Source organism: Amblyomma maculatum, chromosome 8 (assembly GCF_055883805.1).
Source record: "Amblyomma maculatum isolate TAMU_Amacu chromosome 8, ASM5588380v1, whole genome shotgun sequence".
NCBI lineage: Eukaryota > Metazoa > Arthropoda > Arachnida > Ixodida > Ixodidae > Amblyomma > Amblyomma maculatum.
The window spans coordinates 73,269,487-73,413,665 of NC_139351.1; the positions used below are offsets into that span (position 1 = coordinate 73,269,487).

The following is a 144,179-nucleotide window of genomic DNA, read 5'->3' on the forward strand; positions in this document are numbered from 1 at the left end:
CGCACGTCCAAGGGGCACACAAATGCAGACACCAGGAACACGGCAGCAACACGAACTGGAAAATCACAGAAGAGCGTCAGGCGAGGTGCGTCACGCGAGCTGCCGCTGCTGCCAAATTTAACTTAACTTAGCACCTATTTAGTTTGGAATACTCATGGCCTGGATTTTGATTCTTGATGAGCACTCTTCGTATATGTCCGATGAATATTGAACGATCACAAGTAAATGTTGGAGTTCTTTGGCTAGTTTAAAGCTCTTTGTTAATTTTTTTCTTTAACTGCCGAAATAAAAGACGCTATGTACAGAGAGCAAAAATATATGTCCGAATTTTAAAATTGATTGCATTGATATTAACACCCCATTGGGTCTGAAAAATGCCAGACGACACTGCACATGTAATGTCATACTAAAATATGTATGTTCAAAATATGTACTTCTATACTCGGATTTGTAGGTCATGAATATTGCGACCTAATATTAAGTTCACGCCAATTTGGGGTAATCTGCTCTTCCATGAGCATAAATTAAAACTCAAGCAGCCGACATTCACAACCGGTAACACAAGTTTTCTGCAAATGCTTACTGCAATACTGTGAAGAAAGAAATATGAGACACAGATGCTGGCTTTTGCATGTTATTCTCTGTTCAAGAAGAAACAAAACAAAAGATGCCGTGTTCCACCTGGCATGTTGAGAGGAAACAATGCCCACCACTGTGATTAGAAATATCAATGCAACACCGTGCATTGGGGTGCACAGTGTTGTATATGAAACTGCATATGACTCAATACCCCAAGTCTATACTTTTTAAATGGCAATTCCACGCCACTTGCTAGCTACTATTGATAAGGGCAATAAAGAATAGTTATTCATATAGTTTAAAGCAAAGCTTTTTTCTGTTCACGCACTCTTACAGCATCTCATTTACTTTTGCCATGCACTGCTTTTCACAAACTGAAAGGCAACATAAAAGGAAACGTACCTCTCTTTGTAGTTATAGCAGTCTGCTGCATCTTTCTTCGGAGAGGATATCGCAAAATAACAGCCGTCCAGTGCGCCGATCGTCTGCGGGAAACTAGTGACGGCGTACCACTCCCACATGTGCTCGGTCATCTCCTCTTCTTGCGGCATGTGCAGCCAGGCGGCTTCAAAACTTCCACAACTGCTTAGAAAAACTATGTGCACAATGTTGAATGTACAACGGCCGATACCGAGCAGGTGGGCTATCGTTCCGTCCTCGGCGCTCGAACAGAAGCGGTACAAACCAAAGACCAGGCGCTTCTCCGCAGAAATTAGCTTGCGCATTTTGGTGACTCGCCGCTCCAAGACACACTGAAGAGATTCCACCAAGTACCTAATGTGGCAGGACAAACACAGAACGCCTGCTTGAAATGGCATTCACCTAGGTTAGGTAAAGTGTCATCGAACCAATTTTGGTTATTTGGGAAGACCCATCGCTCACGGATTATCCGCGGCGTAGTGGAAGCCCAAACAGCGGCCGACGTGAAAGCGTTGGCGAAGAGACGCAGCTCCGAATCTCTAGTCCATGCTTCACATTCTTCAAAGGCAATTTTCAATCGCCTCAGCCGGTGTTGGCGCTTTGTTTTCAACATTTGTAAAACAAGCAATGTCCTTTTAAACTGTTCCTCACTAGCGATTTAAAAACCTTCAATACTGCCGACAATGGCAGGCATGCACGGCAAGTAATGTAGGAATCGTGAACTGCTTTGAACCTGCCTTATTTTGGATATGTGAATGGATCTGCTGTCCTCAGTATCGAACGGCAAGAATGTTTTTCGGTGGCTTACTAAAGTTTAATGTTGTATTACTAACAAAGAAAACAAAATGTGTATGTGAAAACATGAATCGCTGTGTTTTTTTAATATAGCATTTCGCCAATGGACATCGCCATCAGTTGGGAATGTCATTTTGCGTTCCCGCCTAGACTGGGAACGCCAGATAGCAATGACATCCACTGTAAATGTAATTTCCTTCGAATAACATTAAACGCGCCATGTGACAGCGGTATAATATTAGAATTGTAAGAAAGCAAATTTGAGAATTTGTATTTAAACACCTCTCTATTAAGCCAGATGTCTCTGGAAGAATCTTGTGACATCGAGAAATGTTGATTACCAGGGCGCAAAACTAAATGTTCTAGAATGGCTGAACCGTAACCAGCGCGTTTTTTGCCTGCGAATGTGCAAAAGCTGCAGCTGGCTTCAATATGTGCTTCTTAGCGGCACTTTTCTCTTTAGGGCATTCAAAACCGAGTCTGGAAACAACTGTCTGTAGAGTATTTTCAACAGCCTGATGGTATAAGCATCAATGATTTTTTGGGGCTTATACATGCCTGTCTTTTTACGTCATAAAATCAATAAAGTTCTTTACGTTTTTGTTAAAGCTCTCACGTGCTAGACAGATAGGACAAAACAACATATTTTTCAAGCCTCGTGCCCGCATGAGACTGAAAAAAAAAATGACAGGTTCGAAAAGCTGCATTTCACTGGCTTGTGTGCGTGAATATATATTATAGCAATGTGTTTAGAGTGCCTTTGTAAAACACACCATTCGTTTTTCACTTGACACCTTTCCCGTGATAGATTATGGACAAGCATGATATTCATTTATTGACGCTTGCTTTTGAGCTTAATTTCATTTCTTATTTAAAGTACAGACCGTTTCAGGTGCTGCTGAGCTTTTTTTCCTCCATCCTGTAAACACGCCAGCATCATCTAGCAAATAGGAAGCATCACGTAAATGTATTTCACTATTTAGGAATAGTGAAACCTAAAATGACAGCGCAGTACCTGAACCTAAACTATGCTTAATGAAGTGGTGAAATATTTTTTTTTTTGCTTTAGGATGCTTTTTCCTTCGCACACCCGAATGCAATGTCATAACATGCCAATTTCAGTCCCGAATCGGCAGTTGTTTTTCTAGAGGTGGCAGAGCTAAGAATACATATTTGGGAACACAGCGCGGAACAGGACGCAACACAAGAGAACGAAGGTAGACAGGACGGAGCGCTGAACTGACAACTTTTATTTCAAAAGAAAGAAGGTGACCCGTATTTAAGCGGTGCCTATCGGAACACGTTTTTGAAATAAAAGTTGTCAGTTCAGCGCTCCGTCCTGTCTGCCTTCGTTCTCTTGTGTTGCGTCCTGTTCCGCGCTGTGTTTCCAAATATGGATTTGAACCAACTAGCCCAACATCAAGTAGAGCTAAGAATATTATATTCATGTTCATAGCCAGCGAACTGGTCGTTTTGAATTATATATTGACGACCAGGATTTCAGCTAGGAGTTCTGTCAGCAAGTACAGGTGAATGGTAGAAGACTGCCAACTCATTGTGTTAAATTTGCATGTCATTTTATTATAGAAGAATAGTTGAACTTGATCAAAAATGTTCGGTACGCTTCATAGCTTGCAGGGCTCATGTACAGCATTTATCAAAAGTTTACAGCCCAGAGGGTTTGTTTTTAAGCCGCATAATTTCACTTTTCTAATAATTGTGGAAGTCGAAACAATCGCAGAGGGTAGGACAAAAAATATTCTTCCCTTCATCAAGTATGGGAACCTGGGAATGCATTACGAGCCACATAGTATCGCTCAGAAGTAGACACCCTGGGCTGTAAACTTTTGATAAAGGTTGTACATGTACATGAAGCATCTTTTATTATCGCGAAAGCCTTTCTTGGCTCATGGGCTGAGCAAGTGCTCGCAGAAAGTGGTCGCAAGAAATTTTCGCATAAACTGACAATCTCCCCCAGGAATCGAACCAATGTCCTTCATATCGCCAGCCCAGCATGCAAACTATTTCACGACGGGGTTGCGAGAAACCGGTCGTAGTTCTTTTGTCTAGCGTGTGAATGATAGTGATCACCTTTACGACGCAGTTATCGGTAATGATAATAGCAGACATGTAATTATGATAGAGTTATTCATCATAGAGAAGCAGTGATTGCGCCTTTCTGTTCATTGTTGCTGCTCACATGCGGTGACGTCGCAAGCAATCCAGGCCCAGAAGATCTTGCACAGATACTGCAAACCATGAAAGATATGAACGAACGTTCCAAAAGAATGGAATTAGCGCAAAACACTATGCTGGAAAGCATGTCAGAACTGAAACAACAGCAACAGTCGGTATCACAGGCAATGATAGAAATAAATAAGAGATTGCAAAAAGTAGAAAACCAAACTTCAGTATTCGAGCACTGGCAGCAGGACATGAAAGAGCTGCATGCTACAGTAGAGCGCCTCGAAAAAGACAATGTTGAGCTTCGATCCCGTCTTGACGCGGAGGATCGGTCTTCCCCTCTGTAACGTACAACTGTACCCTGAGGGTATTATAAATAAATAAATAAATAAATAAATAAATGATTGTGATGGTTAGCCTGAAAATGACGATGCATTTAGTTGATAATGATGCAAGTAACGATAGTGATCCCAGTGTCATCAGGAAAGACAATGACGAATCAGCTTGTGAAAACAGTAATCTCAATCGGCTTTTGTCATTTAGGCTCTTGCCAAACCTAAATGCCGTCCTTATATAATAAGCTAGAATTAGTGAATGTGCCTAAAACCCACGTTTTATTTACGCTGCTTTAAACGTTTACTGCTTAAAGCCTTGTTGAAGATCACAATTGAAATTGACTCAGTAAATAAAGACAGCGGCGTTCTTCTTGGTGCCTACTCCAAGTTAATACTCGTTTCTGAGGCAATCATGCCTCCTCTATTTCCCATCCCCCTGGAGAAGGCTTGGAGGCGTTCTTGCTCTCCAGTTTCGGACCAGAGGAACAATGGGCTATGGTGCAACGGCCTCCGAATAACAACCGCCTCGATTAAGGACGACAGATAATCTAATGGTGTCCACTGCCGGTGCCCTTTCGCGTTTCTGGAGAAATGTTTTACCATCACCACTACCTTCTGGACTGTGCGATGAAGCTATAGCACACGTAGCAGCACATAAACCAGGAATAAATATATAAAGCCGGCATGACTTGCTCCTTTCGAAGTTTCAACATTTTTGCGATTTGCAATGTAGTCACCTCTTTTAGAGCGCAGCTCTTTGAAGCCCGTTCCTGAGTTTCGCGTCGTCGTCGCCGTCAGCGTTGTCCCTCGTAATCAACTGCGCAGCTGGGGCAGTGCGCGCTCCTTCCCCCTCCTCCCTCCCCGTCCCTCTTCCTCCGTGGCGGCGACCGCGCGTGTTCTCCGATTGCTGCGCGCGATCGTGCCACCACCGTTACCTGTGCGTGTACATTCCCCCCCTCCCTCTTCCTACGTGGTGGCAGCGCTGTTCGGCGTCCGTGTGCTGTGCGATGTCAGCGCACGTTAAAGATCCCCAGGTGGTCGAAATTACTCCGTAGCCCTCCACTACGGCTCCTCTTTCTCTGTGTCCACTTTCACTCCCACCTTCCTTCCTTCCCTTACGGCGCGGTTGAAGTGTCCACAGAAAACAAGTGAGACAGATACCGTGCCTTTCCCTTCCTATATATCAATCAATCTCCGGTTGCCCAAGCGCCGCTTCGCTATTAACGAATCACGTTGCATGCATCCCAACCCGAAACGTAGATGGACGTTGTCTAGACTCGCTAGCGGCGTCAGCGGCATCAGTCAGTAGCTGATATCTCTTCGCCGAACAGCGTTCCTATGGGCCCACGCGCTGCCTAACGCAACCTCCCGATAGCATTGCTCCCTTCATTTCACCGGCCACAAAGCTTCCTTCATGGCAGTCAAGAACTGTTGGTGGAGGGTTTCTTGAAAACATTAGTTGAAAAATAAAAAAAAAGTTGTCTGCAAGTGTATATACCCATCTTGCCCGAAATCTTTATCTCAATTTATTGAAAAAAGTGAAACAGCTAATTTGCTGCCCTCAATTTTCGCATTAGGAAGTAACGTAATCATCGGCAAATTTCTTCTATGACAATTATTCTGCCCACAACCGGAGTCCAGCTAAACTTGACCGGAATCTTTTCAAGGTGATCAGAGAAAAGACTGAATATTTGACTTGAAGGTAAGTGTTTTCCATAAGATATAAAATAACCAAAATTTACATTCTCATTGGCTTTTGTGTCACTAATTGGACATACAGAACCGCGGTTATTTCCAGTGCTTGCTAAAACGCTCCCAATGAAATCACCCTGAGGCATGTAGAACCCTTGCCCTTGTGATAGAAAAAGGGCCAGTAGGACTCAAAAATAGATATAGTCGCACCGGGAGTATAATGGAATCACGGCTGGAATTATTTGATAGTTAAAACGCTGGAATGGAACTTAAGATGCGGAATACGAGCTTCAGGTACAGAAGCTCGTGTACAAGAATATAATGTAGAAAATGTAATGTTTATTTCCGCACAGAATCCGCTTGAATTTTGTCTGAAAGGTAATGTAACAAAACATATAAGGATTTCTTGGTTTTAAAAACTAGCACACTACTTTCAGCACATCTAAAACGAACTTTGTCGAAACAAACCTGAAGTGCATTAGATGTAAGCCCCAATGAATGATTAAGGAAATGAGTATGACTTTTTGCGCAGGTCATAAAATATTTTTCTGTTCCATGCCTTTGTTTCCGTTACAATTTTCGATTATGATTGATTGCCAATTTGGATTCTCTTCTGGGATTGATACAGATGCAGTGCTTAAGGAAGTTTCCGATATATCTTCTTACCTTTCGATCAGATTCTTTTCATGCCCGCTCTTTTCTTAGATTGCCAAGAACATTGATACCCTAGAATATCAATTTTGTTAAGAAAACAGTATTTTTGGAATTCCGTTTGCTATTTTACAATATTCTTGAAAACATTTGAGCAGTAGTTTTTATGTGATAGCTATCGATAAGGACGAAAAGACATACATTTCAGAATTTACAAATGTTTCGTGTTTCAATCTGTTACTGGCAAAATATAATTCTTAAAAAAGGCCCCTGAATTAAATTGGTGTACAAAATTGTGAACCATTATTCATGAAAACTGCTGTTCTAAAGCATTTCTGGAGCTCCTCTTTCCTACTTGAGAATACCACCATAAGGGAACTTGTAAGAAATTTGCGTTATCTGTCTTCCCACTCAGCCACAAAATACGGTGCAGTCCAGACGAGATCTTTACCTCAACTTCGAAAAGTGCACTGAAAAATGAAAAAAAAAAATACTAATAGATCCCCAGGTGGTCGAAATTACTCCATAGCCCTCCACTACGGCTCCTCTTTCTCTCTTTTCACTTTCACCCCCACCTTCCTCCTTTCCCTTACGGCGCAGTTCAGGTGTCCGCAGAAATGTGTTTGACATTGTGTTGGATTGTTAAAATGTTTATTTGGGGCCTGCAGTACAACGCGCGCTCGCGCGCCCGCACTCCGGACGGGGCCTACGTCGTCCTCTGGGCACCGGCCGCGCGGCCTGGGTCCCCACTCGCCGTTGCCGGCTCACTGGTTCTCTGACGGGCCAGCGTCTTGATGACATGCTGGACGGCCCAGAGTTGTTCCTTTTGATTGTCGCTCCCTGCGGCTGCTTCCAGTCGCGGCGAGATCCTCCCAGACAGCTTCTTCCTGGTACTTGTTGAAATTCCACAGAATGTGTGCGAAGCCGACCGTCTCCGTTCGGCAGACTCTACATTTGTCTGTCGGGTGCGTCTCGGGATACATTCTGTGCATCAGCGACAGGCTGGGGAGTGAGGCCGTCTGTAGCTGTCTGAATAAAACGGCTTGCTGTCGACTGAGCCTCGAGCAAGGGGGTGGAAGAGTTCTGCGAGCTAGGTGGAACGCCTTGGTTATTTCGTTGTAGTCGGTCATTCGGTTCTTGGTGCTGAACCACAGCGGCCAGTAGACCGAGACGCGGTCCGTTAGCGCGCGCGCCTCGACGTGTGCCGTCTCGTTGTGGTTGGCGTTGAGGTCTGACGCCTCGCCCGCGTGCGCCGGGAACCACTTGATTCTCACTTGTTTGCTGCCATCGTCGTTCTTGGTTGCCTGCAGTATGCGCACCGCTTCCTTCGCTATCCTGCCTTTGGCGTAATTTCTCACCGCCTGCCTCGAGTCGCATAGCATTGTGTGGCATTCGCGGTCGGCGATAGTCAGGGTGATGGTCACCTCCTCCGCTGGCTCTGCCTTGGTGCGTCTCGTGCTGGCAGTCGTGCGAACGGTGCCAGTCGCGTCGACGACGACCGTTCGTCGTGCAGCCGTCTATCTTGGCGTACTCAGCCGCGTCAACGTAGCGTGCGCGTGTGTACTCCGCGTGCTGGTCTATCAGCGCCTTGGCTCTCGCTGCTCTCCTCCCTTTGTTATAGTCCGGGTGCATGTTCTTCGGTACCGAGTCCACTCTGATGTTGCCCCTGATCTCATCGGGGACGAGGAGCTGCGTCAGCTCCCTGCCTTGATATCCAATTCCCAGGTTGTCCAGGATTTTCCGGCCGGCCTTGGTCGTAGACAGTCTTTCGAGTTGTGCGACGCGTTGGGCCTCCGCTATCTCCTCCGGCGTGTTGTGCACCCCCAGCTGCAGGAGGCGTTTGGTGCTCGTTGTTTTGAACAGTCCCAGTGCCGTTTTGTAGGCTCTGCAGATGAGTATTTCATGGTGCTCTGGATCTGGTGATCTGGAGTATATTTCAGATCATGGTGCTCCTGCTTGATGTCTGGCTGAGATGAGTGTTTATCAGTGTTTTTAATGCTTGCTGTATATATTCCGAGGTGTCAGAACAATAAACCTTCAGTTGTTAATCAGCGCCTGTGTCTCGTCTGCCCTTTTCTGTCCGTTGTGAAGTTTGTGCTGTTTTGCTCTGAGATGAGTATATCTGTCTTGTTTCTCTCGCTCTTCTTCCACTTGTGGTAGCCCGCCACGTACGCTACGTGACATATGACGAACGAGTGGATCAGTCTGATCAGGCCCTCTTCCCTCATTCCAGTTTTTTTATGCGAAGCATATTGCTAGAGGTAAACCACAGCCCTTCGTGACGGTTGCACGCCGTGCAAAGAATGGGGAATGCTACGTCACACCACGTGATACGCTGACGTCACGACAGAGGAGAGACGGGGGGCCGGCTCGCGCCGTCGGCTGCTGTTGCACGCCGTGCGGACCACGTGGCATGGTGACGTCACACCACGTGATACGCTGACGTCACGACAGAGGAGAGACGGGAGTCCAGTAACGACCGTTTGTGCGCGTCAAGCCGGCTGGACATGGGTAGTTTACGGGGAGGCTTTCCCATACGACCGTGTTGTTGTCGAAGAAATCAAAATCGTTGATTCCTTTAGCACGTCGGTGTTCTAAGAGCTTTTGCTGTGCGTACATATTCGCCTAGTGGCAATCGAGTATCGTTGGCCTGGGCGACGACATGTTCGTTGTGCGTGTCGGTAACACAGTCAGATTAGAGATGAACGAGTCATGCTATTACCTAGTTTTATGCGATGGGAAAACATTGTGCATTCCAAGTTTAAACCGTGTAAATGCACGTGTAACCAAGGAAAGAAAAGTTTAGCCAAGTGTACCCATGGAAAGCCGAGTTTAGCAATCAATATGCTTCGCATCTGACCAGGCTTAACCAAGCTAAGCCTCAGCCATTTTTTGTTCGTGACTCGTTTGAGTAGTCTCGTGGCGTTCGCCGCTTTCTCAATGAGCCGGGTGACGGTCTCGCCGTTTCTGCCGTGCGTCTCGATCGTCATCCCCAACACTCTGATCTTGTTGACTCTTGGGATCGCGTTTCCCTCTCTGGTCTTGACTTTGATTGCCTCGTACTCTCTCGGGCTGCTCTTGGATTTGCGGTGCTTGACGGGCGGGTAGACGAGGAGCTCCGACTTGCTCGGCGAGCATCTGAGCCCCGTTCCGTCGAGTTGGTCTTCGATCGCATCAACAGCAGCCTTTAGGGTGGATTCGATGTGGGCATCGCTGCCCCCTTGCGCCCACAGCGTTATGTCGTCCGCGTATATCGTATGTCGGACTTCCTTGATGTTCCTGAGCCTTTCGGCCACTCTTATCATCACGAGATTGAAAAGCACCGGCGAGATGACTGATCCCTGATGTGTGCCTGTGCTTCCCAGCTTCTTCTCCTGTGCTTGGAGGTCACCGCTCTGAGCTCGGCCGTTCTGTCCGTGAGGAAGTCTTTGCTGTAATTGTATGATCTCTCTCCCATGTTGAGTTTTGAGACTTGGGATAGGATCGCCGAGTGCTTCACCTTGTCGAAGGCGCTCTGCAGGTCGAGTCCCAGTACTGCTTTGATGTCGTCGGTGTTGCCGTCGATGCTCTGGTGCTTGAGTTGTATCATGGCGTCTTGGGTACTAAGATGCTGCCTGAAGCCAATGATCGTTTCCGGGCAGATATCTGCTTTCTCAAGGTATTCTTGTCACCTATTGAGCAGGACGTGCTCCGACACCTTGCCCACTTCAAGATGTGAGTGGTATGGGTCGGAGGTTATCCGTGTCGGATGGCTTTGCCCGGCTTGGGGATCAGGATGATCTTGGCCTTCTTCCACTGCGTCGGCAGCGTTCCCGTTTTCCAGCATTTGTCGTAATAGCTCGTGAGGCTTTCTATGGATTTGTCGTCGAGGTTCGTAAGCGCCTTGTTGGTGATGCGGTCCAGCCCGGCCGCCGACCTGTTGTTGAGGTCCTGCAGTGCCGTGCGAACTTCTTCTACGTTCCATATCTCTGTCGAGACGGGCGCTGGGCAGCCCCCCGTACGGCCCGTGGCACTGCGTGGGAATACTGCGCCTTTCCTTTACTGTGAAGCAACTATTGTTATTATTATTATTATTATTATTATTATTATTATTATTATTATTATTATTATTATTATTATTATTATTATTATTATTATTATTATTATTATTATTATTATTATTATTATTATTATTATTATTATTATTATTGTTACAACTCAACCCTAAACATTTTGAAAACTTTATATGCAGTGCTTCGATTTATTTTGGTTTGTTTAGAATAAAATTACGTCATTGCGTTCTTCTCTATTTCCGTTAAATTTCGTTTGTTAACTTCATCGTGCCCTATGTCACCGTTTGTGTTCGTAGTTACGGTCGCAGAAACAAACTGTGGCTTAGAGTAGCCTGCTTGTGAATTGCGCCGCTTATTACAATAAAGATTTATTATAATGAAATACTTTTTGTAATATTCATAATTTATCAATAATATTCTGTTTTTACTGATTCTCACTTCAGCACTGGGTATTGGTATCTGAGCCTTTTTATGGCTTTCAAAGATTTATGTATTGTATTTGACTATTTTTTTTTCTATTTTAATTACTTTTTGAGTTCTGCTCTCCGAGGCATCTTCCTGCTTGTTTTAATTCTCTACGTGACTCATCTAAATTGCATTTATTGTGTAATTTGTTCTTTGCTTTGTATTCTATCTGTGTGTGTAAATCTTGCGTGTGCACTTTTATTTCTATTTGTGCAGCAGCACCAAGACCACATGGTTATTCTTGTGCCCATTAAAATAGATAATGATTGATTGATTGATTGCTTGTGTCACCCGGCTTACTGACCTGTGTGGTGGGTTTCTAACTGAGAGAAAACTTCTACTGAATTAACTGCAACTAATATTGCGCGCGCTTGAAAGAATTCATCTGCGTCAAAAGTGACCATGCAAAACAAGGAACAGTATGGAATCATTACACATTTACTTAAGGATACATTTTTGCAGGCAGCTCGCAGTGAGTGAACTTTATTGTCCAACAGACAAGGCTCTTTTCTACCCCAAGTCCTCCCCTCTAGAGGAAAGGCGTATTGGGGCAGGTGAGAATCCGCTTCAGATGCTGGCAAAAATCCCCTAGATTTTGGCGGCCTCTTCAGCCAGTCGAACTGCTAGTAGCTGGCGTTCCGGGGCTGGGCTTTCTAGCAAAGCCTCCCAGGCTTCTCTACTATTAATTTTGTTTGCCTTGCCTAAGAAATGCAAACACTCCCAGATTGTATGGTTGAGGATGCCCCTCTGCCCGCAAATCCTACAGCCCTCATCTTCAAAATCTGGGATTATATATTGATTTAACAGCGGATTTGGATAAACATCTACTTGCAGACGCCTCCATGCCGTCATCTGTTTCCCATATAGTGTCTTGTCTGGAGGAGGTAGTTTAAAACGGTGCCTTGTATAATACTGCGTCACATCATATTACGGCAGCAGACGCCCTTCTCTATTGTAGCCTTCCTCAGGTTGCTAATTCCGACCTGCTCGGTAGTAGAGATCTCGATCCAGGTTGTAAGCAACCTCGTTGCTACTAACAAATTCGTGCGCTGGGGTCCAAATCCGATTATTTGTCCTATCCAATTTTTTTTTGTCTTAGAATTTTTAGTGCCATAGGAGATATCCTCTCACTACCAAAATTTTGAATTGCAGTTTTACTGTCGCTTAACACATACGTGGCCTACGCAAGCAAAAGAGCAACAGATGCGCAATGAAAAGAGCCACTTCGCAGAAACACTTTTCTGAGCGGATGCTGTGGCTGAAGCGGGAAAACGGCGGGGCTCCAGCAAGTTCTAAATCTTTCTCCCCGTTCCCTTCGCTTGTGGCACGAAATTTGCTCAAGTGCATGTGAACTAGATATTACCGACTTGCTGTGCTGGAAGAGGAAGCTCTTGTGATATATTTGCGAACATATGGTAGAAGACCGCTGTGCCCTAACACAATAGGTGGGGGACGACATGACAAAGGTGATAAATGTTCGGAGGATAATTATTGCCGAGTCTGAAATATGAATTTCCTTCACTTCTATTATCGTTGCTTTGCGCACTACGTCATTGTAGACATTCCACAAAGAAAGTTCTTAGTAAGAAGTCATACCAGCCTAATGTGTCATTAACTATTCCTGCTAAACAAAAACAAACTGGCTTATTAACTACAATAATTTATCAACTTATGACAAGATAAAAGCACTAAAGGATGATGCTACTCGCAAATTAGGGATTTGCAGACCGAGTTTCAGAGCTACGATGGATCTGTCACAGCATGTCAGATGTGGCTTTTGCTTCCGCGTACTGCGAACAGCTGCACATTAGCCAGGTTGAATCGATCAATGGTGAATTGTGCTCGAAGATGCACTGACAACATGGTCCTTAATGAAAAAATGACAATGGAAACTGACTTTCAAAGTAAACATGGGGTCATAGCACACACACATTTCCTGTTGGAATGCCAGGCGTTCGAAAACTCCAAGAGCCAAGAAGGGCGTCGGTATGTCGGCGAGCACGACAATTTACCTTTCTCTTTACCCCTGCAGGCGCCGACAAACAAACACGATGTATGGTGAGCAGCAGGAGTAGATGCATGAGAACCGACACGTCGTTCAGATTCCCAGCTGCTCGTACACGGTGCACATGTGCGGAGAAAGCACTTTAATGCAAATGAGCAGAGAAAAAGGGCAAGCACGCGACGAAAAAGGAGCTCGTTGTATGAACAACCTAACCGAGAAATCAAAAAGCAGTAAAAACCATAAGAATAACAATATTAATAGTAATCTTTATTTAGTATATTGAAAACAGGGTACAGAAACGGAAGCGCCGAAGCCACAAATGGGCTTGTGCGGCGACAACCGGCAGCCGCGGCAATGCACGCGCTACATCCGTACTCCGTCAGAGGCAAAAAAAAAAAAATAAAAAAAAATAAAAGAGAAAATAAAAACAAGAAGAAAAGAAAGATACATTTGGCACAACATATTATCAAAACTGCACTGATAACATCACAACATATTAAAGGTTCTCTAACGCTTGAACAGCAACTCTCAGTGTTTTTTGTGCGGTCAAAGAAAATACATCGTCCGGTATTTCATTAAAGATAGCTGGAACATAATAGTTTCTTGTTGCTTTACCGTAGTGAGTGCGCACTCTCGGTTTAAGAAAACGAGGAACATGTCTCAACGGTACCGGTCTCGTGTTTATGTGCCTGTATGCACTGCTCCAAAAATATTTCAGTACTACAATTTGTTTAAAACGATTGTCAAAAGAAAACAAACCGGCTGTTCTAAGGACACTGCTGGGCAAATACTCCTGTGGCATGTAGAGGATGCTTGTAACGATGTTTTTCAAAATCCTTTTAACTCGACATTTCCATGTGAAAGAGCAGTAAAAAAACAAACACATACCGTATCTTAAAAACTATACCCTAGAGCCTGGGCGATTAGTTTTCTGATAGAAAAAGGCATCATGGTTTTCAAATTAAACGACAAACATGCAACTCTTCTAAGTTTCTTACAAATGTGGGTCAACTGAGTATTCCATGCCAGATCGCTGTCTATGTGCACACCAAGATACTTAACCGACGGATACTTACTTAACAGGATACTTAGCATACGAATGCACAACATAGGGTGAGATACACGGAGGCTGAGTGGGCGGCACAGCATTCCTTTCGGTGAAAGAGAAAGCCGGCTCGGGGCAGCTTACTATGTAAAATCACAAAGAAATAGCACTCTTGAGGCTACACATTGTCTGGGTAAGGTGTCTAAAGGAAAAACAAATCAGGATAGAGAGCCTGCTCCGGTTCCTCACCGAAAATAATTTACATGAGTTCTTATAATATGCCTCATGGCAAGCTTGCGTAAAAAAAAAAAGGATTGCTTAGTTAGCGTAAAATGTGCGTGGCGTGGACGTCTCCTTCATCCTAGATGCCAATGCATCTTGATGGTTACTCAGGGAAAACTTGTGCCCACCTCTGTTGAATATGAGCAATAATTGACTGTCGCGTACACGCATGACAAGCGGTACAGTGCTAAGACAACGGGGGGGGGGGGGGGGGGGTTGTGTGCATCTGTCCTGGAGCATCAAGGGACAAGAAGTGAAACCTGTGACAGATTTTCTCTTTTTGGGCTCCAAGATTACCCCGAAAGGAGACTGCAGCCATGAAATTAGGAGACTCCTGCTTCTGGGAAAGAGAGCCATGGTCAGCCTTGACCGCCTAGTAAAGAGCAGAGACAGTAGTCTGCCAGCCAAGATCCGTATAACTCGTGCTATGGTCTTTCCACTTGTTATGTATGGATGCGAGAGTAGGACTGTGAAGAAGGCTGACCGCCGAAGAATTGACGCGGTTGAATTGTGGTGCTGGTGGAGACTCTTGAGAGTTCCTTGGACTGCCAGAAGATCAAATCAGTCGATACTGTCGACCATAAACCCTGACTGCTCATTGGAGGGCCAAATTTTAAAGTTAAAGCTCAGTTACTTTGGCCATTTGATGAGAAGAGAGTAGTCGCTGGAGAAAGATTTGATGTTGGGAAAGGTTGAGGGTCACCGGAGAAGGGGTAGGCAGTGAACGCGATGGTTAGATGGCATCCTCGAGGCGCTGCAGATGAAGTTATGTGATGTTAGGAAGATAGTGAGAGACCGGAAAGCGTGGCGTGTCATGATCCGAAGAGTCGGACAAGACTTAACGACTGAACTGGACTAAAAAGTTTTATTAATTTTACCCTACCTCACACTAGAATTTCTTCCAGTCACTCCTTTCTTTTATTTCCTCTTACAGTTCACTTGCTGTCATAATCTTGCCACTGCCGTGGATACCGTGATTCACTGTCCTATATAGAGGTCCCTGCTCGCACAAATGGTTTGCTTCCTAGTTGTCTTATTTTTAACCAAATAACCCGGTGGCGCAACTACTGTTCGAAGAAAAACGCACCACTCAGGTCACTGCTTCTCCAAGTAATCGCCTAATATATCCACCGTACGCTGCGTCTGTTGTTTCATGTTGCTTCAAAATAAAATTACAGATGCTACCTTTTTTTAAAAAACGAAGATGTCACAAACTAAATATATTTTTCTTCTAGGACATCGAAGCACCCCAGACGTTTTAAGAGTGACTTGTGGTAAGTCGGCCGAATCTATGAATATGCAGGCCCTGCATAGTCAGATTCGAGCCATGCACTAAGCTTGTTCGCAGTATGACGACAGGCTGGAAAATGCGCTTATTACAAACGTGCTGCAGCTTCACTGATGAAAAAAAAAATCTACCTCGCATGCTTGTATTCAATAAACATTATTCTTATAAGTCAAAAGCATTTCATGAACACAACCCCATATACAAGTAAAAATCAAAATCTCCTCCGGAGTCCAATAATGTATGCAGAAAAGGATTACAACACCACCATCGGCAGGCAAGGAAGGAAATCCCTCACAAATAACTCAGGAGTATGCATTGTTACATCTCGCGACATACTTACACTTGCATCGAGGCAGTGCACCATTCTCTATACGTGTACACGTATTTCATGAATTGGTGCAGGGAAGAAACCTCCCCCTGCATCATGAGCAAAGTACGCAAAATTCAGTCGCTTGCAAACAACTGACTGATATGTCATGTATCGCGCGAGAAATAAGCTGTTGTAGACGTGAACTCATTTGCACAGGATGCGCAGATCAAAATATTGTTTTTCAGTTTCATTGGCCTCGAGTATACAAAACACCCAATTTAATCATGGCATACTTTAAGATTATTTTTGCACGAATCGGTATACGGATGTCCACGCTCTTTGCTCAGGAACCGCAATTTTTTTAATTAGGAAAGAATGTAAATATTGGTTGTACAGAAATGTGCGAACCGACAAGACCGCAATTCGGAGACTGCCGCGATGCTGTGAATACGTTTTGTAAATACCACCAAATTGAATTGTTATTTTGAGAAATGCCATAAAATGGCTTCTAGACGCATGCGTTAAAAATAATCTACGCAAATCGTTTTTTTTTTTTGCAAGAAATTATATCCAGGTTTTTAATGTGGAGAAGACGATTTGGGGCTTTCGAGGCCAACTTGGTGCAACATCAACAGCTTCTAAAAATGGCATGACCGCTATTAGAACAGCAGAGAAACTCTTCCATTATGGTACTGCTTATTCCTTTACAATACACATTAAGAAATTGTCATCAGAAAACTTTAAACTGCCTTTGTATGCTCTACTAAATACATATAAAAACACGATATCTTGCATACTTTACAAATTGGTCGCGTCCCGATATGTATAGCCTTTGTCAAAAGAGTAGAGCCCAAAGGGTCTGCTTCTCAGCCGTGTAGTGGCGCTAATTTAGCATTAGAGGAGGTTCTTCCCATTAGAGAGTGTAGGGCAAAACATTTTCTTGCCACCAAAAGATTTGGGAACGCCGGAAATGCATTACAAGCCGCAGGAAGTGGCTCAGAAGCAGACCCCCCGGGCTCTACACTTTTGACAAAGACTGTACATGCTGTGACTCAATGCAGGTATGTCAGCAATAGAGATCTGAAGGCTTTATTGCATAAATAGATTGGAGTTTGAGCAATACACAATGCCTTCTGTGATCGTTAGGGGAAAAAAGACATTTTTGATCTGCCTGCTTCCTGTGTAAAATGATAAAAACAGTCATTGGTTGGAGATAGGCACAAGAACACCATCACAGTTTTTGCATCGAACTCGTGATTTGGTAATGCTGTGGTAATCTTGCCTCCACGTTTTGAGGCCAGTGCGCTTTATCATCTAAATGAAGAGAGTTTGTAGGAAGGGGTTTGTTATTGGGAGGTGCTTTTGATAGCTTCTCCACACTTTCTTCACTTGGTCGCCCTCGTTTTTTCTTAAAATTGTATTGTAAACAAGCAGACTCATGGCAGTATTAGCTTGAAACTAAAGCATATCGGTCGTGTTCTTTTGGACAAGACCTTCAGCAGAGGCATCTCGTTTGCAAGCCCCAACGAGCTGATATGTGAAATTAGCCTTACAGGCCATTTCTTTGTCTGCTTTAATGTGTTACAGCGGCATAATAAATCCACACTCAGACCCACCCATGTGCTGATTGTACTCGAGTAGAGCGTGTGGGCATTCCATCTCAATGCACCCCTTTTTTTTAAGAGCTCCGTCTGCTCACAACACCCGCTGCACCACTGGAAACGTACGTTGAGGCCACCATCACAAGATTGCTGTCCTTCCATTCATGCACAAGGGCAATGTCCCCCTTTCCTCTCACCTTGATATTGGTGCTCCCATCCTCCTTTTTTCGCATTTCTTTTTCGCCCTTCAGCTTACAACCGAGCATCCTGTTGCACCATATTACACCTGTGGCAAGGATTCGAATACTTTTAGCTCCCTTAGGAGCAACACAGATGTGAAGTAAATGTCAATATTTAACTTTATTTTGCGGTGCTGCGGGAATGAATAAACAAGTCTAATTACTAAACAGCCCGCTGTCCAAAGATAGGAAAGCTCTCGGTGTATTCCCGTGCCTTTGCCTTGATACATTTCGAAATCATGTGCCAGATCATACGTGCTGAACCGCACAAAGGGTTTGACTCCGACAGGGTTTGGAGTAATATACACTACTTCTTTTGCTGGGTTCCTACCAGCGAATGCCGCCATATGCTTATCTGAGCAGTAATGTTCAAGCTCTTCAAGTTGAAGGCACCGGAACAAGATAAAGTCAAGGAGTGGCATCACCTTCCAGAACTTATCAATGCTAGATACAATATTTGGCTTTTTCTGGTCGGTTGTGTGCAACGCACTTTGCAGCTCAAAACATCTATTTAGCGGCATTGCATCTGAAATTGAGAAATTCGAGTACATTTTGCAATACATTTGTGCACATGAGGATTTGAAGACTCCCAGATATATTAAAGTTCCAAAAAACACTTTGATCTTTTCAACGGAGCATGAAATTTCAATTCCTGTGTTGTGCAAGCCATAAATATGTGTATTTGGTTAAGTGCTCGGACACTTTGTCTGCGAAATACTTCACAAATGCTATAGCGCTCCCAGCCTCAAGTTTCGACGCGCGACAACAGCGCCACAGCGGCGCTTGTTGAAATTTCTGGGAGCCGGCCGGCAGCGGAGTTAGCTGAGTGGTGCAGGCGCAGCCACATGTCGAGCAGTGCTGAAACGTGCATCGCTCGTGATATTATTCAACTCTTCGCAATAGCATACGGCCTTCGGCTTCGCAAAATGCAGTGGTGTGCATTGTCACAACAGTCTGCGCAGCATAAAAAACCGGGAGCCATCGATTATCGCTTCCCGGGCTCGTGGTATGGGTAGCACAGTGCGAAGCTTTGATAGCTGTTGGTAAACGCTTCCCCTTTGGACTGGCATTATTGACAAATAAAATGAGCTTATAACAATACATGAACTAAAAAGTCTTATATGCTGGTAAAAGCAGCACCGGGATCTTAGAGTTTAGCCTAGCAAATGCTCAGCCATATCTGGCAATCCGCCGTAGAAGCATTGCTGAATATTTAATATAACATATTGTGAAAGACAACTAGCAAGACAACACAAACTTGGAGAAAGCCATAACAGTACCCTTTTTGCAATCAGGTAAACTTCCACATGTCCTAGTAGTTACAGACGACTAGCCCTAACCAGCTGCATTGCATTATCCTTTGAAAGGATCGCAAAGATTATAACTTTTTTCTTGAATCCCGGCAGCTTCTGGATATACATGAATGCGGTTTCAAAAAGGCGTCAACATGCGATCATTTTGTCCGTCTCGAAAGCACTATCCGGAAGCACTATCCGGGAGGTGTTCAGCCACATGCAGCACTGCATATGGGTCTTTTGCGACCTGGAAAAGGCCTACAAGACCACGTGGAGGTTCGGTAACCTCCGCGACCTAGCAGATCTAGGTATCCATGGCAGGATGCTGAGCTGCCTGAACGACTTCCTGAATAAACCGCACATTCCACATCCGTTTAGGCGCAGTATTCTCCACGACATTCCTATAAGAAAACAGCATGCCGCAGGGGTGCATTCTGGCCCATCTATATAGTGAAAATGAATGCGGCAGCTACAGTAATCCCCAAGTCAATATAGTATTCCGTGTAAGTAGATGACCTGCAAATAGCATGCACGTCATCCAGCATAACGACCTGTGAGAGACAACTGCAAATGACATTAAATAATTTAACTACCTGGGCAGACAGCAATAGATTGAAGTTTTCTCCTCAAAGAAACAGTGGCGGTTGCGTTTTCATTGAGACAAGGCATGCAGGCCGATCCCACGCTACACTTCTTCCAGACCGTACTACCAGTGAAACAAGAACATAAATTGTTGGGTATCCCATCTGACAAAAAAACATACATTTCTTAACACATAAGCAACAAGGAAAAAAATGTGCCCAAGCACTTCTCGTTCTAAAGGTACTCCCACGGAAATGGCGGGGATCAGACCGAGCATGCGTTTAGCAGATCTACCGCCCGTGGAGCGCTTCAAGTTACAGTACGGATGCATAGTATATGGTTCAGCCAGGACATCGTATTTAAAGAGTCTAGACCCAATACATAATCTTGATTTGTGGTTAGTTCTGGTTCGTACAAAACATCCCCAATAGCCATGTGAATACAGTTTTAAATTCGTTCTCAGCCAAAAATGGCTATCTGGGACAGCCTTCAAGAACAAGCCCCGGTTGATTAACCCACTTTCTTGCACTTTGTGCAATGTGTCAGGTTTTAGATATTAGCGAAATGCCAAGTATTGCAGCAAAAAATAAACCACTTCCACCATGGTACACCCTCCCAGCAGATTTTGACCTGACAAAGCAATTTCAGAAAATACGCATGTCACTGAGAATATATAACAAGAATACTTGCATTAAAAGAAAAATATAAATATTGCATTGCATTTTATATAGATGTCTCGAACACTCAAGATTATGTTGGTAGTAAATAGTATAAGGTAAAACAGAAAATAATACGATTGCCTGAGTGTGCATCAATTTTTACGGCCGAATTCTACGCTGTTTTTATTGCCGTGGAGAATATACTGCATGAGAACATCAGAAACAGCATCATTTACACTGACTCATTAAACGTCATCACTGCAATAAACTCCAAAATTGCTGCTGAACAACTAAAGGAAACATTATACACAACATAGTAAAGGTCACAATGCGAACACATACTACAATATACTCGTGGGTACCCAGTGATGTTGGGATTAGGGGTAATGAACAAGCAGATATATGTGCTGCACGTGCGAAATGTAAAAATAAAACAAATCAACCTACTACGCAGAGATTGCATGAAGTTAGTGTGCAAGAAATTAATTCTGCTTGGGAAAGTGAAGGAGAAAACAAGCTTCACACCGTAAAGCGCATTTTAGAAGAATGGCAACCATGTCAACATCAGAAACGATTCATTGAGGTATTTTATGTCGTCTACGCATCTGTCACACACACACCATCCATAACTTCCTCCTAACAAAAAAGCCTGAAATGTATGTGAAATGTGCGGACACGGGCTCACTATTAATCACATTACAGTACCATGCTAACAACTCGAGGAACATAGGAAAAATATTTTACAGTATAGTTTACAATGAACACATTCCATTTCATCATTCACTGCTTTCAGGCGAACAAGAATTCGTTGATTTCTTTTCTTGTTTATACATTTCTGAAGAAAGTCAAAGTTCTAAATCAAATATGAGCAACATAGCTGTAGTCACATGACCGATCATCTACCCTTTTGTTGGGAGCATGATACCCGAAGTTGCTTATGCGCCATAAGACCTCATAGAACTAACATCTTTTAACTAACAATTTGTCATTAAGGGCAGTTGATCTATATTTCAGCGTTAAAGAAAATTCACTGAATGCACATCTGGACAAGCGCACAAGTGTACACGTCTGGACAAAAATATAGCGGACGGTGTAATGCACCTGCGCGGTGTGGTCGTGCGTAATTGTTATTAGGAATCCACTCTGGGGTACGATGTCTGTGATGTTCCAGCGCGTGTACAAGTTTACGGTCGAATTAAAATTTCGCAGCGAGCTGAAAAGCGCGCATATGCTCATGAACCAAATGTAAACGCATGTAATAAGTCCGAAACCACATGCGCGGGAAACAGGGACTAAGCCGATTAATCCTTGTGGCGAGCATGCAAAACCTGAGGAAGCATCGTGCGGTGAAACCGGAACAGTTTTCCACTAGCAGTGCGAGGCTGTTTACAACGTCAAAAATATTCAGGAATTGTGTGCTGGGTGGGGGGGACCTCGAGGTATACGCTGTAGGTAACGTTGTCGCTCACCTGTGCCACACGCTAAGCTTCCGCAGAAACATTGTTCTCTTTTATGATTTCTTCTATACTGTACATGTTAGAAAACAGTCCTAACTCTCTTCTAAGATTTGCACATCGAAAATGTCCTTGAAGTATGTGTATTTTTAAAAACCGAAGTTTAGCCGCCACATTGCTAAATGAGGCACCTGAGCAGCCCACCTTCCGCGTAATGAAATTCCCGCCAAGAAGGCGCTGATCGCTTGATCTTTGAGCGCCGCGTGGTCAAGGTTGGGAAGCCTATAGCGGTTCCTCTTTCGTTGACCCGCGAAGCGACTGGTAGCTGCAGCGCGCGTCCACTGGATGGAATTGTTTGGCGAGCCACTTGGCATGTTTTACTTTTTTCGCAGGCGGCTCGTGACTGTCACATTGATCCTTTTCGGCGTCTGCCAATTGCATTGTAGGGTCATTCTCGTGATTCGATAGAGTTTTCTATTGCGCTAAGGCAAAACGATGCAGCTGTTAAAAGAAAATTTGTCATCTTGTCACTTATCGCTAGAAATTGCTGTAAATGTGTTACTTCATCCCCAGAAAGCTTCGCGTGGGAAACATCTCCATTCATAATTGATTCAACACGCTGGTCCACGGACGAGTTCGGAGCATTATGCCTGATGCTGGAATGATTCTGGATACTATTAAAAAGGCTCAGGTAAGCAAAAATCCTTTACTCGCTACAGTTACAAAAAGATGAACGGTGCATGTGACACGTTGGGTAGAAATTGACACGCCATGGTAACCATGACAGCCGTTTCCTAATTAGTGGTACACTAAAAACTCCGTATTAATATGATCTGTAGCACCACAGATCAATAATATCTGTTAAGACCACAGGTTTAGTTTTGCATCAGGCAACGCTTTAAGTAGACAAAAAGATAAAGCCAAGAGAACTTACTTGACGCGCCGTAGAAAGTGAAGGCATCAATTGTGTTCTCTTGTTTCGTTACCGCATTTGGCGCGGAATACACGGGATGGCATCACTATCCGGTAGAGCGGGGAATTGGAATGCTGCCGGCGCGGCTCAAGCGCTGACGACGACGATCGAAACGCACAAAAAAGATCGTAAAAAACCGCGTGTACGCTGGTACTAGCCGCGTCGAAAACTGCATCGAAGCAGTGCACCATTATTCATATGTACACAAGTATCGTATGGATGGCTGCAGGAAAGAAAATTTCCTCTGAAGCTTGAGGAAAGTAGAACGCTAAATTCAGTCGCTTGCAACAACTGACTGCTCATTTCAGTAACCGCTTGGGAAGTACACTGTGGACTATAAGAAAATTTGAAACAGCGCACACCCACAACCTGAAAAGATCGACACAACGCTTGTGTCTTGTCGGTCTTCTAACTTTTGTGGTTGTGTGTGTTAGCGCTGTTTCAAATTTTCCTGTAGTTAAAAATAAACCAACTCGCCCAAAACAAAGTGGTAATGAAGTGCACTGTTGTGGACGTCCATTCATTTGTCCATGATGCGCGGTTAAGGTAATTAGACGACGAGGGGTTTCACATTGCAAACAATTACTTTTTTGTCCATAATATAGTCTTGCAGTTCTAAATATTGCAATTTCTGTTTCAGAGGCCACGAGCATGAAAAAAGCACACCTTTATTATTGCATTTTGTAGGTTATTTTCTCGCGATTCGGTATACGGACGTCTAGCGCTCTTTCCTCAGGAACCGGAGTCTTTATGTTAAAGAAGCTAAGTACTGGGTGCATAAAAATGTGAGGACGAACAAAAGCGAACTTCCGCTGCTGCAGCGAAGCTCTGAACGCGTTTAATGAAAGCCATCTGACTGAATTGTAATTTTCAGAAATGCTATGAAATGACTTCTAAACGCACGTGTTAAATATAGAAAAAAGAACCAAGTTTTCATTTGAATAATCAAGGCAACAATAACCAAGCTTTAATGTGGAAAAGATGGCATTGGAATATTGGGAGACAGCTACGCGCGTCATTAGCAACTCTTTAAAACGGCGTGGCCAATATTAGAACACCAGAAAAACTGGTTCAATACGGTAGTGTTTACAAACGGCACGGCCGATGTCGGGAGAAAAGAAGACAAACTGATCCAGTGCAGCAAGTCTGTAAAAACGAAATGTCTATTATCGGGAAAGCACAATAAAGGAGAATTCAATGTAGCTATTTTCTAAAATTGCTTTTCGAAACTAGGAGACCGCAGGGTGAATTGAACCAACGTTGGCAGCTATTTTGAACGGGCATGTCAACATTAAGGGAACATTTAAAGCTTAGTGCAGCATTGAATGTGTAAAAAGAATCGAAAACTGGGCGAGTTGGAACGAATTCATTTTGTTGTGGCACCATGAGAACGAGCACAGAGGCCATATTGGGCTGTTCTGTCTTTCGTCTCAGGTCACGTTTTTGCGGTGCCACAAAAAAATGAAATGTCTTGCAGACTGGCATAATCATCTTGTAAACACGGCAGAAGTGCTGAGCTTTGTGGGCGGAAATTTGAGGAGGTATTTCAAATATTGTAAGCTTTACTTGTACTGCGTGTGTTGTAACTTCGATCTGGAGCACTTTGCTTTTGTCCAGCAGTAGGTAGCCAGGTTCCCTTGTTTACTATATAGGAAGCAACCTGACATGTCTCTATATTTGTGCCAGGATTTGAAGAGCTCCCGCCTAAATGTACTGGCCGAGTGCTTCGGCTAACTTGTCCATCGTACCGAACCTTCTTTCTTAATGAATATGACGAGCTTCTCGTGGCACTGAATTGAGAAAATTAAGAGTTGCTCCCATACCATCTTTTCCCGGAGCGCCTATAGGTTCGTTTTGTTTTAACCAGGTCTCACCAATGATCAATGTAACCCAAAAGTCACAAACTTCCAGTTTGTGACTTTGCCTTCCTAAACTCCTTGCGAGGTATATCAGGAGCGGAAGGACATGCCTCAGGTTGGTGTAAACCATAGCATTCTCTGCTGCCAAATGGACCGTAGCAATTTTAAGGTGTGTGTGTATTCACCAACATGTTATTAACCAGTTTATTAAACTTTTATTTTTATCACTGCCCCAGTTATGTTTTGTTTAGTTAGACAGAGTACGAATCGTTAATATAAAGTACATGGAGAGTACTGAAAGTTACATCCAGCTTGTACATGTCAGTACTTCTAATTCTGCCTCAAGTGAAACAATGAGTTTCAATGGATTTCGGCGCTGTCTTGATAATAAATACCTGCCGCAACATATAAGATTGGGAAAGCGTTCAAGTCAGTTCTTCTTATATGCTGAAACTATGCAGTGGAAAGGGGACAACACGATAAAAAGTGTCTGCGGCAGCAAGTGTATCGGAAGCTGAAAGCACCGCTGATCCTACTTTAAAACATTTTATGCGGTTCGTTCATCTGAACACAAGCTGATATCCCTGCTGATAGAGTGTATAACATCAGCTTCCTGTGCCAGGTCTAACAGCAATTTTCAAATGATATTCTTCGACATTTGTTATATTCCTGTCCGCACACGCCGAATTTCCTGTGGTGAGGTTTCAAAGACTTTTATGGAGAGACGGAGTTCTACGAATATGGCAATGCAAAATTGAATTCTCTAATGGAAGCACTAAAAAATTTTTAAATGTTTAACTTAAAACGAATTGGACACACAAAGAAACCTATTTGTTATATAAACAAAGGAAACAAAAATACGCCTACATTTAGGATCAATCATCTTATACTGAACACAACTGAGATTTGGGAAGTTAAAAACTGTGAGTGGTAAGATAAAGTTTTAAGAATAGAGACAACACGACGACTTCGATGATATATCGGAGTTAGAGAAAAATATCCTGCAGCTTGTTTTAACTGCTGCCTACCCTTAGCTCCTGTCGCTATATGAAGAAAGCTCACAATGGATACTCCTGTGATGTATTATATGTATTGCAAAAGTTATATGCAAAAACAAATAATAATTTTTGTAAGGTATCACGTGGTAAAATATCAGGTATATATCTGTGTTATTCTCTCGAAGTTCGTAGCTTCCATACTGTCCAACCTAATTCCTAAGAAATGGGAACAATGATCTTCTTTACTGCGGCAATATTTCCGGTGGTATGTTCCACAGCTCTTGTGACAGAACCTCCTAGTCTGGATGACCTAAAATATGTAAGAAAATTTCTTACTTTTTTACGTCTTCTGAAGGGAGCAAAATAAATATGCGTTTAAATTGAGTCTAATTACACTAGAATACATGCTATACGTGGCCCAATTAGAGTAACCTAATCCCGAGTTGCCCAGGCAAACTTCATATCAACTGCCGCTTGGCAGCTCTAGGTAGAGAGCCGACGAAATTGGCAAAAGAAGCCTCCCACACATCCGGTCCTTATCTCACGCCAGGTTTCTTGGCTGAGCGTTGGCGGCAAAGGTCTGCCCAAGCGTCACATATCCCGTAAATTAGGCAGCTTCGAAAAAGCTTTGCAAAGGTAGGTTGCCCGATACGGAGCCTACACCCAACGCAATCCTTTATTTAAACGGCACCTAAAAATAGGTGCTTTTATTTTTGTTCTTCATATGCACGAAGCTGAATACATTTGTAATTCTTTTGGGGTGAAAAGTTTTTAGGATGTCAATTTTGAATTTATATGCCGAGATTTATTATAACTTTTTCATAGCTTTCTTAATAAATGATCACAGCCATATAACATGGACAGTTATTCCTCTCGACGCCGCGAGTACCTCAAGCTTATGTGATCTGTAAACAATGAGCAGTGACAATCGTTAAAGGTCGTGCGGTCTATGATGCAAGTTTTAAGGCATGAAGACAAACCTATGCCTGCCTCCGGATGCAGCCGTGCCGCTAAAATGCTCCTGCCAAACATTGAATACGTAGTTGCATGGTTTCACAAGTGGTCCACAGTCGTTTGAAAAGTTAACATAACCAGCCCATGGACCATGCTGCAAGTTGAGTGTATGCCGGATATTACTGCTCTTCGGTGGCAACGGGCTTGCGAAGTAGAATAAGGATGCTTATTTTGTTAGTAACGATTTTAGTTCCGCTTTTGGTTGTGACAACAATGGGCGATCGTCCGTTTGCGCCTGAGCGCCTCATGGTTTACGAATGGGCGCTTTCAGGTTTCTGTACGGGAGCTGTTCTGACAAGCTGCATGTCACTGCTTGAAGGCCGTTGAGTACTAATGTTCAGATGCCACGGCAGCATGTCAATATTACGTTAGACTGGTTTAGGCGCGTGAGCTAGCATTAAATGATGCATTGGTGCGCTTAGAACCACGGATTTCTTCACTATGTCCTGTGAAAAAATAGGGCTGCAGCGCCGTTTTGCTATCATTTCACATTTGTGCGGCTATGTAGACGTTTTCGTTTTGAGCAGAAGGTAGGGGTGCAAGCTGTGTCGTTCAGTGGCATCTCTTGGCATACGCGATTATTTCCTCTCGCCTAAATCGAAACGATAGCAAAGCTGCTAAAGCCTAATCTCCTCCTAGTGGCAAGAGCCGGTGTTGTCTTACTTTCACGGTACCAGGGTATAAAACATGACCACCACGTCATCATATTCGGTCCTTCTGATTATTAAACTAGAGCAGCGTGTTTGCGGGGCAGTCGACCAGAAATTGTTTATGCATTGAACAGCATGCTAAAGCGTAACTTAGTTCATTGTTCTAATTATGCTTACTGCTTTCACATTGTTTTTATGGACACTCGCGAAATTGGCTGTCGATATTGTGACACAATGACCAAGGAGCTCGACATGTTACAGCACTGTTCTCAACTAAGTATTGTCATTTACACGCTGCCTATCTAGGCTAATGATGGACGCCATTGTTTAGCATGCTTCTTCAATCGGGGCTCATAAACTTGCAGAACCTGGGCCGTTTCTTCATGTGCTAGATATTTCAAAGCGCATGGTGTAAATAGAATATTTGCTAATTATAAACAGCAGTAGTTGCCACATTCAACTAAAGTTGTCATTTTATAACAATGAGAGGGTACTAAATCTGGAGAAGCCGGTTTTGGAGCCCCCCTAGCACTCCTGATGGCAATTAGGCACCACCTTCTTGCGAGGTTTCTCTCATTCGCGGAGGATTAAGTTTCATAAAAGCTATGTATGTTTTGGTAATTGTTTTCAGGGATCTTAATCCACTACTACTACAACAAACAACTGTAGCCACCTTGCTTTAAGTGCATGCTTTGTTTGCTGTAATGAGGCATAAGCCTTTTTATACCTTCCATGTCATGTGATATCAATTTCTGAGTGATAAACAGTATATAATTAAAATTATTCTATCACACTCTTTCGGTTGCATCAACTGGACATCACCCGGAGTGTGAACGGTAACATTGGGTTACATGCAGCCTGGAAACAATGAATTATAATCCAACAAAAACATTGTATGTTATCATCATCGCTCTTGAAGAAGGCTGGTGTAAATAATTGTAGTGAATTGAAAGTATGCATTGGAAAATACTGCAGTTTCTTCCCTTCCCTCATGACTCAGACTCATCTTTCTCCTGAGCTTTCATTCAGCTGCCTTTTGTAGACAACAACAGAGCATCACAGAGTGAATAAAAACGAAATATTTACTAGAAGGTCATTAGTACAAGAGGGTTCCTCACGTGTGCAAATGCATAATTTACAAATTGTTTAAAGCAAATCAATAAGTAGTAGCAACCAAATGATGATGCTTATTACGCCGCGGATCTCTAAAGTATCATATTATTTTGTGTTTAAATCTCCTAAAGTCGTCTTAATTTCAAAACACATGGTACAACAAACAGTATCCATTTTCTAAAACAGTCAAGCAGTTCGATATAGTAAACTTCTGAGCTAGTTGTTTTAGAGCGCAGCTCATTGGCGCCCGTTCCTGCGTTTCGGCGTCGCTATTGCGGCTGTCTCGTAACCTGCTCCGCAGCCGGGCAGCGCGCGCTCCTTCCGCCACCGCTCGTCGCTGCGGTAACCTCCCCGCTCCCTCTTCATCTGTTTTTGCGACCCGTGTGGTCTCCGATCGCTGCTCGCGCTCCTGCCGCCACCGTTCGCTGCGGCCTGTACACATGTACCCCCCCCCCCCTCTTCATGCGTGGCGGCGACGGTGTTCTCCGGTTTCTGAAGCGCCGGCTCGTCATCAGCGGATCAAGGTGCGTCCTAAGCCGAAACGCCGAGATACGTTGACTTGACTAGATAGCGGCGTCAGCAGCGTCAGCCAGTCGCTTCTATCTCTTCGCCGCGCAACGTTCTTATGGGCCCACGCGCTGCCTCCCGCGACCTCCCGATAACTTAGTCGCTCTCTTCGCTCCTCCAATGTCACCCCGGTGCGGCGCCAGTCAGATCGCCGGATAGGTGGCGGCGGATCTCCATATATGCACCGCCCGAGCCGATACGCACAGCCGCAGCAATTCGGAGCTATGCGTAAAAGTTGTCTGTAACTGTACCTACATGTCTTGCACGAATTTGCTGCCTCAATCTATAGAATTGAAAAACCGAAACTTTTGGATTAGGAAGTAAAGTATTCGCCGGCAATTTTTCTAGTCTTTAATAATATTATTAAGCCCAAAAAGGAAACACAGGATGAAACACTACGTTGCAACTGATTTGTTCATTGGAAAGAGTCAAGATATATGTATGTTCGCCAACTTGCGCAGGCTCCACGGCACAGGAATTTACGAAATCGACATGTAGAGGTTTAACAGATGACGTGCGAAGCAAAAATCTCATTTTCATAGACGGCAAGGGAGCTGTAACTTCCACAATCATGTACTGCTTTCCTGTGCAAAAAAGCCTCTACAAATTTACGAGAGGTCTGTTATTTCTGCATGTGTTTATCACGCAGCCAAATCGCAGTGTAAAAATCGGTGCAAACTTTACAAAGCTGTTTAGATGCACTTGATAATTACTAGCGAGGTTTTTTGCACCAACCTTGAAGTTACTTTGCTGAAAACGTCGAGATCAAAATTGGCACCGATGAAACCAATGTAGGCGTAGGAGCTGTACTCGTTAGGAGTACCCATTAGAAGAATATCGCCTACGCTAACAGGTCTCTTTCAAAGTCCCAAGCTAATAATTCGATGACCGAGAAGTGCCTATCGATTTTCTGGGCCACTTCAAAATTCGCGCGCACCTGTATGGCAGATCATTAACAGATAAGCGATCACCACCCGCTCTACTTGATGACAAATTTGAAAGATTCTTCCGGCTGCTTTGCCCTTTGGAGCACACGTCTTCGAGAGTTTGACGCGAGATGAGTCTACGTCTGGCCTCGAGCATTTTGACTCAAACTTCTTTTCCTAGCTCACATCGGCGCTCTCCCAAACGAAGATGACGAATCCTTTCTAGGCCGATAAGCGCCAGCCGCTTCACACAACAAGACGATCAGACGCCGAGTTAAAATACCTAGCGGATTACATGGAAAGGACCATTTGCCCTCTGGCTGTACTCGGGTGTCAGGTGTCTTTCGCTTAAAGCAATCACGTACTCGTGATAAACTTCTTTCCCAACACACCCACTCAACTTCTTGCGTCTAAAAGCCTCAGACAGAAACTTTCATGGGTTGCATAACGAACCGACTGCACAGCATCTCGGGTTTGTGCGTACGTTGCCTTGTGTGTCAGCAACGCAAGACTACACTGATAAGACCAGCTGGGATACTGAACCCGACACAGTCACTGATTATGCCCTTTCAAAATATTGGCATGGATTTCTTTGGCTCGTTTCTATCTACATCTACGGGTAATACGTCGATAATTGTGGCTACCTAGTTACACACTACGCCGGAGCCAAAGCACTCTCGATTTGTAGCACGGGTGAGCAAAGTGGTTGCCGAACAAATTCGCTAGCAACAAGGCTCCACAGAAGTGCTCATCGTGGACAACGGAAGGGTATTTACGGTGGAGCTGACGCAAACCATCCTTGAAAACAGTAATACAATGCCACCGACGAACAACTAACTGCATACCACCCTTAGACAAACGGATTTATGGAGCATCTCAACGAAATTCTTTCGGACATAATTACCTCGTAGGTTGACGTGGAACACAAGACATGGGGCACTATTCTGCTCCACGCCATCTTTCCTTATAATACCTTAGTCCAGGAAAGTCCAGAGACAACCAGATCAAACGCGTTAAGCGTTGTGTATAACAGGGAGCGCAAAATGACGCTCGAAGTATTGCTGCCGCACGTAGCCCAGTAGGAGAACCTAAAATCGCCGCCTACAGCCAGCGCGCAGAGGAAGGCGACCGACTGACCCAGTGACTATTAAAGACCAGCAACGCATCGACTCGCGGCGATAAAACTTGCGCAGAATACAAGCCTGAATATAAGCACAAAAACATGCCAGGAGGCCAGTACAGCTTGGATGCCGATACATTACCGCGGAGTTTGTGAAAAGCTTTTGCGGCTTTACTTAAGCTGATATAAAGTCGTTCGAGCCATTGGAAAACTGCACTACGAAGTCATCCCCGAAGGCACGCCACATCCTAGCCTCGCCGGATGCGCCCTGAAATGGTGCTTGTTGTACACCTGAAGCTTTATCACACGTTCTAAAATCATTAATCTGTTTAAATATTATATAGTTCAGATCCATTTAGTCAATTTAGTTTTAATTTGTAATGTTTTATCAACCTGTCATTTTTTTAGTTTGTAAGAATCGTGGCAATGCCTTTTTAAATGGGGAGTAATGCTGCAAATTATTTCAAACCCGATTTGTTCTTTTTCAACACCCGTCAGCTTCCGCCTTTCTCACAGCGATTGGAGTGCACGGATCGATACCGTACTCCTTCATTTTTCATGGCAGTTGTCCCGAGAAGCGGTTTTATCACTTTCCTTATTGTGTGATATGCGCCCAGAGTTTTCCCGAGTAATCACGACGAAAGACAACATTTTCTGTATTGTTGCAGACGCTCCGGGTTCCTTTTTCCCTTTATGTAGATGGTTCCTCGCCCACTTTAAAATGCGCGCCTACGAATGCAATGACCATTCTGGCCGACGATCAGAGAGTACGTCTGCTGCTATAGCCGCGAAAGAGTTGCTTAGTGCTTTTGAGTTCGCATGTCAATCCATTAAATCGTTCATTCCATTCCTATCCCGCATGTCTTCAGTTATGTGCCTACGACCTCTTCACGCCCACTTTCAGACCTTGAAGAAGTCCCTAATTTAATTAAAAGAACTAACCCAGGAAACACCCATTTGACATCAAGCAGTGAAAGATCGTTGCACCAATAATGATCAATGCGCTGTGCTGTTTCGCCGAATATGAGGATTGATCGTGACGTAACAATGTGATTTTTTAGTTGGCTCCCTGGTATTACCGAAACAAGGAAAGGAATAGAAGGAAAATTATTCGCTTAAGGATCCTGCGCCCATTATTTTGCTACTGAAGGTTAAATGCCGAAACATTTGGAAATGTTAACCCGATGAAAACCGCCCCATGATTGTTGGCTTTCTAAATTTGAAGACAACAGAAACGGTACTTCCTCCACGGAAAGAGTGCAAGGTTAAAAAATTCCTATTAACGGAAACTACTGCTAGTACACTCCAACAGCTCACAAAAATTATTCGGCCTGTGAAAGCCAGTCGGGTTTCTCTACATGTATACTAAGTGAAAAAAAAAAAAGAATGCTAAGCAATAAATTCTACGTGTACTGCTCAATCTCGGACGACGTTCCTGAGGTTCAGTCACGAGACGCACATTGTACGTCAGGTAGATTGGCGAGATCAGCATCAATACACTGAAAGTGATTTTGCATCTATTTGTCCTAAAAAAGGAAGAGGGGTAGAGATCTCTTATCTACATTATGATCACACGCTTTAGGCATATTTGGTAACATACGAAGCTGGCTTAACACACCTTTCAGTTCTGATTGATACATGTCCCACAAATATTATCACTTGAACTCAAGCATAGCTTTCGACACACGTAATGACAACAAACGTTTTCACAGTGCAGCATTATTTTCAATTTACAGTTACGAAAATATAACGCGTAGATGTAGGGATGTCCTACTTGCTACCCCGATGACCCATCGGGGTAGCAAGTAGGACATCTTACCTACCCCGATGACCCATCGGCTATCCCCGCTCTTCACCGGGCTACCGCACGTGCGAGGTGGTATGAAAAGCATCTAGGAAGGCAACGTTGGGCTTTATGGTGTGAGCGCCTGTACTCCAAGCAGAGTAATCGACAACTTTGGCGAGTGTTTCACGCCATGCAGCGCTCTTCTCAAGTTTCTAATATTACAGAGAAAACTTTCGCTTTGCGATGAATGTAGATGAGGACACATTTGCAAAACCGGCGGCCAGACAGTTTTTTCCCCACTATGATTCCACCTCGACTTCTCCACCTTGCTTACCGGTTGCCGAACCTCTCGATGCGATTACTTTTGACCTAACCATGGCAGAGCTGCTGGCCTCCATTGAGCGCCTCAAATCTAACTCTGCTGCCGGGCACGACGGCATACCTAACTCCTTAATCCGCAACTTGGAAGGGACTGCTTTGCAGGCCCTGCTTTATGCATTCAATGACGTGTGGCATTCTGGTGTCAAGCCGGACGAGTGGAAGCATTCTATTGTTGTACCAATAACAAAATCAGGTCATCCTCCAGTATCTCTCTCGGCCCTTCGTCCAATTTCCCTGACGCCAACAATCTGCAAGCTTTACGAAAATATTCTCGCCACTTGCTTATCGTGGTGGTTGGAATCCCATGATTGTTATCCAGAATCCCAAACTGGCTTCCACCCGCAAATAGGAACGGAGGACGGTCTTGATACTTTGGCTGCTGGCGTGCTTCACCACTCTCCGCACAGTCATCTTGTTAGAACTGTGATCGCTACAGATATAACAAAGGCATAAGATAACATCCTTCACTCAGCCATTCTTGCCTCCCTACAAACTCTTGGTCTCCCTCACAGGTTTCTGCTCGCCCATTCACGCCTTTCTAACAAATAGAACGTTCAGTGTGCGTGTCCATGGAAAGCCCTTTGGTCACTTCCCCTCAAACAGAGGAGTGCCTCCGGGGCTCCGTTCTCACCCCTACATTATTTAATGTGGCCTTCATTCCACTTGTTCGAGCCCTAGAGGCCATTCCTTCTATACGCGTGCTTGCGTATGCCGATGGTATAACCTTATGGCACTGTCACCCAGATACGTCTGTCCATCAGGCGGCCCTCCAGCATGCGCTGGATGTATTGAAATTTCGCCTGCCTCCTTTGGGTCTAACTCTTTCGCGTACAAAATCCTGTTTCATTCGCATTGGAAATAAAGCTGGCTTACGGAAAGCTCCCACTATTAATTTTATGATAGATAATACCCCGATTCTTCAGGCACAAACCGTTCGCATTCTTGGTCTTCATTCCTCTGGGACTGGCACCCCGTGGCTGACAGCCATCCGTAAGACCGCTCACGCTACTCTAGGTCTGATTCGTCGCATAGCTATGCGCTCTGGCGGCGTGCGTGCTCACACGGCCCGCCAGCTTGTTCACTCTGTCCTCCAACTACGTATAGTCTACCAGGCACAGTTTCAACGTCTCACCTGCAGACAGTGGGACTCCCTTGAGGCCATCAATCGTGAGGCTATGCGTGCAATAACATATCTTCCCCGCCTAACACCTGTACTAGTAAAGAGTACGCCCAGCTAAATACGCTCACTGAACTCGTTGATCAGCGGATGGCAAACAGAGCTCGCAAACAGTCTTTACAACTACATCATTTAAAGACACTACCTCCATGGTCGTACTGCCAGCTCACGGACAATCGCCCCACTGCTTCCCCGTCGGTATAATCCGCACATCTGCCTGATGGGTGCATATTATATATCGATGCATCACATACTGCAGAGCGAGGAGTTACTTCTGTGTATAGTCCCTCTCATCCGCATCTGAACACTCACGTGACATATACCGCGGATACGTGCACCCCTCTGGCGCTGGAAAGTCAAGCCATTTACAATGCCATACATTCCCTTCCGCCAGTTTCTACATTCAATGCTGTTCATCTTTACACAGACTCTCTCACTGCCCGTAAACAGCTTAAGGCCGTTCGACGCACATTCCAAATAACACAGTCCATACATTTGCTCTTTTCAAAGTACCCATGTCGTGTGCGCATACACAGGATTCGCGGCCATGCTCGCGATCCACATAATATTCAAGCGGATGGTATGACGCACATAAACACATCAGGCGATCCACCACCTTCTTCTCCTCTTCCCCCAGATCCGTTCCTGTCCCACTTTTCCGATTCGCACGTTCTGCGCCAGCGAACACGCGCTCTGATTCTTCCGTGTTCACGCCCTCTCCCCCGTAGTCTTACTCGGCAGAAGGCGGTAATAGTGCGCCGGATCCGGGCAGGGGCGGCTCTGACCCCATCTGTTCGACATCGATGGCGGGAAAAAGATCTACCAGTGACTGACAACTGTCCTCACTGTGACACTCCACCTGACGTCTGCGATGTGCGTCACTTGTTGTGGACGTGTCCATCAACGACTCACATTAGGCAAGGGATAATCATGAAGGTGGGCCTGCGGTGGAATCGCGATTGTGATTATGAGAAATGGACAATGGACAATCGCTACACTGCCAACCTTCTCGAATACATAAGCGCAACTGGACTTCACTCCTTTTAACTTTCTATCTCCTGCATCCCATTCCCCCTTTCTCAACTTATGCCTTGTGGCAAACTTTTCGAAAAAAAAGAGCCAAAAAGATAGCTAAAAACTGTATTTAAAATTGATTTGATTTTAGAGATGCCTTCTTCACCTGGCAAGTGCCAAGAACTAAGCCTGAACATGTTATATGCAGGAAAAACTCACTAAATTAGCGTTCCTTTATGGATCACTTTTTCTGCGAGTGGCGCGTGGCAAAAGTGCTTGGGGCCATTCTAACAAAGAAACTATCTTTGCTATCTATTGACGAACCGTTCCAGGTCGGAAAATCTAACCATAAAGTTCATTTTCTTAAGTATAAACAGGGCAAGTGGCTGCGTGCTTATTCCATTGAGAAAAATATTTATATAACTCTATTCGTCATAAAAACGTATGACTTGCATTAGTGATGCGATAGATAGTCACGGAGCTGTAGCTTGCAAGAATTTGTCAGGCATCTCTGAGAATAGCTTTTTAAACTTGCTTCAAACTTGAGTCCACCTATGCAGATAGGGATGACCGTATCTTTATTGAAAAAGGAGGCATCTGCGTAACGGTTTACGCTGCGCCGTTGCTGAGTGCAGCTATAATAGCCGCACACAATGAAAAACTCATAGGCTGCCTCCAGGGTTCCAACGCCGCAAAAGGCTCTCTGTTTTGTTGCCGATTACTTGGTTTTACTTGAGTGTGACCATGCAATGTTTGACGCAGAAGTGAATTAGAGCTGTTCTGTTTTCTCTGGCGTCCATCAGCCCCTTCGGATTACTCATGAAGTACCTGTGGAAGAGTGCATTAATTTCTTTTCTTTGAGTTTTTATTTCACTGCCCAACTGGTGTGCTGCTCCTTCCCAGCCAGGGAAGGAAAGCTATTACTTCCTTACTGTTCCAGTTACTGCTATCTTATGAACGAGGCATTGTCGAGTTCTTCATTACCAATGGCCTCAAGAAATATGTTTCAACAGGTTTGGTTAGTTGTTCATTTCAGGTTGACAGGCTCTGTTGTCTTGAAACAGGAACGACACAGCAGCCCAGCAATCGCCGGGACACCGGTTCATTGCGATTTGGTCTTGCATTTCCCTGGCCAAAAAAATGCTCGCGCAACATAATTATAGGACGCTTATATCAGGATACAAAGAGAGGGCAAAGGAGCGGCGCCCCTACGTCGACACGTTTCCATGAGCTAATTCTTTGCTTATCGAACATACACTACATTCACGCCTCTGTAGACGATGCTTACATCGTACACATGCGTACATGCTTACATGCGTACACAAGGCTACAATAAAGAAACATTTTGCCTTCACACAGACATAACTGAAACGAGATAAGTTCAAAACACTGACGAAATGTTCATTGACACAGTCACGGCTATGATATATACCGATTCGGTGAACGTCATTCCTTTTTCGGGTACCGGTGTTATGTTGGGGGTCGTTGTCCCTGGCACTTGGAGGATTGCTGGTGTCGCTAATGACGTCCTCAAACATAAGGCGTTCCACATCAGTTACGGTTGCAGCTGGTTTCTGAGGTTGCATGGTATGCAGTTCAGATAGCATATAGTGATTCAGATGGTGGCCGAAGTTCCCAGGTGTCAGCATCGGCGCCGTCACCCTGGTTGGCAGGAGTCCCTGGGTCCAGCTCCCTAGATCATATATGGTCTTTGTGCCTTTTTCATTCCATTACACCACGTGGTGTCTTCACCTGTAACAAATACGACACTGGCTCCGAGCGTGATGTCACAGTTGCCTCCGACCATCTGGGATATTGTCTAATGTTTCGCACAAACACTGTTTACAAAGGGCGACAATTCTGCGGAATTCTCTTCCCTTGCGTGTCTGTTGAAACTGATTTTGCTCGACTACTGTAAGAGCACTAGGCTTTGGTAAATCGAGTCGCGTTCTAAGGAATCGCCCTATCAAAAGCTTTGCCGGCGAGTGCTTAGTAGTAGCATACGGGTTGTTCCGGTATGCTAGAAGGAAACTAGCCAGTCTCTCTTCAATGAACCGGGCTTTGATGTCATTTCAGAGAGCTTCCTTTATCGTTTGGATGAACCTTTCACCCAAGCCGTTACTTGATAGATGACATAGGGCTGGCAGCACATGTTTTATTCTTTTCATCTTGAGAAATATCTGAAATTCGCTGCAAAACTGCGGACCGTTATCAGAGGCGATAACCTCTGGTAATCCGAATCGGCCGAAGTTTACCGATTGTAGCTTCTGCCGAAGTCGAGTGCACAAAGAACACCTCTGGCCACTTTAAATAGGCGTCTATCGCCCCTAGAAAGTTGTGTCCAAGAAACGGCCCAGCGAAGTCTAGATAGAGCCGGGCCCATGGCTTTGTAGGTCAAGCCCACGGATGAAGGGGAGCTTATGTAAGCGGAGCACGTTGCTGCTAGCAACCCGCGCACGTCTATATGGCGTTCTCCATGTCGCTATCAATTCCTGGCCCCCAGACGTAGCTTCGAGCAACTTCCTTCATCCGCATCACTCCGGGATGCTTCTCTTGCAGCTCGTCCAGGATTACCTTCTGTAACGACGGCACATTTACCGGAATATACAGCCTCGGCTCACAGACAGCTCCAGTTTTTTTATAACGAACGGTTTCATCCCTTGATCCGTTACACGTTCGGGCTAATATATCGTGACCACGTGAAGAGCCTCTCGTAGGATGGGTTCTCGTGCAGTTTCTGGAGCAATGTCCGAGCTTGTTATCGAAAAGGTTTCCCAGTGAATTTCGTAGCATGCCATTACTTCGTCTTCGTCTTTTTCGCGAGTATCGGGTAGTGATAGATGCGACAGACATTCTGCTTCCAAGTTGCTTGCTCCTGAATGATATACCAGATTGTAACGTTATGTCGATAGGGTAATGGCCTACCTCTGCAACCGAGCAGTGCAAATGCTTCGTATTCCTTTCTTTGGACCAAATATTGTCTTTAAATGCTTATGGCAGGTTACCATGCTAGATTTTCGGCCCATAGATGTAATAATTAAATTTATTAATTCCGAAGACTAAGGCTAGAGCGTCTCGCTCTAGCAGGCTGTAGTTCTTTTCACTGAGTGACAATCTGTCCGGCGTAAACATGATTGGCCGTCTAGAACCATTTTGTTCCGTTTTCACTGGAACGGCGCCCAGCCCATATGATGAAGCATCGCCACTATCTTAAACGGTGCTTTCGAATGTGCCAGCCCCGGCGCTCTTACTAGTAGTCTATTTTTTGAAGGCCATATGGCATTCTTCCCTCAATACTCACGGTGCGTTTTTACAGAGCAGATGATTCAGTGGAAACTGGTAAAAATTTTCCGTAGCATGTTGCCATACCCGTACACGTACTGAGCAGCATTTTATCGTTGGGAACAGAACCTTCTATTACGGCCTTAACCTTCTCTCGCGTTGCTAAAATTCTGAGCTGAACTGCAAAAAAGAGCGAGTAAGATTCTTGTCTTGCACAAATGATAGATGACCTATATTTCCACGATCGCATAAGATGGGGGACAGCTTTGCACCTATTCCCGCTAATTAACATTTGTCAACGTCCCCTGGATACGTCTTAACAAAAAAATAATAATGCTTTTACCATTCCAGAAGTATTACTTCCTGCACTACGTATATTTTTAAATGAAAGCGGTCCTAAAAATCAGTATGCGCATCACTTTTCCTCCGGGAAAAAAAAATTGAAATGAAACACCACAACGCGCAATCAACTAACCGTCCAGAACATTTCAGTTCCAAAATTATCTGAAGGTAAACAGAGAGTGGTACTCCCAAATTGAACTTTGTTGACCGGCTTCTGGACTTCGCCGGAGCCGTCGTAAGGTGTCACAAGATGTGGCTTGCCTTTTCGCTTCCAAAGAACCACCGCGGAACGTAAGCCTCGACTCCAAACGCACACGTGCGCGCCGCCGCCAGCGCTGCCGCCATGAGGAATACGAACAGCACACCACGAGCGAGCCAACATTCTTGTCGCGCTGGTTGTCAGGCAGGCTACCAAACCAGACTCATTACCTATTCCACTCAACTGCTCGAGCGCACGCCACATGGGAAGCACGTGGGAAGAGAAGGTATGCAGCTGAAAGATCTGTAGAAGGACGTGGGGAAAGGGAATAAGCCACGTGCAGCGCATTCAGGCGAGAAGGAAAACAGGTTCGAACAGGCTAGTGAAAAAAAATCACAAAGAAAATAGCGTCTTGCGCGGGGAGAAGAGTGGACTGCTCTACTGTGAAAAAGGGCCAAGCCAGGAGAAGAGCTGTGAAGGTGAGGCTCGGGGTATGCAAACCTAGTGAAAGAGGACAAAATCAGGGAATACACCTTCTGGGTGGTTCACAGCCAGACGTCAAGTAAAGATCCTCTTGCAATTTTCGCAGCGAAAAAGGCGGCTTTGACACAGTGGTCGCTTAGGCATACCCAAATACTATCATAATGTGTGCAACCCCGTGGTGTGGTATTTGTTGGTTAAAGGTGGCATAAAAATGTTGCCATAAAGTTAGGGAAAATAAATATAAAAATATACTAATCGGAATTGCGAGAAATGCATGCTAATACACTGCTTTACTTAGAATACATGTGGCACACAAGCAAAAAAAAACGGTGGGCAATTGATTATTTTCGTAGCAGAGCAATCTACTACATTTTTTTACTGTAAAAAACTGGCTGATCGGCTAGGAACATGATTGTGTGGTCCTCACGTGCCTGCCCAAGCTTTCTTGAAGGGAAGCGAATGCTGGCGTGTTCGCATTGTTGCGGTAAAAAATGAATGCCCGAGAGCAATTATATCGAAAATGGGTAATTACTTCGGATGCATTATTTTAATAATACAACGTCTAAAGCAAAAACGTCGGAAAATAAATATAAACACATTCCCAAAGCCGCAATAGATATACTACAAGAACGCCAAAGGTTTTCTGATAATAACAATTTACTACATTCAAAATGGAAGGAAAAGAAAAACAAAACACGAAATCAAGGAGGGCAGGGACATGTGCTAATGACACGACATACGGAAGCCTGGAATCCTCTCTGCAATTTCTGATTTTAAAACACTACGTGATCGATTTCATTCTAGTATTTGCTAAAGCTGTGCTCAAAAGTCGCCCTGAGAATACACTTCTAAAAACTGTGGTGCAGCTGTTTTACTATATGGATGCAGGCTCTGGACTATGGAAGTCAATGTTTTATGTTAGACCGCATTCGGCGTGATTTCCAGATGCTTGTATCAACAAACCGCAGAAAACGCCTTAGGAATGAATGCCGTTCAATCCTTACGAAATATGCGCGCTTTAATTCATGGACATCGGGCAAGCGCCATTCCGGAAATGCTGTACCTAGCCCATCTAATACAAATAACAGGAGCTTGTCTAAGCCATACTCGCAGCAGCCGTAACAGTTTAAGTTGCTAGAGCTTTCCGAATAAGTATTGTACAGCTCAGTTTTCACTCCGGCTCGTTTCCTTCGTTCTCGTTATGCGCCATTCCCAGAATTGTGACTGCCAAAGAACTACACCTTATATATGTTTTTGCCTAAAACTGCATATGTTGAAGTGCATATGTATATTACACAATCATTGCGCATTACAGATGAGAACATCAATGAATCAGTGACAGGTCGTACACTGCTCTATTTTAAAATCGTACAGGTAATATAGGGGAAGCAGCAGACAAGAACCATTGCGATCACTTTTTTGCTATGGCACTGACAATATATATATATATATATATATATATATATATATATATATATATATATATATATATATATATATATATATATATATATATATATACATATATATATATATATATATATATTGGGCAGAGTAAGAGGGACAATCAGGGCCATCGTTGAAGGTGTGACACAGTGGCAATGATCATATGGGTAGAAGAGAAGACAACAGAGCCATAATTAGAAGTGTAACACAGTGGCAATGCCCATATGAGTGGAACAGAGGGCAAACAGAGCCATCATTGGAAGTGTAATGCAGTGGCAATGCCTATATGGGTTGAAGAGAGGACAAACAGGGCCATCATTAGAAGTGTAACACAGGGGCAATGCCCATGTGGGTAGAAAAGAGGACGAACAGGGCCATCATTGGAAGTGTAACGCAGTGGCAATGCCCATATGGGTGGAACAGGGGCAAACAGGGCCATCATTGGAAGTGCAATGCAGTGGCTATGCCCATATGGGCAGAACATAGGCCAAATAGGGTCATCATTGGAAGTGTTAAAAAGTGGCAGTGCCCATATGGGCAGAACATCGACCCAACAGGGCCATCATTGGAAGTGCTAGCGAGTGGCATTGCCTACATTGCGAAGCTAGCGGCAACACAGATTCATTGCAGGGCGTGATACGCCAATATTTTGCCATCCCTTTCCCAATATTGGGCCTTTCATTTGTGCTGCCTGGGGGCCTTTGAATTGCTTCAGTCCATAGCTCCAGATGGACGCCCATTGACTGAAATTAAGATTTTCGGTCGCTGGCCACGGCGATCGTCTGCGGCGAAGGCCTCCCAGGCACTGCTCCGCTTTATGAGAAGCACAGGCCTAATCGAAAGGCTATGAGTTTGCTATGACATGTCTGTAACGTGATGTGATATGGCGTCTGTTATGTGACTGTACCAACTTTAACTATCCCTCTCTCACAACTTTTATATCCACTCATCCCTTTCCCCCAGTGCAGGGTAGCAAACCGCTTGCTTTTACTGGTTAACCTTCCTGCCTTTCCTCCTCATCTTCCTCCTCCTCCTCCTCCTCCTCCTCCTCCTCCTCAGTCCATAGCATTTTTGAAAAATCTATGCTTTTGACGGCAGAAAATCTGGGATTATGCTATTCCTTCCTAATCGTTTGGCTTCATTGTCTCCGTAAAACGAAAGTGAAGAGGGTAAATATTGGAGAGTAGATCATATTTATATACATGAAAAAGCTGGTTTAGAGAAGTTCTTATTGCTGCTTTTTTTGTACTTGACTTAAGAATTAGGCGTAGTGCTCTTTAAGATTTGCCTTAACGTGCGCAGAGATGGTAGCCCTGCTACAACGTTCCTAATCCGGGGATGATAGATGGGCCAGACAATCATTTGTATGCAGCACAGTCTCGATTATTGATCCATGTTTTTTCTTTCCCTCAGGCGCTAAACACCCCCGAGAGATTTTGGAATGTTCTGAGAAGCTATGAGCGGAATACCAGCAATGAATTACACCGATGCATTTACAGTCAGACGATAAGTCTCCAAGATGACTATTATGAATACCACCAATGGTATAGCCACGGAAACACAGTGTGAGTGTTTTCCAGTTAGATGTTTCTTGCAGTTGCTATTAAAATGTGCAGGAACCATCGTTTACAAATTTAATTATTTCAGTTTGCGGAAAACTTGTAGCTGTCATAATCTTGAAACTGCTGATTGTTAGCTGCATTTTCAAGCAACATCTATTTAATGTGGAGGATCTCACAGCTTTACTTTTGCAGCGGTGTATATGAAGGTTGTGGTGAAAACAATTAAATGCTCAAAAGAGAGTCTCGGGTTCTGAAGAGCCCGCTACATGGTCACTATCACAAGTCTGGAACTCTGCCCGACCAGACCTCGCCCAGTGCGCGCCCGCTTTATAGAGCCGTTTGGGTCTCCAGTCTTGAGCAGTTCCGATGGGGGGAATGTGGGACTGGGGGCGCATTTCCACACCCTGGGACAGTTATCCCAGATCTCTCCACTCTGCGGGCAACGGGCATCGATTTTGGAATTTGTACTCAAGATGCACTTTGACTGCTCTCAAAGTTATGAAGTTAGATCAACTTTATTCTATTCTGGCCAAGCTTGCGTTTAAAAAATGTGATGACTCTCTTTTCGTGCTTGTAATTAAGGAACACTAAGAAATTCAAAAGCACATGAAAACGATCAGCTATGGCTTTACATACAACTCTTAATGGCGGAACCCAACGTTTGTTGTAGTAGTGTATGTGGTTCACTTTTCACATATTTCTGGCGCAAACACAGGAAACATAAGCGCCAAACCAATCTGTGAAAGAAAACAAGGTCGTCTAGCACAAAACAAATCTTTCACTATAGCAACCACAATCGCTGTAGGTGTTGCTTTGCCCGACCTGCATGGTTCTACAAATGGGATCAAGAGTATTGGCGTGAAACATTCAAAACTGTATTTCTTTTTTTCTGCAGCTACCGGCATGTGGCCTTATTACTGCGATTGCAGCGCACGAATTAGACAGTCTTTGTTCATTTCTTTTGTCGCGACATGCAGCCTTATCATTTTCGTTTGTCGTGCAAGACGCGCCGAGATACATTCTAAGATTCCAGTAATTTGCGTGTTTTTCTACAAGGCCCCAGTGTATGCTTGTCACCGGTTTGGGTTTTATCTCGATATTTCGCCGCAGCCTTTAAATCGCGCGTTGACGCTTGAAGCGGACATTCTTAGTTCGACGACCAACGAGCACGTTTGCTGCTATCGCCGCCTCCGGTTTGCTCAGTTCAGTTGTGGGCGCAAGTGAGTGGAATAAAGAGTTTCATTCAAGTGCAACACCACTCTCTTCCTTTTTGGCTACCGAGTTGTCAAAACTAGTGACAATGTTGTGAAAGAAGGCTAGGTTGAGACGGCAAGGTCGTGACGGCAAGGCCAGCGATGCCTTGCCTAGCGTTTTTAATCCAATGACAAAAACCCAGGCGCTTGCCGAAGCCGGCGCCACGGGACGATGATGATGGTATGTATAAATGAAAGAGGAAGATCATAGAATGAACAAATTAAAGAACATCCACGGAAGGCTCACACAATCTGCCCGGGGGGTCCGAAGCGGCCAGCCTGGCCGCTCCTAACTAAGCGATGCATCGCGGCGCACAAACGGTTTCAAGCGAGACACATGAACAATTTCAGTTCCACGGTGGCGTCGATCAGCTGGGGGATCAACAGGCGTCACTTTGGAGTTCACTGGGGAAGTTTGGCTTATGACCTCATAGGGACCTATGTAGCGGTGGTGGAATTTGTCACTAAGGCCAGGGGTGCGCAATGGTGTATAAAGCAGTACGTCGCCAGGACGAAAAGCGACCACTCGATGTGTAGAATCATAGCGAGTCTTGCGGTCTTCCTGGCACGCTGCCGTGTTGAGGCGGGCAAGATGACGGCATCTGGCCACACGGGATAAAAAATGGGTAGGTACTGATGTGGAGTAGTCGGGCGTAGAGAAGAAGGAAGCGTCGAGAATTGTATGGGAGGACGGCCATAAACGAAGAAAAATGAAGAATAACCGGTAGTCCGTTGTACTGCTGTGTTATAGGCGAATGTGACGAATGGTAGAATAGTGTCCCAATTTGGATGACCTGGTGTGATGTACATGGATATCATGTCTGACAAGGTGCGATGAAATCGCTCAGTCAGACCATTAGTCTGGGGATGGTAGCTTGAAGTTGTCTTATGAAGGGTGGATGACGCGTGAAGAACTTCGGCAACGACTTTCGATAAGAAGGCTGTACCGCGGGCTTTTAAGAGCACCCGAGGAGCGCCATGACGCAATACAATTGATCGCAAAAAGAAATTTGCTACTTCTTCAGCGGAACCAGTCGGTACAGGTGCTCTCTCAGCGTAGCGTGTGAGGTGGTCGACAGCTGTTATAATCCAATGGTTACCCCCATCGGAGAGAGGTAGGGAACCGTATAAGTCGATGCCGACTACGTCGAATGGCGTGGCGGGACAAGGAAGAGGTTTTAGAAGGCCAGCGGGCGAAGAAGTCAGCCGTTTGCGACGTTGGCACAGAGGGCAGGATGCGACGTATTTGGCAACGGTGGAAGATAAGCAAGGCCAAAAGAATCGTTTTCTCACGCGGTCGTAGGTTTTGTCAAAACCAAGGTGACCTGCAGTAGCGTCATTGTGGAGAGCCGCCAATATACGTGGGCGAAGCACACGTGACACGACTGGGATCGAGCGAGTTCCATCAGGGCAATACACGTAACGGAGTAGGATGCCATCTTCGAGCTTAAAATTGCGAAATTGTCGGCGAAGCCTAGCATTGGGCGGGTCCGAAGCACCGATAAGGCGATCGATGATAGGACGGCAGTAGGCATCGGCTAATTGCGGTGAGCGGAGAGCGTGCTGGTTCTCAGAGTCGTCAAAACAAACGGTTGTGATATACGTCGGGCAAAGAGATGGTCGGCTCTTGTCAGAGGTGGAAATGCATTGGGAAGAAAAACAGCAAGTTGATTCCGAAAGGGAACAGCGAGAGAGAGCGTCGGCGTCTTAGTGTTGGCGACCAGATTTATAAGTGACGTCGAAATGGATTCTTGCAGGCGTAGAATCCAGCGGCCAAGTCGGCCTGACCAATTTTTGAGTGAAGACAACCAGCAAAGAGCATGGTGGTCGGTCACAACTGTGAAGTGCCGACCGTATAGGTAAGGGCGAAATTTTTGGACAGCCCAGACGACGGCAAGACACTCCTGCTCGGTAATGGTGTAGTTTTTCTCAGCTGGAGTCAGAGTACGACTGGCCAAGGCAATCACTTTCTCACGCGATGTTGCATCACGCTGGAGAAGTACAGCGCCAAGACCGTGACCACTGGCATCGGTGTGCAGGATAGTTGGAGCGCTGTCACTGAAGTGGCCAAGAACAGGATCTGATGTGAGGGCGTGCTTTAGGTCATTAAAAGCAGTTTCGCACTGTTTCTTCCACACGAAAGGGCTCCGTGCTTTAAGTAGCTCATGAAGTGGTGCAGCAATAGTTGCAAAATGCCTTATAAAACGCCGGAAATAAGAGGAGAGGCCGAGGAAACTGCGCAAATCTGTAGTCCGCTGTGGACGAGCAAAGTTCAAGACCGCGATGATTTTTTTCAGGATTGGGCGAATGCCGTCATGGCTGACCAGATGTCCCAATATTCTAATTTCCTTCTGTGCAAAGTGGCACTTTTTGGTGTTGAGCTGAAGGCCTGCCGAAGCGAGACAGGTGAGGACTTCACTCAGGCGCGTGAGATGGTCATTAAAGGTTTTCGAAAAGATAACATTATCGTCCAAGTAACAAAAACAGGTTCTCCATTTTAGGCCACGAAGCTCAGTATCGATCATTCTTTCAAATGTCGCTGGTGCGTTACAAAGTCCGAAAGGCATAACATTAAATTCGTAAAGGCCATCGGGTGTTGCGAAAGCGATTTTTTCTTTGTCGTCCTCGTGCATAGGTGTTTGCCAATAACCTGAGCGGAGGTCCAAGGTCGAGAAATATTCGGAGCCTTGGAGAGAGTCAATGGCGTCATCAATTCGTGGCATCGGATAGACATCTTTGCGGGCAATTTTAGTTGAGTGCACGGTAATCAACACAAAAGCGTACCGAGCCGTCCTTTTTTTAACTAGCACTACTGGGGAGGACCATGGGCTTGTTGAGGGACGAATTATATTGCGATGGAGCATGTCATTTACATTTTCTTCAATTACTTTTCGTTCAGAGAGGGAAACCCGATAAGGCCGTCGGCGAACGATGGTAACCTTCAGTAATAATGCGATGGTGCGCAACACTAGTCCGTCCCAGTGGTGTAGAAGTGGCATAAAAAATGGCTTGGTGGTGTCGAAGCAATGTCAGCAGTTCTTGGCGTTGGTTCGGCGTGAGTTTAGGATTAATAGTCTTTGCGAGAACAGAAAGAGAGACGTCTGACGAAACACTTTGCTGAGGTGGAGGGGCGGTGAGCACCATCGGGGAAAAAGGTTGAATATCCACCATGCAATGCAGAGAAGTTCCTTTTGGGAGCACGAGGGATTCACGTGAAGTGTTAGTGGCCAGTACTGTCGCTGAGCTGTTGTGGAACCGGACAAGACTTGACGGGAAAGCGATGCCGAGTGCAAGATGACTATACGATGGTGCTATGAGTACGTCCCCGTCAGTGATGGGGTATGAAACAACAGTAAGCAGTTTTTCGCACTGAGGAGGCAAAACAGTATCAGCGGCGGCAACGAGGGGATGATGTCGTTCAGAAAAGTCAGATGAAAAATCGCTGTCTGTCATACGGATAACACGGTCACCACAAGAAATTAACGCTGAAGCGGTTGGCAAAAAATCCCATCCAAAAATTATCAGGTGCGCACAAGGTGAGAGCACAGCAAACTGCACATGATGGCGGATGCCGTCGATAACACCTCGTACGGTGCACTTCGCTGAAGGGCGCAAAGGGACGGTATTGGTTCCACGGAGTTCAGGCCCATCATATGGTGTAGTCACTTTTCGCAAACGGTAGCACAAATCAGCGTGAATGACAGAAATTGCAGCCCCTGTATCAATAAAAGCTTCGACCGGTAAACCTTCAGCGATAACAGCAAATGACATTATACGGGCGATCAGGGGGACTTTTAGTAAGTTCGCAGAGTGCAGTTTGACCTCCGGAAACTGCAACACTTAGTTTTCCGGATGGCGGACAGGGAGAATGGTTGCGGGGCGGAGAGGGGAAACTGAGCGGCGGTATGGGGATGTGGACCGGCGTCGGGATACATGGTTCCTACGAGGCTCAGAGGAAGATACTGGAGGTGGGGAGGATCGTCGAGGTGAGCTTGGAATAGACCGGCGTTGATAATATGAGGTTGAAGGCACGTCAGTTTCGAAGGTGTCGTAACCACGGCGCTCGTTCTGAAGGCAGCGACCACAGAAGCGGGATATATGTCCTCTAATACCACAGTAATAGCAGACTGGTCGGGAGGGACGCCAAGGTGCGTAATAGGGTGGTGTAGGTTGAGCCATCGCCATTGCATTGACGTGATTGTACGTTGGTGCCGGTCGGGGCGGGGGAACCAAAGAAGGGGGGGGATGCAGCGACGTGCGCGTAGGTCGGCGCTGGACGGTTTTCAGAAGGTTCGGATGTCATGGAGTGGCTGATAGTTGATAACTCTTCTTTAATCATGTTGCGGAGAACGGCGTCATTAGAAGGTGCGGAAGAATGATCGCACCCATGTCGACAAAAAGGATTGAGGGCTTGGAGCTCCTCGCGGATGATTGCTCGAATCATTGCCCGCAGATCAAGGTCAGCAGAGGTTGGACCAGTTGCGAAGCTGGGCTGTAATCGAGAGGACTGCAGCTCGTCGAGGCGTTGACAGGTCGTTATAACTGAATCAACACTTGAAGGATTCTGGGCAAGTAAGGTATGGTAAGCCATAGAATTGATCCCTTTTAAGACGTGGTGCACACGTTCAGGTTCTGTCATGGTGGGACTAATGCGCCGACAAAGTGCAAGAACAGCCTCTATGTAAGACGCATATGATTCATCAGGACCTTGAAGGCGGGAAGCGAGCTTGTTTCTCGCGATCTCAGTCCGAACTGCCGGGTCGGCGAAGTATTGACGGAACTGCTGTTTGAAAGTGGTCCAGTTAGTAGTGTGGGGTTCGCGATTAATGAACCAGTTTCTGGCGACCTCAATTTTAAAGCATCGTCCCACCGGTTATAGGCACTGCAGCGTTCATATGTGTCAAGCCAGTCATCGAAGTCTTCGTCGCGACGACCAGCGAACAGCGGCGGGTCACGTTGACGTGGGGGCAGAGTCGGAGGCGTCGGTGCAGCCGAGGTAGGGGGTCCGGCCTGGTCGGGATTGCTCTCGGTGGACATGATTATGGTGGAAGTTGCCAAAGGGCGACCGGAACGTAGCTCCAGCGAGAGGCAGGGCCCAAGGCAGCAAGGAGATCGAATTTGACCTCCACCACTTGTGAAAGAAGGCTAGGTTCAGACGGCAAGGTCGTGACGGCAAGGCCAGCGATGCCTTATCTAGCGTTTTTAATCCGATGACAAAAACCCAGGCGCGTGCCGGAGCCGGCGCCACGGGACGATGATGATGGTATGTACAAATGAAAGAGGAAGGTCATGGAATGAACAAATTAAAGAACATCCACGGAAGGCTCACAATATTCATGTTCGTTGTTTGTGGTTAGGGTAACGACACCTGAATCCAACTTTTTGATGTTGTAATCTATAGTTAATACTTAGCTTTGCTGCAATAGGCTCGTAATGTTTTTCAAGCTCAGACCTTTCTTCAATGCATCGTTAGCATATTACGACATGCTATTATCCTCTCAGTCCCAAAATATTTCTGGTGAGCTGCACGATTCAGCTTACTGGGATTTGACAATAGACAAAATTATTCCATCAGATATATGTTCGCTATGTAGAGCGCAATAAACAACATCTTTGGAGTATGAGAAGACATGAAAAAATAATCCAGAGAACAAAAGAGCTAAAGGAGCACACCTGCTTCACAAAAAAAAACAACATTTCAGCGGCTAATAGCTCGCCCTCTGTCGCTTGTACTTGATGTCCCCTTGTGGAAGCTAAGAGAACAATTCATAAGAGAGCATTTTGATTCGCTAACCTGTATGTGAATCAGTTGCTCACCAAAGCAAATTGCGAAGCAGGGCAAGGATACTTTTTCTCGAGGCAGAGAACTGTACGAGTTTCGTAATTCACTATGATCGAAAGTCGAATTTATATAATTAGGCAAACATTCTGCATACACGAGACAGTGTTCTCACTAAGCGAGGCATAATATCTAACAATCCTGTCAACACCTGTTCTACTACCCTAGAATAAGCACAAAGAGTGACCGGTATATGTAAACTATAGCGTACACCTTAAAAAAAAAAGAACGAGGAAAACACCTCTTCTTCTCAGGCGACCCTCGGATTATCCCACCCAAATTTTAATCTTCTCAATTGTATTTCGACTGCCTAAATGCTCTGGAATTTAGGTTTTGATTGAGGCCTACGGCTGCCTAATAGAACAGCCTGGTAACAATTGCGTTTATGTATTGAAGTTGACGGATTCAGCCATGAAACGGTAATACAATACCTGCCTTATCATTTTTTAAAGTAAAATTACCAGGAATGTAGGCTCATAATTATTGTGTGATCGTGTGCGTGTGTACCTCAAGTAGCATTAATGCTAAGGGCGTTTAAGTAGCCTTCTAGCATTATTATTGCTATGACGTCAGAGTCCAGTAAGATATGAGACTCTTGAGTATAGAAAGACTAAGCAACCGACCAGTAATCCCGACCGGTAATTATGCCTGCTGCTGATCGTTTCAACCAGCTCTTGGTAGCCACTAACCTCGAATTTAGAAGCAGGTTTACCTTAGTCTCTTGCAAAGCTCCCGGACAGTATACGAAAGGCTCTAGGATGATGATGGGAAAAGAATCCCGAAGATGTCGCCGATGTATTCATATCGCTGTAAAGCTAATTGAAATCGGTATAAAAGAAAGATATAACAAGGCGTAAAAGGCACAGTGCCCCTGAGCTTGTTGCTTCTTTATGTTGTCGTCGGACAACCAATGCGCATTCACTAATAGCGAGAGGCATTGATTTTGCAACACTGTGAAAGATAAAAGGTCGAGGCAACGAGAATAATCGCTCCCTATACAACCCTGCAAGTTAACAGTGAACTGTCAGTACAAGAGAGGACTACGATATGTGCTTACCATTTTTGTACCGCAAAGTAATTCTTTTACACTGAGAGTTTTAGGTGTATCGAACAGTTTGGCTCTATCACCATGTTTCAGAGCATACGAAACCGTTTAAAACTATGGTGAAAAACAAAAAATTCTAGGTGCATTTCTTAAAAAAACAGAGCAAATTAGAAACAGAGCAATATTAGAAATAAATCAGAGAGTTGTTTGAAAATTAGCCCTAAGTGCGCAAAATAAATGCCACAGCACAAACTATACGTTGCATGGAGATATTGTTGGGTATTTTCGTAACACGGTAAGCTCAGAGTAAAATATTTAATGTCGAACGCATGATGAATTATGACAGTAACAGGTGGCCTGTCAAAGCATATATATATACACACCTTCAAAAGCTCCGCTGAAAATGAAGGAAAAAGGACTAGGAAACTGACCAGTTAGCATGTCAGGCACAAGGACGGGTAAATAAAGATCGGTAAAATGAAAATAAAACACAAACATTCTAATTGCATACCTTATATATAAAAATTTTTCGTGATTGGAAAAGGCAGTTCGGGAAAGAAATTTTCTTTGTTAAGTCAAGAGGCTGTGGCCTATACTTGATCCTAGATTAGGATTCCTTAACACACATAGGTACAAAAAGAAATTTATGTATCAACATCACACATGTTGAGTCTGTGAAGTCAATAAAAGATTGAGCGTCTTCTAATTGAATGCGATGACATCTATTCGGCTTTCCATGAAGGCACACTCACTTTCTGTGAACCCCTAGAATATAGTGAAACCAGTGATCGGGTGAATGAATCCCGGTGGCAACAAGCAAGGAATTTTTTGGAAGGTTGATGGCTGAAAGAAAAACAACCTTATAGGACTAGTAGTGTGGAACTAAAGCTATAGCAACTAAAACTGCGAAAAGCTGACCAATGAGAACTAGTAACAATATTCATGACATGTATGAAACAAAACAAATAATGGGGCACCTGCAAACACTCGGGTTCGAACAGAACGCTCTGTTATTTCATCTATCCATCCATTCATGCCTATATAAGTTAGAAACGTCTTACGAAATTCAGACGTGAAAGTTCTTGTGAAAGTTCAGACTCTCACAAGAACTGCGGGACCAGTAAAACAGAGCATCCCCTATTAGCCTGTTTTGTTCAGTATAGCGATGTGCGATGTAGACTGTCTTCAATCAAAATTGAACACTAAGTATTTTCTTCGTTTGGAGCTTTTGCTCTAATTCTGAATTCACAAATTTTACGAGCTTTCTTTGTCATTCACACTTTATATCTGTGTGTCCGTCAATCTACCCGCCCCTTCGTTGTCATGCTATTCATTCTTTCTTTGCTCTGTCCATCCGTCTGCCAGAAGTCGGTAGGAGCTGCGAACTTGGTCAGCACATTTGAGATGACACTAGCCCACTGAGAACAACTGACGTCGAGTGCGACAGGCTATTTCTATGCTATTAATTCACATTTGTACAATTGCCTGACCGCAAACTTAAATTAATGCCGCATGATCGTTTATATGATATAATAGATTTTATCCATATGATGATTAAATTATGTCACCTGAGAACATAATGAAATCTAAAAGTATGGAGCTTTTACTTCGTATTTGAGCTCAAAACACAATGGGCCCTTGACTGTCTGTCATATTAATTACATCAAAGCTCTAATTTGAGCAGGTAAACGTCTAGTATATCCGCTGATAATGCACATCAGTCGGCTAGGTTTGAAAAGTAACACTGTGTGGTCTGTTTAGCTGCACGTATATTCTCTTTAAGACTTACAGGAGCATGCTCATCAGGTTGATATTTTAACGTTGCTCTGAATATGCATTACACAATCATATGTATTTGGTAAAGCTCCTACGATGCTAAAGGCTCAAATTACCAAAACGTTTCGGGTCATCAACCATCTTCGTTCTGCATTCTCTTTCTTTGCTTTTTTTCTACTAACATGACTCGTGTTCTTATCAGAAGCAAGTAACGTCGGTGCAGCCCTACTGCTGATTCATAAAGGCTGATTGGTCATTCCGCATTATACATCGAACCAACCATGCGGCAGATCTAGTGGAAGCATTTCTGTTGTAAATATAGCCTAATCATGGAGCTCACTGTTCAGAGACTTTTAGGGCAGGCCTGCGAGAGCAAGACTTTAGAACGTTGAAACAGTTCCATTCTCCGTACGTACCCTCAATGGCCAACGTTTCGAATTTGGAATAATAATGAGCAAGCAAGGTGAGTAAATGAAACTATATCTACAAATACAACTAAATTTGTTTTTCTCTTTGCTATACCCCAGACATGATTCGGTGTGGTAATAAACACATTGATCTCTCTACAGTGTCAAAGTTCTGCTATACGGGAAATTGTACTTCAAGGAGGGTTATCCTGTGTTAGCTGTCATTAAAGAACGTGGTAAGAAAACCGCTACAACATTTCATTCTGGCTTATTTAGAGCTGAAGTGTTGCAAATTTGTCAATTGGAAACTTCTTTATTTCCAACTCGAGAGCAATGTGCTGAAAATATGTCAGTTTGGAAACTAAAGAGGTATGCCTGTTAGTGAAGCTATTTTGTTTTTAGACCTTTACTAGATGTGCGCAGAAAATTGTGACATACATCGTTGTTTTTTGTCTTCGCTAATGAACTCAGATATATTTTGTTTATACTGTAGTAGAAGGCCATTCTTGAAGGCAGTAATTCGAATCGAAAACTGCATTAGCTATACTTTAGCACGTCTTGCAAATAGGCTTGATTTAAGACAGTCCTTTTGAAATCTTCATATAACAATGTCGTAAGAAATGGAAATTGCGGTTATTGATTATGCTGTTTGTAACACCATCCATGTTCAGGAAATGCTTCTCGAGCTATTGTTTTCCCTTATGGACATACCTACTCGATTGAACTGAGGCTGGAACTGTAGATGGAGCTATGGAATTATGTGTCATATTGAAAGCTTGGATGAGGACATTAGCTTGGAGGGAACAGGACCAAGCAGAAGGGGGTGTGAACACTGAAATGAAAAATTACATATGTATGATCATCATGGAAATGATTATATATATTTGTAGCGATGATTGGAGAAACGACGGCTAATAAGAGAGTTGGATGCCGAAAAATGAAAAAACAGTGAATAGCGCTATGCATAGTTGAAAGCTAATATCTCGGTGGCCTGCGCTCGAAAAGAGGGACATAACCACTGATAATGAAGCATAGAATTTTTTTAATTATAGCTTAGTGACCGGGTTGTTTAGTTTCTTAATTCGAGATAGCTGGCGTTGCTGAAGGAACCGTTGTAACCTGGACGTTGTGGTCACATCAATCAAAATGAAATCGAAAACAGAATTTTGTAATACCCATTGCAGTGAATTTAGTTACATCACCTATGACTTTCTCTCTTATAGAGCCAGCTGCATCTCTTCGCAAGTGGAGTACCACGCCCAATATGTATAGAACATACTGGGAGGCCAAATAGATATGAGGTCGCGTAATAAGCAGTTGACTGACCGCTACACTTAGCGGCCTGTGTTGAGTATTCGATATGTTTGACCGGTACAATTTGCTGTCATCTTGGTTTTATTTATTTATTTATTCACACTGTGAGCGGATCCAAATAAACAAGGGCGATTTTACATTCCAATTGAGCAGTGAATCTGCGAAGTGTGTCTCGAACTTGCACAAACATTAAAGCAGATCATATTCAGAAGAGAAAACAAAATGCAGGGTCTCTTAAGATATCTCTAAAGAAGTAAATGACGAAAGCTTACTCTTGCTGCTCCTATCATTACTTATTTGTCCTTGCTGCTTTTCTAACTGTAATTTTAGTAAATACTAGTCATTACTTAGTATTCTTATTCATTCATAATCAATTGCAGTCGTTACAAGTCATCGTCAGAATTATGGTCATTTATAGTCATTATTATGTATTACACTTGATTTGTAGTCATTTAGTTATTAGTACTTATTACTAAGCATTTAGGCCAGTGTAATCACTTGCAGTTGCTACACGTCGTTAGACATATTGACCATTACAATGCATTAGTAGCCATTCATTAGTACCCTAATCAGTTGCATTCGCTACAATCCGGCGTTACAATAAATGTAATTAGTAATCATTATTATACGTTATAACATCTACTAATGTCTATTATAGGAGAAGGAGGAGGAAACAACTTTATTCAGCTCATAATTAAGCGTGAAGATTGTCCTGGGCCAGGGTCAACAAGGGCAACTAATCCTGAGCTGGTCATATGCTAACCAAGCCCGCCACGTTGGGGGAGGAGGGTGTGCAAAGTGGGGTGAATGAATTAAGAATGGGCATGAAAACAAGCAATGTTCTAAATTTGCATACTGTGCGGAATAATTTGGGCATGCGGGGAATGTCTGATTTGGTATAGAAACGATCTGGCAGGAGTAACCAGTGTATTTATTTGTATGCGTCTAAGAAAGCATAGTTGCGTGGTAGTGAGAGATTTATCCGGAAAAAGAAGTGTACGAAGGCTTTCTCTGATGATGTCATAGTAAAATGTTCAATTCTTTTTTGTAGTGAAGAGTAGTGTCCAACGTGGGCAGATAACGCCAGCGAATTCCAGGCGCCGGGTGCTGAAGCTCGCGGGCGAGGCGATGCACTACCTCATTGGCTGTGATTCCAGGGTGACCAGCAATTCACCTCAGTGTGACAGTGTTAGGACGTAGTTTGGTGAGAGCTCCGTGCAGATCACCCTGCAGTTCTTCAGGAATGCGACCCATATGAATGGCGCGTATAGCCTGTATTGAATCACTGTATATGGTATATCCGATGTCTTGAATACTGGCGGCTATTGACAGGGTCTCGAAAGTCGCTGTAGGAGAAGGAGCTATATAAGGATTGAGGGTATGTTCCTGATGTTCCCTCGGTCTCAGGTGTATTTTGCACAAAAATTTCTTGAATTTGGCATCTTGAGTCACTCTTCTTTCTTCTTGGCTCCTGGCTGCTTCACTGTTGGCATGTAGCAGGACTTCAAAAAAAATCAGCGGGAATGAGCCGCTCCAGATGCAGCTGGGCGCAATAAATGTCGTTTTATAGTCGCCTGATAGTGGATTTTGTTTCGAGGATCCTTGCCTGCAACAGCGGCTTTTCTGCTTGGGCGATAGTCTCTCTTCCAGCTGGCGTCTGGACTAGCATTGGCAGGCGTAAGGAATTGGGGACCAGCACACACGTGAATGACTCGGCACAGTTTGTAGAAAAACTAAAGACAATAACGTTTGACGACGACCACGTCATGGTATCTTTCGACGTGAGATCCATGTTTACGTGTGTGCCGGTAGACTTCGCAGTCGAATGTTGCAAAACAGCTACGAACAACGACTTGTCTCTGCTAGAACGTACACCTATTAAAACGGACGATCTATGCCAGTTCCTCAAATTCTGCCTGTCCAACACATACTTTACGTTCAACAAGACGTTCTTCAGGCAGGTCTTCGGGACAGCAATGGGCGCTTCCATTTCAGTGGTTTGTGCCAACCTGGCCCTAGAAACGATTGAAAACCGCGCACTGACGTCATTCGACCCTCTACCAAGACTGTTCCTTCGTTACGTTGACGATTGTTTCTGCCTCATCCGTTGAGAGGACGCCGAAAGATTCCTGCGGCACCGTAACTCGTTTCAAGAAAGCGTCCAGTTCACTATGGAAGAAGAAGTCAACGGGCGATTCCCCTTCCTTGACGTCCTTGTTGAAAGAACAAGAAACGGTTTAGCGACGAGTGTATACAGAAAGCCTACCCACATGGGTAAATATCTGAATTTTCATTCAGCACATCCATTAGGGCATAAGCGATCGGTTGCCTCTTCTCTTGTTAATCGGGCCTTCAGGATTTGCTCAAGCCCAAGAAAAACACGTCGTGAGCTGAGTCACATACGGAAGGACCTTAAAGAAAACGGATACTCATCCCAAGTCCTCCGTTCGCAAGAACTACGTGCTGCAGCCCCTCCAACCGGAGAAAGAAGAGAAAAGAAAAAGCGTGCTGCCATTCCTTATGCCCAGGGCGTCAGCGAAACCTTATGCAGGATATTCGCTGCCTACGACGTCCAAGTATCCCATGTACCATCCAGCAAGCTTCGAAATCATCTGGTACGGGTCAATGACCCTTTGGAGAAGACAAGCTACCCTGGCGTCGTCTACAAGATTCCTTGCAAAGATTGCAGCGCTTCCTACATAGGCGAAACTGGTGACTTCACAAGACGATTGAAGGAACACCAACGTGACGTAAAGAACAAAAAAGTGACTTCTAACGCTCTAGCAGAGTACAATCAAGACACGGGCCACCTGATTGACTGGGATTCCGCGCACATACTTGAAAAGGAAAAACTGTCATCTAGCCGCCCACTCAAGGAATCATTACACATCCAAATGACAAGCGAAGCGATAAGCAGGACGCGGGGAAATCTACCAGAGATGTACATGCACTTTGTACGCAACACTTTAACTTCATAAGCAACGGCCCATCTCGTTTCATTTCCATTGTGAACAAGGCACCCGTAGCGGTGCCGAAATGTCAATGTGTTTATCTTTTGTTTTTTCTTTTTCTTTATCGTCTGTGACTTCGGCGAGTGCTGGTTTCGTCAATATGCTGAATTTCCCTTGCCTAACGGGTTTCCGTCGAATCCTCAACTATAAATGAATGCTATGTATAAGGGCTGGTTATATTCCTATTGATGGTATGGTATCACCTGATTGATGGTATGGTAATGATCGATTGTAGAGTACCGTTTCCGAAAACCTGCTTGATCCTTTGCTTGGTGGCAGCCTAAGGTTGTCCTGATTCTATTAGCAATTACCTTAGTAAATACCTTATATGTAACAGACAGTAAGCTGATTGGTCAGTAATTTTTAAGGTCCTTAGAGTCCCCTTTCTTATGAATGAGGATATTGTTTGCATTCTTCCATGATTCCGGTACCGTCGATGACACCAGGCACTGCGTATACAGGGTGGCCAGTTTTTCTAGCACGATATCCCCCCCCCCCCCCCGTCCTTTAGCAAATCTGTAGTTATCTGATCCTCTCCAGCTGACTTCCCCCTTTTCATAGATTCTAATGCTTTCTTGACCTCGTCCTTCGTCACTGGTGGAACGTTTGACTGTTTTTCCTTGCCGCCAATCTCGTTACGGTCCTGACTACTTTGGCTTCTTAGAGATCAGTATAGAACTCCTCGGCTACTTTGACTATCTTGTCCATATAGGTGATGACGTTGCCCGCCTTGTCCCTGATCGCATATATCTGGTTTTTGCCTATGCCCAATTTCTTCTTTACCGCTTTAAGGCTTCCAACGTTCTTTATAGCATGCTCAATTTTCTTCGTGTTATACTTCCTTATATCAGTCACCTTGCGCTTATTGATTAGCTTTGATATCTCGGCCAATTCGATCTGGTCTGTTTGATTGGAAGCTTTTATATTCTGGCGTTTCTTAATCAAATGTTTCGTCACCTTAGACAGCTTACCGGTATCCTCTCCAACTATCCTACCGCCTACTTCTACCGCACACTCCGTAATGATATCTCTTTAAATTATTGTTCATTGCTTCTAGGGTAATGCCGCCATCCTCGGTTAGAGCCGAATATCTATTCTGTAGCGAGATCCTGAATTATTCTGCCCTCCCCCTCACCAATAATTCGTTTAAGGGTTTCTTTCTTACTAATCTGCTGCGTTCCTTCTTCAGGTCTAGGCTAATTCGGGACCTCACCATCCTGTGGTCACTGCATCGCACTTTCCCAATTACCTCTACATCTTGCACAATGGCGGGGGTTGAACACATTATGAAGTCAATTTCATTTTTAGTCTCCCCGTTAGGACTTTTCAATGTCCATTTCCGGTTCTTCCGTTTGCTGAAGAAGGTATTCATCATTCTTAAGCTATTGCGCTTTGCAAACTCAACAACTCCCACCTGCTATTCCTAGAACCAATGCCATAGTCACCTACTGCGTGGTCTCCTGCCTGCTTTTTCCCTACCTTGGCATTGAAGTCGCCCATTAGTACAGTATACTGCGTCTTTACTTTTCGCATTACCGATTCTACATCTTCGTAGAAGCTTTCAACTGCCTGGTCATCATAACTACATGTAGGTGCATAGGCCTGTACAACCTTCAGTTTATACCGCTTATTAAGCCTAATTACGAGGACTGCCACCCTCTCATTAATACTTTAGAATTCATCTATATTACCCGCTATATACTTACTGACAAGGAAACCTACTGCTAGTTGTCGCCTTTCTGATAAGCCTCGATAACACTGTACATGCCCATCCTTCAGTACAGTATACGCGTCGTTCGGCCTCCTAACCTCACTAAGCCCTACGAAATCCCATTTCATGCCCTCTAGTTCCTCTAACACACTGCTAAGCTAGCTTCACTAGCTATGGTTCTAACGTTAAACGTTGCCAGGGTCAGATTCGAATGGCGGCCTGTCCAGCGGAGTCAGGCTTTCTTAGCAACCCCTGCTGCGTCACAGGTCTGACCGCCGCCGTGGTCAGTTGTTCCGCAGCCGCTGGTGACTGAGGGCCGGGGTTTTACGGAGCTGATCATGAGAGGTCATGGCCAATTAGTGCAACAGGGTGGCCAACTCCTGTTCTGGTGAGGGAGGGCGTTGCCGGGGGTGTTCACCGGCATCAGCTCGCACCCCAAACCTGTTTATGCAATTCCATTGACAGGCAGATTTTTTTTAATCCGGTGGAGAATTGCGCGGCACCGAGATTTGAACCCCAGTCCTCTTGCATGCGAGGCGGATGTTCTACCGCTACGCCACCGCTGCCACCAACAAAATCAAGGTCCGTCGAAAGGCTTAGCGAGCCTCGGGCATCATCAGAACCTACAAATGGTCGGTTCTTAGCAAAAAAGCGATCACATTCGGCACATGAGGAGTCAAAATTATCCAGCTTACTTGCAGAATAACGCAAGCTGGGCGATTGAGGTTCCAGGGTTGATTATCTGGCACAGAGACGATAGATTCAGGAGCTCGGTGTTCTTCCGTCTTTACTAGGCGACGCCACCTGTTGGATCATCTGTCTATTATAACATCTATTATTCACCGTCACTCATTCTTCCTTTTCTGTTTTCCTATGGCCGACACGTCCTGATGATGCGTCCGGCGTTCACATCCAGCACACGCGCCACGAATCTAGAAAGGTTTTCGCCTTAAAAACGCGTAAAAAAGAAAAAGAAACACTAGTTTGACACAAAAAATTTGAAGCGAAACTAAATTATGCATTATTTCATAGAAACCTACAAAAGCGTACATTGAAAATTGAAATTAATATGATATGGAATGGAGAAAGGCTCTGAACTAACGAGAGACAGAAATTGTAACTCGGAAACACATATAAAAATGGCAATTTTGACCATGTATATACATTTGCTAAGTGTATTTTCAAAGCACGCACACCACAAAACTCAACCGAATGTTTTGGCAACTTGTTCAAAGCAACAGAGGTTCGGTCAAAGAACAATGTTTGAGAAATTAATTTTTAAACTGTAGGATTGTAATATATTTCTAGTGATTTGTCTAAATAGAGCTGAAACTATATAAAGATTGTTTATCAGATCAGCGTTGTATATGGCACCTAAGTTGTGAAAACAATATAAGGCTATTAAGGTCATTGTACCGTACACTCTTGAGGCCAGATCAAAATTTGTGTTCGGTTACGGATGAGGTTCTAGCATACGAGCTAGAAATAAACCTCAGTGATTGTATTTGTAGTCATTCACACTAGACAACATATTATTGGTGGTAGGTCTCCCAGATAGGACTAGCATAGCTCAAAAGAGGACATTCAGTCATAGTCTAACCATAATTGGTATTCTTCGTGTGGTGCCTTGAACTCGTCGCTGTAATGAACAAAGTTTACAAAAAGCTTTATTAAATGTGTCGCAGATGCACTCAGTAGTAGAGATATTTTTAAAATGTATTGCAGGATATTTAAGTTCGGAAACTTGTGACAAATATGTATTTGTTCTGCTACAGAAAAAAATTAACGGATGTTTCTTAGATGCCATAGTTATTTAATAGATTAAGAAGAACTGGGTTACATGTGCCAATAATTGCAGCAATTGGCAATTTCTTTCAAACAATAACATAGTTCTATAGTGGTCGGCTACAAAATGTATTCTTATATTAGAGCTGCGTCACTGCGTGATTTTTTTATTTAATAAGAGCGAAAACGTGAACTCGTGTCAAGTAATAAAATGTTCAACACTAAATGACCTATTACTGAATCCTGAGACATACCGGTTCGAGAAGGTTTGTTCTTACTAGAAGTCCAGTTCAATCGCAGCCATGGTATCCTGTGTGAAATATATGCTGCATCTATTTTATTAACGAAGAATGACCGGCAATACAAGACAATGTTTTAAAACCGTTCTGTAGGAAATGATATCAAAGGTTCTAGTGAAGTATGCGATGATATCTAGTTGACTATTCATGTCAATGGTCTCGATATATTAATGAGTAACCTTATGCGAATAGTGGTTGTTGAGCACTCAAATCGAAAGCAATGCTGTGTTTTGGATTCGTTGCTGATTTCTTCAAAAAATTTCTTTAGGTATTATGCTAACACATCATCCAGCGTATCTAGCGTTTTGCAAAATATACCTCGTCAAAGAGATTAGTCGGGTATTTGTAACATATGTCTTGAACCTTGATTGTAAGCAGTTATCACCTTTGTTGTTTTTCAATCAGTAGGAACATTCCCGCGTTCATGCGGCTTATTAAAGTTATCCACTAAATAAAATTAATACCAGTCGTATACCTTTTCAAAAATAGCGTTTGGAATTTGGTGAGCACCTATACACATTTCGCAAGGGGAAAAGAAAATTAAGAATTCCTTCTTGTCCTAAATAAAGCTCCGATAAAGAATGTTTATTGGAAATCGGTGTGGAAAAACGTCACAAACAAAAACTGTTTAAAAACAATTCCTTGTAGAGGAAGAATAGGTCGGAGTGACTAACAATAGTTTTCGTAGAGGTCGCTAAAGGCCCTCCCACGTTGGGCCTCGGCGACAGCGCTCTCTATGTGTATAATAGACCTGCCAGGCTTGACGAATGAATAAAGGTTACTTGTCCGTCACTCATGCGAGTGAGTTGACTCTCTCTGTCGCTACTCACCGACACCCACCGGGCCTTATAGCCACTCCACACTTTTGTTTTCATTCTTCAAAAACTGAATGCCAGAATTGAGGTCAGACATAAATCTCCGACTTTTACCAGAGACACAATAATGCTTAATAGGCAATTAACAGAAATTTTTCTTTTATGAATGGGCTCCATTTTAGGTGCAGTAAATTCGGTTTACCAAAATGGTGAGCTCCTTCAGGGGTTGACGTTTTCCCTCTCATTCATTCGAAGAACAGTTTTTGTGATTGGTTTCCGGTTATCCGTGGACTTTGTGTCATGCTTATTCGCGTGATTCTGAACAAACATTTCTCTTTAATCCAATACCTCTATCTTGACCTTATCCCAGGCATTGTTTACAGGTAGACAATTCAGGAAGATGAACTTGGTGTTGCTCTAAAGCAATCAAATGATGCCACACCGTTTGCTTTTAAACGTTGGGATAAGCAATATTTTATTGTTATGGGTTTTTTAACACTTGACGGATACATCAGCTCCGTTTAGTCGTTCCGTCGTGTCCGACCCTTCGTGATCTTCTGGACCATATCACGCCACGTTTTCCGGTCTCTCACTATCTTCCTAACATCACATAACTTCATCTGCAGCGCCTCGAGGATGCCATCTAACCATCGCGTTCGCTGCCTACCCCTTCTCCGGCGACCCTCAACCTTTCCCAACATCAAATCTTTCTCCAGCGACTTCTCTCTTCTCATCAAATGACCAAAGTAGCTGAGCTTTAACTTTAGAATTTGACCATCCAATGAGCAATCAGGGTTTATGGTCGACAATATCGACTGATTTGATCTTCTGGCAGTCCAAGGAACTCTCAAGAGTCTCCGCCAGCACCACAATTCAAACGCGTCAATTCTTCGGCGGTCAGCCTTCTTCACAGTCCAACTCTCGCATCCATACATCACAATGACGGATACATACGTGACGGCTATTTTGTGGTCAGGAGCTCGCTATTAGACCTCACGGAGGTGGCCTAATTGTGCACTAAATCAGCTCAGAAACCCCAAAACGAGAACCTATTTTCCTGATTGAAGCCTTCATGTAAGTGCACCTGCAATTTGGAATAGATGCAGCTTGCTCACAATAATTTTGGGGATTATTGATACAGTCAGTTTTTGGTAGATTACGGTCGCCGGCCATTATTATCTTACATGTGCTGCGACCAAAATTCTCGATACACAACCGTAAAATACATGCAAGTTTTTCTGAGAAGATTCAGGAGGGTGACGTTGTCACGTAGTGGTGACAATGTCGTAGACGATCAATGAGCAGACAGATGTAGCACTTGAGTCTACACTTTATTGGGCTCACTTGCGCCCGTAAACCAAATTAGTAACTAGGCCGCGTTGAAAGAAGCAAACTTGCTCGCTGGTGGGCGAACAGAAAACTCCAGTTGCATTCGCAGTGCTCAATTTGAAATAGGCATAGACACATCTTGATAAGCCAGCCAAGCTATACATGAAACGTCCATAATGATAAAATTTACTTGTGCTCACCTGCAAGCTCGTTAGACTAAACTCGTCGCATCCCGTGCTACAAATAATGTGACCAAGGCGCGTTTTCAAACGCCGAGCATGAAGACAGAACGCAAGAACAAGCCGTCCCATTCATGGATGGATGGATGGATGGATGGAATATAGGAGCGTCCCCTTTGAAACGGGGTGGTAGCAGTAGCTATCATGCTCATTTTTCTCCATATATCTTAATTATTGATTTAGAATGGTTAACTAAACCATCATTCTATTTATTAAATTTTGGTCCTACATTACTAACATTATGTCACTTCTCTGCTTTTAAGCCACCAATTTTCCAGCCGTTTTTTGCTAGTTTCCACAGCCGGTTTATTCACTCGGCCACTGTTATCTCTAAACCCCAGAGCTTCAGGAACAGTGATTGCGCCTGCATCACCTTCCGGATGGATACCATTGCATTCGAGTATAATATGGTCAATTGTTTCACTGGAGTTTCCACATACAGCACATGCGTCATCTCCATTGTTACTTCTTTTTGTAGCTGCGTGTTCTAAGGCACCCTGATCTAGCTTCAAAAAGTAGGGCACTGCCTCTTGAGTTATCAAAGAAATCTTCCTTCCTGATCTGCATTTTCCACTTTCGGTATAATTCCACACTGCTTTTTTTTCATCGAATTTATCCAATTTTTACCTTCTGTGTTTTTCACCTGTTGCTTAATGTTCTTTATTTCTCCGTCCTTGGGACTAGCATACTTACTAGTTAGCTTCCTAGTTCTTTTCCTCCATTGTGAGTCAACGCTTTTTAGGTACAGGTATTTAAATACCTTAGCTGCCCATCTGTTACTGTCCAATTTCCTCAGGCGTTCCTCATATAATATTTTACTCTGAGCTTCCCGTACTTCGAACGATGCCCAGCCCATATCTCCCTGTACCGCCTCGTTTGTAGTTTTGCCGTGGGCACCTAGTGCTAATCGTCCAACGGATCTCTGATTTGTTTCTAATGTCGACTCTATCTCTGATTTTAGGCACAAAACCGCATTTCCGAAAGTAAGTCCGGGCACCATAATTCCTTTCCAAATACCCGTCAATACCTCCTACCTATTGTATCCCCACAATGCCTTATGCTTCATTATCCCGGCATTCCTTCGCCCTTTGGCCTTAAGTGATTGCTCATGCTTTCCAATGTATGCCAATCCTTCGTTTACCCATACCCCCAAATATTTATATTCTGCTACTCTAGGTATTTCAAGGCCTTGAATTTTAAGACCCTGATCAGTTGAGCCATTGAAAATCATCAGACCCGGCTTAACTGCGCTGAAACTGAAGCCTAGAGCGTCCCCTTCGTCTCCGCAATATTTAACTAGAGTTTGCAATTCTTCCAGACTCTCAGCTAGCAGCACAATATCATCTGCATACATCAAACCGGGGATGCGCTGCTCTACCGCCTTTCCACCTAATCTGTATGACAGGTTAAAACCTAGGTTACTGTCTTGTATCCTCCGTTCCAGGTTTATCATATAAAGCATTAACAGCACCGGTGATAGAGGACAGCCTTGTCTTAATCCTTTGCATACTTTGACATCCTCCGTACTTCTTATCCATTCCCACGTAATTTCTACTTTGTTATCCCGGTATATTTCCTGTAGGAACTCTATTATCTCATAACCGATACCTTCTTTTAATATGGTCCACAGCAGTTCCCTGCTTACGTTGTCGTACGCCCCGTTTATGTCCAGGAAGGCCAAATACAAAGGTCCATTTTCCACTCTAGATATTTCGATGCATTGGGTAAGCATTCAATCTCAGTGATAAGGCGGCATCTGGCGGCTGTTGAAAGCAGCAACCAACAAAGCTTCTAATGGATTGCGGCATTACTTTCCCCTTAAAAAACATCGCCTCAATGTTGCGAAAGATACAAAGAAAATAAAATTTAAAAATCAGAAACTTTAATCATTGCTGGTTCTTTAACGCACCTGATATGGATTAAGACGTATAACAGGACAATGTGTGGGTGCGCACGCCGCTTTGGTACGCTGGTGACGGAGTTTGTGCAGACTAGAGGATAGAGGTAGCAAATTCTCGCTTCTGCGGAGGCGAATTGGCGCCAAAACCCAGACTTTGTATTTTGGCTTGTAATCTGTGTCGCGTCATCGTAGGTTGTAGTCTAGGGTGTCGGTGTATTGCTGGTCTTTAACATGCAGCCGGGGGAAACATCCAGTCTTTCTCTGTGCGCTGAAGGTATGTGGCGATGTTGAGGTTGTCCTAATTTGCGATCTACGGAAGCGTTGTGTAGTGTGGTCGCATGCAGTCTGCCATATACGAGGCGGAACGAGGTCAATGTCATACTCTCCTGGACAGCATGGTTGTGAAAAATATCCCGATGGTGTCCAAGACTTGTTTGCGGCATCGATATACTTGTCTGCGATATGGTCTTGTTACGACGTTCTGTGTCTTCCGTGTACGAAAAGTACGCTTATGTATGACGGCGAGTTCTATGCCTGTCGATTAAAATTACTTGCAAAATTTTCGTCATGAATGATCTTCCCTTCCCGTGATAAGCACTTCGGTTGCCCACTCATGGCGTCATAGTGCACCATTTCAAGAACTGTGATGCGTAGGCTTTCTGGAACAACAAGAAGCATGCATGCTTCCCGGAAGCGCAATTCTTCTAAAGCAACCCTTCGCGAACGCAAAAAATGTTCTTCACACGACCTTTGGCGGAATCAAACAAAGAGGTTAATGTTTTGCTTTTGCGTTGCTCAGTTCGAAAAACTCGAAGATCGGGGAAGGCTGCGAGAGTGAAGCCAAGTAGAAGCCAAATTTTGTGCGTCGTCGTAGTCGTTTGAATAGGCAAACGCGAAAGACAGCTAGCATCTAAGTGTTTATGGCCGCTTTTAAGCACCATAGTAAACTTAAACTGTTGTAGGCGAAATGTCTATTGGGCGAGCCGTTCACAGGGGTCACGGAGACTCACGAGCCAGCAAAGCGAATGGGAGTCGGTCACGACGGTGAAAGGATTCTCATACAAATAGGAGCGGAAGCGCTGTACAGTGAAAACAACGGCGAGACATTCGTGCTCGGTAACCATGTGTTTTATTCGCCCTTACTCAACGAGCTGCTGGCGTATGCTATCACGTGCTGATCGCAGCCATGGCGTTGTATAAAGACAGCGCCAGTACCGATACCCCCTGCGTCAGTGCATACTTCAATTTGAGCGGCTGGGCACAAGTGGCGTAGGATGGCGTCCGAGGTCAAAACTAACATGAGATGATGGAAAGCTGCATCCTCTTCGCTGGTCCAACTAAATGGTGCGTTTTTATGCAGCAGACACGTGAGTGGGACAAGCTCGATGAGATAAATGTATGAAGCTGAGGGCAGAAAGTCAACTGCGTCATCAATACGTGGAAGGGGGTAGACATCTTTCTTCGTTACTGTATTTAAGCGATGGTAGCCAACATGAAACCCGGTTTTCCAAACATTTTATGCAGTAATACGTTCTATTACGTTCTTCTGAAGATGCCTGTTGTCGAAATTAATGTCGAATAAAGTCTCAGTTTTCCTATAATGTTTAGTCTCTTTACGTTTTTTCCCCTTTTAAGTTCGCGTCCTAAATAAAATTACAATTAAAAATACAGAAAAGCATTGTAAAGTAGGATGCAACGTGACAACACGCTATGCCGTGTCATTGCTCCTAAAGGACGATGAATTGTTTCTCGGCTACGGAAATGCGAAAACGGACCCGTTGGTCAGAATGCTAGCTTTTGTGCTATGCACTCCGCAACGGCGTCCGTGTGCGCCGGTGATAATTTACACAAAGGTCGGGCATGCTTAACCTAGACGCTGACTGGTGGAGGCTTCCGATGATTGCATCGAAAACGAAGCTTATGGCGGCTTCTTCCACAAGAACGTAGTTGCAAACGAGGATGCCCGCCCAGGCTTGCAGAAGCTGGTTGTCGCAATCGACGCTTTGAACAGCATGCTTACATATGTGTCGGGCTACCGGCAACAGCCTTTGGGATACTGTGGCTTAAGTAGAGGTGGCCAGTAGCGATAACCTGACATGCTTGATCTCGAAGAGGGCTTAAGACGCATCATGATATTTCAATTCATTCGAAACTTCTAGCAGCAAGGTGACTAGCAGTGTTCAAAGGTAAACAGCTAACATGCGCCGGCTGCCAAGAGGCCAAAAACAAATCTAGCAGGCAGCAACAAAAATAACTCATGACCAACCGTTTAGAAATTTCGCGAGAAAAACAAAATCAATAATCTCAAAAATTCATTGTGGCTCTATTTAGGCATTTGTTTTTCTCTGTAGTGGTCTCTCATTGCTCAAAAACATGTCACCCACACCGATAAACGCACGAGAAAAAGCCATGCGGATGTGTTCGTGTGGTCACTTTGATGTCGATGTTTAGGGTTGATTGCTTTGTTTCGCTCTGATGTGTTAAGAAGACAATAAGGAACTAAATTGATTTGGGTACCATTTGATCATCTAGTTATGTATTTATAGGTATAAAGGCTTCGTTAGATATAATTTTTATATCCACTTTTTTGTTCTTGTAGAGGCAACCAAAGAATATCCATACACTCTGATATACTGGAATCCCGAACAGCATTGCGGTATATTTACGTTTAACGACTCTGAAACTGGTAAGTGTAAATAAGGAATGAAATAAGGTAATTCACTATAACCTGTGCTCTGAAACCATATCGTGTTTTGATGCTTGCGGAGTTTTGTTTTAAAAGCTCAGAGAACTGTAGGCGTAGCCCGCGGCGATGGGCTTGAGAAAAAGACGAACAGCAACCCCAATAAAATATATGTAAAAAATTAAAAGAAACGGTGCAATTGCAATTTTGGGTATTATATTTTCAGTACTTTGAAACTGTCGACAACAAAGTCTAGTAGCTTTTGAATTTTTCTGTAAAATGTATGGTTCGAAATTGCTAATGCCAAAAAAGGGACTTCATGGACATAGAATCAGGTTTCCTTGTTGCGTTTCCATAATTTGACGCCGCAGTGCCAGGTATAGTCGCAAAATATGTCCACTTCTACATCACCCAATGCAATTACGGTTTCCGTATGCGATGCAAAATGCAGTGATGGCATTTTGGGCAATGCGGTGGAGCCAAGTCATTGAAATTAAAGGCGCATAATTTTGATAATTGATATTTCGAAATTCGCCCCTGGCTGTCAACAAATGAAAAACTTTAATCCCCATTTCTGTTCACAGCACGCAGTGTTGCAATGCAATATTAACGATATGGTGCCAATGACACGTTCCTGAGAAACTTGGGCATCGGTGTTGTCTGCATTACGAGTGACAAGTAACGGACAGGATACTGACAGGCAGTAGCGCTGAATCGTCAATGGGGTTTCTGACGGAACAGGACAACACTTTATAATAAATTTGGTAGGAGGTGCCAATTTGGTCTGATATACATTCAACGGGCGTTGTCTTTGATGCCATAACAACTGCAACCAGAATATTCCTCATTTAGTTTTATCAAGCAAATCAAATCTTATTACATGATAGGTATTATCAATTTCCAGCCCCTGCAAATCAATTACAGAAGCAAACTAATGCATTCTGCTCCAGTTATTTTGAAATACAATGCTCTGCATGGAACTACAAACATTTCAATCTCGCGTTTTCGCGGAAGTCCCAATTATGCAGATGGGGCATGGCAGCTACCACATGGTATGGATGTGGCAGAGCAACAGTTCTCTCTCAACCTCCCTAAAGTCATCAGAAAATAATTGACGGCGGCCATTCGACTTTACTTGGCCCGTTATATCCAAATAGCTTTAGTCTAGAAGGTTAATCTGGTGGCTTCATCAGTATTATCCTGGAAAACGGATTCACTATCTGTAGACGCTTTATATAGGCTTTACAATTATTCTACTCAATATATACGCCTAAATACCAACACCCCCTGGGTGACTGTCATAAGAACTGAGCAGGAAGGAATGAATAATCTCTGTTTAGGTAATGACTAGTGGAGTTGTCCAGTCCTGCACACATTCTTAGGCGATGCCGGCACCTTCTGGCGCGGCCAATGTGGCATGCTAGCATGGACAAGGAGGCAACTTAGAACTTGTAATGTGCGAGATCATTGACACACGTGTTAAGAAATTGATCATAAAGTGAGTAGAATATCGGTGGAGATAACCAGGATCCTGAAAGAAAGTGCAAAACGGGATCACTAGCATTGTCGCGTCATTCTATTTAAATCAGACGTAAAGACTCCATCAAATAATGTATCTTACAATAAACAAAATTTTGATTATTTCAAAATCCTAATTATTTTATGCCATAAACCTTTCTTACGTGACGCCACATTGTAATATAACCGATCTTCTTAGGACACAAGAACGTGTCGTATGTTTTCCAAATTGACACCTGTGCACTGTAATATAGAAAGCGCCGCATTTTCCACAGACTGATTCTCTGGAAAAAGTTTTCTATATCTTCGTTGCTTTTGCATATGTAAGAGTCAATATCCCAGTAACGGAAACCTTAGCGGACTGGTATTTGGCATCACAATCTAAGAGGATCTTATGGTTGTCAGACTGCAAGCTCACCTTCCTATTCACAAGGTAGCATCCAATAATGCCGAAATCTGTCATACGAGTGCATTCTATTCTAAACAAATTAGAAGAACTTATGGTAATAGAATCTGGATTCATAGATGTTTTGTTTAAAATGCTTGACGTACGCTGCTTCGCGGTATCGGTCAGTTTGGCCTTGAAGGCAAACTATATCGTGAAGAGATGTTTCTTCCGCAGAGTGGGATATCCATGCTCGCCGTGTTGGGGAGAAAGCGGTTGTTGGCGGGACTGGGATGGCAAGAATCCACGTAGGCCGAAAGGAGAGCAACAGTTTACACACCACGTTTGTCTATAGGACGGGTGCCTGACATGTTTCTGCTGCCGCTAGTTCAGAGTAGTATAAAAACAGAGAATTTGTGGACATTTCTTCAGGCGCATGTACAATGCTTTTGTAACTCGCTTTGAAAAAATATCGTGGTCATAGGTGAGAAGAATGCTGTAAATGGGCGCTCTTTAAAACCCAATGATGATATTGAAGCAACGTGTACATTCCAATGCGTCAGCTGCAGACTAGCAATGTGGCAGCACATACATCGTCTGACCGGCTCGCATACCGAAAAATATCCGATCTCAGTGGATGCCGCGTGACATTCTCAGCAAAAAGTCTGGCAGGTCCTGCATCCCTCCTGCAAACTCCACTCTCACCAATACTCCGGTTGCCAAGATGCATATTCCTCCCCCTTTTCAGAATAACAAAGCACCTCCAGTACCGCATGCGTGTTGCTGGCTGCGCAGGTGTTCAAACTCTACCCAGGGATATTACCGGCAGAGAGGAGATCGCGCTTTGGACAAACAGGTCCGTCCATGCCCTCACTACTGCCGCTAATCGGATGTGGCATAATTTCAACGCCTATATCTGCGCCGAGATCGCCCTCTCTGTACCTAAAATAGTGATACAGATATATGGGGGGATTTGCCCGGCGTTGAAATTAACGAAAATTTGCAACTGGACACTATGGGGCAAAAAGCAAACAAACGCTGGAGATATATTTCTTGGAGGCACGACCCTGATTATTCTTAGCAACTCGATATAAACAAATCGGCCAGCATTTTCTTATCCACTACTTACTCCCCTTTTATATTCTATGTAGCAGTGAACAATATTATGAAAAGTTATATCCTCACATTGTCGCATCCATTCATAGCGAGCCTTAAAAAGCTAGTGCCTATTCACACACTGCGTAACTGTACATTTGACGAGCGGGACAATGTGTCCTGCCATGGTTGGGCAGTGTTAAAGCGGACGATAACCATATGAGTCTAAAATGAGAATCGATGTGTCAGGTTGCCTTTGAATTCTCGAATATAGTAGAAGACGCAGATGTAGACGAAACGGTTAAAATGAGTTCGTGCTCCCAAAGCTAAACTTTTTCTCAATGTTTAGAGGTTTAATTTCCCAAAGCGGCAAAAACTAACAAGAACATCATACCTGTAGGCTTCCTAAAATGAGACTACCTGAGCTTTATTCATGTGCGCCCATATTGCAAAACACATGGCCTCTTGAATTTTCTTTTCGATGCAAATGAAGCCACACTGGTCGAAAACGGAGGGCAAACGCGTAGCCAATGTGGGCCCTGTTGTGCAGTTACATGCAACTTTCGTCAATTAGTGGCGACGGTGATTCACTGATCCAATTGTTTTCATAAACTAATTTCGCATGACATCTGTGCTCTGCCTTGAAAAGTGACGGTGTAGCCTTTAAAACTATTGTTCGCCTAGTCTCACTGATGATGTTCGTACGTGTTCGTTATTAATAACTAATATTTATTTCCGATGTACTTATACACATTACACTGCGCCACTAAGCACAACTGCGGCACTGGAAGCCAATAACTAATGCTATGAACAACACACATTATTTGTGGTGCATAAAAAAAGTATGCATACGTGATGCGAACATATTCCCGTTTGAATAGCACCTTACATTACAGACTGAACTTGAGCGAAATATATAAATGTTGAAAAGCAAATCAACAAACCCGCAACTGAATTACATTGATCACAACAAAGTGCAGACAATAAAAAGTTCCCTAACAGATATCCTGTTGCGTTCATATTTACCCCAGTTTATTTTATGTTACAGAAAGTTTAGCTAAAGCGCGTCTTCAGTTAGATGAATAAAGAAGAAAGGGAGATAATGCGCCGTGGCAATTCGTTTTATAGCTTGTATAAAATTAGCCATAAAGTAGTTTTCTAAATCAAATTTCATTTGCCTTCTAATTTTTGTAATCTAGTTTCATAACAATGTTTACCTTATATTACATAGTATTGTATATGTTCGGCACTCATATTATTGTTTGCGCAGTAGTAACGGGAGTGTTTATTTTAGCCTAGGACTGCTAGTTCCTAACGCGCGCCAGACTCTGCTTCTTTTACACTTTTACATGACACTGCAAAGCACGTCACACTGGATTCGTAGATGCTGGAATAATCCACGCTTCCAAAGCGGCGTCCACAGCAACAATACGTCACTCGGGACATATAAAACATGCGGGCGTCGATTGTCGTAACGCTCCGCAAATGCTCCTGTGAGTATAGTATGCGTAGGCGGACAATGCGGCGAGCTTCAGCTCGACATGGCTGCGATGGACGACTCTTTGTGAAGGGAGAAACAAACGATGGTATCGAGACAGCTGCGCAGAACTCGAGCGTAAAGGAGGTAAAACGGACTGTAGCCGGTCTATTCTGTTATGCAATGAAAGAAAGGATGTCATCCAGTCATTATACGAAACCACGTACATCCTCAGCATGGCTGTCAGAGTGCAGTTGGTGAGTTCAAAAAGCCCATTTGTTCGGAAGTGATACGGCGACGCATGACGGTAATCGCAGGCATAGAAACGAAGTGATCTTCAATACCATCAGTTGTAAATTGGCGCTCAGGGTCACTGACAAACCTCGAAGAGGGTAATGTCGCGATATAAGAAATTTCAGAAGAATATGGATACTTCGCAGGCAGTGCCTGAGGGTATGGCTTCTGTCTCTGAATATCGATTAAGGTGGTCAACACATCCCTATATTCATCGGTTAGCGCTCGAAGACTGCCGAAAAGGTTAGAAGGGTCGATGCCCACCTACTAAACGGGCATGGTCGGAGTTGCAATAGGGTACAGCGCTCCTGGTCGACGGGCAGTAGGCAGCTTGTACCGCTGGCACTTGGCATAACTGGCTACATAGCACTAAAGGGTCTGACGCATTTTTGGCCTAAAAATGCGTTCCTGACTGAGGTGAAGGATCCAGACGACACCCAAGTGGCTGGAAGCAGCATTGTCCTGCATCATTTCAAGTACACGAATGCGAAGATTTTCCGGCGCGGCGAGAGGGAAGCGTCCACCCTTGGGTTGAAATTCGTGTAAAGTAGGCCGGCACGCACGCAGCAAAGCGCACCTCTTGAAGTCTGAGCGGCCGCAAAGTGCGCGGCAGTCCGATCGTTGCATCGGTTGGTCTGGAACGAATGAAGATCAGGGAACATTGCTGATATGTATGCCAGGTAGTACTCAAAGCTATCTGCATCATTATAAATAGACGAAAGCAGTCAAGAACGAGAAAAAGCGCCAGCAAGTTGACGGCCACTTTTTTATGTCACAGTATCTTGCAACCGCAAATCCTATCGCACCAGCGGGCCGCAAGGGTCACAGAGATTTACAAACAAACAAAGCAAATGTTGGTCGGTTACGACGGTTAAACATTCCAGTATAGGTAGGAAGGAATTCGTTCTCAACGAAAGCGACTGCGAGGCACTGCTGTCCACTAACTGCGCAATTATTTTCTCATAGTAATCGAGAGCAAAATGACAACCACTGACGAGAAGAAAACGTGACACAAGCGCTACATTCGGACTTCCTCATCGCGCGACTAGCATAACCTATAACAATTTGACGGCGACCATGGCACTGGATGAGCGCAACTCCAATACCCATGCCGCTAGCGTCAGCGTTAACTTTGATGGGAGCAGAAGGGAAGTAGTGCTGTAGAATATACCGATGTCAGAAGAAAGTTTGGATGGAGAACGGCAGAATCGCAGTCAGTAGTCCTATTTAATAGGGCACCTTTATGCAGAAACCATTTCTTTTATTTGAGGACGATGCCAGCTTTTCAGTGAAGCCAAGAAAAATCGAGAGGCGGCTATTATATTCCTGAAAGGTGTTATCAAACATTAGAACGTCGTGCAAATAGGACAAAGTTTCAAATTTATTACGCGCAGAATGGTGTCCTGAATAGTTCAAGTGTGGTAGGCGCACTGTCAGTCCAAAAAGTATTAGGTTAAATTCACAAAAACCGTCACGTGTCACAAATGCAGTCTTTTCTTTGTATTCGAAGCGCATCGGTATCTGCCGGTACACTGATCTGGAGTCCACTTAGGAGAACCATGACGCTGAGTGAAGACAGTCAATCACATCAAAAATATGTGCAAGCTAATACACATCATTTCGTTTACCACATTTGGCCAATGATAATTTTCACAGAATGGTTATGCATTGTCTTCCTTTTTATCGAGGATAAATGCAGCCACCCAATGACTGGGGTAATCCTGGAAGACGCCACGTTTAACATGTCTTGAACTTCCTCATTAGCGAGCTGACCTGTTTTTGGCGACACAAGGTAGAACTTCTGTCTGATAGGGCGAGAGGTTACAATAATAATTGAATGATAACAGCTAGAAGTTCGAATCGGTTGTGGATAATACATACAGAAGTCGGAGACGGAAACAATTTTGGCAAGCAGGTCACTCAAACTTCGATGCTCCTTTGTAGGCAAAGGTGTATTATCATTGCCTGGATTCGAAACTCTGCAAAAAGGGTTCGATTTCTCTTCAAAAGTACCATCACTTAGTGCCGCCATTGAAATCGACAACCTTCCTGGAAAGGAGCGATTTTCATGACACAAGGTAACACCGCTGGCTCGCCTGAATAGTTCACAGCATACAGGAAGGTGTTCAGTCTAGTTATTGAAACTATGCAATGGGGCACCAAGACACCCTTCTTTGTACAGGTAAGTTGTTTAGTTTCCACTGCGTCATCAAAATCATCGCTGAACTTGGATGAATTCTGCAGACACTACTGGGATGATTGTATCTTCAGACACAGACATCGCGCCAAAATCGAGCGACGAGGATTCTACAAGAGCTTTCATCGATGTAGTAGTCAGTGAAATATTTTCACTCCGGCAGTCTAATAGTGCACCACTTTGTTGCAAAATGTATACTCCTAGGTTATTTCATGTCAAGGAGACAACCACGTGAATTCTGTCCGAAACGTTTGGCCACCAGTAGAAACTTTCGAGCCGCAATTCTCTGAAAGCTAAATACATAAGAAATTACCGCCATAGTGCTGATGCCCGCACTGAGTACCTCAAGTCGTCCTTAACATAAATGCAGGCAGAGGTATACCGAACGTTGATTCTCCAGTGACCTCACCTACATTAGCCGTGCCTTCTAGTTTCCTGCGGGAAGCACGGTGGCGAAGAAAGGGTGATCGTCGCTCTCTTTGGATTGCCGGTGTCAGGCGTCGGTCAGAGCAAGCGAGCCATTTCCCATCTGTGGCTGGCGATAGGTATCTGGGCGTGCACGTAAAAAATTCAGCGTTGAGACGATCAGAAGCATCTGGAAGCGGGTGACAGTGTTGTGGCAGCAGGCCGTTTCGACGGCAGTAACGGGAGATGTGTCTGGTCATGCCACAGCTATAACATACGGGTTGCGGCCGCGTAGGCGATAGTAAAAGTTGGTGTAACTTTCTGGATGGCAATTGAAGCCCGCCTTTCGTTGCGACGAGCCGCCTTTCCGCGACCTTTCCTTAGCGCGTCCTCGATTTGCTTCAATTTATACTTCCTGAAGTCGGAACGTTTGCACATATTGATTACCTATGATAACTTTGATGTCGCGCATTATGCAAAAATTTATAGAATATAGTCTTGACCACCTTGTTTACGTGAAAGATAGTTCAACATAGACAAATATAGGCCCTTGAGATACCTTTAAGCGTTGTCTATCTAACTCTGTTTCCAAGGGCACCAGGCTCGGTTACCTTGCCGCCTTCCCATGTGAAAGCTTGCCAGGTGGTACATAAACACTCTGCTAGCACTTTGTACCGTCTCAGTACATGTCAGTAATGTGGCCTGAGAAATCTCATATCGAGAAGCATATTCCTAAGTTTTCGATCCTAACGCCTATTACCACCGCATACCATCCTCCTCTGCTTTCAACGCACAATTGCGCAGCTAACCATCCCACTCATCAGGTGCCGCTGCTGTACAGCTCAAAACTCCTGCGAAAGCTTGGAATTGTTTTAATACGGCGCTCATCCGTGGCACCTATTTATTGGTATATTTAATATTCGCATTTATTTCTAAGAGGCGATAGCATTAAAAATCTATCAAGGTCTCAGCCCTGCAATTTACGATATTGGCCTATATGTCTGTCTTCGGAATGACCCTGGCGGGTACCGCGGAGCAGAGTAGGATCTTGAGTGCCGTGTTGGTCAGTTCTGGCTTTGACAGCATGGAGCCCTGAGCTTTTATATGAGCAGTTGCCCAGAATTGCGAACGACAAGGAGAATGGTGGTACTTCTTAAGCCAGAACTAGACGATACAGAGCCGCACCCAAATATTGCGATCTGCAATGAGTGCATTCAGCCACAAACCCAGTGTATGACCCTCGTATATTTCCCATGCCTAGTCACTCGGTCCACGTGCCATGCAAGATTAGTATAGAAAAGTCTTCGTTGCAAGCTCCGCTCCAAGAGGCGCTCTGAAAAATAGTTGTTTGCCGCGAAGATACGATTCTCCGCTCTGAGGCAGTCATGTCGCAAGACTCCACATTCAGTCACTTCGTTTTTGTATTTGTGTATAGCTGCACTTGTTATTCTTGCCTTTCGATGCGCGCCCATTACGTAGAAGTGCCTTAATTATTCGCTCAAAGCGCGAGCACATAGTTCTGTTGCTCGACGTCAGGTGGCGCTTGTAAAACTGCCACCAACGCACCCACTCGAGCTGCCTAACCGTCGGTGGAGGATGCGGGCCGAAAGCACCACGAGACGCATTATGTTAGCTTTCTACTTACGGAGTAGCCACAAGTAGCAGCACTAGCATAAGAGGTACGATTGACACAACCTTTAATTTTGGTGCCTGTATTACGTTCGAAGGCTTTGAAACTGTTTAGCCACAAGCCACTGCCGATAAAACCCTTCGACTCGATTTCAGTCTTCTGGAGCTCTAGAGCACGATATTTTTTCTTTGTAGGGCGCATAGCCACTACTATAGAAGCTTATATAAACCACTTCGTCTCTGAGCGCATTATTATACACATTTTACTTTAGCCAAGTGTGCAAAATCTTTAGGAATATGGAATAGAAGAGTTCGCAGTTGAAGGTGGGACAAGCCAGTAGCTGTTGAGAATGTGTCGAGTCTGTGCTATGTATTCCAAAACCTCTGCTACCTGAGCTGCCATGTAACCAGTTTTCTTTGATTAACGAGGCAACATACACCTGGAGTGTCCTGCAATGTCATGAGCATCCCTCCTCGACCAGACAGCGTGTTTCCTGTCTTAACGAATTAATTTGAGTACTAACAACCTGTATGAAAATTCATTCTTGCATTGAAAAAAAAATGCAGAGTAATTTGGTGGTTGCAGCGTTTTTTCTTTCCTGCCAAACGTCGCGAAATGTCTTCACTCATGCCTTTTCTCCATAAATACGCCAGCAGAATAGGCTGAAAGTACAGCTCTCTAGAGAACATGGTGCCACTAGCAGCTCACACTACTGGCAGATATCTCATCAGAGAGCGGACGCGCTGATGCAGCACTGTTCTGTCTTTCGCTGTGTCCTTTAATGCAAAAGTCGCTATTCTTTGAACTCGCCGCCTTTGATCGGGGCTTGGATATCAATGGAGGGTATGGATAGACTGACTCAAGTAATTGCCACATTTGCGCGCAGCCAAAAGCTGTTTCTCTCGAGTGTTAATCCGATAGGTTTAAGTGCTATGAGCCAAACAATGCATCTTAGTAGCTCGACATTTTCTCGAGTTGGTGTCGGCATCGATATCACATTACATAAATTGTTTACGATAATACACAAATCGCTCATGTAAGTCTTTAGCTGGGAGCGTAACGCAGCGACTGGTGGGGGACGTCGTTCAGTTTTATATTTAGACCTTATGCGAACACGTCAGTGACCATTCGAAAAATATAAAAATACACAGAAAACAAAATAAAAATTATTGTCTGTTCATGAGAAGAGGGTAGCAAAAAGAACTCCACGTAATTGTCAGGGCCGTACAATATAATCGCCTTACACCATTATGTCGGAGCCTTGGTGCTACTCAAACTGTCATATGTATTGGGCATTTCAACGCACCACGTATTCACTGGCTTTCCGTTTGATGCTTGATTATGGTCGTGGCTTTAACAAAAAACTGAAATTCCTTAGCCATATTTTCAGCCTTAAAGTATTTGCAAAACTTGCTATCGAAAAATGCTGCTTCCTCCTGAGATTATTATACGTTACGGTAATTTTATGAGAATGTCTTTCTGTCTCAGAGTTCTGCTGCTTCAGCATCAGTGATCGCATTTTTTAATCTGTACACTTAATTCTTGCCAAGCGAAATGTCCTTAACCCGTCACTGAAGCTGTTGCATGATCTACTAGATATTAAAGCGAAACCTTCACAACGCAAGGTAAAGCTACAGTGTGCTTTTCGTTTGTCAAAGCATCTAGAAGTAGCCTAACAAGGTCAGCACTATCAACACTAATTCCTTAAAAAAAATATATGTGCATCTTGCATCGTTCATAAACTTCTAAAAGACGCGTTACTTCAGCAAAAGAAAAACAAAGATGTTAGGACGCAATATATACTTTGCACGTTTGTACCAATGCCGACATTTATGAAGAATACAACAGCTCTTTACAAATTGGAATCTTCCGAAAGTTCTTCTTTGACAGCTAATTTCTTTACATATGGGACACGCGATTGAGATCAATTACCTCCCTCAGATCCTCCTGAAAGTTTTCCTATTCTACAGAAACTTAATGCAGCACGTAGTGTGCATTACGTTGGTGTTGAAATTAAACCTGTAAAATTTGTAGCTGGTATAGCAGCCTCATGCTTAGCGCACATAATAGACATTTCATTCTGTTTGTGACTTTCCCAAGTGAAATGAAGAATGGTCCAGTTCCTGTTATATTTAAAGGATGACAAAAAAGAACAACGTAACCAACAGTAGTGCAATTTACGTTCGCATGAGAAATATTTTTTGCGAAGCTTGCAAAAGGTTAGGGAAAACGCAAAGTTTATTTAATTCACTTGCTAATTTAGGATCGTCTCAATTTGAATTTTATAAAGGTAAGTCTAATGAATCGGCATTTCTTAAACAAAAAAAAATTATAACGCAAAACATTGAAAAAAAAAAGAACTAATGGGGGAAATTTTCTACTTGACTAAAACGTTCGATCGCCCCAATAACTACATATTACTACATAACAGATATATTCAGTTTGTGATTCCTGTCACAATTTATTTCGGTCATACTTAGCAGAACGTCCCTAGGCAACTCCTGTTGACCGTAACAAAGACAGCCGCAACCAACTCGTTGTGGCGTTGCCCTAGGTAGCCACCTAGAAAAGGGCCTCTTTTGTATATATGATATAAACAGTATAGCAGAAGGTATAACGTACATATATCCTCTATGCTGAAGACAGCAGTCGGTTCCTTAGTGGCCCTTCTCCGGAAGTCTTACTTCATAAAGCTAATACGGTTCTTAAACCGCTCAATGAGTTGTCCAAATCAAACCGCTTAAAAGTTAACGTGAAAAAAATCACGTGGGTTTCTTTCGGGCCGCTGAGTTTTCGGTCACTGCTAGAACCCCATTTCTGTTCACAATAGAGCAAAAATTAGATGTCTTTTTCAGAAGTTTTTGTACTAGTCGAAATAATGAGCGACTTATCAAATATAAATAATGTACTTGTTTCACTTCAGTATTGACTTAAAGACAATTTCTTCATTTTTAGGAAAAGAGCAATGCCGACTCCACATATGGGAGCGAGAATTTGTGAAGTTTCCTGAAACGTATCCTTGCGAACGTGACTATGACAGGTTGTGCGAAGGGAAAGGAAAGTATACTGTTTCCGACCGTAACTGCCTAGGCCGCCAGCAATAACCGCGGGCGGATGTGTTGTTTTCCAAGACTGATAACGCTATAAATAAACAATTTTCAGAAACTCCTCTGCTTTTGAAGTCTTCCTTCCTAAGAAATATAGTATTAATGTAATAAACAGCTGTAGTTGTTCGAGCGCTTACGTTTGTGGAACTAGCTTTGTGTTAATATTAACCTGATTTATTCAAGAATAGGGCAAGCTCAATTCCTGTAACCGCAAGATCAGAAAAGGATAGCTTGACTTTAGTGTTTACGTGAAAAGACATCGGACATTGTCGTGTGTACTATCGAGAATTAGCGTGTTGTGGGGTAAGTGATCAGTACACGACATCTCGGCTTGTTCAGATACCTTGTGTCTATTACACGGACGTTTTGGTCGTTTATTGTCCGCTCATAACCCCTCAACATCACCATCAGCGGCCTGAGTACTCCCACTGGTGACCAAACGCCTATTCCAGATTTCTCCAAATAGCGCATTTTACAAATCTCAATCTATACGGATGTTGCGTGCTGAAATTTAGGTCGTAATAATGTCCTGAAGACGAGTTTAATGAAGATGAATAGTTTGGTTTGTGGGGTTTGACGTCCTAAAGTGACTCAAGCTATTGGAGGACGCCAGAAATTTCGACCACCTGGGATTCTTTAACATGCGCTGCCATCGAACAGCACATGGGCGACTTGCTTTTCACCTCCATCGAATAGCGGAGGTCCGGGATCGGATCCCGCATTCTTGGGAACAGTAGTCGAGCGCCGTAATTGCTGCGCCACGCCGGCTGAGCGGAAGAGACATAGGTGCAAAATTACGGCAAATGCGGCAAAGATAACGCAGCATAGGGTTGGCATTATCAATATTATATATATATATATATATATATATATATATATATATATATATATATATATATATATATATATATATATATATATATATATGTATGTATATTGTAAGGAAGAAGATGATACAGCGCCGAAGCTAACGACGATGAAGACGCGGATCAGCTGGCGCGCGCACTGAGAGCTCGGACCATCTTGTTCGGGCGATATTGTGCCTCGCTCTGCGATCGCCTTGTGTCACCGGTCGCCGTCTCCAGTCCTCCAAATAAACCCCAATAAACCCCTCTTCATTTGGTGGAACGTGCCGAGGTACGACCCTTAAACGATCACCGTGGAGCTCCGCAGCCGTACGATACCTGTGGCGAGAAACGAGATAGGCCAACAGCCATTGGCAGCCCCTTCGCAGTCCATCTCATGCTCCGGTACCATTCGGCAGCGAGATTCCGCAGTTTTCAGCGAGCAGGGCGACCAGGACGTTGAAGATTGGTTGGCCTCGTACGAGCGGGTGAGTCGTCATAACAACTGGGATGACCGCATGAAGCTCAACAACGTCATCTTCTACCTGAGTGACTTTGCTTACCTCTGGTATCGAAACCATGAGGCAGACATGCCAACTTGGGCAAACTTCAAGGCAAAGTTCACGGACGTTTTCGGTCGACCTACAGTGCGGAAACTACGCGCTGAAGAAGCCTTGCGGGTACGAGTTCAGCATGAAGGGGAAACATTCACGAGCTATCTTGAAGACGTCGTGGATTTATGTAAGCGTGTCGACTAGTCTATGGATGAGGCTGCCAAGATAAAGTTCATAATGAAGGGCATTGATGTAGATGCATTTCACATGCTGTGGGCACAGAGCCCAACCACAGTGGCCTCAGTATACAACCTTTGCGAGAGTTTCGATGGAATGCTCAAGCAACGCCTCTGTACTCGTCGCTCTCGCGCGCCTGCTGTGTCTATCTCTGGCCTGGCTGTGAGCAGTGACCTTTTGGCTCACATCAAAGGTTTTGTTCGAGATGAGGTCTCCCGACAGCTTGTGCTTTTGTCTGGTCCACGCCCGTCGTCTACAGCCCAGCTACTTACCCCTGCGATCCGACACACCATCACGCAGGAGGTTGCCGATGCACTTCCCAGTTTTGGCCAGCCAGCGCCTGTCACACCACATGTAGACCCTGTTCCACTGCAGACCACACCTCTTTCTGCACCATTGAGTTACAACTCCCTTGTGCTTGTGCTGCTTCTACCTGTACCAGTACAAATGCCTCCCACATATGCAGCAATGACCGCCCGCCCTCCGCCGCCACAGTCTTTTGCATACGTGCCGACTATGGGGCCACCGACTGTCGCTCCACGGTACCTATCAACGACGCCTCCCTACAATCCTTGGAGCACGAATGACAACCGGCCTATATGCTATGCCCGCGGAATTCCAGACCACGTCGCCCGCCTGTGCCGTCGTACTCTGCGTTCTGCCCCTGCACGCACTATGGCTGACAACAATTATCAGTACGACACTTTGCGCCCACCTTCGGGGACATCAGCCGCCGCCAAAACAATCCAATGCACTCCTCGCCGTCCACTCGTCGTCGGTCCTTGTCGCCAATGCGGCGTCACAGCGTGACACAAGACTCGGAAAACTAGCAGCCGCAGTTTTTGGGGCACGACCTGCGCACAATTCGCCTACCATAAGACCTCGTGTGTCTCCGCCGAACGTTCTCAAAGTTTTTGTCGACGGTATTCGTGCCCTTGCTCTTACCAGGGCCACTCTGTCAGCTATCAGCGAACGTTTTTGCCGCTGGCTTCATAAAGTCACCAGCCCGCCTTCTGGACTTTCTCTTCGAACCGCCAGCGCCGATTCCGTTCGTCCGTCTGCTGCTTGCACAGCGCGTGTAGTTATCGCGGACGCCTTATACGGCGTCGAGTTTTTAGTGCTTGCGTCATGCTCGCATGACCTAATTCTTGGCTGGGATTTCCTTTCCCGCCACAATGGTGTTATTGACTGCGCCCGCGCCCACGTCGCCTTCTCTGCGCTCTCTGATGCGGTTCTTGACCATTCGCCGTCTTTTTTTGCGCCAAACTAGTTGTCGCCGACGACACCGACATTCCGCCCAACTGTGCTGCGATTGTTCCCGTGTGTGTACCCTTTTCTTTCGATGCGACTGTTCTTTTTGCGCCTTCTCCCATGTTCTCCTCTCGCCGTCACCTCCTTCTTCCCTTTGCTATCATTGATATTAACTGCGGTGCCGCTGACATAGTTGTTGCTAATGCCTCCACAGCTGTGGTCCCGCTACTTCGTGGAGAATGCCTTGGTCATATTGAAGTTGCTGACCTCATTTCGCCGTTTGAGGTTGATGGGTATCTACCACAGAGTGCGCACGTAGCCTCCGTAACGCCGATTACTGAGTCTTCCGATATACCAAGTTGGGACCTTCTTCAATCGTCTGTGGCCAGTGACCTCGACCCGACTCACCGTGAACAACTGTTTGCTCTCCTCAACCAGTTCCGTTTTTCGTTTGACGCTCAGACGACTTGCTTGGGCCGTGCGACCGAGGTTGTTCACCACATCGACACCGGCAGCCATGCCCCTCTTCGCCAGCGCCCTTACCGTGTTCCGCCTATGGAGCGCCGTGTTATTGCTGACCAAGTAGACGACATGCTACAACGTTGGTGCGATTCAGCCTTCATCTAGTCTATGGTCGTCTCCCGTGGTACTTGTGAAAAAGAAGGATGGCTCCATGAGATTTTGCGTTTACTACCGCCATCCTAATAAAATTACTCGTAAAGACGTATACCCACTACCGCGCATTGACGACGCCATCGATTGTTTACAAGGAGCCGAGTTCTTTTCGTTCCTGGACCTGCGTTCTGGCTATTGGCAAGTCCCTATGGCTGAGTCTGACCGACCCAAGACAGCCTTTGTTACCCCTGATGGACTATATGAGTTTACTGTGATGCCGTTTGGTCTTTGCAACGCTCCTACGCTCCTGCTACGTTTGAGCGAATGATGGGCAACATATTACGCGGCCTCAAGTGGAACATTTGTCTTTGGTATTTGGATGACATCGTTGTTTTCTCTTCCAATTTTCCGACGCACTTCGTGCGCTTGCCCCAAATCCTGAGCTGTCTCAGTGGCGCCGGTCTCCAACTTAACCTGAATAAATGTCGTTTTGGCGCCCGCAAGCTTACAATATTGGGTCGTGTCGTGTCCAACGATGGCGTCCTACCCGATCCGGACAAACTACGTGCGGTCACTGAATTCCCGAAACCAACGTCTGTTAAAGAGCTGCGCAGCTTTGTCAGCCTATACTCATATTTTCGCCGTTTTGTCTGCAGTTTCGCTACCATCATTGCACCGCTTACAAAAATGCTGAATGGTCCCGCCGACTTGTCTACATGGACCCCACTCTGTGACGATGCTTCCACTACGCTCCGACGTCTACTAACTTCACCGCCCATTCTCCGCCATTACGACCCATCCGCTCCTACAGAGGTGCACACTGATGCCAGCGGCATCGGCCTCGGTGCTGTCCTCGCTCAACGCAAGCAAAGCTTTTCCGAATATGTGGTTGCTTACGCTAGCCGAGCGCTAACGAAAGCTGATTCTAACTACACCGTCACAGAAAAGGACTGTCTTGCAATCGTGTAGGTCTTAACAAAGTTTCGCCCTTACTTATATGGCCGCCGCCTCAACGTCATCACCGACCACCATGCCTTCTGCTGGTTGGCTTCCCTGAAAGACCCTTCTGGGCGCCTCGGCCGATGGGCTCTTCGCCTTCAAGACTTTGACTTTGGCGTGATATATCGATCGGGACGCAAAAACTCCGACGCTGACGCCTTGTCGCGCTCGCCGCTGCCTTCTCCTGCACCCTCGCACTCGATATCCGAACCCTCCGTTGCAGCCCTCACTTCCGACGATCTGCCTTTGGAACAACGCCGGGATCCCTGGATATCTTCGCTCCTAGACGTCCCCACCGCGTCCTCAGCGTCTTCATTCCCGCGAGCCCTTCGTCGCCAACCTTCCCATTTTATGATCCGGGGTGGTCTGCTGTATCGCAAAAGCTATCGCCCGGATGGTCGCAAATGGCTCTTAACCATTCCCCGTCATCTTCGCACAGAAATTTGTGCCCATTCCCATGCCGACCTGCAAAGCGCACATGCTGGCTTGTTGAAGATATGCGAGCGTCTTCGCCAGCTGTACTACTGGCGGGGGGATGTACAACTTTGTCCGCCGCTATATTCGGTCCTGTACTGCTTGTCAGCAGCGGAAGTCGTCTCCACGCCCCTCCGCCGGCCCATTACAGCCATTGCCTTGTCCAGCGCGACCCTTTGATCGTGTCGGCATCGACCTCTATGGCCCCCTTCCATCTTCGACATCAGGCAACCGCTGGATAATAGTCGCCATGGATCACCTCACTCGCTACGCGGAGACTGCAGCCCTGCCTACGGCTAGTGCTCGTGACGTCGCCTCCTTCATCCTGCGTCACTTCATTCTACGTCACGGGGCTCCTCGTGAACTTGTCAGTGACCGCGGCCGCGTCTTCCTATCCCAAGTGGTCAACGAGCTGTTGCAAGCTTGCCAAACAATACATCGAACCACCACAGCTTACCATCCTCATACCAACGGCCTCACAGAAAGGTTTAACCGAACGCTTGGTGACATGCTCGCCATGTATGTTTCTTCTGACGCGTCTAATTGGGATCAGGTGCTTCCGTACATCCCCTATGCCTATAACACAGCGTCTCAGGCAACGACTGGATTTCCCCCATTCTTTCTCCTATACGGTCGTGAGCTTTCCTGTCTCCTGGACACCATACTTCCTTACCACCCCGACAGTTCAGAGTGCACTTCTCTTTCTGCTGTTGCCCGTAATGCTGAGCAGTTCCGTCAGCTGGCGCGCTCTTCACGTCGGACATTCAAGATCTTCGCCGACATGAGAGGGATCACGGAAAACCCGCTGATGACTTTCCTGTCAACACCCTCGTTTAGCTGTGTGTTCCGGCTGATTCCAAATTCTCTGCAAAGTATATTGGCCCTTATCGTGTATTAGAGCATACATTACCAGTTAACTACGTCGTGGAGCCGGCAACGCCTTCTTCAGACAACCGTCGCCGCGGGCGAGAAGATGTTTACGTCAGTCGACTTACGCCATACTACGACCCCCTTGTCATACCGTCGCCTTAAGTTGCCAGAATGGCTCCGTCTTTCCGTCGGGGCAATTGTAAGGAATAAGATGATACAGCGCCGAAGCTAACGGCGATGAAGACGCCGATCAGGTGGCGCGCGCACTGAGACCTCGGACCATCTTGTTCGGACGATATTGTGCCTCGCTCTACGATCGCCTTGTGTCACCGGTCGCCGTCTCCAGTCCTCCGAATAACCCCCAATAGACCCTCTTCAGTATATATATATATATATATATATATATATATATATATATATATATATATATATATATATATATATATATATATATATATATATAAGCTTATTATCATCACAGGAGCCGGCGCGTTCACCTTTGTAGTAGAGGGGGTGCATTCTGAGGCTGACGGTTTTGTCAGCAAATCAGATGCTAAGAAAATTAACGAGTGAAAATCAATTGTTACATGTGCCTAGCATAGAACACGAAAGCACCGGCGATGCGATAACGGTATACCATAGACAAGACAAGACGGCACAGTGGATAAGGCTGAGAGCTGAACAGTAAAATCTTTTCCTCTTCGTTTTCAGGCGCAGCGCATGTCAGTCCCACCAATCTTCTAGAAACAATTCGACCACGCTGCATGGGGTTGCAAGTCATATTGAGAAAGAGGAGAGATCGATAGCAGATAATTGTTATGGTCCTTCTCCCAAAGATAAGAAAATATTACTGAACAATACTTTTTGGGTGTGGTTTTGAAGACATGAGTTACAATTTTACCGAAAGTCGCAAGATGTGTGACAGCAACAGAGAAAATATTTGAAGTTGTACTATGAAATGTGATTAGATTCAATTCATTAAATTTTTTCTTGGATCTACATTAACAGGGAAGTCAATTGAGCCCCATCAGCTGTTTCGTATTAGAGCCACTATGTTGGGCTAAAATATAAATATTTGTTATTTTGGCGGGCTGCAAAATGTTTTTGTTCTATTTTTGGGTTAACTATACCCTTTCAAACTACACACTGAACGGTTTTATGGTATGCGAAATAATCAAGATCTGGCAGATAACAGAAATAGCAGCTGAACGCAATTGATACGATGTCGCAGAACACATATACGCTGTAATTTGCCGTACAAGCTGCAACAAGATATCCATGGCAATGTCATCACTCATACTGTTCCATATAGCAAAGGCTTAATATTTCTTGAATGTACGCACAGACGACCCAGTAGGCTGTGTCATCTATTTTTCATGTACAGTATGCATTGACCTGTCTTTCTGGGCAAAAAGCTTTTCGTTTTAGGACACCTGAATCTTAGCTACCCAATCTGGGCAACATATCAGGAGTATCGGCGCCATTTCCGTTAGTTTTCAGCTTCAGAAACTCGCTCTCATGCCTCTCCGGCTGCCAGCTAGAAGAAGACACGTCCAGGCGCTTCAGTTCTCTCTTAAGGCCCCTGAAGTTTTAACAAAGCCAAAAATATTTCGGATAAGAAAGAGTTTCTGTGCCGCTCTCAAGCGCTCTGTTGCTATGGTCAATACCGATTAGTCAACGTAAAACAATATCTTCCTGGAACTTCTGATTAACACTCTGAATGGGTCAATCTAGGTCTTTGCTTTTGTGTGTATGGAAGGATTGAGCATTGTTTTTACAATACTTGAGAGCTACCTAGGCCACAATCTCCCTATTTCGCCGTGCCTGTACGTGGCTGTAGGGTGCGTGTGCAAAGAGCTAAGAAACAAGAAGTCATGGGTGGGGGGGGGAGGGGGCAGCTGGCAGCTGACATGGCCGATCACTGACTGGATGTAGGGGTTCCTGATATTATGTCTGCCAGGAGCTGCTAACTTGGGCCTCCCCTTTCATATGGGAGGGTGATATCAGAATTAGCCTCCCAAGCCGTTTGCATTCATGTTATCTCTAGGGCACGCAGGCGCGTTTATACGGCTCGGTTAAAGCACGGAGTTATATATTGGCTGGTAGCTTACGCTACCCAAGCAGCGTTCAACAAAGCTGCAGCAGCTTCAGACGCGGTTGTGCTGGTATCACAGGAAGCATGGTGACGCTGCACGCAAATGTGTTGCCCCTTGTGACTATCAGTGAAACGTCACAGGCCAGCACTGAGGTCGACCAACGCCCCAACATTGACGGAAAGTCGCCCATCAGTATTCTTCCTGTGTCCTTCCTGTTGTGGCGTCCGTTTCCTTATCAACACAGGCGCAGAGGTTAGCGTTATACCAGCGTCTTCAACTGACCGCAAGCGTTCGCATTCATCCCCATTGCAAGCAGTCAGCAATGCAATTGCTACTTACGGACACCGCTCCCTCTCACTAGACCTAGGCCTCAAAACATCATTCCGTTGGATTTTCATTATTGGGGATGTGAAGTTTGCAATACTCGTGGCTGAATTCTTCCGCAATTTTGGCCTTTTAGCAGACGTGCGCAACCGACGACTCCAACAACCTGTGTCACAAGTAGCCGTTCAAGGCGAACCGTCAAGACACCCTCCGTTAAACCCTAGGTTAGTCGGACCTGCGTTAACAACGCGCTTTGTGGCCATACTAAACGAGTTTCCAAAACCTACGCACCAACCACAGGCAGACTGTGCGGTCAAGCATAATGTGCGCCACCACATCAATACAACCGGTCCTCTCGTTCATGCTCGACCGCTTCAGTTGTCCCCTGAAAAGCTGCGTTTGGTTCGTCAAGCATTCAATCCCATGCTTGGACTTGGCATCATTCGCCCGTCGTCAAGCCCTTCGGCACCTTCACTCCACATGACCCAAAAGGACCACCTGGAGACTGGCGACCTTGTGGAGATTACCGGGTGTTAAACAAAGCAATTGTGCCTGAACGCTACCCTGCGCCTCACATTCACGACATAACGACCAATTTGCACGGTGCTACCATATTTTCCAAAGTGGGCCTAGTAAGGGTATACCACCAGATTGATGGATGGATTGATGTAATATTGGAGCGTGCCCGTTGAAATGGGGTACTAGCGGCTGCTATCATACTCGTTTTTTTTACTTTATCTTAAATATCCTTATTGATATGTTAACTATACCATCATTCCATTTATTGAACTCTTGTTTCCACATTACTAGCAATATGTTAATTTTCTTCTTTTAGGCCACAAATCTTCCAATTGTTTTTTGCTAGCTTCCACCGCAGGTTCATTCACCCGGCTACTGGTATCTCCTAACCACAGGACATCAGGAAAGGTGACTGCACCTGCATAGACTTCCGGATGGGTGCCATTACATTCGAGTATAACATGGTGTATTGTTTCTATGGGTTTGTCACATACAGCAAATGTGTCAGCTTCAGGGTTAAATTTCTTTTTGTAGCTGCGTGTTTTACGGCACCCTGATCTAGCTTCAAGAAGTAGGGCACTAACTCTTGAGCTATAAAAGATTGCTTCATTCCTGATCTGCCTTTTCCCCTTCCGGTATAATTTATAGCTTTTCTTTTCTATAGAATTTAGAATTCACCTATTTCTTACCCTCTTTTTTTTCTCGTCCTTGTGACCAGCATACTTACTGGTTAGTTTCCTAGTTCGTTTCCTCCATTTTGAGTCAACGCTTTCCAGGTATAGGTATTTAAATACTTTAACTGCCCACCTATTACTGTCCGATTTACTCAACCGTCCCTCATATAATATTGCACTCTCAGCTTCCCGTACATCGAAAGATGCCCAGCCCATATCTCCCTGTACCGCCTTATCGGTGGTTTTGCTATGGGCACCCAGTGCCAATAGTCTGACGAATCTGATTTATTTCTCATGCCGACTGTATCTCTGCTATTAGGCACTAAACCGCATTTCCGAAAATAAGCATGGGCAAAATATTTCCTTTTTAAATACCCCTCAGAACCTTATACCTGTTATGTCCCTACAATGTCCAATGCTTTATTATCCCGCCATTTCTTCTCCCTTTTGCCCTATGTGATTGCATATGCTTTTCAATTTAAGCGAATTCTTCGCTTACTCATACCCCAAGATATTTTTAAACTGGCACTCTGGGTATTTCATGGCCCTCTATTTCAAGACCCTGATCTTATGAACCACTGAAAAGTATCAAACCCGACTTAACTGCGCTAAAACGTAAGCCTAGAGCGCCCCCTTCGTCTCCGCAGTACTAAATAGAATTTGAAAGTTTTCCTGGCTATCTGTAAACAGCACGATATCGTCGGCATACATTAAACCGAGGAGGCACTACTCTACCACCTTTCCGCCTAATCCGTATGACAGGTTAAAACTAGGTTATTTTCTTTTATCCCCCATTCCATATATATTCTATAAACCATGGACACCAGCGGTGTGAGAGGGCAACCTTGTCTTAATCCTTTCATACATTGGCATCATCCGTACTTCTTATCCTTTCCCATGTATTTCTATTTTGTTTTCTCTGGTATATGTCCTGTAGGAAATTTGTTATCTCATTACCGATACCTTCTTTTATTATGTTCACAGGAGTTCCCTGTTTACTTTGTCGTACGTCCTGTTTATGTCGAGGAAGGCCAAATACAAAGGTATATCTTCCACTCTGCATATTTCGACACATTGGGTAAACACGAACAGGCTATCATCTAAGCATCTACCAATTCAAAAGCCATCTGAATTTCTCCGAGTATCACCTTGCTTTCTATCCATGATTTCATCTTTATTTCACAGCCTGCATGGACAACTTGTATATAACAGATGTTAGGGTAATCGGCCTTGAGGATTTTATGTGCATCCTATCTCATTTCCCTTTCTAAATCAAAGTATATTACTCTGCCGCCAGCTGTCCCGAATTTGTTTATTCGTTATGATTGTTTCAAAAGCGTTTAACAATGCTTCCTTGCTTCTTGGACCAAGTTCTTTAATGAGCTTGATCGAATTGTGAATTTCATCTATTCCTCTAGATGTGCTAATAAGAATATATTTTTCACCCTTTCCCCGTTTATATTGTTAAGTTATAAGCGCTTTTGTATTCAGCTATCTTGTGTTGCTTCCTCATTCGCGACGATTACCGTATCGTCGCTCTTAAATTACTCGGCTATAACTAATGTAATGTAGTTCACAGCGTGTCTCCGTTTAAAGAATTTCCCTCATTATCTTGAATTCGGTGCCGCTTTCTTTCTTTCTTTTTAATTAGCCAGCTTATATGGTTCCAGAATTTTATTGGCCTTCCTCTAGTGGAATAGCGTATTTCATCTATCCAGCGATCGGTGGACTGCTTGAGTTTATTTTGGACGAGGGCCTGTACATCAAGTTTCTTTTGTCGATACGATTCCCCTTTTTGGTCTATTTCCTTCTGAGATACCTGTGCTTTCTTTGCCTTGAAGCTGCCCGTTATTGCTGAATGGCTTCCCCGATTTCCATATTCAACCAGCTCCGTGGTGGCTTCCGTTTTCCATTTCAGCAGTTTGTTACTTTAAACTCCGTAATTTTCCTCCTGATGAGTAGTTCTACCTGTTCATAATCCCTGTCTTCCATGGGGCTTTTCTCTATTTCTTCCTCTATGTCTGCTGCTATCTGCGCTATTGGATAGTCGTTTAGTTTTGCGTTTAATTTCTGTCTAAGTTTCATTTCTCTGTTCATCAAGGGCGCCATCTGCAGACTAATACCTTTATGATCACTTCACAGACTACACTCCTCTTGTTTGTCAATTTTAATTTTTGCGAGCTTGGTATAAATTCCCAACGACTTTAAAATGAGTCAATGGTCATTTGCCTGTTCCGGAATTTTCACGCGATTTATCCCTCACATTTTTTATCCATATCTACAACAACTTGGTTGTGCCCACAGCAATCTAGCATTAGCTTCCCGTAACAATCCGTGTATTCATCCAGATCCTCGATGTTGCCGTTCATGTCCCCCAGTAGAATAATATCGGCCACGTCTCCAACCTGGCTTATATTGTCACTGAGGTATTCAACGAGATCCTTGTTTTCCTGCCTGCATTGGTGTCTTGATCCTTTAAAAAGCTACCCCTAACCATATCCTTATGCCGGCAATTGTTCCTGATTCCTAGATATGTTCTTTGCAAGATGATTTTATTCTATGCCAATTTGTACCGTGGTATATGAACATACCTACCCCTCCCCTTGTTTTCCGTTCTCGTTTTGTTGCACCCTTCCCAAACGTAGCCTTCGATAAACGGTGGATCTTCTACATACCTGAGATCAGTCTCGAATAGAGCGTGCACACTTGTTTTGTCGTCCTTCAACTGCTGTTCTATCTCTAACCATTTCGCTCTCTTTCTACCGCCTTGAATGTTTATATAACTGATCCGAGAGTTAAATCTCTTTTTTCTACTTTTCTTTCTGGACCTCCTCTTTGCATTTTCTTGGGCTCAGCCTCCGTTATTACGCCTTCTTCTGTTTCACTTCCAACAACCCCTGCCCCCGGAGCTCTCACGGGCCCATTAAAAGAGCTACGCCAGCCGATCTCTGCTGCCAGTCTTCTGTTAAAATGAATGCCATTCCGTTAAAAAACTTTGCCAAAACCTGCTCTATGCACCTCCCTGTTTACCTCAACCACTTCAAAACGCTCCTCCCGGCTTAACGTTCTTATGGGATAAGTAACGATTACTACGTCCTTTTCAAGCTTTAAGTTCGTTCTTGGCACTTCCGGTACGTGCACACAGCGATCTCCACAACGATATCGTCAACTCCCTGAGCTATACTTTCGACCCCTCCTGCAGCGTCATCATTTAGGACATCGTTCAGCACCTCTCAACAATATCACCATATTTTACTCTGCGGAATTTTTCGATAGCCTATTCTTGGTCTCTTTCAGCACTGCGTTCATTATCCTGTCTGGGAAGCTTCCAACTAATACTTGCTTATCACCCTTTACACGTTTCATGATAGCTCTACTGAACCTGCTCATGTTGGAATCCCAGGCGATAAGAACCCGGGCATTATCTCCCTTCCAACTGCTGGCTCCTGCTACGGGTTAACTGCGTCCTCTCTGGGAAAATCCATTGTTTCTTACTTCTTTCTTTCCAGATGTCTTAGTATCTACTTATGAATAACTGTATCGATTCGGCCCCGCCTACTTTGGTTTTGCCGTCCATGCCAGTGCTGGTCCCAGCCACGTGGCCCGCACTGGAATGTCCATATTTGTTGCTAATAACGACAATGTCGGACATTGTTTTCTTCCATTTGAGGAACCTGTCCCTGCAGTGTCTTATTTTCTGCCCTTAATAAACCTAATTCATTTTCTAAGGCTTCCACACGCGACACTAGACCGACCTTTACTAGTTCAAACCTGTCTAGGTGAGCATTCAGCACGCAGCACCGGCACGGAAATCAGTGCCTTCTGGTTCCCCTACCCAGTAGAAACGACTTTCCTTCAAATTAACTTGCGCCTCACACTGCATACACTTAAACCTTTTTAGAGCGCAGCTCTTTGGCATCCGTTCCTGGGTTTCGCGTCAGCGTCGTCGTCGGCCTCGTAAGCAGCTCCGCCCCCCTTTCATCCCCCCCCCCCCCAGCGCTAGCAGCGACCGACTGATACCGCTGGATGCCGCTGACACCGCTAGAGAGTCAAGATAACGTGACTGCATAGAACACCGTCGCCGCCATGCAGAAAGAGGAGGGGAGGGTCCCCCCTGTTCCTGTGTGGCGGATAGGGTGCTCTTCAGTTGCCGACGCGCCGGATATTTCACATAGGCCCCGGCACGTTGACGAATACGTGACCACCTTCCCACGGCTAGACCTGGTTCTTGGCGCTGCGGAAGCGAGGGTATCATATTGTTTGCGTCGGCATCGGCGGCGTTGTCCCTGAAACCAACTCCGCAGCTGGGGTTGACTCACTATCGGCGTCAGCAGCATCAGTCAGTCGCTGCTATCTCTTCCCTCCTCCCTTTATCACGTTGTCCGCTTGCTGCGCGCGCTTCTGCCCCCATCGTTTGCCGCTAGGTGTACACGCCGCCCACCTCCCCCACCTTCCTGCGAGTCTCCGGTTGTCAAAGCGCCGGCTCGAACTTAATTCCTTTCTTCGCTCCTCCTCCAATGCAACCCCTGTGCAGTGGCAATCAGAGAGCCAGATCGGTGGCGGCGGATCTGTACATGTGCACCGCCCGAGCCGAAATTGCCGCTGCCGTTCGCCACTGCGAAATTATCTGCTAGTTCTTTCTGAGCCATGAGCGAGACGACCGGTGGAAGTCCTCCGTCTGCTGCTGCTGCTGCTGCTGCTGCTGCTGCTGCTGCTGCTGCTGCTGCTGCTGCTGCTGCTGCTGCTGCTGCTGCTGCTGCTGCTGCTGCTGCTGCTGCTGCTGCTGCTGCTGCTGCTGCTGCTGCTGCTGCTGCTGCTGCTGCTGCTGCTGCTGCTGCTGCTGCTGCTGCTGCTGCTGCTGCTGCTGCTGCTGCTGCTGCTGCTGCTGCTGCTGCTGCTGCTGCTGCTGCTGCTGCTGCTGCTGCTGCTGCTGCTGCTGCTGCTGCTGCTGCTGCTGCTGCTGCTGCTGCTGCTGCTGCTGCTGCTGCTGCTGCTGCTGCTGCTGCTGCTGCTGCTGCTGCTGCTGCTGCTGCTGCTGCTGCTGCTGCTGCTGCTGCTGCTGCTGCTGCTGCTGCTGCTGCTGCTGCTGCTGCTGCTGCTGCTGCTGCTGCTGCTGCTGCTGCTGCTGCTGCTGCTGCTGCTGCTGCTGCTGCTGCTGCTGCTGCTGCTGCTGCTGCTGCTGCTGCTGCTGCTGCTGCTGCTGCTGCTGCTGCTGCTGCTGCTGCTGCTGCTGCTGCTGCTGCTGCTGCTGCTGCTGCTGCTGCTGCTGCTGCTGCTGCTGCTGCTGCTGCTGCTGCTGCTGCTGCTGCTGCTGCTGCTGCTGCTGCTGCTGCTGCTGCTGCTGCTGCTGCTGCTGCTGCTGCTGCTGCTGCTGCTGCTGCTGCTGCTGCTGCTGCTGCTGCTGCTGCTGCTGCTGCTGCTGCTGCTGCTGCTGCTGCTGCTGCTGCTGCTGCTGCTGCTGCTGCTGCTGCTGCTGCTGCTGCTGCTGCTGCTGCTGCTGCTGCTGCTGCTGCTGCTGCTGCTGCTGCTGCTGCTGCTGCTGCTGCTGCTGCTGCTGCTGCTGCTGCTGCTGCTGCTGCTGCTGCTGCTGCTGCTGCTGCTGCTGCTGCTGCTGCTGCTGCTGCTGCTGCTGCTGCTGCTGCTGCTGCTGCTGCTGCTGCTGCTGCTGCTGCTGCTGCTGCTGCTGCTGCTGCTGCTGCTGCTGCTGCTGCTGCTGCTGCTGCTGCTGCTGCTGCTGCTGCTGCTGCTGCTGCTGCTGCTGCTGCTGCTGCTGCTGCTGCTGCTGCTGCTGCTGCTGCTGCTGCTGCTGCTGCTGCTGCTGCTGCTGCTGCTGCTGCTGCTGCTGCTGCTGCTGCTGCTGCTGCTGCTGCTGCTGCTGCTGCTGCTGCTGCTGCTGCTGCTGCTGCTGCTGCTGCTGCTGCTGCTGCTGCTGCTGCTGCTGCTGCTGCTGCTGCTGCTGCTGCTGCTGCTGCTGCTGCTGCTGCTGCTGCTGCTGCTGCTGCTGCTGCTGCTGCTGCTGCTGCTGCTGCTGCTGCTGCTGCTGCTGCTGCTGCTGCTGCTGCTGCTGCTGCTGCTGCTGCTGCTGCTGCTGCTGCTGCTGCTGCTGCTGCTGCTGCTGCTGCTGCTGCTGCTGCTGCGAGCTGCCAGAGCAGAGGCCCAGCGCCGTTGCCGCCAGAATCCAGAGCAGTAAGCGAGGCTGAAGCAGAAGCTCATCGCCGCCGTCGAGAAGACCCTGCCGTTTGCACCGCCGAAGCGGGGGCTCATCGCCACCGTCGAGAGCAACCAGGTGTAAGCGAGGCTGAAGCAGAAGCTCATCGCCGCCGCCGAGAAGGGAGTCTTTGTTAAAGGAATACGTGTGAAAAATAAAAAAAAAACATTCTGTGATAGTGCATACATGTGTTGCTCGATTTCTTTGCCTCAATCTATCGAAAAGATGAAACAGCTTATTTGCTGCGCTCAAATTTCGCATTAGGAAGTAACGTAATCGTCGGTAATTTTTTTGGTTGCAAATCTTAAGCCTATATGAACTGAACTATTTCTACCATGAGTTCTCAGAATATACAGACTCTGCAAAGGAAAGACACAAAAACGACTTGCAAACATGCGTTCAAATGAATTCTGCGAATGCCAATAACCTAGAAAAAAGGACAACTAGCTCAAAAGCTAGCAAGCTAACAACATAGTTAAAGAATGTACGCCAAAAACCAAGCTGCCGGCACGAGCACAAGGGCTCTAGGAAAAAGAGCTGAAATTTACTCTTTAGGCTGCACCTAACGTAACTAGCTGAGAACTAAATAAAGTGTATAAAAGAAATAAAACTTATCTATTTGACGCCTGTGTAAGCTCCCCCAGTCGCCAGTCCGTTCGGTTCCGGTAGCCACGTTCAATTCAAGGAGTGGTGAAACACGCGTATGCACCATAAGGCTGTCAATTGAACGAAGGGGTACCAGAGGACATCGAAGACAACTGGACGAAGGGGCACCTGACATACCCGTGGCACCAGAGAACATTTCAAAAGCCGTCATAACACCACCCTTCGGTCTCTTCGAATTTATTCAAATGCCTTTCGGACTTCGAAATGCCGGGCTGACGTTTCTGCGGTTCATGGGCGGTCTTACGTGGACTAGGTGTTTGCTACGTCTATCTAGAGCACCTTCTTATTGCTAGCGCCACACCATATGAGCATGAGGTACACTTGCGCGCCGTGGTCTGACACCTTTCCTCCCAAGGCATCATCGCCAACGTAGCAAAATGCCAGCTTGGTGCACCCGAACGGTCCTTTCTGGGGCATACTACATCGAACGCCGCAATTCGTCCCCACCCGGAAAAGGTCAAGCTGTGCAGGAATTCTCGCAGCCCAGTACAAAGCGGCAGCTCCAGCGAATTCCTTGGAATGGCTAGCTTCTATCGCCGTTTCGTGCGTCAGTGCACACGCGATATTGCACCCTCTACACAAACTACTATCAGCAGCGGAAAGGACGGCGAATGACCTCACTTGGAATGACAAAGCATGCGGTGCTTTCCATCGAGTAAAGGAATATTTGGCAATGCTGCTCTACTAGCATACCCACAACCCGGAATATCAGTGTATCATGGTCGACGCTTCAGACACAGCCATCGGAGCGATGCTACAGCAATGTAGCCACGAAATATTGCGCCCGATCTCCCTTTTCTCACGAAAGCTTACGCAAACAGAAGAGTTCTACAGCCATTTCGGCTGAGAACAACTTGCCATCTATGCCGCCATCTGCCACTTTCGTCATTATTTGGAAGGCGTAGAGTTCTTTGCACTTACAGGCCACAAACCTCTGACATACACCCTGCGTTCCCCAGCTTCAGACACAGGAAGGCTCACAGCCTGAGAATTACGTCAAATGGCTTACATATTCTAGTTTATGAGAGACATCCGGCATGTGAGCGGAGTTACCAATCTGGTCGCAGATGCCCTCGCGTGCAGCCCTGTAAACGTCCTTAAGCTTTCGGAGAGAACAGATTATCTTGAGCTGATGGAAGCTCAGCGAGCGGATCAAGAGCTCATTCACTTGGTAACAGCGGCAACCGCACTGAAATTGCAAAGGCTATCCGTATCCGCCTCAGAGGATCGTGTGCTCTGCGATCTGTCAACGAACGTTCTTCCTCCTTTTGTTCCCACCGGCCTCCGTAGTAGCATCTTGCCGTCGCTGCACAAGCTGGCACATCAAGCAATCCAGGATACTTAGCAGCTAGTGACGACAAAGTACATCTGGCTAAGTATCAACAGAGACGTCCGGCAGTGGACGCAAGAATGCATCGCTTGCCGGTGCTCCAAAGTCCAGCGCCACACCATGACGTCATTGGCAAGGTTCCCTTCACCGGACTCGCAATTTGGCCACGTGCACTTGGGCACTGTAGGACCCCTGCCAATCTTCCAATAGTCAGTCGCATTTCTTACGTGAGTTGATCGATATACGTGTTGGGTTGAAGCTGTGTCTATTGCAGATGTCACCGCTGACACAATTGCCCGCGCTGTTCTGAACCATTGCACGTTGCTCGCTTAGGCGCGCCCTCAACAGTTACAATTGGCGGAGGCAGGCAATTTGAATCTGCTCTTTTCGCCAGCATACTGCGGCTGATTGGCACCTGTCGTATAAAAATGACCGCCTGTCACCCTCAGAGAAATGGCATGGTGGAATGTTTACACCGCCGGCTGAAAGCAGCGCTTACGGCGACCAGAGAACACAGCTGGACAGAAGCACTTCCGCTCGTCCTTCGTGGTATAAGAATAACGTTAAAATCTAGTATTGGCTGCAGCGCCGCTTCGCTAGTCGATGGAACAACATTACGACTGCCAGGCGGATTTTTCATACGGCCCACAGATGAAAGAGCCGTTCCCATTCCTGGCTATGCAAGCCAGCTAGGTGACATCATGGGCAAGCTTCGTGCCATGCCTCCTCGTCAGCCAGCTCCGCGACCCGTCTACGAGCACTCGGAGCTATGGTCTTGCTCCCATCTGTCTGTGCGACATGCCGTCGTGTCGCGATCTTTTACACTGCCGTACGACGGTCCGTTGAAAGTGCTCCGCCGCACGTGAAAACAGTTGAAGATTTACATCCGACGTCGACGCGAGGTCATGTCTACTGATCGAGTGAAACCGGCCGATATCGACCATTCCCCAACATCAGCGCATTTCAAGCGTAGTTGGAGGTGCAGCAATGCGCCACTTCTCGTAGGTCTTTAGTTGCACGTAGGCAACGCACTGGGGAGGGAGTGGTGTAGCGACCTACATGAGCGCGCTGCGCCGATAGAAGCGTGTGCCGTGCGAGAAAACAGACGGACGCGCCTAGCGACCAGAAGGCAGAATAAAAATCAGTCTTGGCTTGGAACTCACTGCTCGCTGTCACTCATTCCTGGCCTATGCTAGCGTCCTAATAGCGTCATTGCGAATGTGGAAGGGAAAACAGAGAAATAGGTGCCGTAATGGAGGGCTTCAGACCACCACGCGATAGCGGCTTTCGCCTAATTGCATTTTAGCAGTCAAAAGTCCCCCCTATGACATAAACGCAGCTGAAACCATAGAGCAAACTACTATGTACAAAAGCGAGTTCTGTACTTTCAAGCCGATCCTAAGCGTTGCACCGGATAGCTCTCGCTTAACTCCAGGTTTAACCACAATCTAAACCACACCTAATTTTTTTATCAGCTACGCCTCTCATAAACTTATCAAATCAAGTGGTGTCACAGCAGCAGAGCCAGGAGAGATAATTTTTCTCTGATAACTGCGGAGATAACCGATGATACACCGCAGAACTAGAGACTTTACGAAAGGTAGTATAAAACCATTTCTATTTCAAAATATAGGTGACAAAGAAGAATAATACGCAGCTACTACCGTCGTACTGTGCAATCCAAATCGTTCAAATAAGCTATGTGCATGAAGCCACAAACAAAATTCTAGGTTAACGTAATCATTTACCACCAAAGCCTCCATTACTCTAATTTCAGTTGAATTCGTTACGAGTTCCACATATCATAAATGTTTAAATGCCGATTGCATTTTCTTAAAAGACGAGAAGAATAAAGGGAGAGGAGTATAATCAACAACGTGTGTGGAAGAAGCACAGAAGATCAATTACAGGATTAATATAATGGGAGAATAATTTCGGAATATTTGCCCTAATGTGATATTGGGCGATGGGGTTAGAGAATAAGTACCATTATCATGCGCGTTATCTATAAAGCAGAAAATTGTTTTAGCCACATATAAGCATTTTTGCGAGAAGATTATAAAGTAGGATATACTCCTGCTCCACCAGGGAGTGACTATACGATCAGAGTAATTCGCCATCTTGCAGTCAATTGTTAACCGCTCTCACACTTTCGAACAAACCGGCCTTTGCTCCAGTCGTCATCAGGCACTTTTTCATGAAGCCGCGCAAAATCGATGAAGACGTGAGTAGAATAATAAAACCTTGGCAGGCACCGGCTGCAAATACTCGCGGACCATATATAGCAGGGTTCCAGTATGATTAAATTTAGTGCCAGGTTTCCCACCTAGATAAAACCAAACGTTTAGTTACGAGACAGACCTTAAGCACACTGCAACCAACTGACAGCGCTTGAGAGTCAGGTGCATACCCTGCTATAGTTCTCTGGTCAAAACTGAAATAATACTTAGGATTAAAATGCCTGTCTTATGATTCACCAACAGAACCAAGTGTAAAACAAAAAGTGTGCCTTAAAGAACTGTTGGAACAAACTTCATCAAGGCTGTTCTATGGCTATTTGGTGGAGCTTTCTGATTGTCATAAAAGACAATGACATGCCTGTCTCAGGCTTCATCAAATGAAAAAAATATATATTTTCCACAAATAATATAATATGAATGTCGCTAATAAAATACAGGCGACTTGGAAAATGAGCTTAAATTACCGAAGGATCATACCTAATCAGCCCGTTCATTCGCCATGAGCTAAAGCGACATTTACAGTGGAGGCTATACAAGCAAGCCAGCCAGCCAGCCAGCGAGTCAGTGAACCAGCCAGTTATTTTTTATTAGCAGGAGAGCACTCCTTCCTGCCGGTGGCAGAGACAAAAGGCATTATTTCCTGAAAAGTGTCTGCCCCGCAATAAACTAACCAGTCTACAGCAGTGCATCATAAAGCTGGAACGATACATAATAAATATGAGCATAGAAACCGCGATAAAAATACACGCGTATATTGATACAGCAATGATGTATTCACTCAACCGCTATGTACTGGAGCGGCTTAATTCTATTCAGGTATAATTTGTATCACATTGAACATTCGTTCAAGCCACATAAAGACAGAAAAAAGGTCACATTGGCATAATGGAAACAAAAAATACATTTTGAAACTTCGCTACACATTGTCAATATAAAACAAAATTAACCGGAGTTGCCATTTGAGCGGTTTTGCGTGTAGACAGAAATGCAGAATAGAAAAATTGCGATTTATCATGTCTATTACCTGATATTCCAAATCAGGCTTTCCGTAGTTTTTTTCAAACTTTGTAGTTCTTAGTTAGGGGTTACAAATTTTATAGGCCATTAGGACCGGCGTGTAAATAGTGTTGAGTTTCTTTGTATATGTGTGCTATGTCTGCACCGATAAATAGGTTTTATTTGCTGGTAAACATCAAAGGTACCAAACGTGGTTGCGTTGGCAACAATTTATTAGGGCCGGCGTGGTTTTATAAAATTCGGAGGAAAAGTTTTTGCAACATATGTAGCCTATCAGAATACAATTTTTTTATTAATGTTGTTTTTTGCCTCAGGGCCATAATGGAATATGTAAAAAGAAAACGGAGGATTATCAGTCGTCGTTCCTTAGACGAAAATACCATACAGAAGTTTGGAACAGAACAGGTAGTAATAGAAGGATTGTCTTAACCAGAGAGGTAGAGGGTAGTGTATTTTTCCGAGACATCGACAGGCTGCCAGTTTGCAGAGCAGGTGATTAACATGGCTTGTCCAAGAGAAGTCTTCACTAGACCATACTCATGAAACTTCTGCACACTTACTGTAAGTTTCGTCCTCTGTATTCTCTGTGAATATTTTTTCCCATGCTTATCCCTACTGAAAAAACTGTACGTTAGCTGTACAATAAAGTGTGAGAGTGAATGAGAATGTATAAGAATATGTGAGTTCTTGGGAGGTTAAACGTGGATTTATTAGAGCACGTAGAGACATTGTGCAGGAATGCATGAGATTGTACAAGTTCTTGTGAGATTGAATGTGCCCATGAGCGAGCTCACAGAAGCACGCACAGCCAATGTGCAAGATTTAATAAGAATGAGCTGGTCACGTATTTGTGCGAGCTTGTAGAAGCACATGGAGCGAGTGCGTGAACAAATGCTCTGCTAGAGCATGCAAACTACGTGGCCATGTACATGTTTGCATGCTAAAAAATTAGTCGTTGAGACTGTGTAGGTCCTTCCAATATGAAAGAGGTAAAAGTTAGAGCTTTCAACTAATGATTACTTCATGATTATTTGCGACAGGTACACTTTTTAATATTTCACAATTTTGGTCTTGGCTTGCAGCATATTTTCAACATTAGTAGAAAACTGCTTGCTTCCTTTCATTGTGCAGAAATCTTTATATGACAACATGCACGCTGAGCAACAACTACTCGACATATCGAGCTCACTGTAAAACAATGTCAAAAGCGAGATACTTCCACTAGATCTAATAGCATCATTTGCTTCTCTTTCAACCATTCGTTTCTGAAAGTTGGACGCAGCCATAGATGCACGACAAAGGCTGTGTGCACAACATTGATGTGTTGCCTGCCAAGTAGATGACAGTCAAACTGGCGATCAAAATCACCCTTACATTTTGTTTTGCCTATGAATGGAGGCAACGCACTATAACTGCACACTATTACCACCATCAGGCATCACAAGTTTGTGTGAAGAACTGGCTTGGAGTTTCATCTGTAGAAGGAAAAGTAAATGTGATAGCAGAAATGTGAAAGCCAACTCTAGTACTGAACTTCACGAGCTCGTATTTACTTGTAAAGACCACAGAAAGACAATTCTCAATCGAATGAACAGCACTAAAAGATGGGATGGGAGGGAACATGACAACAATTCTGCTTCTTTATCTCCCTTACTATCTTAGAGCACTGTTCACTCAATTGACTCATTATAACCTACCAGCCTGACTCTCTTTTTCAGCACAAGGATAGGCTGAGCAAAACCGCTGCTACAGCCTTTTGAGTTTTGACTTGCACATCTACATCTACATACACCATTTTCTAGTTTCCTGAGACTATAACAAACATTTGCTGAACTGCACTACTCTGAATTGAAGCTTTCTGCTGCGTAATGACACTTGCAAATGTTGTCCGTCTTATTGTCAAATAAAAAGAAAAAAAGAAAGGATTGAATCGGTGATCTTAGACTAATGAAGAGATACAGAAATCCTAGTACTTTATGAGAGGTGATACCAACAGTATGTGTTGCATCTTGAAGCTATGCATACTATACACATATATGCTGAATCATCATATTGCAAGGAAATGTCTTTTAGATGGCATATTTTTCAGTGTCACTATAGGCTGCGTCACGCGAGATGCATTGAGGAAAGCTGCACGTGCAACTCCACGATTATATGTTGAGCAGTTTTCACCAGCAGTGCATAATCATTATGCTGCATGGAAAGAGCAGCTTGGTTGCTTTAGCTTCTTTACTGTATGCTGTAGGCCACAGAGATAAGTTGAAATATTTGTATGGTCAGTTTGTTAATTGAAGTAAAGAGCGTGCAAACACCCCCCACTGCCTTCACTGTAAGCTTGACCGGTAAGCTATTTTTGCATATCGCATATCTTTCCTGACAGAGAGGGCTTTCACCCAACTGTCCTTGCTTTTGCTATAAGCTACAAGCATTAAAAAATTTCGTCACCATTCAAGAGTTAAACACTGAAGTAGTGAGGCACATATCACACAAGAAATAATCGCTCTCAGGTGACCAGTTTAAGCTGACAGCCATAGATGTTGCTCCCATAAAGGAACAGTGGGCGAGCCCAATTCGGCTCGCCCACTGTTCTTTATGAGCGAACACAATTCAGCATCTTCTGTTTCCAAACAAATCACTTGATCTGTAAAAGGTCATATAGTCTTCCAATATTAACAAACAAACAATTGCCACTGTTACTGTTTATGAACAGGAGTTTTCGTAAGGAACTTGGCAATGAACTTAGGCCAAAGCTTCGATTCGCCGAACCACAGACCGCGGTCAATCTGACGTCTATGACAAGCACGCAGTTAATTTTCCACGCATCGCGAGAAAAGAAGCGAAATTCACGGTGGTCTTTCGCTAGCACTGCTACATTTCTGAATGTACAAACTACAGGCGCGCATACACGACAAACATGCAGCGTTAGCGCGTAGACACCCGACATCGTGCTTGCCACTGTTCGGCGAGCAGAAAAGCCGTGAAGTCAGTGACTTCCGAAACCGAAACAAGCCGAAACCAGACGAAGCAGCCAAAGCGGATCGAAGTGCTAGCCATAGCCATTATGCGTTGGTCGCGTCGCGCCTTTTTCTCTTCTGTGCTGCTGGGGGCCTTGCTGCTGGTGGCTTCATTCTTTGGAGATATACGAGGCACAGAGCGCAACAAAATAGCTCGTGCGATGTGCAGAAGCGTGGTCAGGTTGTGTGTATACCTGTACAAAAAGCGTGGTAAGGTTGTGTGTATACCTGTGCAAAAAGCGTGCTGGCGTGCCCGACAGGTAGTGCGTTTCCTTTGTGCGCTTTCACTGCAAACACTACGCTGACGGCGGGACTATTGGAGGGCGGCCACCACCCGGCATACATTTGACCTCTCGGACGTAAGTTAATTTCCATCTTTCCTGCACATTCTCCTAAAAACTTTGCGCAGAGCTGATGATGCATGCCAACACAGATCTAGTTCGTAAACATCAAGACGCGCATGTCATTATAACATATGGTTGTTTGCTTTTGACGAGGGAAGGGTGAATGCGTTTGCAGTGTCTTGGAAAAGAGACAGTTAGTGCAAGGGGCTGCACGCTCAGAGTAGAATATGCCGTACAAATCATCACTCGTAAGGCCATTGCGGGGTGCACGATGCTGGCGCCTACTGCATTTCAGCCTTCGGCAAGAATTTAGAATGGGCCAGTTCCAAGTGCCTCGACTCGGGCCTTATGTTGCGCTGCAGTTGAAGATCCGGCGCTTGTGCAGTTGCAGCTACACGGATTGAATAAGCGGTAAAACCTACCTGCGTTACAACAGGGCTAGATCATTATTGTTATGTTGCATAAATATTGCGGATTATGAGATATGGAGCCGGCGAACATGCGACGGCATTATGATTCAGCAGCAACCGTACTTAAACACCATGGTCGAGCCTAGGGTAGTAAAAGGGAAAAAAAAGGTTTTGAGCTGTTTTGAATTTTTTCACCTGTATTGGCTTGGCATTTTCTTTTTCATACTTTGTCGTGACTGAATTAATCCCCAAAAACTACTAAGCGCATATAAATGACAGACACCAAACTCAGACCTTCAGTCCAGAAATGTCACTAAGGTGTAAAGGTAATTATGCATTCAGCAGTACCAATAGTATTGATTTTCTTGTCTAATTATTTACAAATGAAGCGAAAAAAATCTGACTTAGGGCTGAGATGCCCCATTGGCATCTTCTCTGATATGAAATGTGAATCAAAATGTGTGCAGTTTTTCCATACGCTGTATACCACTGATTCATCACAGATGTGGGAATATGAAATTCATGCAGGTTTCAAAATGAAGAGTGAATGCAGAATTCCAAGCAAAACAAGCCTTTACTTCTTAAAGTATCATTCAGTAGTGGTGTTTTTGTTGAAATTTATGCATGTTTTGTAGAAGCAACTGTAGATGTTGACATGGAATTAGTGTTGTGTCTGGATCTAGACTATGAATGGCTACCACATTTATGAATTGCTTGGTTGCCACATGCACTTCCAGACATTGTTTGAACAGTCACATCACATTCTGCATTTGGTTTCTTTTTACTTTTTTGCATGGAAGTGTTTCCACTTTAGAGTGCGTAGCCTTTCACAATTCATAATTGATCGGGTCAGCATGTTTTGGCATGATAAAAGGTTTGGAAGTTTGAGAGCATTGGCCCTTCATCATGCACAAGGGGTAGACTGCTTACTGCACTGGTACCACTATCTTCCTAGATTCCTAGATATCACTCATATTTCTATACAGAATACATATTTTCAGAAATACATATTTCTTGTCCGACTGTGCACATTCTTCAGCTCACATAATGGGAGCTAGGGACGAACTTTTGCCTTTCTTGGTGCACTGCTCCTATTTCGTTTAAAGAGCCACCACATTTTGTGTAACCCGAGTTTGGGTGCAAACACTGCATGCTCATAGGGTGGTGAAGGAGCAAACTTGGTGGCACTGTGGAGGCCATGAACAATAGGCTGATGATAGGCTGCCTTTCGACTGACTGGCTTGCATTTCTCGGTGTGCGGAGGTTCTATAAGCTGCCACATATATTGATTTGAGTTGATGTTGAGGTGACTGGCATGATTAAAAGTCAATGTTATGATTGAAGTCTTCAGAACATTCAGAACATGCTGTGATTGTACTCCTGGCTTAAGTTGCAGACATTGTTTGCTGGTTATACCTTTGAGAGGAAATCTAGTAGATGAAGCTACGGGCAGAGTGCTTGCTTGGTATTCCAACCTAACCACCCAAACGTCACTGTTTACTGGAAACAGATTGTTTAAGCTTCCAGCCATCCGCTTGTTCACTCGTGCATTGCAGTGAAGCGCATTTACGCCTTGGCACATGGCAGGCTCAGGGGCTCTTTCATCGCCACTGTACTAGGCAGCGCTCTTTTCACTCTATCGTCGTCCCTTCTTGTGGTTCGCGCTGCAATACAAGTTAGATATGAACCAACTAGCCCACCAAGCAACCGTTCTAGACCTCCAGTTGACTCGAAATGCATTTTGCCATTGCTGTGAAATAGTGTTTAAAAGAAGGTTCGATGACAGAAATACCGTTTGCTCTCTTAGTAGGCAAAGAAGAGTTAGCATAGCATTTCTTACGAGTTACATTACCTGGCATCTCTAGATGCGTGTTGTGCCTGCTATGGGCACTGAATTCTTAGCGTGAGATCAGAGGTTCCTGCAGAATTGCAGACTTTTCTAGTGCTACTTAAATTATGAGCAGATCGTGGTGATAGATGAAAAGACTTTACTAATGGTCAATTCTAATCACAGGGTTTGGTGACTTACAGAACATTGTTTTCTGCTCTCTTTGGAGTAACTATATTTCAAATGCAGATCCAGAACACAGGTCCCATCTTCCCAATGCAGATGGGGAGCGATTGCTGCGCCAAGATCGGTCCCTGGAGCAGTGAATTGCTCTGCCGAAATCAACAGAACCGGCTAAAAGTTTGCTTGAGTATTTGCTCAGCTGCACGTTCCATTTCCAGTAGCATGCTCTGCTATGCTGACTGTGCCCTCTGTGCTCCATAATAGATGATCATTACTTGCCGCTGCTATGAATGCAAATTGCAGTCATGAACTAGTGCTTATTCTTGAGGACAGCAAGTCTAAGAGCAGCAGTATTATATAATAATCTTTTTTAAAGACCTCAGCTCGGAGTGTGACTAGAAGACTGTGCGGAAACTATCTTTATGTGCTATTCATGAACTTAAAGCCATTCCTGAACTCTGAAATGGTGAACTGCGACTTCCTTTTATTTGATAATAGTGCCAAAGAAATTTTACCTTGCTTGCCAGCACTCGGCTATACGAAAGAATGGCATAAACTGTTGATGTCAGTACCATCCCAAGAAGCAGCTGGAGAAATGCAGATCTAATATAGGTTTAAAAACAGCTGGCACGTGTAGCCGAATCACGGGCTAGCACTCAGAATAACAGGCAATTCTTCTGTCAGTCCATGGGCACCACCTACTTGCGCTGGCATGAGTTCCAAACGCAGAGTCGGGACACAATCTGTACTGGATGTAAGTGCACTTTTGCTGAGCAGGCAGACCACTTCACTTCTGGGATTGTAATTCACTGTATTTGCAGAGGAAAAGCAGGTTAACGTGTCTCTACTGGCATATGTCGCATTGCCTGCTGTCATCACTTTTACTTTCAATATGTGCTAGTGACAGGAATGCTCATAGCACAAGTAGGAGTGAAGACACTGATCTGCGCCATTATAGAAATGCCGAGACGTCAGCATGGGCGAACATCTCTTCGCATCACCGCGAAGGTTTCTAAGGCTCAGTTCCATGTACGAGTAAGCTAGTACAATGCGGGCATATGTCAGACAGCTCTTTAGCTTTGGGCCTACAGCAACTGCTGCCATACCTTTAATGGGAACTCTTGACTAAAAAGGCAACATTTTACAAAAAGCAAAGTAAATGATAAGAATGACTTTTTTTTGTTTAACAAAGCTGGTGGTCACAGTGAACTCATGCCACGACTGTTAATATGCCTCTACTACCCCATTTGTAAAGCAAGCATATTGAAATTCTCGAATGAGCATGGTTACAGTCGTGAGCAGCTCTGTTAGATATGTGTTCGTAAGGGTGGCACATTGTTTCATTGTTCAAAACAATTCCAAACAATGGGTGGTTTGGAACTTAAAGGAGAAAGAACAGAGAAGCTGGCTGTAGAGGCAGAAATACTGCAAATGGTGAGTGCTGGACAGGTGCCAAGTTGTCGTGATCTGCACCTGGACATTGCAATGAGCCTCGTGCTACTCAAGAGCCGCAGCTTGGCCATACCCAGCTTATATAAGCTTGGCTTGTACAAAACATGCTTGCAAATGTAACCCTCTTCAGGGCTGCCTACACCCTACCGTGGCGGCTTCAGTGTTTAGGGCATTTGACTAGTGAGCTGGGTGACGTGGGCTCGGTCCGAGCCGGGGTGGTTACATTTCGGTGGTAGCAAAACACTAAGTCCCCATGTGCTGTACAGTGCCAGTGAACATCAAAGAAGTGTAGATAGTCAAAATTATTCAGAGCTACCTACTATTGCTTACCCTCATTGTCTAAGTTTCTTTGGCATCTTGAGCCTATCATCAAGGCTGCCTACTGTTAGCGTTAGTAGATGACCTTCGTAATGCCACAAAGTCTGCCCCTCACCACTCCCCGAAATTTTGTTGTTTGCAACTCAACTCAGGTTCATCATCATTCATCATCATATTATCAGCCTGATTATACCCACTGCAGGGCGCAGGCCTCTCCCATTATTCTCTACTTAACCCGGTTCTGTGCTAGCTGCATCCACTTGACCCCTGCGAACTTCCTAATCTCATCCGCCCACCTAACTTTCTGCCGCCCCCTGCTACGCTTTCCTTCCCTTGGAATCCAGTTTGTTACCCTCAGCGACCATCGGTTATCCTCTCTTCGCACTACATGTCCTGCCCATGTAGTGCGCCCATGTCAACTCAGGTTACTTACAGTTTGATGACCCCTTTTCTGAAACACCAGCAGTTGACGAACTCACTCCCATGCAGTGAACTCTGAGCAAAGTGCTGATTTGGTCATAAGCGTTTTTTTTCCATGAGAATTTGGGCAGTCATATGACCTTTGAAAAGTCACCTGTTTAAATGTTCATTTGACAAGCTAGGTAGCTTTATAGATGGCTTGGATATGATATCAGAAGTGCTATGATGGTGAACTATGCTTAGTGTCTGCAATACCTTCATAATGAATAAAGTGAATGCAGAATTGACAGATTTTTGCTCCACTTTTATTTCACCAGTGGGTGCCTGGTGAGTTGTCAGGGCAAGCTATTGATAGTTTCACTTTCTTCATGCAGTTTACATAGCTATGTGTTGGAAAGGCGTAGTCAATAGGAACGCCACTGTTGGAAAGGCGTAGTCAATGGGAACGCCGCTCCCGGGTGATGCATCAGACAGCGTAGCCAGGCCAAAAGAACGCCCGTTTATTTTCTGATCAAGGGGTATTATATAGCCAGAGGGGTGAGGGAAAGAAGGAAAGAGTGAAAAGATTGGTGCTGCTGCCGGTTCATAGATGGCGACAGCATTCCTTCCTCCTAATAACCATAGCGATCCACAGGTTTCATGACCTGGGTTGACCTGCGCAGCTGTGTCTCTTGGGGAGCAGGGTCTGCGGGCTCTGACGTGGATGCGTTGTTCTGAATAGCCAGCGGATGGTCCACTGGTTCTGCTGCCGGACTGTCTGTACCCGTGAGTGTGGATCCCTCGACGTTGCGCTTGCAGATTTAATCAGCATGACGACGGACCACCACATTATCCTCCATCTTGACGGTGACTAGTCGGCTCCTGTTGTTGACTTCACCTTTCCGGGTGTACACTTGTCACCAACACCGTAGTTACGGACTAGTACAGGGTCCCCCGGAGCGAAACTCCCGCTGGCGTCGTCCGAAGCTGGCGTAGCTGCTCTGCTCTGGACAGGTTTGGTCGATCCATTTGCTGTGGGAATCAACCACGATCAGCAAAAGTTTGTCCCTGATAGGTCCAACGAAATAGAGGTGCAATCGGGACCATTTTTCTTCTGTAGCTGGCCAGTTTACTGGTTCACGTGCCGGAGGCATTGGTAAAGCCTGGACACAGTTTCTGCATTCATCGGCTATTCGGCTAATGTCCTGGTCGATCTCCGGCCACCAAAATTTGGACCGTGCCACTTTCTTCATGGTGCAGACGCCCTGATGGGCTTCGTGCAATATCATCAGCAGTCTACCGCACGCCTATTTGGGGACTACTACACGATGTCCCCACAGTAAGAGGCCATCCTGAACAGATAATTCATGTCGCGTATTGTAGTAATGCAACTTCTCAGTGTTACCGGAGCAACATGCTTTGGGCCAACCCTCATGGACGTACCTGTGGACAAGTGCTAGTACCACGTCCGTTTCTGTGAGTGACCACAGTTCCTCTATAGTTATGGCCGACTGGTTCCACTGGTCGGTGGCGAGGACAAACTCTGCGTCTCCTTCCGGTGCGGTCTCCGTTTCCTGAAAAGTCTGAGGTAAACGGCTTAGGGTGTCCGCGTTAACCATCATTTTACCGGATTTGCAAAGCAGCTTGTATTTGTACGCTCACAGCAGAAGAGCCCATCTTTGTATTCTCGCGGCGGCCATGATGGGGGTCTGACGATCCATTCGTAGAAGGCCGAGCAGTGGCCGATGATCCGTCACCAGGGTGAACTCCCGGCCAAGGAGGTAGTCCCGGAAACCTGAAACACCAAAAACGAGAGCAAACGCTTCACGTTCGATCTGAGAATACTTCTTATCGGCCGAAGTTAAGGTACGGGACCGAAATCCGATGGGCCTCATTTCCCCATTAATGCGATGCAAAAGTGCCGCTCCCACACCGTGAGGCGGGGCATCGCATTCCAAAAGTAGTTCGAGCTTCGGATTGAAATATGTCAACACAGGGGCTGCACAAAGAGCCTTTTTCGACAGTTTGAATGCTGCTTGTTCTTTATCGCTCCACATCCACCTGGCTCCTTTCGTCAGTAGCTTATACAAAGGCGCAAGTAAGGTGGACAGGTTAGGGAGAAACTTATGGTAGAAGGTGATAAACCCAAGAAAGGCACGCAACTCTGTAACATTACGCGGAGAAGGGGCTAGTCTGATAGCATCGATGTTCTTTTCAACCGGGTGCAACCCGTTTTTATCAATGCGGTGACCGAGACATGTTACTGCTTGCTCGGCGAAGCGACATTTGTCAGCGCGCAGCTTAATGCCATTTTCCCTGAAGCGTTGCAGTACTGCTTTCAGGTTTGAGTCATCTTGGCTCTTGTCAGCTAAACAGCACATCGTCAAGATAGACCTGCACGCCGGTTAACCCTTGGAGCACGGATTCAATTTTCCGCTGAAAGATTGCTGGCGCTGAAGAGATTCCAAATGGTAGCCGATTGTAGCAGTATAGCCCTTTTTGAGTGTTGATGACGGCCAGTTTGCGCGACTCCTCGTCCAACGCGACCTGGCTATAGGCATCTCGCAGGTCTAGCACACTGAACCGTTCTCCTCCCGCTAAATTGGCAAACATGTCGTCAATAACCTGTAGCGGGGATTGCTCAATCTCACACACATAGATTTAGTGTGGCTTTAAAATCTCCGCAAAGGCGCCCTGAGCCGTCCTTCTTCAAGACTGGAACAATGGGTGTGGCCCATTCCGAATATGGTACAGACGATATTATCCCTGCTTCCGTAAGCCTATCGAACTCCTGTGAAACTTTTTCTTTGTACGCAAAAGGAACCTTCCTTGCCTTGAAAAACTTGGGGGTTGCTCCGCTCTTGAGATGAATCCGTGCTGGCGGGCCTTTCAAGAGTCCGGTGCTCTCGCTGAAATGATCAGCATAGCTGTTCAGCATTTCCCAGGCAGGTTGATGGGCAGCTGGCGGAACCGTGCTGGCCATGTTAGTCTGCGCCTTTACGTGGAGGAGAGTCATTCCGGTGTCCTCCAGTTTCTGCAATAAATCCCGGCCACAAAAACTGGGGCCTTTGCAGTTTAACACCACCAGATTGCATTCCACTGTAGTTGCTTGATAACGCACGTCCATGTTCATGACGCCAAGCACTGGTAGCTTTCCGAGATAGCACGATAACTTTATCGGCGATTTCGCGAGCGGAGGCCATTCATTGCGATGTTTGTCATAAATAGCTTTTGAAATGACGCAGACTGGGGATCCTGTATCAATGTCCATTTTTAGGTCAACGCCGTTCCATGTGAATGTTTTCTGAATGGGCGGTAGCAGCGTCTGCGCCGCCGTACGGAGGGACCATATCTGCGATGTACTGCTATCACTGTCTTCCGATTCCTGCCGCTTCTGTGCTTCCATAGTACCAGTTCTGTTAACGCTGTCAGCCGCTGAGCACATCTTCGCTAGATGCCCGTATCGTCTGCATTTGAAACATTGCCGTCTGTTAAAGCGACATACTGCAGTCTTGTGGCCGCAGTTACCGCAGCACTGGCATATCGTTTGTGGTTGCGTTCGTATCTCTGGTTGGCGCCGATGAGTTATCTTGAACACGTTTGGATCCCGAGCCTCCCCGGTTATGCCTCGCGAATCAAGTTCGGCGCTTTCTGCAGCTAGTGCTAGAGCCTCTGCTTCCTTTAGCGACAGGTCTTTTATTGCCAGAAGCTGCTTTTGTTAACTCTTTGATCTGACGCGACACACGATGCGGTCTCTGATCATTCTGTGTAGCATAGACGAAAAATTGCAGTTCTGTGCTATTTGTCGTATAGCGACAATAAATTCCTGCACGGATTCTTCTTTCTGATAGCGGTTGAAGAACTTGAAACTTTCTGCTATTTCGTTTGGTGCAGGATCATCGTAGCTGTTCAAGGTCTCGACTACCTTGTCGTAGCTCAACGAACTTGTTTTTGCTGGCGCTACTTTACTGCATAAAACTTGAATGGTCTTTGTCCCAAGGGCGGCTACGTCTTTTCCTCAGCTACGTTCTTTGCATCAGCTGAGATTTCATTGGCCTCAAAGTACGCTTCTACTTTCACCAGGTAAGCTTGCCACTTATCGTTTTCTTCATCGAAGTCCGGTAGCTTGTGACGCATGTCTGGCGCCGTCCTGGGCCCGATATCCTTGCTTCAGCCTCGTCGCCACTGTTGGAAAGGCGTAGTCAATGGGAACGCCGCTCCCGGGTGATGCATCAGACCGCGTAGCCAGGCCAAAAGAACGCCCGTTTATTTTCTGATCAAGAGGTATTATATAGCCAGAGAGGTGAGGGAAAGAAGGAGTGAAAAGATTGGTGCCGTTTCCGGTTCATAGATGGCGATAGCACTATGGAATCCTCATAATAGCAGAAGTATTATATTTATCGTTCACTAACTACTGTTTTTTTTAATATAAAATGAGTAAATACGCCGTCAGCAACCCTGGAGTGCAGCGTGCTATTCACCTAGAGGCCATAGATATTTTAATCATGCCATGCCCCTGTGTTACTTTGTTTTCAATTCTACAAGTCTTGATCACGGTAGCACATCACTATACTCAGGGATAACTGTGGATATGCAGCTTAAGTTAGGCAGGAAGGAGGAGGAAACATACCTCTTTCTCCTTGCCATGTAGAGTGGGTTACTTCAGCCCTAGTGACCTTGCATCAACTCTCCAACTTCCTCCCTTCACTTCAACCCTGTACACTCCTAGCCCAAATAGTGATCAAACCACTCTTCACGGCAAGGGGACAAACTTTCCTCCTTTCCTTTCGTACCTAGACTCGGCTGCATAGCCCCAAAACATTGTCCTCATGTACAGCAAGATTCAATGCCACATTTCTTCTCAGTGTCAGAGCACCCTCTGCTTGCTCTGTACCACACTTGCAGCAGCCCAGTGTTTTGTTTACCACAGAAAATCATGTCTGTGCAAGCTGTGTTGGCATGGAGAGCTGCATATCTGAGCCAACGTTCATGCTTTATGGTAAGGCTCTCATTGATTGGCTTTAAGTTTCATGAAACGTGGTCATGTGTGTTGATTAGTGTCACATGAAGTAAAATTTCACTGATTAAAATACAATCATAAGGATGGCAATTTGGGTGAGTTGGTAAGGTGTCATCTTGAAAGTAGCAGCACGAAAAAACAAAGACGTGAAAAGAAGCGAGCAGATGCTAACTCGCAACTAAAGTTTATTGATGCAAATAAGAAATATATAATGCCAAGCAACACCGCAAATCGCTCAATCACCAATAAGCAGACAGCAAAACATGAATCACTAAAACTTCCCAACGGTTCCATTTGAGTAGATATAGGTAGAGGTCAACTTGGCTGTGCATTGTAAAGAATGCACTGGTTGCTTTCAGTTTCTGCTGCGCACATTCTGGCTGTCATCCATTGCAAATCAGCTGGGAAATCATTGAAGCTAGACACATTTTACAAGTAGGTAATGAATGTGTTAGTGAGCCATCCATTGTGTTACCATGCAGTGTGTTGGGTTATCTAGATAGGCAACTGTTCTTAAATTTTAGTGATTCATGTCTTGCTTTTTGCTTATCAGTGATTGAGTGGTTTGCATTGTTGCTCGACTCCTTTATATATTTCATGTGTGCTTCAATAAACATTAGTTGTAAGTTAGTGCCCGTAATGTCTGCTTTCATACTCTTGTTTTTTCTTGCTGCTTCTTTCAAGATAAAATACAATCTTTGCTACTTCGATCATAAATTGAATTTTAATGAAGTTCCGCATCTCTTAAAAATGCAGTATTGTAGTTGCAGGCATGTATTAGGCCCTGCAGTACCAATTAAGGTGCTCGTTCGATGTAAAGCATAAAGAAAGGGAGGTCTTGTCTGATCTCGAACCTAGTGGGAACTGGTGGATTATGGATATGCTGTTAAAATGTACTTGCAGGTAAAGTCAAGTAAATGCTTTTTTATTTGTAACTAGGGGCACTGTGATGCCTGACTTGCTCGTTTGCCAGGCTGGCGACGAGATGGAGTGAAAGGAGTCATTTTATTTCACTATTGGTATGTCTCGGGTGATGTCAACATTGTTTCTTCTCTGGCATTGTAGGCAATTGCCCTTCAACTAACTGAACCCAAAAGCGAAATTTTGAATAAAAAAATAATAATTTAGGATTATTTAGCAGGCAGAGGCAAACTTCATGCAGTGAACTGCACCTGCATGTCGTGCATCATTTCAAGAAAAAACAAAAACAGTATTGTGGTGTTCCTACTCTGTGCCTTTATTTCTTGCTCACAAAGCCTCTGCATGTACGCGTTGCACTATATTACGTTTTCACTAATTTGTTGGGTCATGGTGCTTTTTACCTTACAGCAAGGTCCATGAGGCTTCATAAGCAATGGCTCCTTCAAGCTCTATACCCTTTGCCGGAATTGTGCTGTGCTGTGGTGGGCAAGAAGCAGGACATTGATGTAAGCACTGTAGACATCTTTCAGCATGTGTAGTTTCTTATTTGCCTAACACACTACTGCATTTACGACCCCTCATATTTATTTTGACATTTAGGTTTCTTCTGTGTTTTCTTTACTTGCTGCCGTTGCTTCCTGGCTATGACATTTGGCTGTTGAGTTTGAGAATGCGGAGTGGAATGGTGCCTGCTGCCTGTTGATAGAGGCAAAATGCAAATTTGCCCACATTTGGTGCCACTGCATAGCTTGAAGAAATTTTGTGGAAAAGGGCTCTGGAAATTAACCCAGAGCCCTCCTTCATGATGTCTCTCATACGTCATGTTCAGCTTTAGGGTAATAAAAGGACATTGAGGACAAGCTGAAGCTTGCTTTTATTATAAATTACTGCATTGTATCCACTAAAGTGCTACTTACTGAAAATGCGAGCTCAATTTAAGATAGGAAAAGCCAGAAGGTTTGGTACAGATCATTACCAGCTGATTTCATAGGTTCTACATGATGCATCCATACTTTATTGGGCACAGGCCCCAGAGGCTGGGCTGGTAAGCCGTTCCCTTCAATATGATGATCATAAAGTGTGGTTTACACACGCCTTTGATATCATTGAGTACCCTTGGTTTTCAGGAAGTATTTCAAGGAGCTTTTAAACTCCTGAAATTATTTGCTTCTTAAAATTCTCAAAAAACTGCATGGTTTTTCTCTAAAAGCGAGCCTACATGAAAACTAAAAGTGCACTTCAGAGGGAACAATCGAAGAGAGCATGAGCCTATATAATATAAACCCAAAGTGACAGCCTGGCATGCGTCCAGACCAGGGGTACAGGTGGCCCACTTTTTCGCAGTTGCCACCTCTTTTGCACTATTTAATTTTTCTTTCTTTTTCAGCATGTCAGCCTTTGTTTTCCTAAATTTCACACAACATTTATGCAAAACTGCTGTGAATAAATTTTTCTCAAATTGGAACTCCTTGATGACCTTTCTGGAGGGTTATTTTTCTGGTCTTCCTGTCTTCAACTAGGCCTGTTGATGGCTGCTTTCTTATAAATCAGATCCGACAATTTTCCTCTCGAAAAGGCCCCCCTGCACTTTTTTGGTAGATAAACTGAGTGCGAGTACATTTTGTATGTAAAGTGAAAAGAGAATAGAGGGGAGTGTTATTGATAATACTATGCCATATGTAATCATAGACCATGAATGAAGTATGGGGTTTTTCTGGCAGAATATTTCTGCAATGCTCATTTGCTCAGCGCAAACCCCTTTACTGTGGCGGCCAAACCTGTTTTGGGGGCAGATATAGGCAGCTGCCAGGAGACATTTCATGTGACCATAACCACATCCATTACCTGCTCCACTCAGTAACAAAATTCATAACCCCCCTCCCACTTCCGCCCCTCCTGGTTTTCAATAGTGAAGGCATGCTCCTCGTCAGATTCGGGCATAACAAGAAGTTTGATACAAAAATATTCAGCATTGCACCCAACTTCTGCCCCAAAGATAATTGGGAGGATATTTTTGCATGTCTTCAGTGTACAATTACGTGATACATCAGTGACATAGCCTATATGTTACGTACACATATCTTGTGGAGTCTGTATTCTTTTTTTTTCCTTGAGAGAAGCACTACTCAGTGCAAAGAATGGCTTTTGCGGAACCGGCACCGAGGAATAAGCAGCCGCATTATAATTTCGAGCATCTCCATCAGAGCCACACTAGCCCCATCGGCATCATTGGCTAAGCAGGAAATCAATCAAAGCAGACTTTAGCCGAGCAAGAGTGTATGTGTCGCTGGCTGCGAAAACAGTTGGTGTACTGCGTTTCTTGTAGGCAGCGGTGCACAGCTAATGCAGCCACAGTAGATATAGATGCTCTGCTGGCTTCACTTTTGATCTCAGCTAAGGGCAGCCACTCAGTGTACTTGAGGTTAAAGGCTTTCCCCAAATGTCATGTTATCTGATCCTTCTTATTGAGCACAGCCGCATGCCTTATGTTACCAAGCTGCTCTATGCTCATAAATGACATGATTGCTCTTTTTTCGGAACCAATGCAGCCACCAACGGTCACGGACGAAATTACCTGTAAAAGGGCTAGTTATGGTTTTGCATTAAAAACTTAAACAGCGCTCCGATGGTGCTGAGAAAACTGGTGGTGGGCATGCAGATCAGTTTTGCGTTGGCCATAGAGACGTAGTAAGAACGCTCGGTGGCGGTCTGCAGATATCTCGAGAGACGCACACCTTTAGGCATGCAGTGCATGCTTGCTGCTGCATGTGTTTATGCTTACGATGTTCAGATTAGGACGCATCAGACACTGCCTGAAAGTAGCAGCCCCCTCCCCATTTTGTACACAATCGCAGCCTCTCCCCCTCCATTTTTGCAGCGCTCCCATTTTTGGTCTTAGCAAGTACGTACAAAGGAAGCTGGGGCCACTATAGTGCGATTGAGCCTTGTGAACAATGTCAACATCTGTGCTACAGGCATCAATGGCTTGCTTGTCACATCAGGGCACTATGTACATCTTCGGACACACGGTGCTGTCAAAGCGGTTGGTTCACTTGTTCTGTGGAGAGATATTCACGGTAGGCAGGAGGCATGGCTTTTCAAGTGCAGTGACCATTGTGGCTCCCAGCTTTGTTTGGAAACTGAAGTCAGCGAGTTGAATTTGTTTTTTTTTGGGTGTATATGTGGCGAAGGAGCACGCATATTTTCTTCCCTTGCCCCTGAGCCCTGCAAGTTCAAAGATCAACTGTAGCAGCAACTTCAAACCAAACCTTAATAAACAAATTTGGTCACTAAATTTCACAGCCTTTCTCAATGCATATGTCATGTTCTACATGAACAGTATCACAGTGGTAGCGACATTTTGCCTGACATTAAGCGTTTTCAGCTGTTTTTCACAGCTGCCTTTTCATGCAGCCTGGGAAACATGTTCCGTTAGCCTGTGAATATAGAGTTTGCTTCTGAATGTTCTGAGGACTTGAAAATAGGACATGAGTGTTTTGCGTGTGGAATAGTTAATTCAAATTTTTCCCTTGTGGCCGAATTCAAAAGCATGTCTCCACTCGACGCTACCTCAGCTGCATAAAGTGCAGAAAACAGTCTTTTCTCTACTTAAGGTTCAATACAGATTCTTGAATGCTTTTGAGCATTTCCTCCGACATACCCTTTAGAAATATTTCTCCACTCCAGGCAGCACAAGTGACATACGGGGACAAGACTGATGGCGAATTCGAGTGGGAGAGCAGGCGCCCTCGAGAGCACTTCGAAAGTGCTCTCAGACAAGCGGCTGCCCTCCAGTGGTAGAGCAGTAGAATCACTGGCTTCCGATGGTAGAGGAGGAGGTCTTTTCCTTCGCTGAGAGCACCTAAATGCACTCCCGGCTGCTCCCTCGTCTAAAGCGAGTGTAGAGGAAGTCACATGACATAAAGCGATATATTCGCGTCATCTTTTTTTTTTCTCGAGTCGGTGACGCTCGAAATGGCGGTTGCAAAGCATTGTTCAGGTTTGAGAGTCACTGCTGGCGTCGAAAGAGCCAAAGAAGGCAGATCGCCGCACTGTGAGAACAAAGGCGTGCAAAGCAAGCAGTTCTACACGTAGTGTTTGCTTCTCCTCGGGTTGCAACTGCTGCTATTGCGGGCAGGCGGAGAATGCTGGGGAGAGAAATGCGGTCACAGTGGTCGTGGCGCACTGCTCTCGGCACGCAGAGAGCGTTACCGTGGGAGGACAATTACACCCTCGCTCGGCGTGCTCCTGTACTTCCCTACTGCTCGGCACCCCTGCCCTCGTCCCACCAACCGAATGGGCCATAACGCAGAACTTTGGCCCGGAAAGTGCATGCCAATACGCGTAACACGCTCATTTTCTAATGTCAAGTCCTTGTGAACAGCATCCATAAGCTGCCTCAAGCGTCACAGGCTAGCAGGCTGTGGCGGCTGCTTTTTGATGGAGACTAAAAGCAAGGCGCCTGTGTGCGGTGCGACATCAGTGCATGTTAAAGAACTCCAGGTGGTTGAAATTTCTGAAGTCCTCCAGTACAGCATTTCTCATAGCCTGAACCGCTTTTGGACGTTAAAAAAAAGTCCCAGCCTAGTAAAACATGTTTCGCAGACTGCAGGAACAAAGCAGCTGTGAAAAATGACTGAAAACAATTCACGTCTACCAACATTCACTGCAAGTGAAATATGGCTCATGTAGAGCAGGATTTAGGCATTGAGAACTGCTCGAACTGCTGTGAACTCTAGTGACCTAGTTGCATATTTGCCCTCTGAGTGCTTAGCGGCGAGCGTTGAGCACATGTGAGGTGCAAAGAAGCATGTTATAACGCATGCACCCGAGCCAACAAAGTTGACTATCCAGAAGCAAATGCCGCTTCTGTTTCCAAGCAACCTAGGAGCTATAATTGTAAGCGCACTTGAAAAGCCATGCCTTTCACCAACTGCAAATATCTCTCCACTGCTAAAAAGACAGAATTGACCCCCCCCCCTCCCTTCAGCACTGCATCTAGACAGTGGCAATCAGAAAGCCATTGATGTGTGAGGCAATCAGAAAGCCATTGATGTGTGCTGCACATGCGTTCCATAGCACAACTGCACCTTCCTATTTACAATATGACATTCCCCACGATTGCACCACTGTCCACAGTAGTGCACAGAAACCACTGCACATCCTTTATTTCCTGTTAGCCATCAAATGCTTTCTGCAACTTGGCACTCGGCATGCTCTGAAATGTTGCTAAAGTAACTGGTGATGACTTGAAATGTGCCTACACCACAGTAGCATAATGCGATGATCAACTACAGCAATAAAATCTGCAACTGACGATAGTTATCCATGCTCAACGTCAGCCGCAGGAACTTAGAAGGCTTGTCTTGGTCGTACTTGAAACGGTGTTTCAGTATTTTCGAGTCAGATTGAGGTTCTCAGAGCCAATGCTTCAGAGAGTGGGTCTGTGAATCCTTATTGTATTCACTTTCATGAAAGGCTTGGTATGCAGTAGACCGAAGTCTGCACAGTGTGTGAAAGCTGCGATGCCCCATGTTTGCAAGTGGAAGTCTAGGTGTCCCCGTAGTAGTGTCATTGCCACTTATAGATTCTCGGTTTTCTCCTGTACTCGAGAAGCAATTCAAGTGAAGCTTCATTTAAAAAACAAAGGGGGCTCGGGGGCCGCTTGGAGTAAAGGTGTTAGTCAAGGCATGTTTGTGAATATCAGTTAACCGGATCCCTATGCACTGTTTGCACTGCCTCGGGTGGTTAGAGTATTTCTCAAGACCTTATTGGAAGAAAGGCTGAGTGGCCGTCATGAATCCTAACCAAGCCTTTAGTAAACTTGGGGGGAATTGTGCCACTTCTACATGGCATTCTCGATCACCATTCCAAGATTCCATCATCTCACTGTAAGCTCTTGTACCCCCGCTGTTGCAATCGATAATTCGCTGCTGGGCTGAAGTAATACTCGCGCACTTTTGGAGATGTGTTATCAAGTGTTTTTGTACAAGTTGCAATCATGATATACTTTCCGCACTGTTCTGTGTGCAGTTTTGTTTTCCTTCTATGATCATATATGTACGATTGCATAATCTTTCATTTCAGGTTTGGTTTTAATCCTTAGCCCTGTGTGCTAAGCCATATCCTAGGATGCACACTTCTATTTCTCAAAGGCCATTTAAATCTCCAGTTTTTCACTGCTCTGTTCACTCTAATTATTGTAGCTTTCCATGAAGCAATGTCTTTGATTGATAGGATATATGGTTCAAAGACCCTTGAAATATCTGTTCGACCAAGGTATTAGAATTTGTGTTGAACTGATGCTGAATAGGCTGTATTCTTGTGTCAGTTCCTCAGATTTCTGTAGTTCAGAATCGAACCTTTCTGAATTATTAATTAATAATAGAGCACCTGCTTACCCCTTTCTCAGAATGTTTTGTAAAGACATGAGCTGAATTTTCGGATTTTGGAATTTAGCCCTGCCTTTTTTATTGCATTTTGGCAGACGTCGCACAGTGAAAACCTGTATCCAAGCTCGAATCCAACAGGCCAAGAGCAGCTGAAGAAGGAAATCTGTATCCAAGCTCGAACCTGGTGGACCCAAAGCAGATGTTTTGTGACCACGATGTATCTGCCAATAAAGCCAATCCAGGCGACCACATGTATCTTTTGGAAGCTTGCATTTTTTGCACTTCAGACTCATCTCATGGAGAGCATCATTTCTGCAAAACATCTTGTGTCATAACTGTAGCAGACACTGATTGAGGCCTTGCACAAGGCCTAAAGCTGGCGTATTACTATTATGCGCAACACAAACATGAGGTGTGATGTAGGAGCCTTGCAACCATGCAGAGTATCACCATAGCATGGTAGCACTCCCATTCCGAATGTCTCTCGTCTGAGATCGGACTAATGTCTTGCACCTTCAGAGTGCACTCATTCCTTGCACTGAGTGTCCACATCCATGTACTCCGAATGATGATAGCTATGCACAAATTTTGCCGCACACACACACGGGTACAGAAGTCCTCACAGTGTGCACGCCTTCGCGCCGTGAGCACGTCGCGCGTTCTCCCACCGTGCACACGTCGCACGTCTTCGCATCGCACACCCTTGCATCGCACATCCTAGCATCGCACAAACTCGCATCGCACATTCTCGCGCTGTGCGGGTCGATAACCACGCATAGATAACCATGCAGAGCCTCGCACAATATTTTCAGTAGGGTATATTTATTGCCTCTGTAGTGACCTACACGAGAATATACGAAGACGAGGATGAAGTAGGCGAGAATATCACGAAGACGAGGATAAGGACGACGAAGTGCCGCTGTGCTGCTCGAGCTCGCTTGTGGAGACCTAGGCTGGTTGTGTTCTTGTGTGGTTCGCCGTGCAACTTCGAGAGGGCTATTATCCCAGTTAAAACACAGTAAAAACCCCCTTTCACTTGGTGGTGGTGAGAATTTCCTGCCGCCCTGGAGCTCCGCAGCCGCACACTTCCGACACAAACAAATGACCGACTCTACCACCCCTAGTCCAACCGGCCCTCATCCGCCGTGTTCTGCGCTGGAGCTTTGCGCCAGCGTGATCCTCCTATCTTCAGCGGAACCGGCGACCATGACGTGGAAGTCTGGCTGGCCTGATATGAGCGGGTCAGTATTCACAACCACTGGGACGACAACCAAAAACTCAATGACGTCATTTTCTACCTAACGGATGTTGCAAACCTATGGTTCCGCAACCACGAGGCCGATATCACATCGTGGTCTACTTTCAAGGCTAGTTTTGCCAATATTTTTGGCCGGCCTGCAGTGCGCAAATTGCGCGCTGAGCAATGCCTGCGCGGCCGTGCACAGCTTCCTGTTGAGAATTTTACCAGCTATATTGAAGATGTCGTAGACCTGTGCAAGCGCGTGGACGATTCAACGTCAGAGAACACCAAGATTGATCACATTGTGCAAGGAATTGATGATGACGCGTTCCAGATGCTTCTGGCTAAACCTCCAGCCACCGTCTTCGACGTTATCAACGCATGTCACAACTTTAGTGAATTACGCAAGCGCCGTAACATCACTCGCTCTTCCCTCTCATACCCGGCGCCGCTTGCAGCTTTAACACCTGAAGCAGACCAGTCCACCTTGCTGCCACAAATAAAGCAGTTCGTCGAGAAGATGCCCGTCAACTACCCCTCGTTCACCAACGTCCTGACGCTCCCACTCCTTTAGTGCCAAAGTTGCAGCAAGTCATCCGCCAACAAGTTGCGCAAGCACTACCCACTCTTCCTGAAGCTCCTTCTGTTGCTCCTTTGACATACGTCGAAGCACCAGTCCAGTATAGTCAACCTGCTGTTCGAGCCCCTTTGACCTACGCGGCTGTGGCTGCGCGGCCACCGCCTGAGCCGTCACCACCCATGCCGCGAGTGCTACGCCCTGCACCGCTTCCTCAAACGGCCCCGCTTCATCCTCCCACTCCGCGCTATTACAACCCTTGAGTACTTCGGACAATCGTCCTATTTGCTACTACTGTGCTTTCGCTGGACATGTGGCCCGTCGATGTCGTCGCCGCATGGCCGAGCCTGCGTCTTCTGATTACTCGCCACCGCTGCTTCGTTCTGCCCACTCTCCGCCTGCGTATGCCACAGAACAGCGTTCGTATACAACCCGTCGTTCTCATTCTCCGCGTCGCCGGTCACTGTCACCAATGCGCCGGCGACCACCACCTGCTGAGGAGGGAAACTAAGCCCCGCGGTTCCTGAGGCAAGAACTGCGTACTCTGCGAAAAGCTCAAGGCCTCATATTTCGCCCACGAACGTTATAATGATTTCTATCGATGGTCTGTCCGCATATGCGCTGGTCGATACGGGTGCTGCAGTGTCAGTGATTCATGAGCAACTCTGCCGACGATTACGAAAAGTTACGACGTCATTTAACGGTTTGTCGCACCGCACTGCCAGTGAAGAGAGGATTGCACCTTTAGCAGCATGTACAGCGCGTGCCGTCATTGAAGGCATTTTGTACAGTGTCGAGTTCGTAGTTTTGTCGTCTTGTTCCCACGACGTGATCCTCGGATGGGACTTCTTGTCTAAAAATAACGCCGTAATCGATTGCGCCCGAGCTGAAGTAGAAGTTTCTGCACTGTGCTACGCACTGCCCGACGACAACCGTTCAGTGTGTCCTTAAAATCTCACCATCGCTGAAGATGTCGACGTAGCACCAGAGGCTTGTGCCCTTGTGCCTCTTTTGTGTCCAGCCGTGTCAGACGTTAGTGTTTTATTTACGCCGTCTGCATCCTTCACCCACCGCAAGCACCTGCCGCTGCCATCTGCTGTTCTCGATGTTCACGATGGCTTCACGAAGCTACTCATCTACAATCCGTCTCCGCGCCCGATTACTCTGCTAGGTGGGGAATCTCCCGGTTCTATTCAATCAGCCCACCTTCTCTCTGACCTGGACGCCTCCGAGACCTACCGCAGTAACTACATTGATGCTCTGCAGTCCGATCCGACGCCTGATTCGTTGCCAGACGACTTCTTTCGAACCGCCATCAATGACGCTCTTCCTTCCACCTACCGGACTCAGCTTGTGGCCCTTTTACAGACATTTCGCTTCGCCTTTGACCTCACCCACACACCTCTCGGCCGCACTTCCACAGTTGCGCATCACATTCAGACCGGCTCTAACTCGCCTTTTCGACAGCGCCCCTATCGTGTGTCAGCGGCAGACCGTCGCGTGATCAATGAGTAAGTTGAAGGCATGCTACAGCGTGGTGCATTCCGTCCATCACACAGCCCCTGGTCTTCACCAGTGGTGAGAGTGAAAAAGAAAGATGGTTCGTGTCGCTTTTGTATCGATTACCGGCGCCTCAACAAAATTACACACAAGGACAATTACCCCCTTCCGCGTATAGACGACGCTCTTGATTGCCTCCAAGGTGCCGAGTACTTTTCATCTCTTGATTTACGTTCAGGTTACTGGAAAGTACCAATGGCCGCCTGTGACAGAGAGAAGACCGCATTTGTGGCGCCGGATGGCCTCTATGAATTTAATGTGATGCCCTTCGGTCTGTGCAATGCGCCCGCCACATTCGAGAGGATGATGGATAACATCTTGCGGAAGTTCAAGTGGCACATCTGCCTCTGCTACTTGGACGACATTGTTGTCTTTTCCACTGACTTCGCTACGCACCTAGAGCGCTTGCGGCAAGTTTTGGTTTGCCTTACTGACGCCGGCTTGCAACTGAATCTCAAGAAGTGTCACTTCGGTGCCAGGGAGTTGACTATTTTGGGGCACATCGTCTCTAAGGAAGGTGTTCGCCCCGATCTGGCCAAACTACGCGCAGTGGCGGAGTATCCTAAGCCGGTTTCGCTCAAGCAGCTTCGAAGCTTCATAGGTCTATGCTCATATTTTCGGCGCTTCGTGCCGAATTTTGCTTCGATAATTGCACCCCTGACGAAGGTGCTCGGAGGAAACAGTGACTTAACTGCGTGGTCGGTCGAGTGCGACGAAGCGTTCAACGCATTGCGCCGTCTTTTGACTTCGCCACCAATCCTTCGCCACTACGACCCGACAGCACGCACCGAGGTCCATACTGATGCGAGTGGCGTTGGCCTCGGAGCTGTCTTCGCACAACGGAAAAACGGTTTTCACGAATACGTCTTCGCGTACGCGAGTCGTGTCCTCTGTAAAGCTGAATGCAGCTACTCAGTTACGGAAAAGGAGTGTTTGGCAATTGTGTGGGCATTAACGAAATTCCGACCCAACCTTTACGGTCGCCAGTTTGACGTCGTCACGGACCACCACGCGTTATGTTGGCTGTCCTCTCTTAAAGACCCGTCCGGCCGCCTCGCACGATGGGCTCTCCGCCTACAGGAATTTGACATCCGCGTTATATATCGCTCTGGCCGTAAACACATGGACGCCGACGCACTGTCTCGTTCTCCCCTCTGCAACGAACCTGCTTGCTCCACGGCGGCTGATTCCGTCCTCTCATCTCTAACGATCGCTGACATACCTGCGGAGTAGCGCAAAGACCCGTTGCTCGCATCTCTTACCGACATCGTGTCCACTTCTCTTAACGCTGCTGCGCCTTCTCGGGCTTTACGCCGTCAAGCACCACACTTTGCTCTACGAGACGGTCTTCTTTACCGCCGCAATTATATTGTTACGACGTTTATTTATACAGATGGTAGGATACGCTGGAGATTAGCACACCACAGCGGACAGACCCAGCTTCCTCGTCCTCTTCTGCTTATTCCGCCAAACCTCATCTTCCTTCAATAAGGACCGCGGGAAGTGCGTTACACTGCCCCCTTCGCAGACGATGCCCGCCGGGCGAGTCAAGGTTCGTCACGTTGATAGAAGGGCTTCATGCGGGCCACGTGGACTACTTGAGTCTTCCGAGAACGACGTCCTTGGGTGGTCACGCGAGAGACTACAAAGTTTACTGCGCTGAGGCGTTCCAATACAACGAAAGGGCCAGTATAGTGGTGCAACAGTTTCTGGCACAAGCCACGCTTACGCAACAGCGTCCAAAGCCACACCAAGTCACCAGGGACATAATTAACATCTTGATGACGCTTGTCGTAGCATTGCTTGTAGCGTTCCTGGGAGGCTAGCGTGCGAAGTCTAGTGAGTCGACGAGCTTCTTCAGCCAAAGAGAGAGTATGCGCTAGTGAAGTTTCAGCAGGGAGTGAGAAAGGCAGAAACGTGTCCAAAGTGCTTCGTGGAGGTCGTGCATAGAGAAGAAAAAACGGACTGTAGCCTGTCGTTTCGTGCTTAGCAGTGTTAAATGCGTATGTTATAAACGGAAGGACTTCATCCCAGTTTTTGTGGAGAGAGTCGACATACATTGCGAGCATGTTGCTAAGCGTCCGATCGGTGGGTTCGGTAAGACCGTTTGTTTGTGGGTGGTAAGGAGTTGAATGGCGAAAATGGGATGAGCAGAGGCGAAGAAGTTCTTCGACAACTTCTGCCGTAAACTGTTGGCCACGATCGCTTATTAACACACGAGGAGGCCCATGTTGAAGAATGATGGACCGTAGGAGGAACGTCGAGACATCAGAAGCAGTGGCTGACGGTATAGCAGCAGTTTCACAGTACCGCGTAAGATAGTCTACGCACACTATGACCCAGCGGTTTCCGTTGGAGGAACGGGGAAACGGTCCTAGAAGATCAATTCCCGCCTGTTCGAATGGGGTTCGTGGTGGCGTTATAGGCTGAAGATGACCCGGCGGTGAGCAGGTTGGGTGCTTGAAACGCTGGCACTGGAGGCAGCTGGCCACGTAACGTTGAGTAGTTTGACGCATCTTCGGCTAATAAAAACGTTCCTTAGTCCTGTGCAATGTTCTTGCGAAACCCAAGTGTCCAGTTGTGGCATCGTCGTGCATTACCCGAAGAACCTGACACCTAAGACTTGTAGGAACTACCAGAAGAAGCCGCGCACCTACTGACGAGTAGTTCTTCCTGTATAGTACACCGTCACGAATGCAGAATGAGGTCGTAGGGGTTAGAGAACTTGCTGCCTCAAAAAGCGGCGCCAACTCGTTGTCGTGCCGCTGCGCAATCTTGAATTCACCAACACCAGGGAAACTTGTAGAGATAGCAGCTATATATTCATCCAAGACCTCATTGTCGCAATCAGTAGTTTCAAGTGGCAACCGTGACAAGCAGTCAGCATCACCGTGCTTACGACCACTTTTAAAAGACACAGTAAAATTGAATTCTTGAAGGCGCAAAGCCCACCGCGCAAGGCGTCCACAGGGGTCACGAAGGTTTACAAGCCAACATAAGGAATGATGGTCCGTCACAATTTTAAATGCACATCCATAAAGATATGACCTAAACCGTTGCACACCGAATACAACAGCTAAGCATTCCTGTTCAGTTACTGTGTAATTACGCTCAACCTTGCTCAAAGAACGGCTTGCATACGCAACGACATGTTCATCGCCATTGTGGCGCTGTATGAGCACAGCACCAATTCCAACTGCGCTGGCGTCAGTGTGAAGTTCTGTTGGAGCTGATGGACAGAAGTGGTGTAGTACTGGTCCTGATGTCAAAATAAACTTTAACTGACGAAAGGCGGAGTCACAATCGGCAGTCCCCTTGAAAGGCACATCTTTTTGCAGAAGACAAGTAAGGGGATATGCTAGATCAGCAAACTTCGGAATAAAACGCCGAGAAAAGGAGCAAAGCCCCAAAAAACTCCTGAGCTGTTTTAACGATTTCGGCGGTTTAAAACAAGTGACAGCTTCGATCTTTTTCGGGTCAGGCCTGATTCCATCCTTGTCAATGAGATGTCCAAGTACCACAGTCTGGCGTTCTCCAAAACGACATTTCTTGGAATTGAGTACCAGACCAGCTTTCTCAATACACTCCAAGACAATCTCTAATCGACTGTTGTGTTCATGTAAAGTTGTCCCGAATATCACTACATCGTCCAAATAACACATACAAATGTGCAACTTCAGCCCGCGCAAAACTGTATCCATGAATCTTTCGAACGTGGCTGGAGCGTTACATAATCCAAACGGCATCACATTAAATTCATACAGCCCGTCTGGGGTGATGAATGCCGTTTTTTTGTTTATCTTCCGGGTGCATGGGGATCTGCCAATAGCCTGATCGCATGTCAACTGAGGAAAAATAGGAGGCGGAATGTAAGCAATCAATGGCGTCATCAATACGTGGCAGGGGATACACGTCCTTCTTGGTAACAGTATTCAGACGTCGATAATCAACACAAAATCGCCATGTGCCATCTTTCTTTTTGACTAGAATCACAGGGGCAGCCCACGGACTAGACGATTCCTGAATGATGCCCTTATGCAGTATGTCACGAACTTGTTCTTCGATTGTTTGGCGCTCTGATGGGGATACACGATAAGGCTTATGGCGGATTGGATCAGCAGTTAATGTATTGATTCGGTGCTGAGTACGGGAAATGGGAATCCGTGGTGGCGAGTCCCGAGAGAAATCGAAAGCCGCAGTATTTTTCGCCAGAACTTCCACTAAACTGTGACGGTCACTTGTTGGCAGGGATTTGTTAATCATGGCAAGAAATTTTGTCTGATCTCCTTCTGAGCATGCGGTAGGCTGGGAATTGTCTGTGCTGAGCACGGCCACTGATTTAAAAGTGTCTTCGTCAAAGTTGGCAAGTTTTAGACCACGTGGTAATAAAACAGGCTCGTTAGAGCAGTTATCGTCCACAAAGAAGAATGGCCATTCATGACGGAGATGATGCAGCGGGGAATCAGAATACTTTTCTTCGCGCAGTTGAGGGTGAGTGGTTCAACCACAGCGTCGAACGCATCACTGGCACAGCTGGAACTAACAACTCGTATAAACTCTGCTGACATTGCAGGAATGACTATGTCTTCCGAAGCCGCAAGCGTGCTAGGATGGGTCCGCGAATTTTCACGAAAAGCAGATTCAATTCGAGTGCTCACAGAAATGTCTCCATTGTGAAAGTCGAGAGTGGCCCCACATTGCTCCAGAAAATCGAGTCCAAGAATTACGTCATGCATTGATCGAGTAAGTACTGCAAATTCAGTTCGGACTGTGTGGCCCGCGATAACAAGATTCACTGAACAGACTCCAAGTGGGTTAAGCGGTTCGCCACCAACACCACATAATGTTGTACTATCCCAAGCAAACATAATTTTACGACCAAGGCAGTTTTTAAAAGCGAGACTTATAATAGAAATAGTTGCACCTGTGTCCAACAACGCCATAGCATGTACACCATCCACAAACACTTCAATTCGGTTCTTTAACATCGAAACGGGCAGAGGTATGGGTGAGTTAGAATCATTTGCGACCTCACCTCCATCGGCCGCACTCACTAGTTTCCCGGAGGTGGCGACCGTCGTCGGGGAGAAGGGGAGCGTGGTAGGCGCCGAGATGGTGGTGTCAGGCTACGGTCAGAGGCCAGTGATTCGTTTTCGTTCAACGCCATTGTGCGTTCTTGTCGGCTAGTTCTTGCTCTGTACTCATTCCGGCCAGGTGTTCTTCTATATGAATCATCATTGTCAGCAGGAAGCCTTGTACGGGAGTTCACCCACTGTCGGCGATACTGCTGGTACGGAAGACGGTTGCGGCAAAAGCGGGAATTGTGGCCGATTATCCCACAGGCATAACACACTGGCGGCTCGCGTTCATTCGATGAACAAGGCTCATCGTCGCTTGTATTAAACGTTTCATGCTCTGGATGTGGTCGACGAGGAGGACGAGAGTGCTCGCTGTTGTAGGCGTTGATGGTGAGAGGCTGGATGTTCGGGCGATGAGCAGCAGAGCATCGGGTGTCCGAAGGAGGCGTAACAGAGGGATCATAACAGATAGAAGATGGGCTATTTTCTGACGAAGAGGTGCCACTGTAGACGGGTCTGACGTGGCCCCCAATATCTTGATGCCTCCGAAGCTCTTCGCGGACGATCTGGCGAATTGTATCTGCCAGGCTTGTCGTTTCAGACACATCCACACTAGCGACAGTTGTCACATTAGGCAGCCGACCAAACTTCGGAAGGATACGGCGTCGCTTCAAAGATCCAAACGTGCGGCAGTGTCGTGTTACATCAGCGGTGGTATTCAAATCGTCCGTGCAGATAAGAAAGTTGTACACGTCTTGCGCTATTCCTTTCAGGAGATGACCCACTCTGTCTTCCTCAGTCATCCGAACATCAACTATTCTGCACAGCTTGAGGACTTCTTCTATGTAAGTTGTGCAGGTCTCCCCCGGTACTTGCGCTCGTTGAGCCAGAGTCTGTTCGGCGCTTTTTTTTTCGAGCATCGGCATCACCAAATCCCGCTCTCATTTCTTCCATGAAGCAATCCCAGGTGGTAAGAGATGCTTCATGATTGTCAAACCATGTCAGCACAGTTTCTTCAAGAAAAAATACCGCATTCGCCAACTTGGTAGTCGCATCCCAGCGGTTGTGTTTGCTCACCCGATTGTAGTGGGTGAGGCAGTCATCCACGTCTTCCCCGGGCTTGCCATAGAAGTGCCGGGGTTCCCGATAAGGCTGTACGGTGGTCGGATGAGCTGCTGGCGTGGGCTGCGTTGAACCATCTGCTTGCGCCATCTCCGTCCGAAGGGAGGGGGGTAGCCCCGCAATTCTTCTGCTCCAGCGAAGCAGGAGAGGTTCCGGGATGATCTGTACCCCGCACCTCCACCACACTTGTTACTTCGTTTATTTACACATATGGTAGGATACGCTGGAGATTAGCACACCACAGCGGACAGACCCAGCTTCCTCGTCCTCTTCTGCTTATTCCGCCAAACCTCATCTTCCTTCAATAAGGACCGCGGGAAGTGCGTGACAATATGACTGATGGTCGACGGTGGCTTCTCGTTATTCCCCGCCATTTACGACATGAAATTTGCGTCATCCACACCTAGTGCTTCTGGCCCCTTACAACCACTTCCATGCCCGGCCCGCCCTTTTGACCGCATTGGCGTTGACCTTTACGGGCCACTTCCCTGCACGATTTCTGGGAACCGGTGGATTATCGTCAGCATCGACCACCTCACCCGGTATGCCGAGACCGCCGCTTTACCCGCCGCTGCTGCCCGTGAAGTTGCCCTGTTCTTGCTACATCATTTTGTTCTTCGCCACGGCGCACCGCGAGAGCTGCTGAGTGAAAGAGGACGCGTCTTCTTTTCCAACGTCGTTGAAGCTCTACTGGCCGAATGTCACATCATACATCGGACCACAACAGCCTACCACCCTCAAAATAACGGGCTGACTGAGCGCTTCAACCGTACTGTCGGAAATATGCTGACGATGTACGTTGCCGCCGATCAGACTAACTGGGACGCTGTTCTTCCTTTCGTGACATACGCTTACAACACCGCCACGCAGTCAATTACTGGATTTAGCCCTTTCTTCCTCCTTTATGGGCGTGAGGCGTCGTCCACGATGGACACTAGTTTACCATATCGTCCCGACTCCTCCGAGTGTACTCTCCTTTCAGACGTTGCCAAACATGCGGAGGAATGTCGCCAGTTGGCCCGGTGTTTTACATCGGAATCTCAAGGCCCCCAAAAGCATCACCACGACAAAGATCAGACGCCACACGTTTTTCCTGCAGGATCCCTTGTTTGGCTTTGGGTTCCCGGCACCCCACCGGGATTGTCATCAAAACTTCGAACCGAGTATCACGGCCCCTACAGCATTATCCGTCAAACCTCCCCTGTGAATTACATCGTGGAGCCACTCACTACCTCTTCTGACATGCGTCATCGCGGCCGCGAAACTGTGCATGTTAGCCGCCTCAAAACGTACTACGATCCACTCCTCTTGCCCTCACCATAGGTGGCCAGGATGGCTCCTCCTCGCTCCGGGGGAAATTGTAGTGAACTACACGAGCATATACGAAGACGAGGATGAAGTAGGCGAGAATATCACGAAGACGAGGATAAGGACGACGAAGTGCCGCTGCGCTGCTCGAGCTCGCTTGTGGAGACCTAGACTGGCTGTGTTCTTGTGTGGTTCGCCGTGCGCACTTCGAGAGGGCTATTATCCCTGTTAAAACCCCCTTTCACCTCCAATACTATGTAGATCGTTTTTACTTATATCAAATGAAGTTTCTTTTGTTTAAACTCCCGGATAGTTCGTTCGAATAACAAGTTCTGATTGTTCAACATTGTGCAATGCCCTATACTCGCAAAAACAACTACTTTCGTCTGCAAACACGGTTACAGTTGATGGTGTTTTTAATTCCGTAATATCATTCACATATAAGCAGAAAAGTAACGGTCCTGGTATCGACCCTTGCGACACAGCTAGTTTAATGTCAAGTTGCTTTGAAAGAAGACAATCTTTTTTTACTGAAGCCGAAATGATAAGTCGGTCTTCATAAGATCCATTGTAATGTCTTGGAGCTTATAGTAATCCAATTTTATAGCTAAGATTTGATAATCAACAGAATCAAGAGATTTACGCAGGTCGGAGAAGTATCCCAAAGATGAAGACCTGATATTCTAGATTTCAGATTATTTGCTGCTTTATGCTAAGAAGAGCGTGCTGAATTGTCTTATTCTTCTCTAAGCTATATTGTGAGGGTGATATATGATACTTGGTTAGGTCGCAATATCATCAGTTCTACTTCCTTTGTGCATTGGTGTTACTTTTGTCCAGTTTGAGTTTCTTTGGTAAGACTCCAGCAGAAGATGAGAGGTTTATGACATTGGCTAAAACAGGGCTGACTGTTTCTAATGCCCACTTTAAGGGTTAAACTTTATTATCATCATACCCACTCCAGAAAATACTATTTAGGTTTCTTCTAACATCATTAATTTCTGTTTCGGTAACGGCATCAAACAGGCATGAATTTCATTGGTGGCAATGCCAGAAGTCCCCACTTTATTGAACAGATGGCTGTGGTGCGGCCGCTTTACTAAAATGCTCCTTGATTTCATCTGCTATCGCCTTGCCGCTTATGGACCAATTGATTACTGTTTGGTCTGCCTTAACCTGTCAGGAGTTTCTGTCGGTAATGTAATTAACCTGGCTCCAGATCTTTTCCGAATCCGTCCTTATCGAAAACACTGCTTCGGAACATCACGTTTGGCTTTTTTGAGACCAGTGTTTAATTTGATACGATCCGTTTTAAATTCTGTGAACAATTTGCCGCTTTTGAATTGTAGTATTATTCAACTAAAGAAAGGTGTTACTTCTTAGAATAAAAAGGTAGCCAAAAGGACAGAAACGCACGAAGGGGCACAAACACGAACGCTTCCCTTCCTCCATCCTCGCCCTTTTGCGCCACCTTCTTATTGTAAGAATGTGTCAACAACTATCCAAACAGAAATTTTTATTGATTGGTGTTACGACCAAGACATGATCTTTCCAGTGCTATTCACCACACGCTTGTAGCAAATATTCAGATATTCCAGTTGGAAAAAGAATATGTGGTAATGAAGAATACCCGAATTATGCATGATTCACTGTCCGCTTTAAATTTTTAGGCAAATTGGGCATAACTATCGGAGAACATTCGATGCCCTAAGAAGTTGAAGTAGATGGCGGTCTGGAGATAACAAAGATAAATTCGTACTCCTTGGTAAGCAGCAGAAGCCTGGAACAGGTAGGAAGAATTTCGAAGCCATGCATGAGTACATCTACATGCAGATGTACGCCTGTACAACTACGTATACCTAGGGCTCGTTGTAACAGGGGGCATTTACTGCAGGTTCGGAGACCAATAGGAAAATAATGAGAATTGATTAAGCTAAGTGCGTTCAACAAGTGTTCTGATATCATCACTGGCATTATACCACTCCCGCCCTCAAAACTAAATATTTTGAATACTTTCTATCAGCACTCGCCTAATTTCGGCCGGAAACAAAGAAAGTGAAGGACAAATATAAAACAGTCTTTATGCTAAAACTACTATAATAGAAACAATTTTATCTGACAGAAAACGAGTATAGTGATTTAGAGAGAAAATTCGATATAATGACATTAACTCTGAAATTCTGAAGTGCATATGAAAAGGGTACGCATTTTCAAAACGATACCAGTGATGTTCTCTATGGGTACCTGCGTGAATATCTCAAGAAAAGCTTATAAAGAAGTGCTTTAAAAGTAATAATGTGGGCGAGATATTTATGCGCGACGAGATTAGGTAGCTATAAGCAGCACAGCATCGTGAACGTATGATAATGCATTGCCAAGGATTATCTTTCTTCAACTGATTATAGCACAAAATCATGGGCAGTTTTTGTCTTGTTTGTTTTAACTCAGTGTCTTATGCATGTTAGAAACTTTTGGGGTTATGCGCCTACTTAGGTCTAGTTTATATCAAATGGCGCTATATGCTCTACCTTGGAGCGCTCGTGGTGCCATTTGCTCCCTTGTCAGTGTGGAGAAAATCGCTGCTTTACTCGCCCTGCACAAGTTCTCGCTCACAAGCGCGAGCCGGTGCAGCATCCACACCAGAAATACTGCGTCCATATGCCGAACCAGGCTCGGCTACCTCTGCTGCCCTAATTAACTCCATCGACCAACAGCACATGATCTGGACTGTCCTGACTTGGCGATCGTCCGCTCCATATACACATCTCGGCGTGAGAAGACTGGACAGCTACCAGTAGCTCCCAGTATCGAAGTCAAGTGCATGTTTAGTGCGCTGCTGGACTGCATGTCGGCGTTTGGCGCCCTGAACCTCACCTAACCACCAACTTCCGCTCTAGGCTTAAGGTCAACCTTATGAATAAACATTTGTGTATGTATTTCTGACCTCCGAATTTAGTACCGTTGTGATGGTACGGTTGGTCGAATAGGCCCCCGATTTGTGGCACCATCTTTGACCCGCTGGGCTGATGTTTTGTCCTACCTAAATACGTTCTGAACTAGCTAAGGATCTGATGCGGAAATTGAATAGATAAAACTGCACTGCTGCTGATTCCGAGTACACGGATTCGATCCCGATTATTTCAATAAGCTCGGATAGTTTGTTGTTTAACGCAAAAACGCTATAAAGTCGTGGACAGTCGTTCTTCATTGTAGTGATCATCACAATATCTCTTGGCTGAGAACATGAAACACCTGTCGGTACAACTCGCGTGTTACATTCTCCACACCGAATCCAATTCAGATTATCCGCACTGGTCCACGTGGTTGTGACCTCAAGAATGAATTAAACAATTGGGGCTGATCAAAAATATTAAAGACTGGACAAGACGCTTGGCGGTTGGGGTTGAACGCCTGAGTGGTTTTGCTCTAATAAGAGGGAAGGGCCTTCAGAGGCATCGTTCATGATGATGTTGGCTGAGGGAAGTAGATAGATATGATTGTTTGCCGCTGACATTAGCAAAACAGTTCTGGTACACTTCTTCGAGAATAAATTCAAACATGAAATACTATGCAAAAGGATGCGTTATAACAACAGCAGTTCATTTAGATTACCAGCCTTTAACCGAATGTTCCGCCGTAAAATTTGCTTTCATAAATGTGCATGTAGCACATTGTAGGACTTGATATGCAAAATATTGATTTCCGATTAATATTTGATTTTACACTTGCTGAGAGCACCTATATAGGCTACATACTCAATAAAGCTGGCATTTTGAAGAATGCTAATTGGTTTATATCTTGAAAAAAAAAGTGAGCATGTAAACTATAAAATCCTGTTTTTCATAGTTTAAAATAATTGAAAATAGTTATTTCGAACTAGCAAAAACATGATATTATATTTACACTGAGCCAACCCTAGCAATGCTTTTGTGCCGCTGTCTTAGCAGAAAAGGCGGTTACATATTCGCTCATTTCCTAGGAAGGAACCTTAACGGGCAAGTGTACGGCAGTGAAAGGAACGATCAACCGCTGACATTTCTTGTTGCTCTGGTCGGGGTTAGAGAAAACGGCATATTATCATGTAGTGGTGCCAAGGCCGTAGACACCAAAAGAGAACACAGGCGTGATAGTACTGAAATTAACTCTTTATTGGGCTGATTTGCGCCCGCAAAAGTACTAAGCAACTAGGCGGCGATAGCGAAAAACGTGCTCGTCGACCGTCGAACTAGGAATGCCTATGGAACGCGTTAACGCTCGGCGCATTTTGCGCGACAAATAAACTGATTAAGGTGCGTCTCGCGACATCGGAGCATTAACAAAAAATTAATATGCATGCCAGAATGACAGTGATAAGGCCGCATGCCGGCGACTGATAAAGAACAACGCAGTTTTGAAGGTTTCGCGGCAATATTTTCGGAATAAAGTTCTGTATCAAAATTCCGCAACATTGAAACCCATTGTCATTGCCATTATCTTTGACCTCTTGGATCTCAATACAAAGAACGTCTAAAAATATTTTCTAAGGAAGCATCCTTTCAGTTTCAAATCAAATATATATACGTTTAAAGCTGTAGTAAAGCACCACAGGAAGCGTGGGCTATTTAGGCAGCACTGCGTTAGTGACACCAAATAAGGAGCGTTAGGTGCAGATTTCAAAATATCCCATGGCTAAATTTATTTTAGTTTCGGGATAATGTGATCTCCATGAAGGTCCCAGCAAATTAGCTATAAATTATAGTTATGAGAAAACCTAAAATTAGCATCGAAACACAGCAACAAATAAATGAATCAGACGTGAAGCGCCTTATTTACTAATGAGCGAACAGCTGCCGAAATCTTTGTCTGGTATTCGTGACGGCCGCATTTTATGTGATCCTTCAGCGTAGGGTGTAAAATGTCGGGAAGGTAAAAATTATGCAAGGCATTGGCATCGCTTTGCTTATATATTTACTTTTACCAGGTTTACGTCTTTGTATAGCGCACTGAATTACGGACAATACGGCCGTCACGCAGGCTAGTTAAAGATCTGGCCGGCTCTACATCTAATGTCGCAATGTATACTTAAATCGCACAGTGTTACCGAAACCCCGAAGACGACGAAGCACAGTAGCATTGAATAAGGCGATGGTGTTACTCAGGATTGAGCAAGCGGTCTGGGCTCCATTGCTGTTGCGCTAGTTCTCCCATTACCCTGCTGAGCGGAGGGGTCTCCTGCGGCCTTTCCCATGTGTTTAAAGATGTGATGTGAGTGAATGAGCCAAGTAAGTACTTCATGCAGTACATCTCAACACGCAATTTGAGCGCAGTCTTATGTCTCGGCCATCTGACTTTTTTTTTGGAGTCCAAAGTTTCATCTAACGTCCCCGCTCAGACATCAGCAAGGCCAAAAGCCGGAATTAAGGCTCCTCTATGGTGAGGAAGTCTCGGGATAATGTCACATCTGCCCTCCTAGTCACAACATCCTGACAGACCATCTGCACCGCCGCTAGTCTACGGGCTTTTGACCCCAAGACTGTGGCCCCGTTCCGTGCCGATGGCTTGGATGACGTTGAAGACTGGATCCGACATTGTGAACAGGTTCCTAGCCACAACCAGTGGACATCTGGTAAATGTCCGCAAAACATTTATTCTCCCTGAAGACAGCGGCAAAGTACTGGTTCGAGAACCACCGAGCTTTGCCGACATTGAGGACACGTTCAAGAGCTTACTGGTAAGCATGATTACAAACCAGCCCCGACTACAGCATGCAGATCTGCCTCAACTGATACTCAGGGTCCAGAAGCGAGCGTCACAAGCTTCACCGACGAAATGCGCATAAATGCATACGTCACCCGATAGTCTACAAAGAGAAAATGGCACATGTTTACGGGCCATAAAAGCTTTGGTGGTCTAATCGCACTCGTCCGACTACAGCTGGCTGTTTCGGCGCTGAAGTGATTACTGTCGTGCGTGCGTACGCCACAAGGACCAGTTACTATCAATAACTGGACAATTCGTGGACATGTCGAGCGTTGCTTCCTTTAACATAGATGGTGTTGGCCTCGTCAATATCCACGTAATTATCCGCGAAGTCATGCGAGAAGAGGTTAAAGAGATTTTTCCCATTTCCTGAGCAACATTCCGCAGAAATTGTCGGAGCAGCTGATTAGGAAGACGCCAACACGAATTTGCTTCCAAAATAATCCCAGCTGTTGCTATGGACACACAATTGATGGTGGGCTAAGGCGCTGTTACTCGTCATCGCCTCCAGGTATTCGGCAACCCCCGTGGGCCGACGATTCCTGCTCTCAACGACGCGAATTTCTGTCAGTGTGAAGCATACGCGGAGCGACGAGAAAGAACTAGGCTTGACATCTGGAGAGCGGCTACCAAGTGGTCATTGTGTTTCCAATGCGGGAGCCGGAAAATATGTACCGTCGCTTCCCATATCAAGACCTCGTCTTCGAGGACTGAGCGGACGCGATCCACACCGCTATTAACGTGTCGAGCCACCATTAACATTTCAGATTTACTTTAGACGTCCTTCGTAAGCAGTATAAGATCCATTAAATGCATTGCACTCGTCGTCACCACGTCGCCATTATTCCTTCGCTACCAACCAGCTGTGAGGTCCCCTGCTCTATTCCCCGCCCAGAAAACTAAGTACTACGAAGGCTGTGCTTACCGCCAAATTATTCGCTGCTAGTTCAAATGCAGGCTTTAAACAACAAGGCCGACATATCATCAAAGATACCCGCAACGGCCAAGTAGAAACACAAGATCCGGACAAAATGAGAAAAGAGCCTGCCATCTGACGGGTAGCAGTTAGATAAAAAAAATGTCAACCATGTGTAATATATGTCGAACTATGAGCTTTTCTTCTTTTACGCACTTTTGATACAAACTTGGTTACTTTAGGTGGCGAGAGGCTTATGGGTAATGCGGTTACTTATAACCTAGCTCAAAGAAACTTGCAGGAAACATCTATGACATTACCCTCATCTTCCTCCTACCTATAGACCATTTTAGGACCCTTGGAGAAACAGGTTTGACTGGGCTGTTAAGGGGGAAAGTCGTCAATATTTTCCTGCGCTAGGATAACAGCCAGCTCCCCTATATGGCAGCATCATTCACCCTTTTGTAAAAGCATGTATAGTAAAAGCTTATCTTGTCTTCAAAAACAGCAACAAGTTCCCTGATTCCACAATGACAAATTACTTTGAGATAGGCCAGCCACCGCCAACCGACACTTTGCTCAACCTGTAACGGTAAGCATTATCTTCTTGGATTAGTATAACGGTGTGTGCCCTTGGTGCGGCGAGACCATCACATCATACCACGTTAGTTGAGGATACTCTAGTCATAAACACCAAAGACTAGTGGGAGACCAGCCTGATGAAGTCATATTTGCAGACAGCGAAAACGTGTGTACGAAGCCAGAGCTGAAAGTTGTGGCTGAAAGTTTGGGGCAATAGTAGGATTGATTCACTCGTGCTAGTGTGCGCGTACACATCAAATGGAAATGCTGGCTCATCGTGAAAACAGGGATGATGTCGTCTCGGAGGTCGGAGAGCACGACTAGAAGCTAGACTCGGTCGCCGTTGCTCGGGTTCTTCAATAGGATGCTACTGCGGATACAAAAAGATGAAGGGTTGCGGGAAAACTGTAAGGGTATGTTGGAAGCTCGGCTCTCGAGATATCTGAGCACAGGCCGTATATCCAAGTCAACTTATTGTCTTGCTTTAAGGTCAGCATCGCTGATTAGACCGAGGAAGCCAATGTCCTCATCGGAGTTGAAGTCTGCTAACTCTATGGGTGCGCGCGAGAGCGTGTCTGCGTCTGCATGCTCACGGCCAGACTAGTAAACTATCGTATAGTACAGTTCCTGACAGCGGAGGCTCCACCATGCTAGGCGGCCGTACGGCTCCCGGAGGTTGGCCAGCCAGCTCAAGGCATGATGATCGGTAACTACTTTAAAGCTGCAGCCGTAGATGTAAGAATGAAATTTCATCGTAGCCCACACGACTGCGAGACACTCCTTTTATCCGATGTCGAGTAGTTAATTTTGGCACGTGAGAGAGTGCGTCTAGCAAAAGCGAACAGGCGTTTGACGCCCTCTTAGTGTTGGACGAGGACAGCTCCAAGACCGATATAGTTGGCGTTGGTGTGGATTTCAGTGTGGGCGTCCTCTTCAAACTGCGACAGCGCTGGAGTAGGTTTTGTAATAGGACAAGCAGTTCTACAAAAGCCTCTTTCTGCTCCTCAGTCCCACACAAACGGTATATAGTTGCGGGTTAAACGGGTTAGCGGTTCGGCAATCTTTGAGAAATCGGCAATAAATTGTCGGTAGTAGGAACACAGACTGTCACCCGTTAATAATTAGGGGGTATTATTAACGATGCGCCCTTAACGGTGCGCACACTCCCAGACACCCTTAGAGTGAGTGGGGGTAGCTGTTCCGGTCGCAAAGGAGATGCCCTCGACCTGCGTGGCAAGCTCAGCCGGAATTCAACTACCTTGTAGTGACAGAAGGGGGTGGTCGTTTGGTGCCCAGCGGTCGCCGGTTCAAACCAGAGAAAGGATCGGAGTCAGAAGTAACAAACAAAACACAATTTATGCGCAGCAAGAGACGATACAACGGAACGCACAAGATAACTTGAAATGCACAGACGAGAGGTTCACAGAATAACAGACGCTAAGCATGCAACTACAGAATGATTCAATAACACAGGCTTTACAACAAATCAAACACGAGAGAGTTACATAAACAAACACTAAATTGTTCACCGGGCACTGTTGCAGTCCGACGCCTCAAGAGTCACGATGTGGCCGCCATACGAGACGAGCGCCGCTCCCTTGAAAGTCCGTGGGCTTGCCAGCAGAGGGTGATCCCCGGGAGTTCAGCCGAAGCACAGGCGAGCACGTCGCAAAACACTGACGAACTGACTGACTGACTGACTGACTCAACAAGCGGCGCGGTCGCTTTAAATAGGGCGCGCCGCGTCTGTTTGCTAACATGCGCCAAAGCTAGCGCGCACACACACTTAGCTTCGCTCGTTATAGCGCTCTCTCTTCCTCCTGTCGAGCCGCGCGTCGCCATTGGCCAGGTCCCATAGAAGATGCTGGAATTTTCTGGCTGATTCCAGTCCGATGAACCACCGTCCTCCCCGGGCAATGGGAAAGAGGGTGACGGCAACGCGTAAAAAGCTACGCGCTCTCCCGCGCGGGGAAGGGGGGCTTTTCTCTACATGCTTTCTACGCGACGCCGTGCGGGCCTCGCGCCGTACCGGCTTGATGAAAATGGGCGCCGATTTCGTGACACTGCCCCTCCCTTAAAGAATATTGTCCCAAAATATTCACAACCACAAACATCGCGCGCAAATGCATGCGCTCACAAGTATATGGGGCAAATGACCATGTCACACACATTGCACAAATTTCACAAACTGCAATAACACATTACGAAATTCACACATCAATGCCATGATGTTCACAAACATAGCACCACGCTGCCGTCAGATACAAAAAAAAAAAATCAACAACACACCGCTTTTCAAATGCGAAGCGCACGAACCTAAATTCTGAGCGTAATTACAGCCCGCGATCAGTGTGTGACACGCTTCTGTCCGCCAGAGATTCTGCCTTCGCTCTAGGCTCTCGCATTTGAGACACTTCTGTGTTCCCCGATCGGGCTACTGAAAATTCCCAGAGGCATGACTTATCCTCTTGCAAAGCACACAACCAATGTGTGCCGATAATTGCCCCTACAACCAGTAGCGCCGACGGATACACGGGAACCTGTGCTAATGCGCACAGACCAACAAAAAGAATCACTGTAATAGTGTTCTTTCCTGGGCACCGGTATTCCTTCCGCTGAAGGTGAAGTATTCCAAGTAACGCCCCCATAAGTAGGACAAACACTTGGGCTACCTGCATCACTGACGGCCTAGGCATTCCTGACTTAATTTTCTGAGCCGTCCCTTTCTTTTCAGTTTCCTCCTGGGAGGCTTCCCTTTGTTTATTCTTGTCTCGAGGCTTTTCTTCCGGCTTCTCATGGCCTTGCTTTCCTCGCCTTGGCTTTTCCTTTTTAGATTCCTTGCAGCGCACAGGCGCGGCACCTTGATCAGGATCCTCGGGAAATTTTGCGCCCTTGATATTTCCCAACACCAAATCATAGATAGGACGCTCCATGCACAGGGCTGTCAGTTTTCCAGAATAATATGGCGTCTGCCTTCCAATTTTGCCTGAGGCAGCAATTGAATTGAGCCGTCAATCAACCTCACAGGGCATTTCTCACCAGTCAGATCATTCTCATGAATCAAACTGCGTTTAATAATTACGGCACTGCTACCTGTATCTCGTAGCACAGAAACTGATTTTCCTTTTATCTTTCCCCTCGAAACCGGCATCCAATTCACGGCAGATCCAGGTTGGGCATGTACTACGGCGTTCACCACCCGGATTTTCTTCTCCTTCTTCCGATTAACCCCTCTCTCTGCTTCCTCCTCCTCTTGGCCGTGCACCACGCGGACTTTCTTGCCGTTCTTAAGCTCAACAAAGCCATCGGCATCTTCTTCCTCCAGGCGATATTCCGACTCTGACGGAGTCCTCGCGCATGCCGCCTGCGGAGCTGCCTTGTCACCGTCCGGACACGACATTGCTTTGTGGCCCTTCTGTCCGCATTTCCAACACGAGGATGGATTGTTGGTTACAATTTTGCGGCAGTTAGGTGCGATGTGGCCTAGTTGTCCGCAGAGATAACACCTCGGGGTTGACTTCACGCTAGGTTGTGTCTGCCGGAATTCGGGCTTTCGAGGGGTTTCAGAATTTACAATTTTGCTCAAATTTTCGCCTCCCTGGGCTTCCAAATATTGGTCTGCCAGTTCCATCATTTCTTCCAGGTTATTCGCTTTTCTTTCTTTTAAATAAAGCGACAGACCAGGGTGACAGCTGCCCAGGAATTGCTCCTTAATTAGGAGTTCGCGAAGTGCGCCATACTTTAGTTGAATTTTTGAGAGTTCAGTCCAGCGGTCGAAATAATGACTCTGTCGCGCAACATAATGTGTTGCCGTTTCACCGTCCATGGGCTTTCCAGTCCTGAACTTCTCACGAAACCCATCCGTCGTAAATCTAAACCTTTTAAGTAACGCAGCTTTCAATTTGTTATAGCTGCCTGCATCCTCAGGAGGAAGTCTTCCAAACACACCTAATGCTTCGCCGCTAAGGCAAGTGCTCAAGATGGTAGCACATTCACTGTCTGTCCAATTTGCATTTATGGCGATCCTTTCAAAACGCAAGAGGAACGCGTCGAGACCGTCTCTTCTCTCGTCGTATTTCGGGATCAATTTACTTGCGTCTATCCGCAATCTGCTATGTCCTTCACTGGAGCTATGCACTTCAGTTAAACCGTTATTGTTCCCTGAGTTTTGAAGCTGAAGTTTCATAGTAAGTAATTCCTTTTCTCGCTGAAATTCCTCTTCACGCTCCTTTCTAGCCTTCTCTCTTTCTTCCTCGGCTTCCTTTCGAGCCCTCTCTCGTTCTTTTTCTGCTCTCTCTCGTTCCTTTTCTTCTCTCTCTCTTTCTTCCTTTTCTCTCTGGCTAACCCATTTGCGCAGTTCGGCACCGGACAACCCCAGCTGGGTGCCAGCCTCAACCAACTCTCTCAGATTCATATCTGAAGCGCGAACCGTCTGGGTGTAGCCTAAACACTGCTTAGCGAACTTCGCCTAAACGCTTCCGCGCGGCACAAAATCTCGCTATCGCTCTGCTGCTACAC

The 144,179-nt window shown here is 45.5% G+C and overlaps 1 protein-coding gene across 1 annotated transcript; it reads left to right on the plus strand.

The window, feature by feature from the left end:
• Positions 1–25,965: 25,965 nt before the first annotated feature.
• LOC146181519 (uncharacterized) lies at positions 25,966–80,369 on the plus strand. Its single transcript, XM_084577891.1, has 5 exons — positions 25,966–26,082; positions 42,677–42,828; positions 53,308–53,381; positions 68,148–68,234; positions 80,188–80,369. Exons 1-5 carry the CDS (start codon positions 25,987–25,989, stop codon positions 80,334–80,336), a joined length of 558 nt encoding a protein of 185 aa, XP_084434017.1. The 5' UTR covers positions 25,966–25,986; the 3' UTR covers positions 80,337–80,369.
• The last annotated feature ends 63,810 nt before the right edge of the window (positions 80,370–144,179 follow it).

Coding starts and splice junctions, on each gene's coding strand:
- LOC146181519 (XM_084577891.1), top strand. CDS start 25,987: ATGGGAACAATGATCTTCTTTACTGCGGCAATATTTCCGGTGGTATGT. Junction 26,083..42,676: donor GTCTGGATGACCTAAAATAT/GTAAGAAAATTT, acceptor TCTTTCCCTCAG/GCGCTAAACACCCCCGAGAG. Junction 68,235..80,187: donor GTTTAACGACTCTGAAACTG/GTAAGTGTAAAT, acceptor CTTCATTTTTAG/GAAAAGAGCAATGCCGACTC.